This window comes from Mustela lutreola, chromosome 2 (genome assembly GCF_030435805.1).
Source record: "Mustela lutreola isolate mMusLut2 chromosome 2, mMusLut2.pri, whole genome shotgun sequence".
In the NCBI taxonomy this organism is placed as follows: Eukaryota; Metazoa; Chordata; class Mammalia; order Carnivora; family Mustelidae; genus Mustela; species Mustela lutreola.
Genome location: NC_081291.1, coordinates 3,825,025 through 3,946,920, shown reverse-complemented (window position 1 = coordinate 3,946,920; position 121,896 = coordinate 3,825,025). Strand labels below are relative to the sequence as shown.

The window sequence follows — 121,896 nt, the reverse complement described above, 5'->3', positions numbered from 1 at the left end:
GGACCGGGGACAGTTGGGGTCAGGGAAGATGGAAGGTTCTGCAGATGGAGGTTGGGGACGGCTGGACAGCAGTGTGCAAACATGAACGCCACCGAGCTGTAAGGATGGGAAATTCCATGTTCTGTGTATTTTGCATTAAAAAAACCAAAAGCACCACTGGGTGCATCCTGGACACAGACAGAGCCTGGGGGACAGAAATACTGGAGGTGCGGCAAAGGGCCCAGGAGGGGGCGCTGTCAGCACATGGCTTCTGAAAACCCTTAAGAGCCCCTTAAAGCTGCTCCTTCGGTCCTTTCCTGAAGGAACAGCCATGGCTCAGCAAGACCAAGTATAATTCACACAAGGAGATGAAATAAAGAGAGAAAACACTTTAAATAAAGGGTATGTGAACAGAAACACGTTTATTACAAAAAAAAAAAACAAAAAAAAAACCATTCACATTGTATTGAGCTACAATATGGCAGCAGATAAAAAAAATCATTGTACACAGTTTAAGAGAACTCCTAACAGAACAGACTCTCGTAGCCACGTGACAGAGCACAGGGATCGGAGCACTCAGTAGCGGCGAGTGAAGCGGGTGTCGTTGGGTCGGCTCCCCCGGTTCTGTCCTCCGAAGCCCCCCTGCATTCCACCGCGTGGGATCACGTGGCCCCGCGACGCCCCACCTGGGGCGAAGCTGCCGCGCCTACGACCAACACAGATCCTGGGTCACGGAAGCCAGTGCTGTGCACGCCCGCACCTGCCCGGCCCGCACGGTTTCTAACCTTCTCCCAGGCGAGCCACCGTGCAAGGGAGGAGAGCGGTAAGAGGGACAAGCAGCACGCGACACCTTACCCTGACATCCCTCCCCGGTTCATCATGTGACCTGGCCCAGAGTGACCAGACATACTTCTTTCGCCACCTACAAGAGATCCAATCCAGACAGCGCCTCAGCGCGGCCCGTGGAGTTTGAAGAACACCAATGTGGGGCTCGTGGGGCTCCAGTCCCTTCCCCAAGCTACTGTGTCAAGCAGAACCCACGGGTCCTGGCCGAGGCATCAGCACATGAACCGCACACACCCGCTGCCCCGGGCAAGTTGGGGCAGAGAAGTGAACCCCCTCCATTTCCCCCTCCCCAGGTCCAGCCAGTCAGTGAGACCCTGTGGCCTCGGGGAGAGCCAAGAAAGTTCTCCCTGCCCTCAAGAAGCAGCTTGAGCTTTCCAATGTTTCTCCAGGGAGAGACCGTCCCAGCGGAGCGCCAGGCTTACCTTGCCACCTCTTGTGGTCCCTGTCTATCATGCCTCCGTCGGCAGCACCCTGCCACGCACGGTCGTCCTCTAGTCTTCGGCCATGGTCCCCCCAGTCACGTCTGCCCCTTAGAAAAAGAGAGCTCTGATTTGGATTGCCCCTCTCTGCCTTTCCAAGTAGCAGGGGTGGTGGGTTCAGCATTCTGTGTGCCCAGTGCCCATCCCTGAGTGGCGGGGCTCTGCGGGAGGCAGGACCCGGCTCCTGGTCTGAGGCTGCTTGGGGCTCTGAGGCGGCCCAAGCGAGGCCAGTGGGCTGGGGCTGGCACCCATCTTTCCCTCAGGCCGATGGTCCTGAGCTGGACACACCAACCGAGCCAGCAGTGTGAGGCCTGCGCAGGCGCAGCGGGGTGCAGGACACAAACCTGGGTGGAGGAGGCAGCCCCCGGCCCTCGCTCATCCTCTTGTCCGAGCCGTAGCCGCCCCACCCGTCGCGGGAGTCCCGCCCGTGGCGCTCTGGTCCTCCGTGGCGTTCGGGGTAATGCTGGATATTAGAGAACCGGGAGAAAAAGAAAGCTTTGGTACCGAGCCTGGCTCCCAAGGCCGTTGGGGCAACGAGCTAATGACAATGACGACAGCTCGGAAGTGCAGCTGAGCACTCAACGCATGGCCTCGTGCCACACGGGTCTTTAGCCTGCGTGACCACCACATCCCGTTTGCCCGTGGACCAGCGAGCAAAGTCGAAGAATGGAGTCACAGAATGGAGAAACTGAGGGCTGGGATTCGCCCTAATCTAAGCAGAGAAAACTCGGGCACCATGGAGAGAAGAGAGCGGGCCCAGCGGCTGCCCTGCGCCAAGAACAGACAGCGGTATGCAGTGTGCCTGTGCTCCAGCCCTGCAGAACCACCAGAACGGAAGGGCCACTGGGGATCTCTGACCACACTCATTCTGGACCTGACACCCCTGGGCCAGGCCACCACCAGCCACCCTGGGGCCTCGCTCGTGGAAACAGCTTGCTGGCACAGGCCATGGGGATGCTTGCCTCCGTTCCGGATGCCATCTGAAGGGTGGATGGAAGAAGAAGCCTCCCATTCAAAGAAAAGCCTGTTTTGAAGGTTTATTTGAGTGAGAGAATGAGTGAGCATGTGGGACTTGGGGGGAGCAGAGAGAGAGAGAATCCCAAACGGACTCCCTGCTTAGTGTGAGCCCAACACGGGGCTCCATACCACCTGAGTCCAAAACCAAGAGTTAGACACCAACGGACCCAGGCACCCCTAGGAGAAGCTGTTTGAGGTAAATGTCCACCCGTCCTCCACCTGCACCCTGCCCGGAGTGCTGGGAACGTCCACGGCTCTTAGGGAGCTGGGGAAGTGGCTCTGGTTCCATTGAGGGTCTCACTGTCCCAAAGATCCAACCTGTGGCCCTGGGGTCATTTGTGCCAGGATCACATTCTAAGTAGTAAGACATAGAAAGGAATCCCGGTCACGAAGCCCCTTGGATGAGTATGCCGGGCGCCTGGTGCTGTTCCGGTCCATGCTCATCTTCACCATTAAGACAGGAACTCCCGGAAGCCGGCGCGCATGCTCCCACGCGGGGAAGTCCCAGAAGCTGGAGCGCACATGCTCCCACCCCGGGAGCCCTAACCACCTGGGCCTCCACCCCGCTTCCCCTGGCCTCTCATTCCCAAATGTGTGCAGACATCTCGCTCAACTGTAGAAGATGGACAAAATACGGCACTGTTCTCTCTAGGAGCAAAATCAAAACCCAAGAGGGTCCAAGAAAGTCAGTGCTGCCAGATGGCAAGAGCTGTTAAAATGAAACCCCAGAATAACATTTCCATAAAGAACCTTCAAAACACACCAACCAAAATAAAAAAGAATTTTTTAACTTCATCTTGTGATTGAAACCATTTCCTTCACTTTATTTTTTAAAGATTTTATTTATTGATTTGAGAGAGAGACAGTGAGAGAGAACATGAGTGAGGAGAAGGTCAGAGAGAGAAGCAGACTCCCCGTGGAGCTGGGAGCCTGATGCGGGACTCGATCTCGGGACCCCGGGATCATGACCTGAGCCGAAGGCAGTCGTCCAACCAACTGAGCCACCCAGGCGTCCCAGCATTTCCTTCACTTTTAAACAATCACAAATATTTAATAAAGAACAATAGGGCGCCTGGGTGGCTCAGTTGGTTAAGCAGCTGCCGTCGGCTCAGGTCATGATCCCAGCGTCCTGGGATCGAGTCCCACATCGGGCTCCTTGCTCGGCAGGAAGCCTGCTTCTCCCTCTGTCTCTGCCTGCCTCTGTCTGCCTGTGCTCGCTCTCGCTCCCTCTCTCTGACAAATAAATAAAATCTTAAAAAAAAAAAAAAGAACAATAGGGCGCCTGGGTGGCTCAGTGGGTTAAGCATCTGCCTTCAGCTCAGGTCATGACCCTGGCGTCCTGCGATCAAGCCCCACATCAGGCTCCCTGCTCACTGGGAACCTGCTCCTCCCCTTTGTGTGCGTGCACGCTCTCATAAGTAAAGTCTTTAAAAACAAAACAAAACAAAACAACAACAAAAAAAACAAGGAATAATCTTTTAACAATAGCCTTCTAAAAACACAAAGCTAAGAGAGAAAGACTTTTTACATAAGGCCCATTTCTAGTTCTACCTGATACTTCCCCACATAGCCACGCTCTGCCGTCCGACCAACCGACCCCTATAAGGGTTCAGCAAGACCAGAAGTCTGCACCAGAGCTCCTCTCTGTGTCCCCTGCCCTCATCTGCCATCCAGGGCAGCACCGCTGTCTTACTTAGGACAGTGTGCAAGAGGAAAAAACCTGTTTCAGGTTCAGGGGTGCTCTGGCTACTAATGGTGGGCAAGGGAGCCCGCGGTGACCAGCAGCTGCACGCGAGCGACCCGGCTCACATGGCTCTCAGCCCGCGCCGCCCCACTCCCTCGTGCAGGCGAGGAAGCCTCCTCAGTCTCACAGCTGGAGACACCCACTCTGCCCAAGTGCCGGCACCAGGGGACTGTGTTCTGGTCTGGAACGTGGACATTTAACCACCGCGCTCAACTTCAGAGAAACCGGAGACCAGGAGTACATTTAACTGCGTCCCAGATTCACCTCCAGGAGCAGAGAAAAAGGAATCCTGTGAGGAGTCCCCCAGAGCGGGCAGAGGAACCCCCTCCATCTGGCCACGGCTGGCAGCTGGCCCCTACCAGGCCCTCAGGAAGAGGGAGGGAGCCAGACGGGAGCGGTTTGTGCTCGCCCCAGGGAAAGCACGCCCACCGGGCAGCAATTCGCATGACGACGATGCCCCGACCACATCCTCCCCTCGTTCCCCATGATCTTCCAAGTAAGCCTGCGGAAGTCAGGGCTCTTTGGGGAAGTTCTCAAACTAAGTCTAAGACAGGAAAAAGGAGCCGATCAAGCCCGTTTTCTAACGCACTCACCCTGCAAGGCACTCTGGGTATGGCCCAGAGAGTGAGCTGCCTCCCGAGGCCGCCCTCGACTCGCCTGCGCTCAGCTGCGCGGGGCACAAGCATGCCGCCGCCCTGCCAGCCGCGCCCGAAGCTCGTTAGTCGGGACTACCGGGCGTTATTGGCTCTTACTCAGAGGTGGACAGAACCTCAGGGTCAAGACCCGGAGAGGCTCCAGGATACATGGCTTCTCCCCCTCAGCGGCAGAGAGAGGAGAAGGCACGCCAAAGGAGATAGAACCGATCCCAAGGCAAAGCTGGACACAACTGGAGTTTCTGACTCACCTGTCCTTCTCTTTCTGCCATCATAGATCTTGAACCTTCTCTCCTGAAAAAGACAATTTACATAAAAACATTAAGAAAAGAAAAATTAAGTTGGTTAGGCCCTCCCAGACAAAACACTTCCCACATGGAAACCAGGCACTTCATGCTCTGATGGGTCGAGTGGGCCCACAAAGCCTAAAAGGGCTGACCCTAGTTCTCAGGCACTTAGAAGAGAGAACAGAGAGCAAGCGAGAGAGGACAGGGCCAGGGGACCCGGCTGACCTGTCGACAGAGTGGTCCGGGTAGCGGCCCCGGTCCCTGTGGTCAAAGTCGTGGAAGCGGTCCTGGCGGTTGAAGTCAGAGTGGTAGCGCTCATCCAGGGCAGCCCGCTTTGCTTCGGGCCAATAGGCATCGTCGCGTCTGCAACGGGAAGAAAAGAGGTGAACCTAGCTTCTCTTCCACCTTCGTGACCTCGCGGGGAGCTGGTGAGTCGGACCCTCCACTGGTCCTTGGCTCCTGTCACTTCCCAAAATGTGAACGGACTTTACTGGGGGGGGTCTTCTCTGCTACGTGATCTGAGGGGGGCTGGCAGGGTGACGTGATCCGACTCGCGTCGGATCCGCTCTATTTCCTCCAACATGCCCCGCGTCCCCTGCACGGAAGAGCTGCGGCTTCCCCAACAGGAGTGGGCACACGTGCACCCCTGTGGGTCCCCTCCAGAACTGTGCACGGCCTGGACCAGGACAGCAAGCGAGAGGCGGGACCCTGAGCTCTCCTTTGCAAAAGGGCTCTCCTCCGAGGTGGACTTGACCCAGCAAAGACACCAGTGAGAGGGCTTGGAGATGCACTTGAAACACATGGTTTGAAAACACTTAGGGCCGTAACGGACTCCCGTCATCAGTATTTTGCACAAAGGTCCTAAACCAAAAATAGCACGAAGTCCCTGAAGAGCAGTCCTGCTGGCCATCACCCGGGCCCGCTCTGAGCCGTGCAGCTGACAGCACATGAGTACAAACTGGTTTTTCCCAAGTGGGGACGCAAGCAGAGAAGCCTGGATCGCACCAGTACAGGGACTACCACCCCCAACTCCCAACAGCAGGTTTGAAATCAGGCTCTTATCAATGGGGCTCATTTCAGAATTCACACATCACACCAGTATGTCTGGGAAACAAAACAATGTTCTTGGAATAAACCAGAACAAACCACTACAGTGACAACAAAGCCTAAAAAGGGGGCCCAAATGAGCCGTTTTTTGGTCTCCGGCCACCTGCTTAGCCCTCGCGTGTCACGTGTGGCTCTGCGAGTCCGCGCTCCCTCCTCAGGGGTCTGCACTAAGACCTGAACTTGAGGCACCAGACAGGCGCTGCTTTGTGCAACCATTTCTCCACCCCCACCAACCACCTCCCAGGTTCCGGACGAAGTAGAGGACGTCAAACGGGGCTGTAGCATGTACCATGCCACCTCCGGAACAAGACTCTCCCGTTCAGGTGACCCTGGAGCCCATCCCCAATCCCGAGCGCCCCGGGGGCTAAGAGCAGCCCGACTCACCGGCTGTCCACGTCGTAGGGCCTCCGGACGGCCGGCCGCCGCTCCTGCTCGTAGCGCAGCTCCTGCTGGCGCCGCAGCTCCTCGCGCTCGCGGTGGATGCGCTCCTGCTCCCGCCGGCGCTCGTGCTCCACGTGCATGCGCTCGCGCTCCAGCCGCTCCCGCTCCATGCGCTCGCGCTCCAGCCGGTGCCGGTGGAAGGCCAGCCGCTCGCGGGCGATCTCCAGCCGCTCCCGCTCCTCCCGTTCCCACTGCGCCTGCATGCGCTGCTCCCACTCGCTGCGCTCACGCACCCTGCGGGACAGCAGCAGCTGCAGGGGCCCCGGGCCACGGAGCTGCAGGACACAGACCACAGCGCCCACCCCGGAGAACGCAGACCCGCCCCGGGGCGCGGCACAAATGCGGGCTCGGGGCCGTGCCTCCTACTATGGGTCTCCAGCTTTGCAGGCCCGCGGACAGGAGGGCAAGGGCAGCGGCGGCCCTGCCATGCCCGCTAGGCCCCGTTCCACGTGGTTCCTGCCCGGCAGGCCATGAGGCCAAGAGGCGTGTGCACGCTGAGGGTCAGCTAGAGTACGAGCTCAGCCTCGCTCCCTGAATGTTTTTTCTGGAGCTCCACACCTCATTCCACGGAACAGCCCACTAACAACAAGCAACAGAACATACTTTTCACAGCAAATCAAGTCTCACCGAAAACCTCTGCTCCCTGACCCATGAGCTTCAATGAGTCCCCATGAGACGGGGCTAGGGCACTAGCATCGAAACTTCTGGATGCAGCTGTACAAGTTCAGATGAGCTGACCAACAAGCAGGGGCCTGCAGCGGCTGCGTGGGGACCCGCGGCATCCACTGTCACCAGTCTCCCCGCTGGCCCCTGTGCGTGTGGTGGCGAGGAGCTGGGGGCGACGGCTGCCAGCTGTCCTCCCACAAGCCCTGGCCACCCACTTACAAATCCGGTCTATACCTGCAGAAATGCATACTCTGGCCTCACTGTGCTTGTGGTTTGGACCAAAACAGCTACTCCTCTCATATGCACTCCTGATGCCCAGCGAGGCGGAGCCCACGGCACGACCAGCGGCACCTGGCCTGTCCTGTCGGCAACTCTCTCCTGTCCGCTCTCCGGTCATGTTACCGTTGCCTTATTGCACTGATTTCAAACTGCATTTGTTCCCATCGCTCATGTACAGAAGTCACGTTTGCATTCGGTCAACTTCTCCTCTGTGACATTCTGAGCTGTCCAACCCTAACTCCTGAAATCGCTCACGTACACTTTCTGCGAACGCAGACGTTATGTTTCACGTTCACGTTCAGTCACCAGTGTATGGGGAGGGTTTTGTCACGGGCGTGAGCGGGAGACCCAAAGCGCTGTGTAAAGAGCAGCGAAGTGATCTGAAGCTACTCAGGCTTTAGTCTATCCTGTCACGTTCGCAGATTACACCCCCACACGCGCATGGGTCAGGTCTGCAGCTCTATCTGCCAGTTACCTCAAGAAGAGTGCCCGCTGACCGCTGCCTTGCCCTTGGAAGCAGGAAGCTGAGTGTGGACTAATTAAAAACAATGCTTTACCCCCTTTACTCATTCTTACTCTGCCAATAGCACTAATGATTATTTTAGACTATGAAGTTTAGGGGTACCTGGGGGGGCTCAGTCAGTGGAGCGTCTGAGTCTTGGTCTCAGGTCATAATCTCTGGGTCATGACATCCAGCCCCATTTAGGGCTCTGCACTCAACAGGGAGTCTGTCTGATAGTCTCGCTCTCCCCCTCTGCTCCCCACCTGCCCCCTAAAATAAATCTTTAAAAAAAAAAAAAAAAGGGTTTCTTGATAGGCAAAATTAACTGTTGTAACTCTCTCCCTACATAGGCACCACTGTTCCTTTTTCCCTTTCCACAGCTTCCGGAGTACATTTGGAATGTTTGCTAACTAGCACTACTATACCAGGAAGGCATTCCAGCTCCCTACTATTACCTTCCATAATCTTTAATAAAGAGATGAGCAGGGGCGCCTGGGGGACTCAGTCATTAAGCTGCTGCCTTCAGATCAGGTCATGATCCCAGGGTCCTGGAATCGAGTCCCACATCAGGCTCCCTGCTCAGCAGGAAGCCTGCTTCTCCCTCTGCCCACTCCCCCTGCTTGTTTCCCTCTCTCACTGTCAAATAAATAAAATCTTTAAAAAAGAGAGAGAGAGGGGAGCTCAGCGGGTTAAGCCTTTGCCTTCAGCTCAGGTCATGGTCTCGGGGTCCTGGGATCGAGCCCTGTGCTGGGCTCTCTGCTCAGCAGGGAGCCTGCTTCCCCCCTCTCTGCCTACTTGTGCTCCGTCAAATAAATAAATAAATCTTTAAAAAAAAAGAGAGATGGACCTATATGCTTCTCTGAGATAATTGAAAAACAAAAACAAAAACAAAACAAAAAAACCACAGGATGAAAGCCAAAGGAGTCAAGAAGTTTAACGCAATATTCCACAGAGGACTTTGGAAATACCCCCTACGACAGGATTACAACTAGTCCAGAGATACAAGCAAACCAGTAACACTCCTGGACATGGACTCACCTGCGGGACTCAGAGTCTCTTGACTTCCGAGGCTCTTTGACTTTATCAAAGGACACAACTGACCGCTTCTCTCTGCTGGCCGATTTGCGATCCTGGCTCTTGGAAACCTGGTTCACCAAAAACATCCAGAAGTTAAAGCAGAAATGACAACAGAAGAATCAGGCAGGTCCAGGTCCGCACATCCGACACAAAGGTTGGAAATGAACACTGTGTGTTTAATGTACAACAAAGTAACAAGGCGTTCCCCTCCTAAACACTGTCACGTTGGGGCGCTTGGGTGGCTCAGTGGGTTAAAGCCTCTGCCTTTGGCTCAGGTCATGATCCCAGGGTCCTGGGATCGAGCCCTACATCGGGCTCTCTGCTTAGTGGGGAGCCTGCTTCCCTTCCTCTCTCTCTGCCTGCCTCTCTGCTTACCTGTGATCTGTCAAATAAATAAATAAAATCTTAAAAACAAAACAAAAAAAAAAAACCATCACATTTTCCTTCTCATAATTCAAAGAGCCTTATCTCCATGCTTAACTACCCCCAGTACTTTCAACGGGGTCGAAACGGCAGCACTTCCACGCCAAAACTTATTAATGATCGTAACCAATTTTTTTAATACTTTGTCTTCTGCATCTACAATCAATTCCTTACTCTTGTTCTTTTCCTTCCTTAACTAAACAGGCAGTGAGCCCCTGACCACAGCTACTTCGGGCGTATCTGAGGGTTCCCGAGTGATTTTGATGAGATCGTCCCACCTCAGCCCTGGAGCCTGTACTCCCGTTTTGGCCATTTTCCAATTACTTTACGTAAAATAAACGTAAAAGAGCTCACTTGTATTACAGATTTGCGCAAACCCAAGCAGACTAAAACCTTCCGTAACTGCAAGGCTGGCTTGCCAGAGCTTCAACGGTTTGTCACCTCGCACCACGCGGCGGCATGGCCAGCCAGGGGCTGGCACCTGGGAACTTAGTGCCCAGAGTGCCTCCAAGCGAGAGCTCCCTGGTAAGGGCGGTTCACTGGGCCTAGACCATGCAAATGTGCTTTGTGCTGACCACCTGCTCTCAAATCTCAAACAGAAGTTTGGTCTGTACCTGGCAGAACACCTATGTAACCAGGCCCCAGTAAAAGCCTGGGGTGCTGAGGCTCTAACGGGCGACAGCAGTGCCCATGTGCCACTGCACTTTCAGCGCTGCATGAGCCCACGGGCAGAGGAGAGCTCCAGGGAGCCTGCAAGGGTCTCCCGCACACTCTGCCTGCGTCTCTCCCCCACGATCTGGCTGCGTGTCCTTACTGCACCATTGGAGTCAATCTTCGTTGGGCGTGCCACCACAAGGTAAGCCCAGCAGTCCTTAGAGCGAATCACTGCACGTGGGTGGCCTTGGGGACCCCGGACCCGAATCTATCAAAAATTGAATTTATGGACAACAGCTGCCCAAGACCCTAAGAGCAGGAGGAGTGAAGTGGTTAAGAACCTGAGATGGGTCCTTCTGTGAATTGTGTTCTGTGGAGCATCTCAAGGAGAAAGAGTGTGGGACTGAACCAAAATGGAGGCCGGACTCAGGAGAGGCAGGAAAGGCTGGCTGGGTTGCATGTGAGTTTAGGAACGCACGACGGAGCTGCTGCAACTTCCAGGGGAGGCAACGGAAACAGCCAGACCCGGGCTGATTCGGGGTAGGGAGGACAGGAACCAACCAGTCCCATATTTGAATTTTTTAAGACCAGTGCTCTAACCCTTGATCTACTATGGAACCTTCTCCACCACATGTGAATTTTAAAATCAGCTTTAGGGAAATAAAATAAAAAAATAAAAAAAACCTCTCATCAGAAAAGAGTTAAGTATTTATAAACAAAAACTTTTTAAACTCTTTGCTTTTTAGCATATCAAGCTGTCTACATTTTGAAAATTATACCACCTTCCTCTTAAATGAAGTTCAAGAACTGCCTAAACTCTACAGAAACGTAAATGAAAGAAATGCGAAATGAGAAAATACTATGCCCTACTTAGAAAATTAGTACTCACCCTCTCTTTGGATCCTGATGTTTTGACACTAATAACAGGCACGCCTTTCGATTTATCCATCACCACGGTCCGCTCCGTTCCTCGACTTCCTACAGGAGGAAAGGAGTTGTGTGACGTAAGAAACAAGAAACACTCAGATTAGCAAAAAGTAATCAACTCTATGGCAAAGAAATCCAGTCCGTGCTGTTGCCTGACTACAGCAAACCACAAACCACACCAACCAGAAAGAGAAAAAACACAGGTGGTATCTCGGGGGACAACACCTGATTTCGTAGTCCGGGATCGCTCTGACGGGCCAGGTTTCTGATCGTCTTGATCTTTACTCTTTTCCCCGCCTCCGTCTTCGCTCTTCTTAACATCCTCCTTCCGATCAGCTTTATCTTCCCTCTTAAGGTTCGCAGACCTAGAAGTACCGGCCCAGGACACACAAGCGTGTTATGTCCCGTACTCAAGAAGCGAAGTGAAGCAGCCCTTGGCCCTTGGGACCCTTGGCCCGAGCACCACAGGAGGCTGCCTGGACCGGCACGAAGCGACAGTGAACAACAGGAAGTCCCCCCTGCTCTCCCCAAGCTCCCCTGGCATCGGGTCTGCAGGAAGGACCGTCTCAGCTGCCGCAGATGAGACCCTTCCCCCAAACCTAAGAAAGGAGGGGGTGAGGAGCCCCGCGCCCCCCCAGCTGTGGAAAACGCGCAGACCGGGAACTACAGAGAAGTCGGCCACAGCTCCCTCGGAGCAGAGCAGTACCTGTCGCTGGTGCTGGACTTCTCCTTTTTCCCCTCACCCTCTCTCTTTTCAGAGGTCTTCTTCCCAGTAGGCTCATTTTTCGCCTGAAAAAGAGAATCAAACCCAAGTATTACCACAGACACGTACACGTTACCTGATATATATTTAAAAGGGTCACATCCCTGGAAGAAAACGACCACTCACCTTTTCCACTGAGATCATCTTCCCGTGGAGCTCTGTTTTGTGCAGGTGGTTAATGCACTTTGTGGCCTCTTCTGCTGTGGACATTGTAACGAAGCCGTAGCAGCGAGCTCCAGGACTCCGGGCATTTGTCACCACCTTGGCACCCACCACCTCAAAGGAAAGCACACAAAGGAAAGCTCAGACAGGAGTCCCCTCCAGCCCCCATGGGAAACGAGCAACGCATCCCAGTTCCCGATGCTTCCCGCGAAACCGAGAGTCCTGGCGACCTCCCTGGGTTGCGGACATGGGGGAGGCCATGACCTGGTGCTTCACAAGTGGCACCTGACAGCGGGGAAGATGAGGCTATTGCCTCACTGCAACTCCTCGGAGGCTCTGCCCCCGACTTCCGGCCCCCAACTTCCGGCCGCTCCTCCTGGGGACCAGGACGGCAGTGCCGAGGAGCGGCACGGAAGTGAGATGCACGGCACGCTGCTGCCGGCAGCCCACCAGCCGCATGCGCAGTGAGGCAGGAAGACAGGCCTGCGGATGGAGCCCGACAGAGGACACGAACTCGGAGCAACCACGAGATGTGGTGCACACGTCCCAGCGCTACAGGCACATCATCACACATGACTCAGTTTTCCTGACGGCCCACAAGCCTATACTCCCATCCCTATTCCTGTATTAGGCCACAGGGAGACTCAGATCCAAGGGAGTTTCTGAAAGGGCTGCTCCCTGACTCAAATACCCAAAGCCTGCAATGTACCCAGGACACTGGAGGCCCCGGGTGACAGGTCCCTGCTGGGAGCACCCACCTGCTGAGGGCCACAGAGAATCATCAAAGGGACGAGCCTCAGGGACTCGCTAGTTACTGCTACAGGCACATCGTATTTAATTTTGCTCATCAGTTCTTGGACATCGATAACCAAAGTAAATACTATTAGTTTTCTCTGCTGTGATCTGTTGAACCCTTAGTACGAATAAAAAGTCTGTGTCTTCGGCTTGCCCCAAAAGCTACATCTGAGACAAGGAGCCCAGGACGACTAGGGAAGCGACCCAGCACAGGTGCTGTGAAACACACAGGGACCCGCCGCAGGCCTCGGGACCAGGGGGAGGCGGCCGCTCTACCCATCACGGCCACAGCTCACGGCCGAGCAGGGAGGGAGGACAGGCACGCGCTCCAGAGGGCACGTGGCCAGCGCTGGCCCAGCTGTGGGTGAGCGCAGGGGTGTGGAGAGTCACGGGGCAGAGGCACCAATAGCTCGGCTCCGGCTCCACACACCATCTGGAGGAAGCAGCAGCTCTGAGGGCTCCCAGATGTACAGATGCCGTGGGGAAGGGCCAGGCTCACGGCCACACAGCTGCGGCCTCCAGCTCTCCGCCCCAGTCTGGCTCCAAAGGCCCCGTTCACAACCCCCTGCCACAACCTCACTCGTGTTCTGAATCTTCCCAACCCACCCTCTGCTACGACCCCCAAAGCCCTCCCTGAGTTTACAGCCCAAAAGCACATAAATGAATTCAGGAAATCATCTGACTGAAAATGGTGGCCTTCGGCCGGGGAAAAGGAAGAAAAAATACGAAGCTGACGTGGGCTCTGGGACCTTCCACCTCTCTCCCTCTAGCCGTGGACAGACAGATTGTCCACGGCCGTGAGCAAATGTGAGCTTAAAGAATGGCAACGTGCTGTTCAGAGCAGTCACCAGGAGGCCACAATCGTCTGCATGTCAAGGCCAAACTACACTGGCTTCAACATTTTCTTCTCCAGAAGACCCCTGGTCTTACCTTCCCATATTTGCTGAAAAGATTCTTTAAATCTGTCGCTCTGGTAGTAGAAGAAAGTCCACTGACCCAGAAATTTCGACCACAACTGCTCCGACCTATTTCAAAAGAAAAGCCTGGTCAGAAACACCAGACTCACCGGAGCCCGAACGTGGCAGACTGAAGGCATCCCAGACCACACTCTTTCCCACCTCTCCCAGATGCCAGCTGGGGCAGGAGGGCCCGCCCCCTGCCCTCACACAACCCTTGCAAATGCGCACGAGGCCCACCAGGGCTGGGAGCAACGCCACTTACGAGAGTGAGTCGGGGCTTTTAGAGCCATGAGACGTTTGCTCCCTTACAAGTCACCCCAGAGCATTAGGCAGCACACCGGGGCGGCTTCCGAACATAAAGCTGCTGTCGGGATGAACCCAACTCAGATGCTTCTCCTTCTTGTCACAAATACCTTCCCTCCTACATCCTTTGTTTGTATTCTAGGCTGCTAAGGACTCTGAACCGACAAAATGTGTTCTCCATTAGCGATTTTTTAATAAACAGAAACGGTGTTGATAAACCTGATGTGCCAGGTAACCCCAAGGTATCCTGAAACTGGACAAAAGCTTTCCATTTGCAAGTGTCCCTGAGGCTAAGGCATCAGAAAATGGGGGGGGGGAGGGGCGCGGGACAGTCAGGGTCAGCGACCTGAGAGGGTCACGGTGCTCTAGCGAAAGCAAGAGTCAGCTTCAGATCGGTACCTTAACTCTGAGGACCTGGCCTGCTGCCTACAACCCAGAACCTGCAGACTGAATAGCAGAGGAGCAGAGAAAGGCTTCAGGAGAGGCTGAGGCAAATCTGGGTGAGAAACGCAGTACGCAGTGAATGAGAACCAGAAAGCCCACCGCTGCCAAGGCCAAACGTGGTGCAAGAGACAGACCGCTGTCGCCCCAGTGACCTACCCTTTTCCTCTTTGGAAAGCCTTTTTGTATCCGACTCATCTTCGACAGAACTAGAGACAAAAGATAATGTCACTCCAGAAGGAAGAAGCAGAGACGAAACAAACTCAAAATTATAGAACACGTGCTGAGGTTGCATACCTACCCGAAATTTAGTTCTGAAAAAATGATACCCCGACAAACTGGTATTGGAAATCTGACCTAACCATAAGATTTCAGACCCACAGGAGTTAATTAATTCTGCTGGGCTAAAGATAATTAGGAAGAATTAAAGAAAACAACCATGATAGGTTGAGAAAAGAAAAAAGATTATGTAATCAGTTTAAAATAAACAAAGAGAAATAAAACATGGTTCAGAAGTAAGCTACGACTGCATCAGTCTGGCTGGCCAATTGCAGAAAAAACAGCTTATGTGTGTCATTAAATGACCAATGGAAAGGAGATAGCGTCTGGTCTAAAACTGAGAAAAAACAAACCTCATTTTCTGATCAGCGCCCTCACTGGCTGAGGACTCTTTAGGAGCCGGAGGGACTTCATTACAAGCTTCAAAAGCAAACTTCTTCACGTCTTCTTTGCTATCTCTGGGGTCTGGGCTTGAGGCTTCCGGGGGCGCTTCCGCGGCCTCCTCGCTAGAGGCTTCCGTGCGCTCGGAGGCTTTACTACTCTGCTCAACCGGCTGCTCTAGCCCTACAGGCTCACAGTCCGTCCGCGCGCCACCGCCTGGCTGCTCCACGGGCTCCCTTTTCACTACCGCTAACAGGGTGTCTGCCCTGCTCGCCTGAGCTTGCGCTGTTGACTCGCTGGCCAAATCTAAGTCACCCTCCTCCGGGTGGCCGCTGCCAAAAAGGTCCTCTTCCTCCGCAAGCTTTCTGTCTGGCCCCACGCTACTTGTATCCTGTGCCAAGGGCTGCTCCAGCTCGGAACCTTCTTCTTTTACTGGCTCAGATTTACAAGTTTCCCCCAAAATGTCGAGTATTTTCTCATTTTCTACGGATTTAACAGGAATAGAATGGCACAAGGTTTAATTACCAGGGAAATAAAGCAATCACAAATGCGGAACTGGCACGGCTGCCACACTAACACGAAGAGAACCGCTAGCTACACAGAGATTGGAAAACCCGCGGGTACACAAAGTTACACCGGTTACACTACCTGCGCTCCAACCGACTGCTACAGTAAGCCGCTACGCTACATGGAAGAGAAAAGCATCCCAGAGATTTAACCCCCAAAACCTTCTGGCTGATTCTTGACAGTCTTCATTCTGTCGTCGTTTACATAGGACTCTTCCAAATTTAGCTTCCAAAGTCCAAGGTGCTTAACTCAATGTATCACCATTCACTGAACAGCTCAATTTCCAAATTTCTTTGAATTTCTTTTAACAGAACAGTCCAACATGAAAACCAGAATCTCTTCCGTCGGTGCTCTGAGATATTTGCAGTCCAGAAAGTGAATAGCATTTGTTTGGAATTCTCATGAAGAAACGCTTTCCTCTTCTGGAATCCAGTTATGTCTCAATGTTTTAAAATGCGTCTCCCTACAGCTACCTGCACTGCCTGAATTAAAAACCACAAAGTTAAGACACTGCCCAATATCACAAGATCTGTTTTGTGGGGAGCACAACAATGAGCTCGCGAGAGGCATCATGCAAACTTTCTACATACGTTTAAGTGCCGTTTACGTTTAAAAAGGCATGAGATTGGTTCATCTCAATACATTCTGTGACATGAGAAGCGAGCCACCTTTACAGATCTGGTGATACGGCTGGGTTTCCAATCTCTATGATCCTGGTCTGTTCTGGGTCGTAACCCTTCAGAACAATGTCTACTACAGTAAGGCAACGTTTTAAAATTAAAGAATTTAAATTAGAGAAGGTGGAAAGCTAGAATGGTTCAAACCCCCGCTGGTAAGTTTTTCATTTAACAGTACCTGGCTCCAAGGATGGCTCTTCAATTTCCTGCAACAAAAAACATAAATAAGATTGTGCCAGATGAATGAAACCTACAGCTTTACACCAAAAACTGTAACTAAAAAGGGCATTCTAAAACACGTACTAGGAAACTCACAGACACGACAGGTGGAGAACCTAGTCACATTCAGGACAGAGCCCACACATGACAGTGCACCTGGCCCGCCTCCGCCCGAGCCCCGCCCCACCCCCTCCGCCTGGGCTACTCTCAAGGGACCCAGGACCTGGTGGCTGCTCCTGTTCGTGCTGCCTCGTTTCCCCAGCGCCTGGCAACGTTCTCACTTTCCATGGCAATGACTGTATCACATGCCCGTCTGTCCCCCTAGACTGAACCCTTAAAAGCCAAGAGAGCGGGTTTTTGTCTACTTGGAGCACGTAACAGAGTGCCTGACATTTACCAGTCATGGTTTTCACTTAATGTAGTTTAACTTCTGAAAATTCGAACGAGTGAGGGAACAGAGGCACAGGCGGTCCGACCCCTGTTCTCACTTCTGGTCCTACCACATCTGCACCGGGTCACCTGAGCACTCTCGAGGATGACACACTACTCCTCCCTTATCTCTTCTACCAGCACTCCCCCTGGGCCACCTCTAATTCCTAAACATTCCTGAAACCCTTCCCAGGAGGCCCTGGCTGGCAATCCAGACCACTGCTGTTCCTTGCCTCCAACGGCACCCGGTCTTACTGTCCCTACGCTGTCTATCTGCCACCATGGTGAGCACACGTTCCCCTCTGGCCTATAGCTTTTGGCAATGGCCCCTCATATCCACTCTCTCCTGACAGGCCCATCTACACCCCTCCTGATCCCCAGCCGAGTCCCACACGTCCCCCAGCACCTAGCTCAAGGGACATCTCCTCCCAGAAAGGTTTCTCCCAACGGCTTCAGAGGCCGCCCCCCTACAGAAGAGCCTCTCTCTCACTACGCGGTCCTCAGTGCCCACAGCCCCTCAGCGTGAGGCACTTTACCCTGGAATTCCAGCCACCACTGATGAGCGCGGACTAGGTTCCAGGCACAAATGTAAACGCTTTACATCCACACAGTAATCATCAGCCCTAACGGGTTGGTACTATTAGTACCGTCCTGGCACAGAGTGGCTGGCTAACTGCCTCAGGACACACAGCAGAGCCACATTCCGCACCATGGCTGCATGAGTGCGAGTCTCCATCAGCCCAGGTCTCTCCCCAGCCTGCTGGTTTGTACTGCACACAGGGAGGAAGGGCCCCGCGAGGATGGTGACATTCATCTCTGCACGCACGCCTGACACACTGCAGGCACGAACACACGCCTGGGAGGGGGGCAGGCGGTCTGCACCTTCGTGGCTACCGGCCTGTCATTCTGAAAGCCCCGGGAAACTGCTCACTTTCTTCATACGTTCATTCTGTGTATCTTGTTTCTCAGGCAACATACCCTATTCTGGGACTGAACCCCGCAACTAAAGCCAAAGATCGTTCTAGGCAGAATTCTCTAACTTTCTGCAGAGAGAAACAAAATCTATCCCTACCGGTGTCTGTAAGGGTTTATGTTTTTTCCACTTTAACACAGGAGTCTTGGACCTAGAAAGACTCGAGAAAGTGATAAGACCCAGCTCCCCCTTTCCCTTCAGAGCCAAGAATGGGTGGTGTCGCTCTGCAGCTGGAGAGAGATATTAGCCCTATAGGCGGGCTGGGTTTTCTTGAGGTTTGCAGCTTCCTTGAAGCTGGGATTCTGACTTCCCAGTAACTATCCTTGCCCCTGCCTGGCGGAAGCAAATGCAGATTGCATCTGAAAGAGGGTTCTAATTAAGCAGTACAAGTGAATAAAATATGACAGCAAAATACCCCCAGAACCAAAATCAGCAAAACCAGCAAAAATCAGCAAAAGCTGACTGTATTTTCCAATGAAAATCACACAGCTACCCAGGTTAAGTTTCTGTATCTAGGTAAGCTGGCAGAAAAATTAAAAAGGAAACTCAAGACCCACATTTATATAAATCCTACCTGAAAGTTAGTCCACATCTCATTTGTTCTCATCTAAGATTTAATATTTACACAGATGATACAGTCAAGATGATAAAGTCATCAAAAGAAATCTGTGCATTTTCTATGAGACAAATTCCCAAAGGCAGAACCAGACCCCGCACCCCCAAAATTTCACCTTCCCCAGCTGTGATGTCAGCGTTCTGGCCATCCCCACCCTCCTGAATCTTCATCTGGGCCCCATTATTAGTATCTCCTGGGGGGGAAGTGTCCCCCAACCCCCGCCACCATCTCCCCTTACAAGTCCTTCTGCAGAGAATGCCCCCAGAACAGATCAGACAGGTAGCCTTTCCCCCGGCAATCAAATCAACAAGAACTTCCCCAAACGGGCCCTCCTCTCAGCTGCAGATAAGCCACAGCGCTTGGAGGGGAAGTCAAGATGGTAAGTCCTTTGTGACAGGCCTGTTGTTACCTGGGGCAAGTGGAAGGCAAAGTGTCTGAAGACGCCAAGAGGGCAAACCAACCCTGCAAGGACTTTCACTTGGGAATGCCATACAATGTCTGAAGGCGTTTGCAGAAATGGGAGGCTAACCTGATTCTAAAATTCCTGAGACATACAATTTACCTGTAATATAGTGAAGTCAGATGATGAAGTATCTAAATTGTTTAAAGTTTCTTTGTCCTCTATCTGTAAAATAAACAAAAATACAGTTTGCAATGTCAATATTAGATAACACAACAGTACATCTGTAAGATGAAAAGAAAGAGCGATAAAAACCACTTATGACAAAATTCTAAACACAATGCAGGAATCCAAACAGCATTAGAGACTGACTTTACCTCAATTTAAAGAAATAGTACCTGCAAATAGACTGGGAAGCCCACTATGGTACCACTGAGGGTTTTAAGGTACAATCAAAGAAAGAAAAACAGAGTTTAAGTTGAGCAGAAAAGAGATTAAAATGAGACAGCACGTGACTCTCCCAAGTCGACGGGAACACCAGGTTTGGGGGCTGCTCTTCTGTGAACAACGACCAGAAGCAGACTACTGAATGGATTCTTGGATCTCTGGGGCCACCACCACTTCTCCAAGCTCAAATGCTATTGCTACTGCTACTGAACCCACTGCCCCAGGATGACTCTGGCCCAGACTGAGATGGCATATCTGAGTACTAGCCTCCTAAATTTCCTAGAGTACAGGGACAGGAACAGAACTACCAAGGCAGGTGGCCCATGGAGGCCCCTCTGTTGGGGAAAAATGAATGGTACGTTGACCTCCTATTCCAAGAGGTGGGCTCTGTCCAAAAAGGTGGGGGTTCGCCAAACACATAAGGGAGGTTCGTAATATTACTTTGTGAGAACCAAAATAATTTGAACTGCTTGCTGTAAAGCCCCAAGGCTGTTGTACTTTAGGGTAAATTATTTTGCAAATATTTTACCAACAATATGTCTGGCTATTACGATTACCTGACTAGGAAACCACCCGTGCACCACTCCTTCCTTGCCCTGATGCAACTGTCTTCAGACAGTCCAGGAGTGCTCACAAGAGCGCAGCACACATGCGTTCAAGACCCCCTCTCCTTTCTCTGTCTACACGAGTGGCAGCACATTCTGTCCCCTGCCCTATTCTCACTTCCCTCTTGAGGACGGTTTAGTTCACATGGACCTACTTCCTTCGTTTACACGGTTACGTAACAGTAATAACTGTACTGCTGGACGGAGGAATATAATCACACAGTAACAACACCGCTATGGTGTTGCTATATGCCAGGCACAGTTCTAAACCAAGGTCAGCAAACTTTTCCTATCAAGGGGCAAGAGAGCGAGTATTTAAGACTCCGCAGGCCAGACGGTCTCTGTCGTGACTACTGTTTGGGAAATCGGCCGCCATGGATGACTGCCACAAATGGGTATGAGTACGTTCCAATCGCTCACTGGCCAGTCTGAGGACTCTGGATCTAAGCTAGTAATAAATGTTCATCTATTCAATCCTCCCAAAACCTATCATTTTTACAAGTGAGGTCCAGAGAGATTAAGTAATTTGCCCAAGGTCACACAGCAAATCAAGTGTCAGACCTCTAGTGAATGGGCTTAATTCTTAACTTACCCTACTTCCATTAATATAATTTAACCATCACTGGCAGACATGGTAGGATGTTTCCAGGCTTTAATGAGTAAAGGTATGAATTTTGTTTTTTTGTTTGTTTTTAGATTTTTTATTTATTTATTTGACAGAGGTCACAAGTAGGCAGAGAGGCAGGCAGAGAGAGAGGAGGAAGCAGGCTCCCTGCTGAGCAAAGAGCCCGATGTGGGGCTCGATCCCAGGACCTGGGACCATGACCTGAGCCAAAGGCAGAAGCTTTAACCCACTGAGCCACCCAGGCGCCCCAAGGTATGAATTTTCTAATCAGAGGAGGAAAAAACAGCCTTTAGCAAGAGCAGCTAATAAGGAAGGGTATGCTCTTCCTATAACTGCGTGAGTGTTTCAGGTCCTTTCTAGGAAACCAGCGAATGGAAACTTAGACCAAAGTAAAATTATACACCCTATTTGTATCAAAATGAGATCCACTTCTCAAAATCAAACTCCCCATTCAAAGATGACAGTCCCCTACTTCTCAGGATACTCAGAATCACTTCCAGGAGGAAATGCGAAAATATTCTAAGGCACGGCAGAAGCAGATCCACTAGCAGAGAACAGGGCTACCGTCCCCTGGGGTGCATGGGACACTTACTGCAAGACTGGAGCCACGAAGACAACAAGGTACCTCCCAGCAACCAACACATAAGGATTTCTACTGAGAAGCCCAAGAGCTTCTAATTTTCACAGCCTTTTCAGTCCACCCGACACGCACGCTTCCTCATGGAAAGTAATCTAATAAATAATTTGCACCAAGTGCACACGATGTGGGAGTGAAGCACACAGACTGTGGAATTAGCCCGGGTTTAATTCTCCTTCTCTTCTGAGCTATGTGCTGCCTGGGGAGCCTTCTCTACCTCTTCACTCCCCGATTTCCTAAAGTGGAGAATCGGCAAAATACCACGCACATACGTCCTATTCTTGTTAAAAGGACAGCTGCCTAATGCCTGGCAAACAGAACTCAATAAATACTACCTTTATAACTGTAGTATAATTAGATTTGTTTCTAAAATGGAAAAAAAAAAAAAAAAAAAAAAGCCAACAAAAAAACGAATGCTTTAAAAACCAAGTCAAAGTGGCGCCTGGGTGGCTCAGGGGGTTAAGCCACTGCCTTGGGCTCAGCTCATGATCTCAGGGTCCTGGGATCGAGTCCCGCGTCGGGCTCCTGCTCAGCAGGGAGCCTGCTTCCCCCTCTCTCTCTGCCTGCGTCTCTGCCTGTGATCTCTATCAAATAAATAAATAAAATCTTAAAAAAAAAAAAAAGAAAAAACACCACGTCAAAGCTTACTTTATGAAAGACTGACTAGGAGGAAGGCACAGATTGGTTCTTCATCAGGAAACTTTCAACCTCTTTCGCTACTTTCAAGGCATGCGAGCCATACCACCACAGACCAAGCTCCTCTAACAGGAAGGTCTCTGACAGCACCCCGAAATGCTTCATGACGACACAGCCCTGGCAAGTTCACCTCGGCGAGCTGAGACACTTCTCAACAAAGTGTTTTCAGAATGGTCGGGATTCTCCGCAGTCCCACGGAACCAGCCCCGAGAGAGCTTGATTCCAAACATAAACCCTATCATCTCTCACGACATTCACGGCGCATCCTAGAGAGACACTGCCGCGTTACCTACAGCGTGTTCTTGAAGCTGCTCAGGAAGCTCTTTCATTTCCCCCTCGACTAGCTCTCGGCTTTCGGACAGGGACTCTGGGAGGTTATCCGCATCGTCGTCGTCTACACAGTCGGCGACGCTGCCGTTGTCGATCTCCGCTTCATCCAATACGCTGATGTCCATCATGTCGATGTCCTGCAAGTTCTCCAAGCTCGTTTCAACATCCTCCTGCAACGAAACAGAACCCAGCTGTCCCGTGACTGCCAGAGTCCGCCCACCAAGCCGATTCACTGACAAGGCTGCACATACCTGTCCGTCCCCAGAATTCTCCTCTAGCCCGTTGTCCTCCACGCCCTCTTCTTCTGGTTTACGCCCTGAAGACAGAACAGTTTACAGAACCTGATCAATGACCTGTACCTTCCAGAAGCAGTAACTTTTACAGGCCCTAAGCATCACGGAATCAGACACCAAAACCTGTAGTACTTCCCAATTTCAGAACAATAATCCTGTAAGTGTAAGCTTGCTCACAGCCCAAGCACAGGAGGTTCTGTTCTCATCAAGTGGGGGGGGGGGGCACGAGTCTAAGGAGCTGGAAATGAGAGCTTAGGGTCAAGGTATGAAGGCCTGGCCTTCGTGTCGAGTAGCTTTGCTTGTGGGGAAAAAAAAAAAAATTTTCATACAGTGTATTGTTTTTTAGTTAAGAAACATGGGGCATATTTTCCAACAGAAACGGATATAAAACAAAATATAACTAAGCAGTAAGAAAAGCCATTCATAATTTTACCACCTAGAGTTAGCCCCCATGTTACCCTGACACCCACAGACATCCGCCTCTATTCTATGTGTAAACATGCACTATGCTTACAAAAATGACACTGTTCCGTCATTCTGTGACCTTCCCAACTACTATGTTACGAATTTATTTCCATATTCTTTCACGGCATTATATAGAGTGCTGTTGATCTAATTAATACACGTGCACGGAAACTCAAGAAAACGCTTATAAAGAACATCCTGACCATTCTTTTTGCACATAAGCAATTACCATTTTAGAGCATATTTCTAGAAATGGCATTCCTAAGGCAAAGGGTATGTATATTTTTAAGGCTTTTAGTAAAAACAAAGAACCCGCATATTACCAAGATGCCCCAGAGGAAAGCTGCTCCAGTACAGTTCCATCAACGACGAATCAAAGCCCTGATCTTTCGGAATCTCTTTTAAAAACAGCTCTTATTTCTTACCCCTGCCAATGTTCCAGGCAAAAAGGGAAAACTTTTATACCTGAATATATCCTTAGGTTGAGTATTTTTTTGTTTTTCTTGTTCAGGAGGCTAGACTCATTTTCTGTCTCACATTTCAATTTTTAGACAAATTTGACTCCACTGCTTTGAAAAATGAGGAAATCATTTCCCCTTAACTTCCGTCACTCAACCTTTTAGTATTTCTTATGAATAGATTTATTTTAGGACACTCACAATCTGTTCTGAAGATGACAGTTCACCGTGGGCAGGCACATGGGCACACTCCTCGAAATAGCTTTTATGTGGCCATTCGCCTTTATTTTTTTGTATAAATTATGAGGATGAATAAAAAAAGAAATAGGAAAATGTAAATGTTAATAGAAATGTTAGGGCTGTAGAGAAAATGGAGATCACTAGCCATGGTAAGACTGAAAGATTAGGGGAAAAGTGAAGTTTGGGTCTAAGAACAGGCTTGCTACAATTAAACTTACTCTCTGCACCATGAGGAATAAAATCCCATGTATGACATACGAGACCAGGTCTCCAAAGCAGAGGGTTGCGCGGTCACGTGATGTGCTCTGGAGCTACAGCTCCTTATCACAAGGACAGTGCTCAACTTCTTTTGTGACTTAGTCACAAAACGAAAAAACTCACTTCCCTCAACACCTTTTCCCCAAAATGAGCATCAATTTCCTAAGGGCACTAAGGGTTTTTGAGGAATGTAAAGGACATGACACTACCTTGCTTATACTTAAGAATTAAGCTTCTAAGTGTATGAAATGTGTAATATTCAGGGCAAAAAGGGGGGGGATAAAAACCCAAACCCAATCATTTATACCAAAATTGAGATGTTTTAAATTTTATGAATAAATAAATAACTCTCTCATGGATAACTTCCTTATTACATGTGTTACCTCATTTTTCTATATTCTTTTTTTTTTTTTTAAGAGTTTATTCAGTTATTTGACACAGAGAGCGAGCACAAGCAAGGACAGGGGCCCAGGGGGAAGCAGGCTCTCTGCTATGCAGGGACTGAGACTAGGGGCTTGATCTGGGATACTGACCTGAGCCAAAGGCAGATGCCCAACCGACTGAGCCACCCAGGCACCCCTGATTTTTCCATATTCTAATTTCATTCAAGAATATCTTTCAGGAAATCCGAAAGGTTTGTCAGGAATACATTATTTAAAAAATGAGATCATGACACTAACAGCAGAATTCAATACATTATGTGAAACAGCCTTAGTGGCTGGCTGGGAACACCATTGCCATTTTGTAGTATCTATGACAAAACATGCCTCGAGCTTTTTAAAAAAATGTCTGGAACTCAACCCAATGGCCTTTATGTAAAGATATCAGGAAGTTGCACCAGCAGCATTTCCACAGACTTATATCTGATAAAGCTAAAGTCATTCTAAAATATATTTATTGGTTTTTGTCCAGTTCTATCCTAATTACTAGGAAAAATCTAAGTAGGTCACCACAAATTTGCAATCCTTTCTCTCTCCCTTTCACAAGAGAGGCAGCAGGTTTCCAACAAGTAAAATCAGTTTTCCACTTTCACAACCACCTTTGCCCCAAAGGGTAGCACCGATATACTGCAGCCCAAACCCGCTGGGGTGGGGTCGGGGAGCTTTCTCAATTAAGAAAGGGCACAAGGGAATGAGTGCTCTTAAGAACATTTAGTCTTGGGGCGCCTGGGTGGCTCAGTCATTAAGCATCTGTCTTCAGCTCAGGTCATGATCCCAGCATCCTGGGATGGAGCCCCCATCGGGTTCCCTGTTTCTCCCACTCCAGCTCCCCTGTGCTATGTTCCCTCTCTTGCTACCTCTATCAAATAAACATATAAAGCCTTTAAAAAACAAAAACGGGGCACCTGGGTGGCTCAGTGGGTTAAAGCCTTTGCCTTTGGCTCAGGTCGTGATCCTAGGGTTCTGGGATCGAGCCCCACATCGGGCTCTCTGCTCGCTGGGGAGCCTGCTTCCTCCTCTCTCTCTGCCTGCCTCTCCGCCTACTTGTGATCTGTCTGTCAAATAAATAAAATATTTTAAAAAACCAACAAAAAAAAACACTTAGTCTTGAGTACATACAGAAGAAAGCATAACCCTGGCTGGAAAGCTGATCAAGAAGCACTATTTGGGAAAAGGCACCCTACTTTCTAGAAAGAAGAAAAAAATGTGCTTAAGCCAATGCAGAACTGATGAGAATGGAAACCAGAGCTCTCGCGAACAAAGCCAAGCGCTTGCTTCAGCACCAAGGGGAAAAAGGTGGCCCTCAGATCCTTCCTCCAGAGTGTCATCCGCATTCGCAGCCTCCAAATCGGAAGGCACAGCTCTATCTGCCCCACTCTGGCTTCCCTAACCTGGCCCCAGCCTCCCTGCCTGGGATCCTAGCTCCTCTTGCCCTGCGGAGCTTCTGCCTCGGGGATCATGTCCGAACTCACCAGTGGGACCACCTCCCCCGACGTCTGCCGGATTCCCCCACAGCACCCCGAGTGGGCAGGTCATTACTTTTAAAACATATTTGATCATAAATACACTGGCGTACCTATGTCCTCATTTTACCGTGAGTTTTACTTCCATGGAAGAGTCGTGCTCCTAAGGACCTTCCCGCATGGCATGCGGACCCTCCTGCGTGTTTCACATCATGCCACGCGCGTTCTTCTGTTTGTGGCCCCCGTGCAAAGAGGCTTCAATTCAGCACGTGCAACGGCTGCCCACCTCTCACTCCCTTGATAGCACGGGACACTGCGAGCAGTGTAAGGTTTCACGAGTGTGAGAGACAAAATGATAATTCTGCTTTTGTGTGCCTTCCTTCACTCTCTCCCGAGAGAACGTTTGTATCACAGTCCATGTTTGTTTCTTCTCTAGTCTGCGAACTGCTTATTCACAGTCTCTACTTCACCCGACCGGACCGCATGTTTGCCTTACTGATGTGTAAGAATACTCGACGTTTCCTGGATATTTGTATTCCACAACGCTGCTTCAAAGTCTGTTGCACTCGGATTATTTATGATGTCTTCTGCTGAGAGAATTAAACCTTTCATGCAGCTGAGTTTATTTGCCTTTTTGTTTTACTTTTAGTGTCCTTTCAGGTCTCCCTCACCAAGGCGACTATAAAAGTACTTTCCTAGCCAGAATGTCTATTTTCCACAAAAGGAGGAAGAACACGTCCTTCCCCACCGTCAGATAGAGCCAACTGCTCCAGCATCATCTACTGAAAAACCCTTAGAGCCACCTTTTATTTATTAATTTGAGAGACAGAGATCATAAGTAGGCAGAGAGGCAGACTGAGAGAGAGGGGGAAACAGGCTCCCCACTGAGCAGAGAGCCTGATGTGGGGCTTGATCCCAGGACCCGGATATCATGACCTGAGCTGAAGGCAGAAGCTTAACCCACTGAACCACCCAGGCGTCCCTAGAGCCACCTTTAAAAAATATATATATTTTAGGGGCGCCTGGGTGGCTCAGTCATTAAGCGTCTGCCTTCAGCTCAGGTCACAATCCCAGGGTTCTGAGATCGAGTCCCGCATCGGGCTCCCTGCTCAGCAGGAAGCCTGCCTCTCCCTCTCCCATTCCCGCTTACTTCTGTTCCCTCTCTTGCTATCCGGCAAATAAATAAAAAATCTTAAAAACCATATATATATAAAGTAGGCTCTATACCCAACATGGGGCTTGAACCCGTGACCCTGAGATGAAGAGCTGCTTGCGTTAACAACTGAGTCAGCCAGGCAACCCCAATGCCAACTTTAAGACGAACAAATCTTCAAACTTCCGACTCTTCTGATAACCTACTAGTAAAATGAGAGCAACTCTATGTCACTGATTATTCAGAATTTCAGTTGTTATGCACTTTCTTTTAAGATCAGCTTGGGGATGATCAACAACTTTCTAGCAAGATCATCACGCCTAAGAAAACCTCAAAATTAGTCATGTCACAGGTCTTAAATATTTCCTTTTACTTTTATTTTGCCATTTAAGAACACTAAACGTGTTTTTTTTTTTTAATATCCACCCTGCTTCAGTCTCAAGTATGACTGCCACCTCCAAAATCCAAGAGAATCAGTTAGTAAACAATTTTAACTGGCTAGAAAGCTCAGTTGGTACACAGCTCATATTAGCCAGAGCTTTATTTTTTCATGTTTCTAAAGCTGTCACTGGCTAATCTGATTGCTTCACCAGGATTTAATTTCATGAGGCTTATTCAGTCCAACAGACCTTACACACCCAGCACTGGCCTACAAGGTACCACTCTCCACAAAGGACAGGGGAGCCTAGAGGAAATGCCTGATTCCCAAGGTGCAGCAGGAAGTACAAGAGATTGGAATGCCCTGTTCTGCCAGAACGTAAGAAGGTGTTCGAAGATGGACAGGGATACGTCAAAAGGACACACAAGTCAGCCTGAAGGGCTCTCACTGGAACAATAAGAACATTAAAATAATCATCACAAAGGTTTATAACTTACTGAACGAAGTAAGACTCTATAAGTACACACTGATAAATAGGGAAGAAGGGCGAGTCACCCCTTACAGCAGAAACCAACTAAGAAATGTAGATAGGATAATAAATTTAGAAAATCACCAACAGATAGCAATCAGTGGGTGATAAAACTAGTGGAGGATGAACAAGATATTTAGAGAAGTCTTACAGTTTCTCCCCCAGAGATAAAATTACAAAGGGTAAGAGAGTAACTTTCCAGTGGAGAAACCCGACCAGCAGCACTTTCAGGCAGTACTCAACTGGACAGCATGTGCCTTGCGAGGATATGCTGAGGAACAGAGAGCACAGAGGGAGAGGAATGTGTGTGGTACTGCTGACAAAAGTGTTTCATCTGGACCTAATGAGAGGAGAACAAAATGAATGAATGAACAAATAAATAAACCCCAATTCAGAAACCAGCCTTCAAAACAAATGGTCTGTACGCTTCAAAACCGGCAAGACAGGAACACAACGGAAGTCTCAGAAACTGCCCCGGGACACGTGACAACTGCACGCAATGCCCGACCCTGGATGATTCTTCGTTTTGAGCAATAAAGAATCTAACATCTAAAGAAGATCTCAGCTTAGGCAACTGTATCTATGTTAATGCCTCAATTTTGATTAACTAGGGCTCTGTAATACGCTTGCTGCCAGGCGATACGGAAGCTTGTGGGTCAAAGGGGTCCATGCCGGCCATTTATTCTCACGTAGCTCAGAAATGAAACAAAACACACATAAGGAGGTGGTGGCAGGATAAAGAAACTTAGTAAAATGCTAACATCTGGGGAGGCTGGATGAAGGACACGTGAAAAATTTTTGATTCTTGCATCTTTTCCTTATGATTAACCTGTGTCACAACAGACAAACAGCACAGGATCGGTAAGAGCTAAAAAGCAAACAGATCAACTTTACTTTGCCAGTGAGGTTTGCTTTTCTGATAATTACTTTAAAAAAGATTATGCTTAACAGATTCCTGGTATGGAACTACTCTGGGGAAGTGCCGAAACCGCCTGACACACACTGAGACTGTGATTACGGTAATCAGTATGCAGGTTTCAAAGCATTTTCAGTTTGTTCACCAAGCGGGTCAGAAGAACGAACTTACTTTCATTAAACTCTTCCTAAAATGTAGTAAAGCTGCTGAAAACAATACAATAGAACGCACATGCTCGCCCCAGCCAACGTAACACGGACCGTACCGCTCAGGAATCGAACAAATGACGTCGAGCAAAGAACCAGACACGAGAGAGTTCACACTGAATGGTTCCATTTGACATGAAGTTCTAGAACAGGCAAAACTAATTCATCATGAAAGTCATCACAACAAACTGTTTCTGGAGTGGGGTGAGGTGTTAGGGGGCTTCGGGGAGTGTGACTGGGAAAGAGCACAAAGAAACAGAAATGTTCTGTACTCTGATCCCTACGTATCTCACAGCACGTGTAAATTCCAAGCGAATTAAACATCCGAATTAAAAAACAAAACCGGGACGCCTGGGTGGCTCAGTTGGTTGGACGACTGCCTTCGGCTCAGGTCATGATCCTGGAGTCCCGGGATTGAGTCCCGCATCGGGCTCCCAGCTCCATGGGGAGTCTGCTTCTCTCTCTGACCTTCTCCTCATTCATGCTCTCTCTCAAGTAAATAAATAAAATCTTTAAAACAACAACAACAACAACAACAAAAAACAAAACCATAAATATTACTCTACAACATAGAATACGTTTTATAATTTTAAAGCAAAGAAGGACTTTTCTTTCTCTCTCTCTTTTTTTGCTTTCTAAAAATAACATAAAAAAAAAAAAAAAGATTTTTATCTATTTAGAGAAAGAGTGTGCAAATGTGCAGGAGCAGAGGGGGAGGGAGAGAATCTCCGCAAATCTGCACTCAGCCTGCCGCGGAGCTCCAGCCCCCGTCCACCTACTTGCAGATGACGACCCGAGATGGAAGTCAACAGTTGGGATGTTTCACTGACTGAGCCACGCAGGCGCCCCAAGGAGGGCCTTTAAAAACACAACAAAATCTAGAAACCAGGGGTGCCTGGGTGGCTTGGTCCTTAAGCAGCTGCCTTCCGCTCTGGTCATGATCCCAGGGTCCTGGCATGGAGCCCTGCATCAGGCTCCCTGCTCCGCGGGAAGCCTGCTTCTCCCTCTCCCACTCCCCCTGCTTGTGCTCCCTCTCTCCCTGTGTCTCTTTCTGTTAAATAAACAAAATCTTTGAAAAAAAAAAAAATCTAGAAACCATACAGAATAGGTTCACAGTGCAGACTGTATTAAAGATTAAAACTCAAAGGACCAAAACATCATGCACAAGTCAGGTCAAATGACACACTAGGAAAAACAACTGCGACATTTTAGAGAGCGAGCACTCAAAAATCAGTAAGACAAACTCAGCAGAAAAGTATGCAAAGGGCCTTAAAGGCAGTTCAGAAAGTTCAGATGGCCGATTACCAGAAGCAGTTTAACCTGTAACCAGATGTAAATTAACACTTTACCTGTGAACAAATGCAGATAAACATAGTAGTTTTCTCCTTAAACATAGATTTAACAAGATAATCCTCAATGTTCAGGAAGATTTGCAATAGGCGGCCCTCTGCTCCTGGGTGCTGGTAGAGATACCAGCCAGCACAGTCTGTTAGAAGAGCTACTTGTCAGTAGCTATTTCAAAATGCACATATCCTTGACCCCATAATTCTACTTCTAATTAAGTTATCAAAAAATAGGGCACCTGGGTGGCTCAGTCAGTTGAGCATCTGCCTTGGATTCAGGTTCTGATCCAAGGGTCCTGGGGATCAAGTCCTGCATCCGGCAGGCTCACTGCTCAGCGGGGAGTCTGCTTCTCCCTTTGCCTCTGCCCCTCGCCCCTGCTTGTGCTTTCTCAACTCATCCCCTCCCAAAATATTTTTTTAAAAAATCAAAAAATAGGTTTCTTTACATATAGACATTTCTGGTTCATGGCAGCACTGAAAACTGGAAATGCCAAGTCAAAAATGGAAAAAAAAAATCTCAACAGTTTAATAACAAAGGAGACTGATGAGCTAAACTGTGGTACACTGATCGGAAAAGTTACAATTACACTGTTTAAAAAAGAATAAAATCTTTGTATACTTTGAGGTACTATGGAAATACGTCCTTAATGTGGAAAATAAAAGAAGCAATCTAAAAAATATTTTGTAAACTAAGACCTATTTCCTTAAGAAAAATACATGTGCACGGTTGTATAAACATGTTTACATATTTACTTTTCCAAAGATTTTATTTACTTATTTATTTTAGAGAGCGAAGGAAACACACACACACACACACACACACAACGCGGGCACAGGCACAAGCAGGGAGAGCGCCAGAGGGAGAGGAAGAAGCGGGCTCCCTGCTGAACAAGGAGCCCAAAGATGTGGGACTGGATGCCAGGACCCTGGGATCATGACCTGAGCCAAAGTGAGATGCTTCACCAACTGACCACCCAGGCGCCCCTCTATATATTTACTTTTAAAAGACTGCATACACACAGAAAAGTCTAAGAAAGAATGGCCCACCTTCTAATAATGGGTTACCACCCCCTTACTGGGAAAAAAGAGCTGCTTCTACATTTTACTTAATGCTTACCTATACTTTAAAAAAAAAAAAAAAAAAGAAGCACTTAAAGCAAGTACTTTTTTTTAAAGATTTTATTTATTTATTTGACAAAGATCACAAGTAGGCAGAGAGGCAGGCAGAGAGACAGAGGAAGAAGCAGACTCCCTGCAGAGCAGGGAGGCCGATGCAGGGCTCAATCCCAGGACCTTGGGACCATGATCTGAGCCGAAGGCAGAGGCTTGAACCCACTGAGCCACCCAGGTGCCCCACAATTATTTCTTTTATTAAAAAGAAAGTAAAACACATAAGGAGGCCAAGAAGCTCTATTTTCTACCAGTATGACTATCTTTCTGGGATTTTCCAGTACTCTTATCCTGGCAAAGACATTTACTTGGGCAAAGCCAAAGAATGCACAATGTACTAGGGACCACAGAAGTGACTTCATTCCAAAGTGAGGTTGCCTGACCGCTGCTGTCCAAGGGCTTACACCACACAGTGTGGCTGACCTTAGTCCCTGCCCCTTAGACCTTTCAAACCCAATTCTTCACCACTAGCCAGGTTATATGAGTATTTCATTTTGTTGTGGGGTTCACGCAACAAAGCCACCAATTACCAAAAGAACTTTTAGAACAGTTCAAATGTCCAGTTTTAACTGATTCTTTCTTAAAAACAGTAGTTGAATGTTACTGAATGAAATTACAAGTAAATACTGAAGAAAACTGACAAGAAAGATAGAGCCCCTGCCCCCCAACAATCTCATTAACATGGGGCAGAGTGACATTAGCATTAAAGCAAGATCTAAGCGAGGGCGCCTAGGTGGCTCAGTTGGTTAAAGATCTGCCTTTGGCTTTGGTCATGATCCAGGTCCTAGGACTGAGTCCCACACTGGGCTCCTTGCTTGGTGGGGAACCTGCTTCTCCCTCTGCCTGCCACCCTCCAGCCTGTGAGCTTCCTGGCAAATGCTGACAAACAAATAAAATCTTTAAAAAAAAAAAAAAAAAAAGGCAAGGCCTAAGGAACCTGGTCATGACCGTGCAGAGGGCAAAGGGGGGAGGAGTTGCTACTGGTGGGATCACAGGTGTTTGCTGATAAACAAGGACTTGACTGCAGACACATGGGGTGAGGGGTAGGCAGAGAACGTAAGCCTAGGCAAAAGAGGACCAAGAAAGGGAAGCACATCTTCGGCACTTGACTAAAGCGCAGGATGCAGTAGAGGAACGCTGAAGGGGAGAAGGAAATGGGAGATTTCGGTCTGATGGTAACGGTCCCTACTGCCATGTGGACTGGAGCACTTATGCACTAGGCAATTTTTTTTTTTTTTTAAGATTTTATTTATTTATTTGACAGAGAGAAATTACAAGTACACTGAGAGGCAGGCAGAGAGAGAGAGAAGGAAGCAGGCTCCCTGCTGAGCAGAGAGCCCCATGCGGGACTCGATCCCAGGACCCTGAGATCATGACCTGAGCCCAAGGCAGCGGCTTAACCCACTGAGCCACCCAGGCGCCCCTGCACTAGGCAATTTTAAAAGCAAAGTCTGTGAAACTGACAACTCTCTTTCGGCCAGGTGGTATTTAAAGATTTTATTTATTTGTCAGAGACAGAGGGAGAGAGAGCAAATGAGCACAGGCAGACGCAGAAGCAAGCTCCCCGTTGAGCAAGGAGCCTGATGCGGGACTTGATCCCAGGACCCTGGGATCATGACCTGAGCTGAAGGCAGCCGCTTAAACAACTGAGCCACCCAGGTGGTATTTAAAAGAGAAATTCCATTCCTCAGTCAGAGAAGTAGGAGACCCAAGCAGCCCTAAGTTCTATGTAAAGAAGGTTGAAAGTCTGGGTAAACGAGGGCTGCGGAGCGCCCGATGAACCAACATGCAAACATCCCTCCCATCCTCTTAGAATTCCCAAGTACCAGAAAAAGAAAATACACTGGAGAGATCTTGAAGGAAATGCAAAGCTTCATCCCAGGCCCTTTGGATTCACAGGGTAGTTCCCAGACCCCAAACACAGCCAGGTGAACAGGCTCATTAGCAAAGGAAATAACTGCGAAGGAAGTTCTCAACATTAGCCGTGCTGATAAAATCCTCCATACCTTTGCTGGATCTCTTTGACGTCTTCTTGTTTCCTTCGGAGGTGATTTCAATTTCGTCAGGATTACCCCCCTCATCTTCAATTGCCTAGAGGGGAGGTTAAAAAAAGGTTTACCAAAAAAGGCAGCACACAGACTTGACTTTCACAGAAACTTCAGGTTGCTGATCTGGAAAGGGCCTCCCTCTGCCCATCCGCGCTCTTGCTCTCCCTTGGACAATGGCTCTGGAGTCAACTTATTTCTTGGTATTCATATCGCCACCATCTAGATCATCCTATTCCTGGACCCAAGGGACCTCAGAAAGGAAAAAGCACAGTCCTTTCCCGAGACTTTACCCAGCAATGTGTTGTTTGACCCTCTGTGACTCCCTCTCCATGCCATGCCTACACTTGGCACTGTCTGGACAGATACTTATACTCACTCGGCTGAGATTGTACTGTGTGTGCCATGAGGCTGGACATAACCCGCACTACCTCATCAGATCATGCACATCTAAGACTGACTCCCAAGGTCTTGCTCTTAACCAGTAGGGGACTTGCCTGAAAGGGTAAGGAATTAAAACCATCTCTTGGTAAGCCCCACCTCCCACCCAAGAGCTCATCGTTCCCTTGAGCAGCCCACACCCACACTCGGCACAGTGCGGAGCACCAAGGAGGCGCACAGCAAACGATTCCTGAGCATGTCCTCAGTGATATTCTTGGATACTGGACTTCGATTTTAGGTTTTACCGATAACCCTTTCTCTTCTTATTGCATTATCCTGCGAGTAAGAATTCTGTTTAAAACTACTTCAAATAGAATCTTTTATATGCAGACGGTTTCAGAAATTTCAGATCTTCAGGAGTTTCTCAGCGTGGAAGTCTGAATTTGCAAGAGCTGTGAATTTGTGGGCTTACACGCTCCATATCTGATCTACACCAGGAACAAAAAAAATCTCTCTTCTCTCTGTAAACCAGGGTGAGGAGGAGGAACTGGGAGTTCTACTCTGGAATCAAGGAAAGCACAACCAGAATATCTGTCCCATTCTTCCTGGCAAAAGAGAATTCTGGAATACCACTAGGAGACCAGAGAACTGCTCCAGACAGGTGTACCGTTTTGCCCCTCAGTAAATCTCCTCTGGGTGCAGTGCTTACAGGATCATCCCTAGGGACGCTGCAGGCTATGAGTCATCCTTACAGAGCTCGGGAAACTACTCTTTGTGCTCCTTCCACCTTTTCCTCATTTGCCCTTTCTGGAAAAATGACCAAAAAGGGGGGACACTAACTAGACGGTAGAAGTAAAAAAGAAAAAGTCAATCAGTAATTCTAGACTCACTTGGGTCAAGTAGCAGGTAAACATACAGGCTGCTGCTGTTTACATGCTGTGACCACACCCCTAAGAAAATGAAAACAGAAGAAATGAAAAATGGCTCGAAGAGGACAGTGATGGAGGCTCCTTGAAGTCACACACCAGTCTCAGCCACCAAATCTGACTGGAAAACTCAGTGCCATCCTATCCTCTTTGCCGGCTTGCAGACTGGGAGTAAAAACGATAAAAGTCCCAATTTCACTTTGCTTGAGGGGAGACCCTGGTGGCAACCCTCAACCTTCCAGAAATTTTTCTAGATCATCTTTGTTGATGAACTACCTGCCCTGAGGTGAGCCAAGGGAATTCGTATCCATAGTGAAACAAACAAACTGAAGTTGTAAGAGCCCCACAGACTCTGGGCTCATCAACCCACCATTTCCGAGCCCTAGCTTCCTCATCCGAAAAATGAGAACCAATCCCTACTCCTGCTTAATGGTAATCAGTAATAATTAATGCCCTGGTCCTCCGTCGCGGGGGAGCCAGGATGGTGGAAAGAGTCCCAAGTCACACCGTCTGCGGGGGCTGAGTGGGGAGGTGGCCGAGGCTGAGATTACACCCAAGTCCCAAGATGAGAACAGGCAGACGGGAGAGGAGCACAAAAGCCAACCAGAGTCCGGGAAAGGGGAAGCAGCAGGCCCCGAACGTTTAATGAACTGCTCAGGCTCCGGCACCGGCCCCTCAGAACCCTCACGGCAGGGACCACAGTCCTGCTGCTGCACAGGACAAACGGAGGCACGCAGAGGAAAAGTGCATTGTGACAACGATCGCGTCTCCCGCGCCAGGCAGCGAGCCAAGCCCGGTTCATCCTAACACGAAAGCTCGCTCTTTGCGGCTCCTTCCGGCATAAACAGGCCGAGCGCGCGTCCGACCTCGTCCGCGCCACGGAGACCCGGCAGAGGCCCGAGGCCAGACCCCAGAACGGGCGCCCTGCCTGCCTGCCTGCCTGCCGGCGAAGCCCCGCGGCCGCCCTCACGGCCCCCGCCGGGTCTCCCACGTTGCCGCCCGCTACCGCAAACAGCGCTTCCCTTTCCGCGTTACTTCCCCGACCCGGGACTAGCGAGCCCACAAGCCGTCTTGTTTTGTTTTAACCTCCGAACTTGTTCCCGGCGCAGTCGCTCGCTAAACTAGCCCCTCTCCTTGAAGGACGTCCACCCTCCCCGGTCGGCGAGCGTCGGAGCCTCCAGGGGAAGCCCGGCGGCCAGCGCGGGCTCAGGAAATCGGCAGGCCTGTCGCCACGGCCGTGTGACCTTGGCCGAGTCCCCCCACCTGGCCCAGGAAACGAGGGCTTCCGGGTTTCCCGTCGTTTCTGGAGACTGGGGTGGGCCCCTGAGAGGAAGGCCGCGCGGTGCGGCGGCGGGCGCGGAGAACGGGAGCCCTCGGCCTGGGTGCCCCGCCGCCCTCCACCGCAAGGCCGCGGCGCCGTCGCCGGGTCGCGCCCAGATGTCGCGGTCTCCCCACGGCGGCGCTGAGGTTCGCACCCCGGCCGCGCTGGGGTGGGAGCTCCCTCGTGGGCCCGGGAGGAGCCGGGAGAAGCCTGGAGCGCCAGACCAGACACAGGCCCCACACCGGGCCGGGGGCGGACCCCGAGGCCAGGGGACCCCGGTCGCGGCCGCCAGGACCCCCCTTCCCACCTCCTTCCCGCCCCCGCAGGGCCCCAGCTCTACCTTTTTGAGCCGCTCCATCAAAACGCTCTTGTTGCCGCTCGAGTCCAGATTCCGTTTCCTCAGCTCCGCCCGCAGATCGATCACCCGCAGATCGCTGAGCCGCCGCGTCCCGGTCTCCGACGAGGCAGAGCTCAGAGCCGCTGCGCCCACCGCACCCGAATCGCCTAGGCCTGAAAGAGTCTCCGCCATTCCAGGGACCCTGGCTCCGCCGCCCACTTCACACAGAACCGGGCCGGTTTTATCTGGGCACCTAGCACAAAATGGCGCCGCCTGCGAGGGAACCGCTCCAGCCGCCCTGGCGCGCCTCGCTTCTGCGCAGGCGCACCCGGCGCGGAGCCGACGCTGCCGGTCGCATTTGCACATGCGTGGTGAGCACTAAAAGGGAAGTGCGCAGGCGCATTGCATCTCGCCAGCCTCCCGCCGCGAACGGCCGTGACACAAACTTGCTGCAGTTACGACGCCTGCGCGTTGTGGTGGGGAACGTGCGGTTGGTCGACGCGCGAGCGCGCGTGCTGTTAAGAAAGCTGGCAAGTGCGGCACGCATGCGCGGCCGGAAAGCGGGGCGGGAGGAAGCGAGTGCGTTTTCCTCTTAGGCGGCGCCATTTTGTGCCCAGAGCCGCTACAGCCGCCGGCGGTGTGGGAAGAGGGTGGCGGGGCCGTGAGACCTGGGATGGCGGAGACTCTGGCAGGGTCCAGCGAGTCGGGTTCTGGCACAGCCGCTGTCGGATCGGGTGCCTCGGAGGCCGGGACGCGGCGGCTGAGTGACTTGCGGGTGATAGACCTGCGGGCGGAGCTGAAGAAGCGGAATCTGGACACGGGCGGCAACAAGAGCGTCTTGATGGAGCGGCTCAAGAAGGTGAGGCGGCTCGACGTCCCGGGTGGGAGCAGGAGGCCGGGGCACGCCCCCGAGCCGGCCTGTCAGCGCGATTGCCGGACGCGGGCCCGCCTCCACCTTTTCGCCTTGTGACCGACCCCGGCCCGAGCCAGCGGGGACCGGGGGGCCCGGCTCTGTGACCTTAGCCCGTCACCACCCCTCTCTGTACCTTGTTTTTGCTCCTCCTTGCAGCTGGTCGCCTCGAGAGTGCTGAAAGCGCGTCCTTTCAGCCGCCGAGCGGCCGCCTGGACTTCTTCCGGGCTCCGGTCGGAGACTCGGTTCTGTGACCTTGGATAGGTGCTTTTATCTCCCCGCGCCTCAGTTTCCCCCCCTGGGGAACGGAGGAACGAAGAGCCTTTGAGATATTAAAGGGGTGGGGGTTGTGGCTGTTCCCACTCCTGGACTTTCGCTCCTGTCATGCCCCCCCCCCCCCGCCCTTCCAGGGCTTCTCCTGGTTGGTGCCTTCCAGGGCTCCTCTCTCTACCTGAGATGTCTCCCCGCGGGCTGGCTCAGGTGTTGCTCCATCTCCCGCTCCCGGTGTTCATGCCCCACCTGGCCGCGTTCAACCCCGCGCCGAGTTTGGAGGGATTGCTGACTCTCCCGCCGGAGCAAGCTCTTAGCTCGAGTTTACCATGGAGCGCCCAGTCCTGTGCCCGTCTGGAGGAGGGCACCGAGCAGCACCCGCTCCCCCCCCAGTCTGTCGGGTGGGGTTTTTCCCCAGAGGTCAAACCTGGCTTGTGGAACCCCGCTCAGCCTTACAGATGGTGGACTTAGCGCGGTGTCTCTTTGATGGTGATCAGTATTAAAGTGGAGGTTTGGGCAAGATCGAGTTTAAGGGCCATTGTGAAACTAGACATTGACCCGCACCCTGGAGCCCCAGCTCTCCCATCCCTTTGTCTTTTGTGCTTAGGGCCCCGAGAGAACCGAGTTGTGCTGGGTTCATCCCGTGCCTTCTGGGCTGGCAGCCCAGATAGTATGACCGGAGTTACTCCTCTTTCCAAGTGTTTGACTTTGTTTGCTGGGGCGTCGTTACTTAACAAAGAACGGTGTGTGCCCTGCAGCTGTCCACGGTGTTGTAGTGAAGTTTCATCTCTTCTTAATAGGCGGTTAAGGAAGAAGGGCAGGATCCTGATGAAATTGGTGTCGCCTTGGAAGCCACAAGCAAGAGGACAGCAAAGAGATACATTAAAGGTACCCGCGCGTACTTACTGCCGCTGGAGGCCTGAGCGTGTAGAGAACTTCCTTACAGATCGAATTTTTGAACACCATTTCTGACCTTTGGGGCAGGAAAGTGTCCTTGGCCTTCATTGTTCCCCTCTAACAAATAGGCTTGGTTTTCACTGCCTTACATGTAGCTCTGTCAGGAGTGCCGGAAAAAGTAGAGAGTTGTGCAGGTGCTATGTAAATTAAAATTGAATCATGTGTTAGAGACCTCTTGGCTCGTTGTTGGGATTCAGAAAGAACCAGCGTAAGGCACACTCTTAAAGCTGCCCCGAGCAACCAAATACACTACGTGGCTTCCTTGCTAGAAGTTCAAAACACGATTTCAAACCACAGAAAACGACACCAGTCTGAGACAGAGTAGAACTCAGTATCTTTAAGGATCCAAAATAGATTGTTGGAGAATTTGCACCCAGCCTTTTTTTTTAACCAGTGAGTTGTTTTTTGTTTTGTTTTGTTTTTAGAATCTTATTTTTAAGGGGCGCCTGGGTGGCTGAGTGGGTTAAGCCTCTGCCTTTGGCTCAGGTCATGATCTCAGGGTCCTGGGATGGAGCCCCACATCCAGCTCTCTGCTCAGTGGGGAGCCTGCTCCCCCCCCAACCTCTTTCTGCCTGCCTCTCTGCCTACTTGTGATCTCTCTGTCAAATAAATAAATAGATAAATCTTAAAAAATAAAAAAAGAAAGAAAAATCTTATTTTTAAGTAATCTCTATATTCGATGTGGGGCTCATATTTACAACCCCAAGATCAAGATTCACATGTTCTACGCGCTGAGCCAGCCAGGCGCCCCACAGTGAGATTTCTTTTTTTTTTTTCCCGAATTGAGGTATAGTTCATATACTATAGAATTCACTCATTTACAGCGTACACTTCATTGCTTTTTTTTTTTTTTTTTAAGATTTTATTTATTTATTTGACAGAGATCACAAGTAGGCAGAGAGGCAGGCAGAGAGAGAGGAGGAAGCAGGCTCCCCGCCAAGCAGAGAGCCCGACTCAAGGCTCAATCCCAGGTCCCTGGGATCATGACCTGAGCTGAAGGCAGAGGCTTTAACCCACTGAGCCACCCAGGCGCCCCAAGGAGTTACATTTTAAGCTGAATTTGAACCCATCGATGTGTTTTTATTGATCTTGTAATGGTCGAGTGTAAGTGCTGACTAGTCAGGCGAGCAGAGGCTGAGCAATGTGTATCTGTCCGTCTAAAAGTTCTTAGTGGAAGTCTTTAACGGAGGCACTCCTTTAAAACTTGGGAGGGTCAAGGCTTACTAATCAAAGTGTTCTTGGCTCTTAACAGGGATCTTTGCACCATTAGACAAACCAAACCTCAGCCAAGGGCTCGCAGCACATGTCTGAATGTCTGGGTTACAGTTTAGGTGACGGTAAAACCACTTGGACTTAACATTTTGTCAAAAAAGCTTTGGTAATACTTATTTTTGTTGGTACAAAGAGATGACAGTCCCAGGGGAGCTGTAGTGGGATAAGAAGGGCACTGGTCCCTTCCCCTTTTTTTCTGAGAAGTCGCCAAAAGCAGGGAGAGAAAACAGGTGGCCCTGGCCCTGTTTGGTGGAGGTGGTGGAGCTGGGCTGTTACTCTGTAGCAGTCTGGACACACAAAGCGCTGACCCTCGTGGTGTCCTGGTTGGAACTAGGTCTTCAAGATTATGTAAAAGTAAAAAGTAAGTTAAACTTTCTGAGAAAAACACTTCAGGTTGAGACAACGGAACTTCTCTTTAGCTCATTGAAACAGACAAGTTTTGAACCTCGTGGGTTTGTTTGGAAAGATTATAATTTTGGATTAGGTTTTCTAGCCTCTCGGTCCCCCACCCCTGCAGCTTTTGTTACTGAAACCAGGCCTTTGGAGTTGGGGTCCGGACCGCTCTGGCAGCGTTGGTCATCCCCCCCTTTCCTTCAGGGCACTTTGCAGTCTGCATCTGTCCTGTTGGCGTCCTGGGTACTGCAGACCCTGAAAGTGGGTGCTGCTGCCACACACGTTGAGAACCACTTTTAAGAGGTGAACCGAATACCTGTGTGTCGGGTGCAGCTACTAAGCCTGCTGGTGTTGTGGGAGCCAGTGACGGAGAGGCCACAGTGCCCCACACACAGTAAAGCCACACATCTTGAGTGAGTGTCTCGATGGCGGCGCAGAGATCGCTTCAGTGTACACACTGCAGTCTGGTCTTTATGCAAAGACCGATGTCCCTTTGGTGTGGTTTTTCTCGTTTCAAGAGAAAATTGAGAAATTTCAGGAGAAAATTCTTGTAAAAAATTACAAGAACCATATTTCTAGATACTTTAGAAAACGTAAGAAGTATGCCTGTGAAAATAAAATCATCTCTAATGTTATCACCTTGTATTTTAACCCCTGTTGGTGACTGCTTAAGTCGTTCTCGTGTGTGTATTTTATAAATGGTCTTTATCCTTGATTGCATCCATATGTGTACGCGCCTTTTAATGAAAGTGGAACTACTCTCTGTGGTTCCCCCCCACTGTGGGCATTTTCCTATATCATTATTCCTTAGAAGTATAATTTTTTTTTAAGATTTTGTTTATTTATTTGACAGAGAGATCACAAGGAGGCAGAGAGGCAGGCAGAGAGGTGGAAGCAGGCTCCCCGCTGAGCAGACCCCCAGGACCCCAAGATCACAACCTGAGCAGAAGGCAGAGGCTTAACCCATTGAGCCACCCAGGCGCCCCCATAATTTTTTTTTTAAAGTTGTAAGACGTCGTGTGGTGGGCCACCGTGTTTTGCCTGCTTGGTGCTGTTGACTGTTGGGGGCGGGTCATTCTTCCCGGCAGGCGCTGTCCTTCGCGCTCTGTCCTTCGCGCTCGCGTCGCCCAGCATCCCGGGTCACTCCCACCCGCCGCCGGGAGCATCCCTGAGTTGTGACGCCAGAAACGTTTCCTGTCGTCGCCAGATTCCCCTCCACTTCCCTTGTTGAGGACAGCTGGTGGCCCGCACATGAACACACTGTAGTGATTTGAATGTTTGGGCTGTATGCAGTTTCTAGATAGATGGGTTACGGTTTTGGTTTGGTCCCAGACATTTTAGCGCATGCCCTTAACTGGGGGGATTTCTAGAATAAAAGGTACGCACATTTTGTAGGCCAGAACCTGAGTATTATCTGATTTAAAAATTATTTTGTCATCAGGACAAAAGATGGAGGAAGAAGGTACAGAAGACAACGGCCTGGAAGAAGATTCCAGAGACGGGCAGGTATGGGGCGTCCGCGGCCGAGGCGCTAGCAGGAGCTCCGTGACCAGCCGCCCCGTCGCTGACACCGTGCGTTCTCTTGGCAGGAGGATGCGGACGCAGGGTCCGACAGCTTGCAGAGCCTCGGCGTGATGGATGTGGGTGTGTGGGAAGAGAGCGAAGTTGAGAATCGCAGTGCTCCCGGCTTTGGGGAGGACGGCGCTGACAGCATTCTCGGTTCCCTTTGTGACAGCAAAGAATACGTGGCGGCCCGACGGCGAGAGCTCCCGGCGCAGCTTGCAGAGCACGCTGTAGGTGACTTGATGACACGGGGGAAGGTGCCTGCAGCCCTGGGGCTCCGTGGTGCTCCCGGGCCACCACGCAGAGTGAGCACACGCTGGCGGTTGGGTAGCACAGCACCCCGGTCAGCGGTCACCATAAACACAGGGTACCTGTCTCGGGCCTCGTGGTAAATGATGTCTGTTTAAACAGCATGCAAGTCCGATGTTAGCTGGCGCCTAACTTTTCAACGGTCCTGAGGAGTCGTTTGATACAAGGGCGAGAGGCCCTTCCTCGGCATGAGTCGGAAAAGGCTGACATTGTTGGTAAAAGTATTTTCCTTTGAAAAACAGGAAACCAAAAACAATTCGTCATGTTAGCATTCGGGTCTTCCTGTTGTTGTTTTTTTTCTATTTTAAGATTTTATTTGTTTACTTATTTATTTTATTTATTTGAGAGATCACAAGTAGGCAGAGAGGGGGCCAAGTAGGCTCCCCACTGAGCAGAGAGCCCGATGCGGGGCTCGATCCCAGGACCCTGGGATCACGACCTGAGCCGAAGGCAGAGGCATTAATCCACGGAGCCACCCAGGTGCCCCTTCTTGTTGGTCTTTGTAGGATGTGCTCTAGGCACAAGGTTAGATGGTGATGTTGAAAGACATGAGTGAGGGAAAGCGCTCATGCCCTCGGAAGCACCCCGAAGCACCCCTCCCGTGGGGAAGAAAAACCACTCTTAACGTTCCTGTATATAAAGGAGGACTTGAATTCTATTAACAATGTTACTTTCTCGAGCTTTCGCTTCATTTGGTGAGGAATTCTGTGGCCATTCTAAAACTGATTGCCATTTTAATCCTACTACCTTGGTGCATTCAGCCTCTTCGTTTCCTTGATAATTTTTTGTATTTGGGTTAGGTTTTCTATTCTCACTGTCCTTTTCTTTTTTTTTTTTAAGTGGGAGGGAAAGAAAAAGTGCTCTCGGACTGGACTTTCAATGTTAAAGGTCAAAAATCACAAACACCACTGCCCCTCAGCCTAGGGTGACGATGAGTAACTGACCTGCTGGTCTTGGCCTCTCTCGGTACAATCCTGCTGTGTGTTAATTATTTCCAGAGCACGGACTTGGTTTCTTACGTCTTGGTTAATCGAAGTATCCAGGTCATGAGCTTCAAACCTGGAAAAGGGGGAAAAAAAAAAAACATTTGGGAGGGCATAGTTTTTGTATTTCACTTAAGAAGTAAAAAGCTCTCGGGGCGCCTGGGTGGCTCAATGGGTTAATCCTCTGCCTTCAGCTCAGGTCATGATCCCAGAGTCCTGGGATCAAGCTCCGCTGAGCGGAGAGCCTGCTTCCTCCTCTCTCTCTGCCTGCCTCTCTACCTACTTGTGACTTGTCTCTGCCAAAGAAATAAATAAAATCTTTATTAAAAAAAAAAAGGAAGAAGAAGAAGTAAAAAGCTTTCAAACAGTGACGTGTAAGATAGTAGTTCAGTTAAATGTTTTAAATAAGGCACAGTAGGTAAAAGTTCCTGAATATTGTTACCCTATTTTTTTTTAAGATTTATTTATTTATTTGACAGAGATCACAAGTAGGCAGCAAGGCAGGCAGGGGTGGGGAGGAGCAGGCTCCCCGCAGAGCAGAGAGCCTGATGTGGGACTCGATCCCAGGACCCTGGGATCATGACCTGAGCCGAAAGCAGAGGCTTAACCCACTGAGCCACCCAGGCGTCCCCCCTAGTTATTGTTACTTTTAAAAGCATTGTTAGCAAGTGAAATCAGGGAAGTGTGAAGGTTTTCATTTTCCTTCTGAGCTCTGCTCCGGAAATGGTGTCCGGGTTGCGTGTGTGGACCGCCAACAAACAGATGCTGCCTGGGAATAGAGTGTGCATGTTCCTGGGCCGGTGCCAACTGAGCACCTGCTGTCTGGGAGACCCGCTCAGAGGTTCTGTGCCACCCGGCCCTGGAGCCGGCGGGGAGGCCACCAGAAACCCAACAACAGCAGTGGACTTGGAGGGGGCAGTGGGCGCTTGAGGGTAGTGGACACGTAGGCCGCTCAGGAACTGGTGAGGTGTCGGGCTGGCACTCACAGCTCTGTCTCCACTAAGTGGTTCTCTGTTTTTGTCTTTCAGGTGGATGGGGAGGGCTTCGAGAACACTTTGGACGCTTCGTCACTGGACTTCAAAGTACCTCCGGTAAGTGACCTTTCTGGTGCTACAGGGCTGGAGATGCGACACAAGTGCTTGGTTTTCCTTGGAGAGAGAGGGCGTGTGTTTGTGTAAGAAGGATTCGTTCAGTGCTGATGCTGAGCTGAGTGCCCGTGGTAAGAGGTCAAGCCAAACAAGTAGTCTTAACTGTTTGCATTCTAGTGGGGATGGAGTTCATAATTAGGAAGGAGAAGTTCTTCCAGGGAGAAGTTGAAGGGGTTGGGCTGTAAATGCTCCCAGAGGAAGCCCTACCCAAACTGAGGTCCCACTGGTGGGCCAGGAGGGAGACTGGCTGAATGTAGGGCTGGAGGCTGCCGACATGGGTAGGCCTGACTGCCCGAGTCTGTGGGTCAGGGAAAGGATTTGGCCCATTGTCTTAAGTTCAATGGGCAGTCGGGAAGGTTTTGAGAGAGGTGAACAGATCATTTTGTTGACAGGTTCCAGTTATAAATCACAGCTTACTTGGGGAGAAATAGAGCTTTCTCAGATCTGGTATGACATACGGAGCAGTCTCTGTCTTTGCTCTCTCCAGAGGCTGCTAGGGCTACCAGACCCTCCAGGGAGAACGGAATAGGCCGAGTGTCACTGCTGTGCCAGGGAGAGGGCAACATAATGGGCTTCTCACCGAATGCTCCCAGAATGGAATAGGGTCATTTTGAGTGGAAAATGTTGATTCGCATGTGATTGAAGCTATGTCTGCCAGGGAAATATATTTGCTCAGTTTTTAAGTGCCTTGTGGATTTCTTTCTCTTTTCTTTTTAAAACAGGATATTGAAGAAGCTCTCTTGGAGCCAGGTACTGATAAGAGAAACACGACAGTTAATGGTTTGAAAGTTTTCCCACTCTTTTTTTTCAATCTATCTATATATTCTAAGCTGTGTATGGTCGCGTAAATGATTTTAATGGTGGACAATCCAGATCGTACAAGGATCAGAGATTGGAAACCCAGTCATATCACCAGATCTGTGGAAGTGCCCTTCTGGTTTCTGGAGGTCGAATATATTGGGTGAGATGTAGTGATTATCTTCATCTCTCTCACCGCATAGAGGGGCATTTAAGTAATTCCTCCGGTGATTCTTCCATGTGTTTCTACACATGAAACAGATCTTGTGATATTTTGCTGCAGTCTTTTTGATTAATACAGTTAAGGCAGGATAAAGCGGTTGTCAGGGCACTCATAACCCGAGAAGTGACTGGATTCCAGAAGAGGAAACAGAGTCTCTTCAGGAAAATTTCCAATGTGTTATTCCCCTTCTGGACTGCGTTTATCTCCCGCCGTCAGAAGAGTTTCTGGTTTGCATATCGGACTGTTCCGTTAAAAGAAGTCGGAAGAAGCTTTGGAAATTGAGCTGTCATCGAATGGTGATCGCATTTGGTTCGGCACCTTGGACACTGGGAAACTAAGTCTGAAGACCCACACTTGAACAAAAACACGAGGAAGACTGTCGAGAAGCAGCCACGTGGTTGTAGGTGTTTGAATCTGTGGGGGCCTTTTCTCTTCCATGTAGCGTAGCGGCTTACTGTAGCAGTCGGTTGGAGCGCAGGTAGTGTAACCGGTGTAACTTTGTGTACCCGCGGGTTTTCCAATCTCTGTGTAGCTAGCGGTTCTCTTCGTGTTAGTGTGGCAGCCGTGCCAGTTCCGCATTTGTGATTGCTTTATTTCCCTGGTAATTAAACCTTGTGCCATTCTATTCCTGTTAAATCCGTAGAAAATGAGAAAATACTCGACATTTTGGGGGAAACTTGTAAATCTGAGCCAGTAAAAGAAGAAGGTTCCGAGCTGGAGCAGCCCTTGGCACAGGATACAAGTAGCGTGGGGCCAGACAGAAAGCTTGCGGAGGAAGAGGACCTTTTTGGCAGCGGCCACCCGGAGGAGGGTGACTTAGATTTGGCCAGCGAGTCAACAGCGCAAGCTCAGGCGAGCAGGGCAGACACCCTGTTAGCGGTAGTGAAAAGGGAGCCCGTGGAGCAGCCAGGCGGTGGCGCGCGGACGGACTGTGAGCCTGTAGGGCTAGAGCAGCCGGTTGAGCAGAGTAGTAAAGCCTCCGAGCGCACGGAAGCCTCTAGCGAGGAGGCCGCGGAAGCGCCCCCGGAAGCCTCAAGCCCAGACCCCAGAGATAGCAAAGAAGACGTGAAGAAGTTTGCTTTTGAAGCTTGTAATGAAGTCCCTCCGGCTCCTAAAGAGTCCTCAGCCAGTGAGGGCGCTGATCAGAAAATGAGGTTTGTTTTTTCTCAGTTTTAGACCAGACGCTATCTCCTTTCCATTGGTCATTTAATGACACACATAAGCTGTTTTTTCTGCAATTGGCCAGCCAGACTGATGCAGTCTTAGCTTACTTCTGAACCATGTTTTATTTCTCGTTGTGTATTTTTTAATGGGTGAATCTATTCCCTTTTTCCCAACCTACTATGGTTGTGTTCTTAAATTGTTAACTGCTATCTTCAGCTAAATGCAATTGACTTTTAAGAATCTGACATCGTATTTTGGGGGTCAGATTTCCTAGAGAAGCTTGCAAAGGTGTCTTAAGATTTTATTTCAGACTAATTTTCTGGTAGGTATTCAGTTTTTAGCACATACCATACTTTTAATTTAGTTCTCTCTCCTTTTGTTCCCATGTGAGTAACATTCATTTTTGTCTCTAGCTCTTTTAAGGAAGAAAAAGATATAAAGCCAATCATTAAAGATGAAAAAGGTATGATTCAACTTACGTGTCAGGGAGCCGACTACGGATCCCTTATTTGGGGAGGGAGGGGCCTGCAGGAACCCACACTGGGGATCCGATGGTTGGTTTCATTGAGGATTACTGGAAGTAACCCATCTACCAGTATCTTGAGAGACTAGATTGAAATGTTGGTGAGCTTCTGTGGTTTACATCTCTGTTGTGGTCGTCCTTTATGGGATAGTGAAAATCCCAGTGCGTCACGTCCTGGTACAGATCCGTTCTGTCCGTTAGAATAACAGAACAGAGTCGCAGAAACTGCCACCCCAGTTGAGTATTGGTCACCAAAATTCATTTCTGTTTGTAATGGACGAGAACCTGAGGATTCCTCAAGTAAGGGGCCGGTCTCTGCAACCCGTAGATTTTGTCTTCCGTCCTGTAAATGCTCAGACCAGGGGAGCTGAGGTGGGGGAGGTAGTTGGGGTTCAGGAGCGGGCTGCGTGCTGAGGCAGTTCATGCTTCCCGCTCGGCCTGGAGGCCAAGCCTGATTCCTTCCCTCCTGCAGCAGGTCGCACCAGCAGCAGCTCTGGCCGGAACCTGTGGGTCAGCGGACTGTCCTCCACGACTCGAGCGACGGATCTGAAGAGCCTCTTCAACAAGTACGGGAAGGTACGTGCCCCTGGCGCCCCGCAGCCCAGCCTCCGCGTGGCGCCCAGGGACGAACGCAGGACTTCGGAGCGTTCTTTCTTCTGTCGTTGGTTTTGTTGGTCTTTTCAGTGTGTGTTGCTGTGTTGTTGTTGTTGTTGTTGTTGTTTTAATTTTATTTATTTGACAGAGATCACAAGTAGGCAGAGAGGCAGGCGGGGGGGTAGGGGAAGCAGGCTTCTCACTGAGCAGAAAGCCCAATGTGGGGCTCGATCCCAGGACCTTGAGATCATGACCTGAGCCGAAGGCAGAGGCTTTAACCCACTGAGCCACCCCCGTGCCCCATCAGTGTGTGTATTTTTTAAAGCATAGAAAATGAAACCCCAAGGGAGAAGAAGCCCACCTGGTTTGGGGTAGTGAGCCTCGTTTCCTTGCTGAGAGCGGGTAATAGCAGGTAGTTGATTGTGTCGCAGAAAATGTGTGTAAATCGTTACAGTCTGAATGTTCTTGTGGTTCATTCTCATTGCTCGTAAAGAAACTGCTCTTTTTCTGGCCCATACAAAACTTAAAGAGTTGGTTTTTAATATATCAGTATTTTCAGGCCTATAGTTCGAGAACAGGAACATGACAGCGGTTTAAAAATAAATCAAGGAATACATGGTCCTCAGGGGCGGAAAGAAAATTAATACCACTCAGAAGCCTCTCAGGGACTCGAGGACTTTGAACGCCAATTTGCACTGCCTGGAGTTAGTGAAACAGTCGCCCTTTCAGCCGGGAGCTCCGTGCTTGTCTGGTGCGGGCTGGTGGGCGGTGGTGCCCCTTGGCCAGGAGGAGCTATAGGGAGCCCAGGCGGAGCTTGGCAAGGTGTCCTGGCTGCCCTGGGGGGTTCTCAGCCCAGATCTGTGTCCCCGAGTAGGAGCTGGTGAGTGCGTTCGTGATTTAAGTGGACAGGACCCAGAAGAAGCGTTTGCGAGGTGAATTTTTCTTGACGGCGGATGTCTTTCGGAAAGGCTCACGACTGAGAAGCCGCCACCCGTCCTCAGTTTGCCTGCCTTCTTGGTCGGGGCAGCAGTCATGAGGGCCAACAGCAGCTGTGAGGGCGCTGTCCTCGTGCTTACGGGCTGCTGGAGAGATGACCTAGGTAAACACAGCGAGTTCCGGGGGTTCATGTAGGAAAGTCACAGCCTGCTGTCAGGGTGTGGGAGGGAGGCCGAGTTTAGCCGGGGGTCTTGCGTTCACCGCTCCTTCGGGTGGAGGAGCGCCGTGAGCCGAGGCTTGAGTGATGAGAGAGTCGCCCTTGCGCACGGAGCTCGGCACTGGACTAACGCTGCGGGACTTGGGCCCTGTGATGGGACGAGTCTGTAATTTGATTGAACTGCTCAAAGGCTGCTGTGATGGCGGAGCGCGAGGCAAGGGGGCCCAGGGACAGGTGAGGTGGTCTTGGATTCTGCGCTCAGGGCCATGGGAGGTGATGTCCTTGCAAGGATAAATAGTTTGATGGGAAGGTCAAGTGACCCCGTCATTGGCTCAGCTGCCTGATCTTGAAGAGAGAGGGAAGAAAGGGAAGCTTCCTAAGAGGAGTGACATTGATATCTCTCTAGGCAGTATCTGTCCCCTTTGGCCATGTATGGGGTGCTCTGGACAGAGGGGGGCTTTCTTCAGGGAAAGCCGGCTCCGCCATATCTGCAAGTGGGAACATGGACACTGGGGTCTGCCAGGACCGTAGCAGGGACAAGCACCCCATCCCACCCCCGGTCATCTCGCGGTTGGGGACCCTGAGGTCCAGAGAGAGGAGGGGCCTTTCTCACGTTGACCTGCTTCTTCGCAGGTGGTCAGAGCCAGACCTACTAGGGCTCGTGTGTCCTGATGCACAGCTCCGTACCCGGCATAGGTGCTGGCCCTACCTTCAGTTCTCTCGCACGCCCTGCAGGAACGCTGACATTTAACTCGAGTGTCCGTGTAGTGGGGCTTCCAGCTGCCGTCTGGCTCCTTGTCTCCTCCCTGTTCTGTTTCTTGGCTCTCTTGCTCCTTTGTACCTGCTGCTGCTTGCACGGAGTATTTTTTATGCTTTGTCGTTTTTTGGCTGAACTAGTATGTGTAAGTAGTGTTGCTGCGTCCTGGTTTCTTGAGGTGTGAAGTTAGCTAGCTTATTTGGGTTTTTTTGTGTTTCTTGATGGGGACTTAGCTCTTAACTGCTTTTGCCATACCCCGTAGGTTTTGCTGTGTTACATGTTTCTTTTTCATCTGTCTCAGGGTATTTTTTGTCTTTGGTTTCTTCCTTGAGCAGTTGGATGAACGACAGCATTTTTCTTTGGTGGCTGCATTTAGGAATTCTGTTACTAGACTCTGTGCAGTCTCTCCTTCAGTGATGTTCCAGTCCTTGGGGGTGGGGGGGACCCACGAACCTGGGGACAGTGCACCGCCCTCCCAGCCTTTGTGGTGGTTTCAGCGCTGCGTAAATTCGGGTTAATAGACAACGTAGCATGGTTTGGGCTCATTGACAGGTGGGGTGGATGGTCGGGTTTTGGTGTATTTGTGTCTTTGGTTTTTGAGGGGGGTCTTTTTGTCTTGTTTGCTTTAAACAATTATCTTTTAAGGAGTTACGTAAATAAGACAAATCACCGGCTTTTAGTTACCTCCGTGTTTACCTTTCAGGGTGCTCTTTTTTCCCTCTTGTTGATACCCAAGTTCCCTTTAGGTATTTTTTTTCTCCCTCTTTCTCCTTTCTTAAAATACAGGGTGGCCCGGGAGGAATTCCTGCTGCCTTTGTAGGTCTGAAAATGTCATTCTTTTGCTTCCACTTTGAAAGCTGTTCTTGCTCCTGCGGAATTCAGGGTTGGTTGGTGGTTTTTTGTCCTCCCTCCTCCTGGTTCCTGTTGTCTAATTGGCTCTGGGTCTCACCTTTGCTCCCTAGGGCATAGGTGTCTTTCTCGTCTGGCTTACCTGGCAGGTTCTCTTTGTCACCGCTCTGGAGCAGATTGCGCCGCCCATATGCTGTGGTTTCATCCGGGAAGGTTTTCCTGTGCTGCTTGGCTTTTGGCAGCACCACAGGTGGTCCGACAGCCCACTGATGCTCTGGTGGTTTTGGTTTGTTTTCCGTCTTTTTTCTTCCAGTTCTTTTCAAGTAGCTTCTGTCGCTACGTCTTCAGTTCCTCATTCTTTTTTCTGCAGTGTCCACTGTCCATCCCATCGCGTGTACGTTCATCTCCAGAATCTTGGGTTGGGTGTTTTTAAATATCTTCTCTGTGTTTACTTAACATGCTCAGTGGTTTCTCCAACTTCTTGAACACTTAAGATGCAGCTAAAATAACTTTAATATCACCGTTTACTAATTCTGTTGTTGGAGCGCACTCTGGATCTCTGTTTATTGGTTGGTTCTCTTTGTTAGAGTCATTTTCTTTTTTTTTTTTTTTTTTTTTTTTAAAGATTTTATTTATTAATTTGACAGAGAGAAATCACAAGTAGACGGAGAGGCAGCCAGAGAGAGAGAGAGGGGGAAGCAGGCTCTCTGCTGAGCAGAGAGCCTGATGCGGAACTCGATCCCAGGACTCTGAAATCATGACCTGAGCCAAAGGCAGCAGCTTAACCCACTGAGCCACCCAGGCTCCCCATTAGAGTCATTTTCTTATTTCTTGGCTGCCTAGTGGTTTTTGATTGGACACCAGACGTTGTGATGTGCATGTTGTGTTCTAGTTATTTGCGTGTCCCTGTCAGTGTTCTTAAGCTTTTGCTGGGACACAGTTCAATTACTTGTTCCTCCCCAGGCTGGCTGTTAGGCATCATTAGATCAGAGCAGCCTTAGTTCAGGGCTAGTTCTGTCCACTTCTGGGGCAGGATCCTCCTGAGATCTCAGCCTAAAGCCCCATGAATTGCAAGCTTTTCCTTTCCATTCTGGTTCACTCCGGAAGAAGTGAACTCTATGAGTCCCTGAGCCTGTGGGGCTGTTTGCTCGCACAGGTGGCGTTCTCCCTGGCCTCTCACGTGCGTGCTGCTTAGGGGCCACATGGAGCTCTCCGGAGCGGCCTTTATGCAGCACTTCCTCTCCAGTACTGTGTCCTGCTGCCTCGATTTCTTCAGATGCTACTATGCTCAGCTCCCGGATACCACCTCCCCTGTTCACCTCCTGTCCTCCCCCCGCCCCCACGCAACTGGGAACCTCTAGGAAGTAAGTGGGGGCAACCATGCAGCTTGGCTCATGTGTGTGTTCCCACCCCTGGATCACCATCCTGTGCGGCCTGGTATGTGGTGTTTGAAAACCCTGGTGGCCTCCATTTCTCCAGTTCGCAAGGTTTTTTTCAGGCAGCAGGGGTGGGTAAATGCTTGGTGCGCCAACCTGTCTGGGAGTCGAAGTCCAGCTGGAGAAAATGATCCAAGTGGGAAGAACTTTTGATTAATTTTTTTAAGATTTTATTTATTTATTTGACAGACCGAGATCACACGTAAGCAGAGAAGCAGGCGGTGGGGGGGAGCAGGCTCCCCGCCGAGCAGAGAGCCCGATGCGGGGCTCGATCCCAGGACCTGGGATCATGACCCAAGCCGAAGGCAGAGGCTTTAACCCACTGAGCCATTCAGGCGCCCCGGACTTTGGATTAATTAATGAGTTGTGGTTGGTGAAGTTTTAAATGTCTTTAGCTTTCCCAGTTCGTCTTTTGCCACTCTGAAGGCTGATCTTGTTTCAAAAGCACATGTATTTTGATAGGATAAGGTAGAACCACTTCAATAACTAATTACAGCGAACCAACCATTTGTGAAGTAAAAACTATTGAAAAGAATTCTGGTGATTAGTTAACTGCTAGTTATTTTTGACAAATCATGTGGTGATTTATATGGAGGAATACGTGTCTTCTCTCACAAAGGTTGTCGGGGCCAAAGTGGTGACAAACGCCCGCAGTCCTGGAGCTCGGTGCTATGGCTTTGTCACCATGTCGACATCTGACGAAGCCACCAAGTGCATCAGCCATCTCCACAGAACGGAGCTGCACGGAAGGATGATCTCCGTAGAGAAGGTGAGGCGACTCACCTGCTGTAAGCCACTGAGCTCACGAGCAAGGGGACCCGGACCGTGGGCCATTTCTAACCCATGTTGTATTTTAGGCCAAAAACGAACCGGCTGGGAAAAAGCTGTCTGACAGGAAAGAGTGTGAAGTGAAGAAGGAAAAATTATCTAGTGCTGACAGACATCATCCTGTGGAGATCAAAATGGAAAAGTAAAGTGATTATTTAAAACCTTTCTCTTTCTGTCAGGTCGTGGGGAGGGGCTGGTCCGGAAGAGGGCAGGTGGCAGCCCCAGGGTCACTGCAGAGGCACGTGGCCTCCTCGCCACAGGCAGCCTCACTGGCTTCTCATGTATGTATCACATCTGCGCATCTTGCCACCACTTCCACGTCCGGGTTTCAGTAAGGGTCCCTGCGCAGTCCCCTGTACCTCTCCAAACTGTCTTTATGAGGAGCCTTAGTAAGTGTTTACGTCCAAACGACTCCATGGGCTTTTGAAAGAAAATAACACACCCGAAAGGAAAGAATAGTAATTTTTACTTCACTAGTGTTCGGGGTCCTTGCACGACCCCTGCCACCGTGCAGTTGTTTCCTGATCCAGACTGGGGTTCTGCAGTTCTCGCTTTTTATCCCAGGAACTAACCTGATCTGGTGGCGAAAAGAAGGACCTCGAGCTACTAGTAGTTTGTGCGGTGTCTGGCATTGCCAAGTTTTGCTGTGTTTCCATCAAAACCGAAGCCTCCCGGGGTACCTATGAGTTTTCTGTGTTCCCCGGGGGGCACCTTGGCCTGGAACTTCTGGATCGGTGGGTCTGAGATGGCGTCTATAAAGGATGGAAATCGGGACTGGTCTTTCCAGAGCAGGCACTGCTTGATAATAATTTTCTCAAAGTCGTCGATGTGTCTTCTGGGGGAGGTAGATTTTGATGATGCTACTGACGGTGTAATTCTCAGGGCTGAGTACAGTAAGTTTACACTGTCAGGACCACTTACTCGTCCTCCCGGGCCACTCTCTCTAAAGACCGAGCCCTGTGCTGAGAATCGGTCCGTCTCACTGACTCCACTGGCTGTTGTTTCTTGTGTTAAGAAAGTGTATAGGTGAGTGCACGTGTGGACTTCACTGACACTCCTAAGTGTACAGCTCCCGTTTTGAAAGGTTTAGTTGCTGGTCTTCATGCCAAAGAGGAGTCCTCAGGCCGGTGAGCAATGATGTCGGATTAAGCCTTTGTATATTTACAAACGAGACCTGTCTCAGAGACGTGTTCTGTCTGCCACGCTGAAAACTCCACTGTGCTTGCAGACTACTGGTAGCTGCGCAGAGTTGTTCAGAGTTCTTGTGTTTTGGAATGCATTTTCTTTGTTGGTTTTCTGACCACATGGTGAGACGTATTTTCGGGAGAGAAAGGACGGGGTAAAAGCTCACCTGCATCACGTGGTCCACTCCATCCCTGGAAGGGTCCTAGGTCGCAGGGGGAACAGGCTCTGGAAAGGGAAGTGCCCGGCTGAAGGGCACCGAGCCCAGCTAGCGAGGGGCAAGGCCAGGATTCAGTCTGGGCTGGCTGCCCCCAGTGCGGGGGCACAGAACCAGCTGATGAACTTGGGATCAACTGGCTTCAAGTGGTCTGATTAGGAAGTTGAGTAATTCAAAATACATTTGAACAATACTTCTAGTAAACCTAAAAAAGGGTTTCTTTCGCTTTAAGAATTTCAAGATTCAGGGACACCTGGGTGACTCAGTCGGTTAGGCGTCTTCCTTGAGGTGGGGGTCATGATCCCAGGGTCCTGGGATTGAGCCTTGCAGCAGGCCTCTTGCTTGGCAGGGAGCCTGCTTCTGCCTCTATCTGCTGCTCCCCCTACTTGTGATGCAGTCTCTGACAAATAAATACATAAAATCTTCAACAAAAAAATTTTTGTAGGTGCAGTAGTCCGTAGCAGTAGTGAAATTGAAGGACTTTTCCAACGAAGTGGCTGGTCCTCCCCGGGTTGGATGAGTGATTTCCATGTGGTTGCTATTTGGAAAGTCCAGGCAAATGTCAAGTGTAATCCCACTACCCAAGGGTGGTCCTCTTCCGTGTATATTCCTCCAGCCTTTTCTCGTGCTTGTGTTTGTATTTTAGAAATTACTGTTTAACGTGGTGTCCAGAGAAGTTCCTTTGTGTCTGGGATGTGTCATGTGACTACAGACGGGCAGGGGGTCTCCTTGGAGAGAGAGGGCATCCCCCCCTCGAATAGCGGCAGATGCACATCAGATGTGACTTGTTATGGCTTTACTTGCAAGTGTGGTCCCCAAAAGCCATCTCTGTCCCATTAGAAGGGACATGGACTCCTGTAGCCATTGAGGGGAAGCAGATGCACGGGTATTACCTGTGACAAAGCCTAGGGGAGAGGTGCTGTAGTGCAGCAAGCCGAGTGCCGAACCAGCCTCGCTGAGCCTCGGCCCAGGCCTGGAACCCAGTGATTGACCGCAAAGGCCCCATGGTGGTCGTCCCAGGGCAATTGTTTGACGTACCTGTGGTATTTGGGGTTCTTGGGTTGTGTCTTTTTTTTTTAATATTTTATTATTTATTTGACAGAGATCACAAGTAGGCAGAGAGGCAGGCAGAGGGGAGGAAGCAGGCTCCCTGCTGAGCAGAGCCCGATGCGGGGTTCGATCCCAGATCCCTGAGATCATGACCTGAGCCGAAGGCAGAAGCTTAACCCACTGAGCCACCCAGGCGCCCCTGGGTTGTGTCTTTTTAAGCAGAACCAATATGCTAGAAACAAGTTCTTGATCCTGGTTACGCTATCACTTATTATGGTGTGTGTTTACAGTGTAAAAAAAATTTTAGGGGCACCTGGGTGGCTCGGTTGGTTGAGCGTCCAACTCATGGTTTCGGCTCAGGCCATGATCTTAGGATCGTGAAATTCAGTCCCATCGAGCTCTGTGCTCAGCAGAATCTGCTTGGGCTTCTTTCCCTCTGCTCCTCCCTTGTTCGTTATCTCTCTCTCTTTTCTTGCTGTGGTATTTGGGGTTCTTGGGTTGTGTCTTTTTTTTTTTTTTTTTTAATATTTTATTTATTTATTTGACAGAGATCACAAGTAGGCAGAGGGGAGGAAGCAGGAAGTTTTTAAAAAACTTCTACTTAATAAAGTTTCCCTTGGGGCTCCTGGCTTGCTCCATTAGTGGCACATTCTGACTCTTGAGCTCAGGGTTGTAGGTTCGGGCCCCAGATCGGGTGTAGAGATGACTTAAAAATAAAAATAAAATCTTTAAAAAAGGATAAAGTTGGGACGCCTGGGTGGCTCAGTTGGTTAAGCAGCTGCCTTCGGCTCAGGTCATGATCCCAGCGTCCTGGGATCGAGTCCCACATCGGGCTCCTTGCTTGGCCGGGAGCCTGCTTCTCCCTCTGCCTCTGCCTGCCACTCTGTCTGCCTGTGCTCACTCTCTCCCTCTCTCTGATAAATAAATAAAATCTTTAAAAATAAATAAATAAAAATAAAAAAGGATAAAGTTTTCTTAAAGTGAATATTATTTTAATCTTTTTAAAAAATTTTTACTTACTCATTTGAGAGGGAGAGGGCATGAGCACAAGTTGGCAGAGAGGGGCCGAGAGAGAGGCAGATTCCAAGCTGAGTGTAGAGGACAACACGGGACTTGATGCCAGGCCGCTGAGATCACGATCTGAGTGAAAGCAGATGCTTAACCTACTGAGTGACCCAGGGGTCCCAAAGTGGGTATTATTTAAAAGAGGATGGCTCCGAGGTGCCTGAGTGGCTTGTTCGGTAGGCGTCTCTATTTTTGTGAAGGTGGTGAGCTCCGGGTCTGTAAGATTGAGCTCTAGGTTGGGCCGCGCAATGGGCATGGAGTGCGCTTAGGATCTCCCTTTCCTTCTTCCTCTGCCCCTTCCCATTCACCAAACCCCCAACACACACACACACACACTCTCTCTCTCTCTCCCTCTCCCTCTCTCTCCCTCAAAAAAAAAGATGATGGCTTTGTACTGTGGAAGCCGAGAGAAGAGTGAGCTAGGAGGGGTTTCCTTGGACAGCCTGAGTTGTAGGGAACAGAGGGCGGGGAGCGCTGGTTAGGGGACCCTGAGGGGCCCGTTTTTCCCGTCCTGGACCCTGGCACATGGTGGGCATTTAATAAGTGTGGAATTTAATTACCCGAGACAAACAGCGTTAGGGAACATGGGAGACAAGTGTGTGTGGCAGTAATGATTCAGTTCACTGTGTAGAATAAAGCCGGCTTCAGTGGAAACCTTACTGACAGGTTCTGTAGGAGCTGGCGCGTGGCGTGCCATTGTAGCTCCCCCAAAATGTGCAGCGGTGACCTGGTGCCGAGTGGAGGGCAGGGGGCCCGCTGCTCCGTGGCGCAGGCACCTCACATCCACGTGCTCTGCTTCCGTTCTGTTCTGTGCCGTATTTGGAAAAAATGTTTACACAAACTTAAAAACTCCATCCGGAGTGAAACGCGATAAATCAGTTTTTCACAGGCATTCTTCTCTACTTGGGAGTGTCTCTCACATGTGCCCGCGTGTCTGTCCTATACAGACCAGTGCGTCGAGCAGTGTGGAAAACTGTCCACGAGCCTCTGTGCTGCCTATTTCCGCGCGTAGCCGAGAACTCCGGGGGGCATGAGGGCCAGGTCCCAGGAGGGCATTAGATCATTTCCGCGGTTCCCCGGTAACTGTCCCTGTCCGCTTGCCGCCCGGCGGGTTGGTTTTGTGTGGGAGTCCTGATGACCTGCGGCCAGAGTCCCAGGAACACAAGCATGATGACCATGTTTTTAAACAGAACCGTGATTAAGAAGGAAGAGAAGATGGAGAAAAAGGAGGAAAAAAAGCCTGAAGACATTAAGAAGGAAGAAAAAGATGAGGATGAGCCGAAACCAGGGCCTACCAATCGCTCCCGCGTCACCAAATCAGGTGAGCGGAGCCTGCCGACGTCTCCGGGGGAGGGTAGAGCCTGGCGGGAGGCGCTGGCGGGAGGCGGGCGTGGGCCGAGGGAGCCAGCGAGGGCCTGTGCGCGGCCCGGCCGACTGCGGCTTCCGGGGACGGGCAGCCTTGAAAAGCAGCAGGACCTGGGGGTGGCCCGGCTTGTAGGAGTTGCTGCTGACATCGCACACCTGGAGGGGTTGCGCTCCGTGATTTATGGTCACTGGCGACTTGGGGACCAGGCTTGATCTTCCTGAGTACCTTTGGCAGCTGTGGGAGGAAGAGGTGGCCCCGTTCTTGTCACAGATTTGATGCGGCTCTGCAGCTTGTTCCACGCCTGCAGACTGCCTTGAGGCGCCACAGAATGTTTTGTGGAAAAAACAAAACCCAGTTCTCCCCCCCCCCCCCCATAAAACAAACAAAACTCAGCCATCTGGAGCGTTGGAATTGGGTACAGCGCGTTACAAATTGGATCTTAAGCGTTTGGGGTAATTTACTGGCAGTCTCATGAGGAACGTGTTTTTAAAATGTTCCTCAAGTATTGCAAATCTCCCCAAATCAGTAATAGTCGCCGTGGTTAGAGTCTGGTTATTGTGTCGTCGAGGGGCAGAATCCATTTGGAAGCCTTTATTGCTGTACACGAATGAAGGGAAGCCCAGCCATCTGACTCCGAGCACAAGGGCCTGAGCTCTGCAGAGCTTTCCAGAATGTGGAGGAGGATGACAAAATGGAAAGTGGTTATCCTGGAGCCGCTAGGATTGAGCGTGCGGGTGAAGCCATCGGGTGGGTCGGGTGCGTGTGCTGCCGAACGCGCCTTGACTTCGGTTCACGGTGTATGTTGCGGGGAAACCAGAGCCGCTCCGTCCAGGTGAGCGAGGCCCGGTCAGGGCACACCAGCGGCCTCCTGTCCACGGTGCTCGCTGCAGGTCAGGACGAGCGGGGAGGGGAGATGCGGAGGCTCCGGGGTTCGCTTGAGTCACTCGAGGAAGCTGCGAGAATCCCCTGGCAGCCTGGCCACGGCCCGCCGTCGGGAAGCAGGGCTGTGGGCAGGTGCACAGAGCGCTGTTTTCTCCCTGAAGGAAGCAGAGGAATGGAGCGGACGGTCGTGATGGACAAATCGAAAGGAGAGCCGGTCATTAGCGTCAAAACCACAAGCAGGTCAAAAGAGAGAGTAAGTATTGTGTGTTTCCTGCGTCAGGTCCCTGCGCGTTTGTGGGTGGTTGAAGGACCGCGTGGATTCAAGTTAGGAAAACCGCATCGAAGTGTTCTTTGAAGTGCTCAGAGGCACGTTCCTCCCTGTTGAGGCTGGATGTGCGCACCCAGGGTTGGGTTCTACGGCGTGTTTCAAAACTGTGCTTAGTGTTTTTCCTTTCCGTGATGTATTGACCCTTTGCTGGTTCTCTGTGGGATTATACCATCTTCTAGAAGGAAACCGGTTCACAGCCCACCATGGGGTGGGACGGGCAGGACCCAGGCTGTTCAAGTCGGAAGGTGGGCTCTGCTGTGAGGCTGACCTGTGCTGGCCAGTCCCCTTCTTCTGGGACGTTCATGGGGAAGAAAAGGGGAGTCCACTGCAAAACCGACTTCCACGTTGTCAGAGAACGGGCCTCCGTGTCGTAAGCGGCACACGGCTGGACAGACCGGTGGCTTCTCCTTTTGTTTTTTTTCCCCCACCCTGGAAAATGAAACCCTCTGCTTACCACCTGAAGGTTCTGGCTAAAACGTTCCTGAGGAGAGTTGTCCTCTTAGAACAAACACAGAGCGAACAGTGTTCATCTAAGAACGCTTCATTGTGACTTTTGCAGTAAACGTTTGCTTTCTTGAATACAGTCATTTCTAAAGTCATGTTTCTTTTTTTTTTTTTTTTTTTAAAGATTTTATTTATTTATCAGAGAGAGAGAGGGGGAGAGAGCGAACACAGGCAGACAGAATGGCAGGCAGAGGCAGAGGGAGAAGCAGGCTCCCCGCTGAGCAAGGAGCCCGATGTGGGACTCGATCCCAGGACGCTGGGATCATGACCCGAGCCGAAGGCAGCTGCTCAACCAACTGAGCCACCCAGGCGTCCCTCTAAAGTCATGTTTCTTATGGGCTACGTGAAAACTGTAAAAATTTAGAACTACAAAATAGAGAAATCTAAAGAAAGCCCCCCCAAAACCCTATAAACTTAGCAGCTGAAAAGCTCTGAAGTTAGAAAAAATAAATAGGAATAAAGTCTGCGAAATTAGAATCTTGAGATCACATAGGAGGACAACGTGAGAACAGAAGCCTCTTTTCCTCTCACGTGGACTCCTCACACTTCCTTTCCAAGGGCATCACACGCGTGACGCAGCATGCACACTCTATTTCCAAATAATTATGGAGTCACAGAAAGTTGCCAAAATAGTATGGAGATACATGTACCCATCACCCTGCTTCCCCCAGGGATTTCCGCTCACATAACTATAGCCCAGTTTCAAAGCCAGGGACGGTGACATTGGTCTGCGGGGTGTGCGTGAGTGGAGTGCCAGGACTTTCAGGTCCTGGTGGAGTCTCACGTGAGCACCACTGCCCTCAAGATCCAGGGCCATCCAGTCACCATAGAGCTCTCCCCGCTCGTGACCTGCCCCACCGGCCCTGCCCCACCGGCCCAGCCCCAGCCCCAGCCCCAGCCCCGGGAAGCTAAGCTGTTCTCTGCCCCCATCTCTAGAATGTTGTCCTGGTGAGACTGTAGCACACAACCTCAGGGTGGTGCCCTTGGAAGCTGTCCGGGGTGTGTGTGTGTGTGTCACGTGCACGCTTTTCCGGCTGCACTGTGATCCTCTTTCCTGGTCCCTCGTTTAGGGACACTCGCTGGTGTCATAGCTCCTGTCGAGGACTGCTGTGGGGCAGCATTTGTGGACATGGGCCATGCCGGGCTCTGGGTCTCTAGGTGCTGAGGAGCACAGATGTTCCTTGGGACGGGTGTTCTCCGAGTGCCCTTCAGAAAGGAAACAGGATGCTACGGTCCCTGGGTGTGTAGAGCGCGCCGGGCTGCGGGGACGCGGGAGGCCCACTGGGAGCCCAGGGCCCGACTGGGAGACTCCAGCGTGCCTCGCCTGGGCGCCCCCCGGCCTTTGGTTGTGTGATTAGACTCCAAACTTGGCCCTCTGTCAGGCGGAGTGTCATCTTGGTGGTTGGGTTCTGGTCTTTCTTTGTGATGAGATCGTCCCCTCTGTGCTCCTCTTTTTTTTTCAGCAAAATCCTCTGTTTCTAACTACGGCTTGTCTTTTTCTTGGGTTGGTCCTCAAGGTAATTAAGAAAATAACCTGAGGACGTTTTTAAAAATGTTTACGAAGCCCCTTCCCTAGAGACCGGGGGCAGGGGGGCTGCAGGACACACAGGTGTCCCACGCTGTGAAAGCTTTCCGAGAGGGTGATCGTGGCCAGCTTGGGCATCCTAGCCCCTGAGAGCCTCAGAGATGAGAGTCGGTGGGCAGCGTTGCCTGCCTCACCCGGGGAGGGAACAGCACGGCGGTTGCCCGGGAGTGGTCATCGCCCAGCAGGAGGAGCTCCTCTGCACGGCAGAGCTAGCTACTTCCTCTGCTAGCTACTTCGGCCTGTGGGGTTTGAAGGCCTGAGGCGGCAGGTGAGACGCGAGCGGTGAGGCCCACCGTCCAGCGGGGCGGCCAGGATACATGTGCCCGCGGCTCCGTGGGGCCTTGTTCTAGACGGTGCGGAGTCCTTAGCTCTGCTGGGCAGGGAGAGCTGCCTGTAGTTTTTGTGAGGTGTCCCCCCTCCTTGCTCTCCGGTGACCCCCATGATTGCGGTGTGAGAAGGCAGTTCTCCCAAGCGAGCAGTGCCTCTGGGCTGTGGGTGAGCTGAACTGCCTCCTGGGCCTTCCTGGAAGCCATGGGGACAGAGGAATTTTAACCTACCCCAGAGAAACGCGTATCTAACTTCCACCGTGCACCGGCTGCATTTTTCTGACGAGAATGAACCAATTTCGGTAAACAGAGCTCCAAGAGTCAGGACCGCAAATCGGAAAGCAAAGAGAAGAGAGACATCTTATCATTTGATAAAATCAAAGAGCAGAGGGAGCGCGAGCGCCAGAGGCAGCGGGAACGCGAGATCCGAGAGACGGAGAGGCGGCGGTGAGTGGGGCCCGGCAGGCCGGCAGATGGGTGGTCTCGTCCGGGGGTGCTCTGCCCTTCTCCCCAAGCCAGTGTCCTGTCTGGCCCAGGCTTGCTGGCTGCCTGCTGTTAGCCGAGGTGAAAGGCGAGGGTCAAGAGCAGTCGTGGTCAGCCTCGACATGACGTTTGTCAGAGCTGGTTTCATTCGAGACCTGACGCTTACCCGACTGAGCCGCGCAGGTGCTCGCTCTCTGCTATGTGGCGAGTGCCCTGGCCCGGGGAGCGGGCTCACCCGTGTGTGGCCTGGATGGAAGGGCCCCCGGCTTCAAGGTCTCATAGTCGTCCTGCTGCAGCCCCACATGCATAAGAGCAGGAATGCAGCCAGGGGGCGTGGCACGTTTATTAGAGACGGTACGCACCGGAGCGGCATCTTTGCTCAAGTGCCGTTTGTGGCAGCCTCGGTCACACACAACATTCTTTGCCACGTTTACCTCCTGTTTAGGAAGACAGTTTCTGGAAGTTGGCCTCTTCCCAGTTCTGCCTTCTGCCTTTTTCCGTCTAAGGCCCCCTTGTCATTTTTCTTCATACCTCACTTAGCGAAACGAAAGCTTTGTGTCACGGTGTGGGCGATCTTGCTTGAGTGGAAGCGGGATGTATAGAAACTTCTCCGGTTACACTCCGTCTGCTTTCCGACGTAGTGGGCCGCTTGCATCTCTGTTTACGCGGCCTTAGGAAGTAAAGACGCCGTTGGCTCTCTTTGTTTCCCAGTGGCCCACGCTGGCCTTGGAGCTTCCCAGTCCCCGGGCCGGGTGGGCGGTGCGGCAGCAGCTCCCTTTGCAGGTGCAGAGGGGGCGTCTCCAGTGCCTCGGAGCCCCTGTGTGGTGGCTGATGACCCAGCCAGGCCCCATACCTCTGACCACCGCAGTGCGCCTGCAGCTTCCCGGGTCCGCTGGAAGAGGCAGGGTCCCTAGAAAGTGCCACCTTCTGGCGGGGAAGGTGGGAAGAAAGAAGGCCTTGCTCCGGGTTATACGGGCCTTGCTCCGGGGTCCCCCTGTGCCCTGCAGCCTTCATGGCCGCGGCTACCCCCGGTTCTCTTCTCTCCCCTGTAACCTGTGACTTCACTTTGTGCCTGTGAGCCAAGCCCTCCTGGCCTGTGCCCCCCGCCTCCCTGGGCAGGAGTGACAGGTTCACTCCTGGCTTGGCTCTAGCCACAAAGGAGGGAGCGTGGAGGCGGGGGTTTGCGGCCCAGGCGCACAGCTCCAGGCAGTGGGGGTCGCGCCTGTCGCCGGGTCTCCGGTCACCCGGCAGGGAAGTCAGCGCAGCCCTCCATGTCCCAGCAGAGAGCGGGAGCAGCGCGAGCGGGAGCAGCGCCTGGAGGCTTTCCACGAGCGCAAGGAGAAGGCGCGGCTGCAGCGGGAGCGCCTGCAGCTCGAGTGCCAGCGGCAGCGGCTGGAGCGGGAGCGCATGGAGCGCGAGCGGCTGGAGCGCGAGCGCATGCGCGTGGAGCGGGAGCGGCGCAAGGAGCAGGAGCGCATCCACCGCGAGCGCGAGGAGCTGCGGCGCCAGCAGGAGCAGCTGCGCTACGAGCAGGAGCGACGGCCCGTGCTGCGGAGGCCCTACGACGACGGGCGGTGAGCCTCCCTGCTTTCCCTGCGGAGCCTGGCGCCCCCGGACACCTACGCAGGACTCTCAGCCGCCACAAGCTCCAGCTCCTGGGGTCCGTGGTCCGGGGGCTGGGCAGCGGTTTCCCTGACTTGTCCCATGGAGAATCTCGATAGTTGCCCCTTGGTGAGGTTTGTGGTGCTCGTTGAGGCCACGCCTGTCTTCACAGCGCAGTTCCCTGCGGGGCGTAACCGCCTGCCAGGTGCCGGGCGTGGGGCGGGCGAGCCTGCGGTGGGGCCTGTGGGCGCCAGGGCCGCCAGTCGGCCGGTAGAGGGAGAGCGCGGAATGGCGCTGTAGAACAGGAAATTGCCTTCCCGTTCACGAAGTAGGTTTATTGGTCTTCAGCCCCTCTGAGCTGGTTAATGGACGGTCACCCGTCACGTCACCACCACCACCACCACCCCCCCACCCCCCCGTGAGCCCAGTGTTCTGGGGAGGATCAGGAAGAAGATAATTGGGTGCCATCCCGAGCTGTATGTAGTTCACTATCACCCCGTCTGATTCCCTTTGCTCTTGCAAAAAACTCAGAGGGAGGTTCAGGTTCCCATAGAAGACAGGAAGGGGGAAATGTGGCAGCTCGGAATGGCGATGCAGAGGAATCAAATATTTCCTTTCACTTGCATCTGGGCTCACCCGGGGATCAAGGTGTTAACAGCCTTGTGATACAATTAGCTCCCAGCAGCCCTCCTTTCAGGGCTGTCAGATGAGAATGCGGGCATGCCTCTTGGCAGTTTGGGGGATTTTAATTTATCAAATCAAAGCAATAATGGTTGAATGTTTAGAGATTAGCCCTGCAGGACATTTTAAACGCTGCTGGGTCTGGAGAGAGCTCCCCTCCCCACCTCTACCTCCTTCCATTTTTTATTCATTCTTTGTCATAATTGAAACTCATGTCCTTTTAAAAATAAAAAACAGGCGAGATGATGCTTATTGGCCGGAAGGCAAGCGTGTGGCCATGGAGGACAGGTACCGTCCCGACTTCCCTCGCCCTGATCACCGCTTCCATGACTTTGACCATCGAGACCGGGGCCAGTACCAGGACCACGTGGCTGACAGGTCAGCACCATCCTCTCGCAGCTGTGGACGGAGCCACCTCAGCTCGACGCAGGGATGGGTCTCTGTCCTCTGACATCTCATTTACTCGTGAGGCTCCCCGCAGCTGGCCAGCCTGCTGCACGTGGGACTTACAGGGTCACGCCTGCAGCAGGATGTGGGACTCAGGTCCCTTAGGGCATCCCCAGCTCATTTCACGCAGTGCCCTCTTCACGGATTGGTGGAGTCTGGGGGCAGTTCTGAGCCTCCACTCTCCTGGGCCCCACACTCTGGGCCTCACAGCTCCCAGGACTCTCCCGGCCACCCCTCCATTGAGGCAAGCCCCTTGGGAAGCAGGGTTTCAAGGAGGGTATGCCCAGCCCCTTTGTACGGGGAGGAAGCTGTTTAGAGAAAGAGCCTTTGCAGGCAGAGTGGCCAGAGTCCACGTCCCCAAGCCTTGCTGACCAGCACAGGCTCCTCTGCCAGCACGCCCAGCTGAGAACTGACCAGCATGCAGGAAAGTTCTTGTTGCCTGGCTGGGTGGCTTAAAGGTTTGAGAAGGTTTTTTTAGCCAGGCCCTTTTAAAGAAATAGTAATTCTATATATATGTGTATGTGTGTGTGTGTGTGTGTGTCATTTTAAAAGAGAAATCTATATAGTTCATTAGAAAGGCAGCCCTCAGTTTTCTAGTTTAAGAGGTCTCTATCTGGGTTTCTCATCGTGCTCCCCTGGGCTGCATATGCCTGGGCCGTTTCACCGTTCATTAGCTCTTCAGTAAGGAAGGGAGCGCAGGGAGAGGCGGGCCGAGAAGCCACTTGTGTAATGAATGGGGGTTTGGAGGTTTGGTGTGAATCACGTGTATTGGATCAAACCAGAGGTTGGGGACCCTCTAAGGCTTCTCTGGTAGACCTTGGATTTTGTCGCCAGGCCACAGATAAATGAGGCATGGGCTAGGTGGGGTGGGTTGCTGCCTCTGAGATCGCTCCAAGGGAATTCAGTTCAGTGAAATCTTTATTCCCACCTTCTTAGGCCGCAGCTTCACTCCCGTCCTCAGGGAGAAGGCTTTAGATGCAAGCCAGCTTTGTTTCACAGGCCAGTAAATTACAGTTCTTACTGGGTGGAATGGAATAAGTACCCCAATTGTGAAACTTGTGTGTGGGGCCTGCCATAGGTGGTCTGGTGCCACCGGCAGCCATTGGAACGAGGTATTTCCCTTTTGCAGGAGGGAAGGTTCAAGGTCAGTGATGGGAGAGCGAGATGGGCAAGTAAGTAAAATCCAGACCCCAAGCCTGGGGCGCACCTGCTTCTGTGCGGCGGGGGGGGAGGCGGGGGGGTGGACATGTCCGTTCTGACCAGTGAGTGGAAGTATATGTGACTGATTATTTTCTGATTAGTGTGTCTGTGTGTTTCTTGAATACGTAGCGTTTGTTTTTGTTTAATTGCATTTGGTGGAATCTGCGAGTGTTTCTGGATCGCCCACTTGTTTAGAGGGTCTTTGAGTCTCAGTACTGTGAGCTGCCCCACGATACCCCACTCAGGGGCTTTGCCCATGTTGGTGTGGGGGGGTCCCTGTGTCTCTGGTGCTCTGCAGAGGGCTCCTCAGAGAAGAGGGTAGTCCTCCAGGAGAAAGGGGGTGAGCGTCGGAATCATGTTCTTTCAAGCCAGCAGTGTGGTTTTTGAGGGAACGTGGGATGACTCCGTCCCGCTGCAGCATGCTGGGTCCCGGAGCACAGGATTGGTTGGCCAGAGCAGAGTGGTTCCTGTCTGCCTTGCTGTCTCTGGTCACAGGGAGAGGCCGCTGACCACCCTGGGGGTGTGGGAGGGGCCCTCCTGTCACCAGCAGGAGGAGCTGTCCTGATTCTTCCCGGGAAGACTCTAAGGGACTCTCCGCAGAGGACCCTTCAGCGCCATAAAGTGCGGGGCTTTCCACGTGCACGGGGCTGGAGTGGCCTCTGCTGGCACTAGGCGTGGTGCCAGAGATGGGCTGTAGGGGCGCCTAATGGTTCGTACGTCGGAGGGGACTGGGAGGCAGGAAGCCCCATTCGGGTTCCCGTGGCGCTGTCAGGGTAGAAGAGCGTGCCCGGCGAGATGGGGTCAGGAGGGGCCTGGGCAGGTCCTCTCAGAACCGCCTCTCGGCCGGCTACACCAAACTCACAGGCCTGTCTGAGAGTGACATGGCTAGAGTCGCCTTGTCCCTCTTATGCCTTCCAGCACTACTCAGATGACCGCCATGGACACGGAGGACCGCCAGAGCGCCACAGCCGGGACTCCCGGGACGGCTGGGGGGGTTACGGCTCCGACAAGAGGATGAGTGAGGGCCGGGGACCACCGCCTCCACCCAGGTTAGCAGATGGGCCGGCCGGTTTGGTTTGCCCCCAACAGTCCTTCCCCACACGCCTCAGCCCCTAGGCACAGGAGCCCCCGCCTGCTGACGGGGACAGCCCTGGAGCCTCTCTTATACTTGCCCCGGGATCCTAGCGAATAGAGAGGCTCTGCACCCCGACCCCTGCCCCCCAGTCCCTTGTAGGCGTTTGCGGGGGGGCTGCTTGTCAGAAGGTTCTGCCTCCCTGAGGTGCGTTTTTGGGTGTGGAGCAGAGGGCAGCACCGTTTTGCTAGATCGATGTGAAGTGCTTTCCCGAGCACCCTACTTAGGACTCGGTCCTGGAACACCACATAGTCCGTTCTGCCTTAAGTACCAGCGGGAAGCAGGACCAGGAGAACTCCGGCAGACGAAAGGGAGCTGTGAGCGCTGTCACCCTCTGGCTGGGCGACAGCCACCTGTGCATGTGGGGCAGCCAAGCAGTCACCCTTGAGGACAGGTGTCAGGGGCCCGGATGGCCTCCTCGTCGCATGTCTTAGAACATGGGTCAGCCTGGGCCTGGGCGCCGCTGGTGGTGGCTGCCGCCCGCACTCCGGGACCCTGTGTGGGCTCGCAGTCCCTGGAGCTTCTCTTTTTCGAAACCACTCGCTTGAGCCACAGTCCTGCGCCGTAGAGGTGCCTCCTTTGAAGCCACGGCTGCTAGTATGTTCAGAGCCATACACTCATCCCCGCCGCCCACTATAGAACGTTGTCATCACCCCCAAAGGACCCTCAGTTCACGGTCCTCCCCATTCTGCCTCCCCCTGCCCCGGCTCCTGCGGATCCAGTCCGAGTCTGGATTTGCCTGCCCTGGGCATTTCGCGTGAGTTGAAATCCCATTATATGGCTCAGGTCTGTCTTCTCTCCCTGTCGTGTTAGCAGGGCTTAGCCACGCTGTCTCACGGGTCAGAGCTGCATTCCTTTCTTTGGCTCAGTAATGTGCCACGTGTGCAGAGACCACGTTTTATTTCTCTGCTCACCAGCGGGGGGACATGGGCCGTTCCACCTTGGGGCTCGCACAGAGCCGTGCTGCAGTGTGTGTTCCAGTTTTTCCGTGAACACGTTTCCCGCTCCCTTGGGCGAATGGACAGGGATGGATGCGGCGGGTCCCACGGTCACCGTGCGCTGTCCTGTTTTACTTTCTCGAACTGGCCACACGCAAGGATCCCTGTTTGTCTACATCCTCAACAGCTCTTCCCATCTGTCCTTTGGACACAGGCCAGCCTCATGGGTGGTGCAGGGGTCTGACAGCTGACGCGCTTGCTTGTCGCAGTGGCCGAGCTGAACTCCCGTTCGTGTGTGTGCTGGCCACGTGCGTGTCTTTGGAGGCGTGTCCTCATATTCTGCCCTCTTAGGAACCCTCAGTATAGGGCAGGATCAGCCGGGCCACAGCCTCCCCGTAGAGGCATGCGGGGACACTTACGTATCTGTTTTCTGTTTTGACGCAGGGGTGGACGTGACTGGGCAGAGCACAGTCAGAGGCTAGAAGAGCATCCGGAGCGCGCGTGGCCGGGCTCGGTGGACGCAGGCACAGCAGGCAGGGAGCACGCGCGGTGGCAAGGTACGGGCTGAAGGAGGGCCGCACGTTTCCAGGACACTCCGGGGCGCACTCCCTCCCGGCAGTTGCTGAGGCTTCCAGGGGCTTCTGAGAAAAGTGTGTGCAAACACTTTCCTTTCTTCCCAGGTGGCGAGAGGGGCCTCTCCGGACCCTCGGGGCCAGGACACATGGCAAATCGGGGCGGGATGTCGGGGTAAGGAGTTTGTCCCTGCTCCTCCTTCCCTTTCCTATTTTTGCATGTTTGATCAGCTTGCTGGTTTGAGTGTTTAGACAACAAGCCCCCAGAGCGGCTCTGGGCAGCCCCCACAAGTCACACTCCCCAGGCGCCCAGAATGCGGTCCGTGATGAGGACTGCTCCCACCTGGAAAAAGCCAGACGGGCTCTAAAGGCTGCAGAGCCCTCTGCTGCCCCACATAACGAGGAAAGCGTACAGCACTTCGAGGGGACAAAACGTGTGTCTCTGTTCGTAGGCGAGGCGGCTTTGCACAAGGCGGGCATTCCCAGGGCCACATGGTGCCTGGCGGCGGACTGGAAGGTGGAGGACTGGCTGGCCAGGAGCGGGGCAGCCGAGTCCCGCACCCCCACCCCCACCCGTACCCCCACTTCACCCGCCGCTACTAAGCCCCACTCACTCTGAGCGTCCAGGTAGGCAGACGTACTGTTGACTCTGCCCGAGTCACCTTGAACTTGTGGAACCTTTTAAGAAACAAAAGCAAATCCTGCCACCATGTTGTAGCTCAATACAATGTGAATTCACTTTTTTTTTTTTTAAATAAACGTGTTCTCTGCCGTTTTTAAGACAAGATTTCTGTTAACGAGGCATTCCATTTTCCATTAATAAAAGTTTATGGTTCGCACTCGTGTGTGTCACGGTGACTGCGGGGCCGAGGGCAGTGCCCACCTCAGCAGCGGCCTCGTGCCTTTGGGCCCGTCTGAGTCCCCCCAACAGCCCTGCGTCTCCCCCCTACGCCTGCCACAGATGAGGAACCGGGTGGATTGCAGTAGGCGCAGGGCCAGGATCCGAATTAGAAATTCTTCATGGCGGTGGGTCTGCATCGTGGGGGCCTCAGACCAGTCACCTTGCTCCTCACGCTGGTGTGCCTGAGGTGAGGGAGGCTCTGATGATGGTCTGGCTGAGGGCAGGCCCTGCTTGGTACAGGGGCTTGATCACCCCATTTTTCTGGAAATACAAATTAATAGGTAATTTCTCACATGTGATTACTAGGCTCCTGGCTGGCCCTCAGTGCTGGGCACGGCCCCTCTGTCCCAGGCCCCTCCAGCGTGACCCCAGAGAGCAGCTGAGCTGTGGCTGGCGGGGAGCTTGGGTGACCACAGGCTCATCGGGGTACCCAGAGGCCAAGCCTGTCCCTCCCCCCACCCCTATAAATGGGGTGGACCTGGGGGCAGGCAGGAGGACAACCCACGAATCCTGGCCCTGATCCGGAGTGGGGAGAGTTAACCCCCCAGCGTCCCCTCCCAGGCATCTGGATTCCCTCCCTCCAGAACTAGGACAGCCGCCCCGCAGGCTACCAAACAATTGCCAGTTCTCCCGGAGTAGCCTGGGTTCCCGCTGGGGTGTTTAGCTTTAAAAGAGCAATCTGAAAGTCCTCCCCAGCCTGCCGCGGAAGCCGAGCGTTAAAGGCAGGTCAGCTCTGGCCCTTGGTGTCCTCTGAGTCGCACCGAGGACATGCCACGTGAGCTTCCCCCGCCACGGGGGCTCTCAGAGTCATTCTCCAGTGACAGGATGCCGTCTCCACGGTGCCTCCTGCACGGGGCCCGTCTCTTCTCCACAAGCCAGAGCCTGGAAATTGGGGTCTGAGCTCACCATGTGGGGTGATAAAAGCCAGACTCAGCCTGGGGTTGTGGGTGAGACCCGTTTTGAGATCTTGTCCCCAGCGGCCGTGAAGCGACCCCTCTCCAGGAGGTAGGAGTGACTGACGTCCAGGAGCAAGACCAAGGGCCCTCCACCTCGAGTGTTGCCGCCAAGCTGCCTCACAAGTAGGCAGAGAGGCAGGCAGAGAGAGGAGGAAGCAGGCTCCCCGCTGAGCAGAGAGCCTGATGTGGGGCTCAATCCCAGGACCCTGAGATCATGACCTGAGCCGAAGGCAGAGGCTTTAACCCACTGAGCCACCCAGGCGCTCCCAGACTTGTTCTTAACATAGGTAAAATCTGGGCATTTGCTGGGGCTGTCATAGCACAGTGCTGGAAACGATACTCTCTCACCGTCCCAGAGACCAGAAGTCTGGGTCAAGTTTCCCTCCGAGGCTATGACAGAATCTGTCCCATACCCTCCCAGCTTTGGGGGTCACCGGCAAACTTTGGTGGTGTCCCTTGTCTTGTTGATGCGTCACCTTGATCTCTGCCTGTCAGTGACCAGATTTCCCCTTTACTCTAAGTACACCAGTCACGTGGGTCGGGGCTCGTCTCCAAATACAGCCACCTTCTAAGGTCCTGGGGCCAGCACCTGAACATGGGAGTTTTGCCGGGGTGCAACTTCCCGGTAAATGGAGGGAAAATTGCTATTATCAAGTCCGGGACCTTCCCTAGAGTTACCCCACTCTATGGACAGGCTACTAGGGTGTCTCTGCCTCCCCACCACCTTCATGCAGAGTCAGAGCTGTGTGCAGGTGTGCGGCTAAGAGCCCCATCATGCCAGGCCCAAGCGTCTTCCTGCCGGAGTGCACAGTATCTGTTATAAACTGTTTTCCTATTTTTTCTGTTTGTGTCTGATAACCCACCTTACTTTGTTTTGTTTTTAAACAGTGTGTAGTTAGATTATGTTAGGTCAGATTTTTATTCCAGGAGAGAAAAGGGAAGTAGAACCAACTCTGTGTTTGTATTTTAAATTTTTAAAGATTTTTTTTTTTTAATTTATTCTTCAGAGAGAGAGGGAGAGAGCGAGCACAGGCAGACAGAATGGCAGGCAGAGGCTGAGGGAGACGCAGGCTCCCTGCTGAGCAAGGAGCCCGATGTGGGACTGGATCCCAGGACGCTGGGATCATGACCTGAGCCAAAGGCAGCTGCTTAACCAACTGAGCCACCCAGGCGTCCCTGTATTTTAAATTTTTGACCATTTTTTGTAAACACAGCGTTTAGGTCTGTGATCCGTCAGTCCTCTGTAGCACCCAGTGCTCACCGGAACACGTACCTCCCTGATGTCCAGCACCCAGTAACCCCATCGCTCCGCCTCCTCCCCCCAGCAACCCTCAGTTTGTTTCCTGCAATTAAAGAGTCTCACGGTTTGTCTCCCACGTCTGTATTCTGAAGGGGCTGCTCATGGGCACGGGTTGTTGGCATCTTCGGCTCCACTGAACGTTCATGGCCACGTGTTTGCCTACACACCTGTTTCCCATTCTGGGTAGACACCTAGGCCTGGAACTGCTGGCTCCCACAGTCATTCTGCCTTCGGCTTTTGAGGAACCCTGTTTCCCACAGCGGCTGTGCCTCTCTCGGCCCCACTAGTGACGCACGGAGGGCCACTCCGCATCCCCACCAACACTGATTCTCTGGTTTCTTTCTTTTTTTTTTTTTTTTAAGATTTTATTTATTTATTTGACAGAGATCACAAGTAGGCAGAGAGGCAGGCAGAGAGAGAGAGGGAAGCAGGCTCCCTGCTGAGCAGAGAGCCCGATTCGGGACTCGATCCCAGGACCCTGAGATCATGACCCCGAGCCGAAGGCAGCGGCTTAACCCACTGAGCCACCCAGGCGCCCCAGATTCTCTGGTTTCTGCGCATTTGTAACAGCCACCGTAACGGGGTATGGGGGTGGTGTGGGTAAATGGCGTGGTCCATCCATAGTTTGAACACCTGCCACCATGGGGAGGGCCTACCCTGCGCCCCCAGGACATAGGTTCAGTGGATGGAGCCAGGCACTGCAGGACCCCACTCCCAGGAGGGCCCCAGAGGAGTCCCGTCCACCCCGACACAGAGGAGAGGGTGGGAGCCGGGCTGGGGCAGCGGCTGAGGGGGCCCGTGCTTCATGGGTTCAGAGTTTCTGTTTGGAGAGATGGAAGGTTCTGGAGATGGACGGTGGGGATGTTTGCACAATGGCAATGTGTTTAATGCCGCTGAGCTGTGCACTTAGAGATGGGTTACATTTTATGTGTATTTTATCACAATTTAAAAATTTTTTTAGGGACTCCTGGGTGCCTCAGTCGTTAAGTGTCTGCCTTCGGCTCAGGTCATGATCTCAGGGTCCTGGGATGGAGTCCCACATCAGGCTCCCTGCTCAGCGGGAGGCCTGTTTCTCCCGCTCCCACTCCCCCTGCTTATGTTCCCTCTCTCTCTGTGTCTCTCTTCTCTGTCAAATAAATTAATTAAATCTTTTTTTTTTAAGATTTTATTTATTTATTTGACAGAGATCCACAAGTAGGCACAGAGGCAGGCAGAGAGAGAGGAGGAAGCAGGCTCCCTGCCAAGCGGAGAGCCCCATGTGGGGCTCGATCCCAGGACTCCAGAACCATGACCCAAGTCGAAGGCAGAGGCTTTAACCCACTGAGCCACCCAGGTGCCCCAAATTAATTAAATCTTAAAAAAAATAAAAATAAAAATAATTTTTTTAAAGACAAGGCTTCTCTCGCGTACCATCAGACTGAGAGGCCCTGGGTAGAGGCGGGCACGGCAGGCTCACACCCCCCCCCATTTGCCGGTCTGCCCACGGGGAGTTCATAGTCCTCTGCTTCTGCTTCCTTAACTGGAAGAATTTACCGTATTCAGTAGTAGTATTTACCGTAAAGGGTCTTTGTGAAGATGAAATTAGTCAAATACGTGAAAAATTTGGATTTGTTCTTGGTATACAGTAAGTGCTTAATGTTGACGGGCACTGTGGGGGGGGCCTGCAGGGAAAGGTTCCGGGGTGCTCGTGCTGTCCAGGGAACTTGTAAGATGTTTTGAGGCCTGGAAGGACTGGATTCTCTGCTCCAGATATAAGGAAAACTGCAAAATCGGAGTTAATACCTTATCAAATGTCTCCACATCTACAGAAATGTGTCAACTTCATCAATTGCGAAATTTTGTACTCATACAGATTTCATTACATTTCAAAACAGTTGCTAGGTTAAATTTTCTCACTTTGCAGAAATTCCCAAGCCTGCATGATGATTGCCAGTCGTAAATTGCGTGTGTGACTCCCAGTCAAAAAACTTCAAACGTGAAGTTATAAAAAGCCCTTTTGATTTTCAGAAAATAACAGCTGCAAAAGACGGCCAGTGGGGACAGAGGGCCTTTTAGCTGGCTGGCCAGGCTGAGGGGCGGGGGTCTCTGTGGACAATCCTGGGGTTGACACCCGCCCCCCCCACCGACACATGCACCAATTAAGACCACCCCTCCCTGGGGCACGGTTGTCACAGGCTGGTGAGCCAGGGTTTGGATCTGGGCTCAGTGCATTCACATCTCGGCTCCCCTTCTTTCATACGCTGTGTGTCCTTAGGAAAGTGACTCACCCCCTCTGAGCCCCCTGCTTTCCCATTCCTCAGAGGGGTGTGATACCTTCTTCATCCTAGGAGGATTTGATGGGCGACCATGGCAGGTCCAACGTGTCTGCTGGACGCCTCTTTTGCTCGATGGGGCGCTGGGTCCCCACGATGGTGATTTCCTCCTCTCCCCAAGAGTGCTATGCTCATCTTAGGACTGGAGTGTTGCAGGCAATGCTTGCAAGATAACTGGGTGTGTGCATTTCCCCCAGGGTCCGTGAACTTAATCACATGTGCCACAGTCCCTTTTGCCACGTCAGGAGACATTGTCCCTGGTGTCAGGTATTGGGATATGGATGTCCTTGGGTAGCGGGCAGGACTTGACTTCGTCCATCACCCTGTGGCGTGACACACTCCGCTTTCGGGGTCGCAGATGTGAACACTGGCCGAAGAAATGAGACCTATTCGTGTCCTGTGGCCATGAAGACGTCCTTAGGCCCAGACATGCTCAGGCCCAGCTTTGGAATCAGAGAAGTGACCGCGCCTTTGGGCACCAGTGAACAGGCTGACTCGAAGTTTACTGTCTACGCTGTTGCCTGTGTGTGTGTGTGTATGTGTGCACGTGTGCATGCCTGACCTTTGGAGTTGACCTCCAGGGCAACTTGCTGCGTCCCTGATGGCATCAGAGATCCCAAATGGCCTAAGTGAAAGGGAAAACAGCACGGGGTGGGGTGGGGGAGAATCTCAGATAGCTCCTGGAAAGGCAGGTGCCTACAGGAGCAGCAGGATGGCCTGGGGCTGTTGGCTTGTACCTGTGCGACCTTGAACCCACTGCAGACGTAGCTGCCGGGGTCGCCTGCAGCAGCAAACACCAACACAGCAGAGACTGTGCCCCACTACACAGAAGGGCCCCCAGTCGGTGAAGAGGGACCTGGCGAATTATGGGCGGTGCTGGGACCTCCCCCAGCGCCCGCATACCGTCCACACCCTGCCCCAAAGGTAGATGTCCCAGGCGTGTGCTCAGGCGGCTCTCCAGGGCCCAGCCTTTCCAAACCCAGAGCTCGGGATCAGGAAGGTATGGAGAGCCCAGCAGAGCGGCGAGGACCACCCCCGGTAACGCTGGTCACACAGCTTGGGGGTGCCCTGCTGGCCCAGTCCATGGACTGTGCAACTCTTGATCTTGGGGATGTGAGTTCGAGCCCCATACTGGGTGCAGAGATTACATTTTTTTAAATCCTTAAAAAAAAAAAAAAAAGATGGTTTGTTATTCACTGTTCCCAAGATGGGGCAGGGAGAGGGGAGTACAGAATGGACAAGGACTTTAGCAGGAACAGCGAAGCACTGTCTGTCCGCAGGCTCAGGCCTGGCCAGTCTGAATGATCTCAGTGGGCTCTGGGGTGTGGGAGCTGGCCTCATTGTCTGGCCCTGGGCTCTGGGGCGGGCCCTGAGTATGAGAGCCCCCCCAGGGAACTGAGTTGTGGGGTCTGTGTGGGTGAGTTTGCACATGAAAGGCACACTGGGGGTGAGTCCTTTGCTATTAGCTAGCCCAGCAGACACTAACCTAGGGGGATTTTCCACCCTCGGTGGGTGTCTGATGCTTTAACATTCAGGGGCCTGACTCAGCCTGGAGGGGCAGCCCCTCCTGGGCTAGCTAATTCCCAGGTCTCGGTCTTGTGGTGTCTTCAGGAAACAGCAGGTGGCAGCCCGTGCCCCCTGGGATTGAGAGGAAGTGTTGGGAACCCATTGGGAGGGAAGCAGTAGTAAGGCTGCTGTCTGTATGGAAAGACAGAGGGCCACCTGCAGCCAGAGTCGCCCAGGGCAGAGGCGGGTGCTAACCTAAAATGCAGGCTTCCAGGCCCCAACTCCGAACTGCTGATCTGATTCAAGTCTTACATCCAGTCACCCCTGGGGTCCTGACCGGTGAGAAGCGCCCTGCGGTTTCCAGGGCAGACCCGCGGTGGCCCTACCAGGGAGGTCTCCATGAGGGACGGAGACTTACCGGAGACCATGCTGCCCTTCGCCACCTGGATGACCTTAAGCCAGTTACCCTGAACCCCTCTAACTTTTCCCGTGGGACAGTGGGTGCTTTCTGAGGGCACGACAAGACGATGCATTGATGGCATTTTGCACACTACTCAGCATACAGCAGGTGCTTAGCCAGTAGTCGGGGCCTCTGTGGATTCTTCTAGAAGACCTACGTCTACACCAGGGCCTTCCACCTCCTCGCCAGAAACCCCTTCCCCTAAGGATTCAGTGTGTCCTTCGGACTGGGAAGGGGGTCTGTTCAGTCTCCCATCTCAAGCACGCTGTCATCTGCAGTGTTGCATTAGCAATTTTTTAAAACAGGAGGCCCCGTTCTGTCCTCGTGTTGCTGCACGCTGGGCGGGTAAGTGCCAGAAGCCGCCGGGGGCGTCTCGCAGCTCCTTGCAGCCCCCCCAGTCTTCCCCACCCCTTGCCAACCCGCTGCGAAACTGCCCGGACGCCCCACATACCCAGCCACAGAAACCTCGCGTTAGGTCCCCACAGGGAGGCTTGTAAAAGGCACTGGAGCTTTCCCCTGCATGGATGCTGCTGGCCACGGCGGCCCGAATATTTACAGACTCGGCTGAAATGAGACCCAGCAGGGTAGAATTCGCCAGGGGCCCAGGAAATGTCCCCTCACCCCCTGTCCCAGGGACACGGGGCACAGAGCGGGGAGCAGCCCACTGGGTCAGGGGGCCCCCAGCAAGGCAAGATGGGAGTTCTGGGCCTGAAGGCACGTCCTGGAGCCCCGGAGGCCCTGAGCCCTCTCTCTGGTGCTCATTTGTTTAGCAAACGCTTCCTGGACACTTCCTGTGTCCTCCCTGGAGGAGGTGACCGGAAGGGATCTGGAGAGAGAACAGAATGTGGGGCGGGGGGCACCCAGAAAGGAAAGGGTGTGGCACCTTGAAGGAACGGAGGCTTGGGGTCAGAGTGGGTTCTGAGGCTTGGGTTAGGCAGGGATCAGGCCGCCAGCCTACAGGGGATGAGGGGCCCGTGGTAGGTTTTCAGCAGCTGAGGAGATCCCTGCCCTCCCAGCAGTGTTCAGGGTGACCATTCCTGCCTCTCTCTGGGCCCTTCCTTTCTTGGGCTTCCAAATCCTCTTTGTCCCCCTGCCCTCTCTCGCTCCCCACCCAAGCAGCCGGCTGTGGGGCCACGTGCGGCCTGCTGGTGTGGGGTCCGCTCCCCAGAGACCAGAAGGTAGGCTGGCAAAGTCGACAAGGTTGGCCATCATGCCTCGCCTGGACTGAGTCACACTGGCAGCCACCGGTGGCCGGAAATGCCAAGATGCCATGGGGGCACAGGGCATAGGCGACGCTGCTGATAAGGGGGGGGGAGGGAGGGGGTCGCTGGACGCACTTGGGCTCCTCTGTGGAAGAGGTCCTGGGCTCCAGAGGTAGGGAGAGGCATGGGTGGGGAAGAAAAACAGAGACAGAGAGACACAGAAGAGACAGAAGCAGAAAGAGATGGAGACTTCCAGAGAAGGGAGACAGGCTGAGACACAGAAAGAGACACAGACGCAGAGTCAAGGCACACACACGGACCCAGAGACACCCGCAGACCCACAAAGATGTCGAGCTGAGGGGGCTGTCGTGCCCCCTGCCCCCTGTGCCCGCCGGGTGGCGCCCGAGAGCCGTGCTCGGTGCCCTCCGCCTGCCCGCCAGACCCTCCTGCAACCGGGCAAGTCCGTTTCTCGCGCAGCCTCTGCCTGCGGCTCCCCAACTAGTCAGCGACCCCCCCCCCCCACTTAGTAGGAGGCCCCGGGCCCCAGGATGAACGGACAGAAGTGGGGGCGGGAGCTGGGGCTGGGATCCAGGCTGTGAGATGTCTCACAGGCAGTGGTGTCTCTGTGTTTGTCTTAGGGGAGGCTGTTCATGGGTGTCCCTGCGTCTGTGTGGGGAGAAGGGGCCACTCTGAGTCGTGGGTCTCCCCGCCCCGCCCCCAGAAACATGCCATGACCACCTCTGTTCACCTTCCCTGGCAGTCCTCCTTTGAGTCACTCAAGGAATTTAAGAATTGAAACAGGAAGCAGTTACTGGTCCTGCATGGGAGGGACCACCGTTTCCCAGAGGAGGACGCTGGAGGAAATGCTTTCTTCAGAGACAAGAAGGGTTGCCCACACACTCACTGAGAACGATTTAGGTTCTACTAACCCTAAGCACGTACGACGCGCCAGGCCCTAGGTAGGGTACTGCATTCATGTTGGGGACTCAGTTTCCTCATCTGTGAAATGGGCCTAACGTTAGTTTTGTTATTAAGTGATTGAGCTGAGTTTTTGTAAAGCTCTTTGAACACTATCTGGCACAGCCCAAGGACTAATAAGTGTCAGAAATCATCTCACTTAATCCTTAGGATTACAAGCACATCCATTAAAACATGGGTCAGTGGGAGCCCCTGAGACTCCTCCCCACAATGCTAGGGAAATGATGGTTGTCTTAAAGACCTAAATAAGGTGGACACTCGGTATCTGTCTGTGCCAAAACTTCCCTTTTGGTCTAGTCTAGCTCAGTGTTTCTCAAACTTCAGGAAAATGAACAGACTAGATTGTGCTGGGTATACAGAGCAGAACCAGGTGCTGTTCCCGGCACCAGGAACTCAGCAGTGAACCAAACCCAGGAGAATTCCTGCCCTAGGGGCGCTTCTGTTCAAGTGGGGAAAACATAATAAAGGAAGTTGATTTGTGACTCAACAAAGGTGAGTTATTATAATGGCTTATTATCCATCCAAGGCTTCCAATATATTTAACCATCTTGCCTTCCAGAAAGATGGTACTAACTTATAAGGTACTAATTTATACTAGCAATGGACATGCATACCCATTGCCTTGCATCCTCAGAAATCTAATATTATCAGATATCAGGTATCTTTCTCAAATATAAAAAGGGGGGAATTCTAGGGTGGTTAAACACTTTTTTTTATTTTTTAAAGATTTTTTATGTATTTATTTGACAGAGAGAAATCACAAGCAGATGGAGAGGCAGGCAGAGAGAGAGAAAGAGAAGCAGGCTCCCCGCAGAGCAGAGAGCCCGATGCGGGACTCGATCCCAGGACCCTGAGATCATGACCCGAGCCGAAGGCAGCGTCCTAACCCACTGAGCCACTCAGGCACCCCAACACTTTAAAAAAAAAAAAGATTTTATTTATTTATTAGAGAGAGAGAGAGAGATCACAAGTAGGCAGAGAGGCAGGCAGAGAGAGAGGGGGAAGCAGGCTCCCTGCTAAGCAGAGAGCCCGATATGGGGTTTGATCCCAGGATTCTGAGATCATGACATGAGCTGAAGGCAGAGGCTTAATCCACTGAGCCACCCAGGCACCCCTGGTTAAACACTTTTGCATGTGAGCCTTTCTTTTATAATTTCCCACTGACATCTGTGTATGCAAAGTAGCATCCATGTTCTATGCATGTGTCTCTCTATTCTTATTTATTTCTAACCACTCTTTATATAGGAAGGATGTCACTTTTGAACACGTTGGTGGTGAATACCTTTTGCTTTCAATAAATATAGATGAGAATAACCCAGTTTATCAACAGGGACCACCATGAGTCCTCATTTGCCAGACATTCTAGCAATGAATTCCTTATGAAGTTTCACTGGAGAGGGACAGAGGCCCAAGAAGTAGTAGCTATGAAGAGAGCACTCTGACCTGAGGCAAGGCCTTTCTTAGCTAAGGATCAATGTATCCATCTTCTTTTTCTTTTCTTTCTTTCTTTATTTGTGAGAGAGGGAGAGCAAGCACAAGCACAGGGAACAACAGGCAGAGGGAGAAGCAGTCTCCCTGCTGAGCAGGGAGCCCAATGTGGGACTCAAACCCAAGACCCTGGGATCATGACTGAGCTGAAGGCAGATGTTTAACTCACTGAGCCATCCAGGCATCCCCTGTATCCATCTTCTGAGATACACTCAGCGCTCAGGGACTTTTCTAATGTATAAAATAGATCACACCGCTCTCTTGCTTCACAACCTTCCATGGCTCCCCATTGCTCTTAGAAGAAAACAAACTCCTTTTTCCTTGCCTTTCTCAAAGCCATTCCCATATCTGCACCACATTCTCCTTTTTGCTTACCCTGAGGTAAAGAGGAGCCTGAGCCCTCCCATTAGTTCTCTTCTGCCTTGTTCCAGGGACTCTTCCCCTGCCTTCTGGTGTGGCCCCAGCGTTCTCATCTGAGAAATGGGATAACAACAGCCAAAAGTGATGGGTGCCAATTTCCGTTCCAAGCCCTAGCTCTCCAATTCTAGAATGTCCTAGGGCATACATCCTGAATGTCTAGAATGCCAGGCATTCCAAGATTCTGAGAGTCCACAATTTCAGTGATCCCATGACTCTGAACCTCCCAGGTTCTGGAGCTCAGGAACTCTCTGAGCTTGTCACTGTATGCCTGGGTCTTCCATAATTGCCTGTGACAGATAATATAGTGTCTTGAGGCAGAAACCATGATCCCTCTAAGCCAGCAGCCCAGGCAGAGGGCTACTGCCTGCAGCCACCTGGCTCTTCTAACGGCTTAATGAGAAAGTCAGAATTAATTGGAACTGGCACCCAACACTCACAGGGCTCGGCGTGGCTGGCTTGGCCTCCGTATGCTAAAGCCCGGCATCCCGGGGCCTTGCTCTGACCTGTTGGAGACACCAGCGGGTATATGATGCATGAAGCCTGACTTACCCGGACGAGGGGGGGCGGCTGGGACCGTGCTGACCTCGTTCTGCAGGAACAGCCAGCCCCTGCACCTGCCTTGGAAAGAGTGCACAGCAGCCTGGGCCCTCATTCTGCCACTTCCCCTCTCTGGGCCTTAGTTTCCCTCCTTTGTGCAATGAGTTTAGCCTCAGACTTTGCTGAGGATTATGTATAAATGGCTCAGCACTTACGCTATCTTCTATCCTTCGGCACATGGACCGATTCCCAGAAGGGCTACAGCCAGCTTATCCTTTCAATAGCTGTTATCAGAGAGATTATGTCTTTTCACACTCGGAACCCGATGTGTGAGATTGCCCTTTTCCCAAAATGGGGCCTGGCAATGTGGTGAATTATCCAATTTTTTCATCTCAAGCAACCTGATAGATTTAGTTTTTAAAAAAAAGGTATTTTCTTGGTAGTTTTCTTTTATATTTAGCTTACTACAAGTGACAATAATAAGTTCCTTTCACATGCTTAGAAGACATTTGTATTTCATTTTCAAAAACTGTGTGTCTTTTGCTGATTTTTCTATTGGGCTGCTGGTCCTTATTGATTTCTGGAAGCTTTTTACATATTAAGGAAATCAGCTTATTGTCTGGTATGTCTTGGAAAAGTTTCCCTAACTTTGTCTATTGACCTTCGTGTGTGTGTGTGTGTGTGTGTGTGTGTGTGTATGCAGGAATTTTATATTTGTATGCAGCTAATTACTAATCTTTTAATTAAAGGCTTTAGGGCTTAATGTCATGCTTCAACACTCCGGGATTGCTATTTTGAACTCCCATGTTCTCTTCTAGTAGTTTTATAGTTTCTTTCTGTCTTTTTTTTTTCTTCTTCTTTTTTTTTGGAAACCATGTTCAGGGGCCGGGGACCCATCTGCAATTTATTTTGCTTTTAGTCGCTTTGTTTTTTTGAGAGAGAGAGAGTGAGCAAGCATGCCAGCAAGGGTGCAGGGGATAGGGACAGAGGGAGAAGGAGACACAGAATCTCCACGCCCAGCGTGGAGCCTGACTCGGGGCACAGTCTCACGACCCTGAGATCATGACCTGAGCTGAAATTATGAGTCCCATGTTTAACTGACTGAGACACCCAGGCGCCCCGCTTTATAGTCATTTTTAGTATCTACAACTGAAATCTGATGATTGTATATGGACAAAAGCATGGTTGCTGGAGGCAGGTGGCTAGTGTTGAGCTAGGGTTCTGGCTCTGACTTTTTCCATGATGTATCCTTAGCGAAGTCACGTATCCTCTCTATGCCTCAGTTTACTCATCTGTAAAACAGGTGCTAATAGTGTCATGTGAGAATTTCTTTCTTTCTTTCTTTCTTCCTTTCTTTCTTTCTTTCTTAAGATTTTGTTTATTTATTTGACAGAGACACAGCAAGAGAGGGAACACAGCAGAAGGAGTGGGAGAGGGAGAAGCAGGCTACCCGCGGAGCAGGGAGCCCAATGTGGGGCTCGATCCCAGAACCCCAGGATCATGACCTGAGCCAAAGGCAGACACTCAACGACTGAGCCACCCAGGCACCCCCCCTTTTTTTAATTGAAAACCCCAAACACCACCTGTCACTTAGCAGGTCCCTTTTCTGTTTGCTTTTTTTTTTTTTTTTAAGATTTTTATTTAATTATTCAACAGATACAGATCACAAGTAGGCAGAAAGGCAGGCAGAGGGAGAGGAGGAAGCAGGTTCCCTGCTGATCAGAGAGCCCTATGCGGGGCTTGATCCCAGGACCCTGAGCTAATGACCTGAGCCGAAGGCAGAGGCTCAACCCACTGAGCCACCTAGGCGCCCCTCTGTTTGCTATTTTTGTTTTTATCTGCTTTTCTTTGAGGAGCTGAATTGCACTTCTGTGTGACTATCCTAAAAGCACAGCCGGTCGGTGAGTGGCCGCGCTTCAGGAACATTCTAAGTGTTTCCCCTGCAGTGGTTTCTCCTCACAACAATCGCACTGGATAGATGGGCACCTTGAAGACCGGAGAGGGTAGTGTCCTTCCTCAGGAACTTTCAAGGGTCAAGGTCAGGACTGGAGCCCACTCTCTGTCTTGCTCCGGCCTCAGCCTCCCTCCCTCTGTCCCTTCCTCCCAGCTCCTGGCCACTGCTAGAGGAGGACTTACAAGCGGGCCCAGTGAAACTGGCTTCCAAGTCCAGACTTAGAGTCCTGAGGTCAAGCCAGAATCCTAGATTCCGAGAACTGGTCAGTCCTGTCCTGGCTGGTATGGCAGTGCATAGGGACAGGCAGCAATCAGGTAAGGCTTCTGGGAAGAGGGTACTTGGAGAAGTGTGACTGGAGAGGTCAGCTGAGCCTTGAGAAAGGGATTGCAGGGGTGAAAGAGGACAGGCAAGAAATTGGGGGTGGGCGAGCCCTGCTCACAGCCTCCCGTGGCTGCTACTCACCGTAAGTCTTGACTCCTTCTTTTCCCCCAACTAGACACACACTGGACTAATAGCTGGGACCATGGGCAGGTGCCTCCTTCCTGGGAGTGTTGAACTCCTACTCATCTGCCAGAGCCCAAGCTCTCATGCCCACCCATCTGGGAAGCCATCCCCACCTACCGGCCTTTCCCAGCCGGAGAGCTTTTTTTTTTTTTTTTTTAGATTTTATTTATTCTATTTATTCGACAGACAGAGATCACAGGTAGGCAGAGAGGCAGGCAGAGAGAGAGGGGAAGGGAAGCAGGCTCCCCGCTGAGCAGAGAGCCTGAGGCGGGGCTCTAACCCAGGACCCTGGGATCTGACCTGAGCTGAAGGCGGAGGCTTTAACCCACTGAGCCACCCAGGCGCCCCCAAGATCTACTTCTTAAGCCTTGACCACATAAGGCAGAGAAAGTTGTCTGAGTCCTGCTCTCCGTTCCCACCTCCCCAGCTAGAGGGCCAGGCCCTAGGCGGAGATTTGTCTGGTGCCCCGCATGACCCGGGGCAGTGCAGATACAGAGTCAGCGGGGGCTGAATGTGTCTCTAAAGACATAAGGGAATAAATGAGTAACAAATATGAACTTTAGTCACTTCCCGCCTCTGCCCATAGCCTTCCAGGGCTCCCACCTCCCTTGGGGTCAAAGCCTAAGTCCCCCTCCCTCCCTTTGCTCCAGGCACCCGGCCTCCTCCTCCCTGGCCTCCTCCTCCCGGTTCTTCCAACAGGCCTGGCAGGGGGTCCTGCCCCAGGGCTTTTGCACCAGCCCTTGCAGCGGCACTCCAAACCATGACCTCTTCCCTCGTCCCTCACCACTCAACCCAAACGCCGCGTCCCGGGAGAGACCTCCCCGACCCTCGTCTGCCCGCCTCTCTTCCTCCTTCCCCCTCCCCGGCCCTTCCCACGACCCGATGCACCGCGTCCGCTTCGTTAGTGTCTCGGTTTTGCGCCCTTTGGCCGCGGGTCTCCCGGGCGCGTCCCTCCGCCTCGTCTCAGCCGCAGCCGGGCCACAACCGCCCCCCCACCCCAGCCCGGCGTCGCCGCGTCCCGCCCTCCGGGGCCCCCGCCTGCTTGCCGGGCGTGCCCGGGCGGGCTGGCGCGGGGGCGGGCGGGCGGCCGGGCCGGTCGGGCGGGCGGCCGGGGCGGGCGCGCGTGGCCGGGGCCGGGGCCGGGGCCGGGGCCGGGGCCGGGGCCGGGGCGCCGCGCGGGCGCCATGGAGGGGCTGCGGCGGGGCCTGTCGCGCTGGAAGCGCTACCACATCAAGGTGCACCTGGCGGACGAGGCGCTGCTGCTGCCGCTCACGGTGCGGCCGCGAGACACGCTCAGCGACCTGCGCGCGCAGCTCGTGGGCCAGGGCGTGAGCTCCTGGAAGCGCACCTTCTACTACAACGCGCGGCGGCTGGACGACCACCAGACGGTGCGCGACGTGCGCCTGCAGGACGGCTCGGTGCTGCTGCTCGTCAGCGACCCCAGGTGGCGGGGCGCGGGCGCGGCGGGGGGCCTGGGCGGGGGGGGGGGGGTCCCGCGCGCCGACGGGGGGGCTGCGGCGGGGGTGGGGGGCAGGGGTGCGGCGAGGCGAGAAGGGTTAGGGCGGGCTGGGGGCCGCGGCTGGGGTCCGGGGTCGGGGCAGGCAGGAGGGCCGGCGGCGGAATGGCGTGGGATGGGGGCAGCCCAGGGCCCGAGCTCCGGCTCTCCTGGGAACCAGCTGGGAAGAGACTGGAAACAGGCAGGGAGAGGCCTGGGGCGGCTGGCTCGGCCCCCACCACCCCTGCCTCATTCCTTTTCGTTCGCTCTGCCCCCTCTCCTTGACCTGTTCGGTCTTTCTTACGGTCCCTCTGTCTCAGTCCTTTCCCCACACAGTGGTGCTGTCCCTGTTTAGTTCATTTCCGGTCATTCTTCCTGTGTCTGTGTCTCTGTCCATTGCTGTCTGTGTTGCTTTCCTTTGTCTGCCTGAGTCTCTCTGCCTTCTCCTCCCTTCTGTCTCCCTCACCAGTCCTGTCCTGATGCTTGTTGTTCACGCTCCGATCTGGCCACGTGAGGTTTCCAAAGAGGTCCCAGTGGCCAAGGAGGGGGTCTGTGGAGAGCACGTGGAGAGGCCCGGGACAGCTCTGGGGAAGGCTGGAGGCCAGCCCATGGCCAGCCTGGTATTGAGGTGGTGGTAGTGGGCAGGGGAGGGAACCGAGCCAGGATGTGTAACCCTAGAGTTTATGGGGGTCGCACTCACTGGGTTGGGCCCTTAAGGCTTGATCTGCCAAGCCTGGGGTGATGCTTGGAGAGCAGGAGGCTCGGGGTCGGGTAGGAGGGCTGCCTCCCCTGGCCCTCTGGAAGGAGGGTGTCAGGCAGTCGGATGATTTGGGACTGCAGGGGTGAGAGTTGTCATTTTCTAATTTTTTAAAATGATATTTATTTATTTAAACATAACTTGTTTCTTCCATTTATTTTTATTTAAAAATTTATTTATTTGAGAGAGAGAGGGAGGGAGCACAAGCAGGGACAGCAGCAGAGGGAGAGGGAGAAGCAGGCTCCCTGCTGAGCAGAGAGCCCGATGTGGGGCTCGATCCTAGGACCCTGAGATCAGGACCTGAGCTGAAAGCAGATGCTTAACCGACTGAGCTACCCAGGCGCCCTTTTTCTCAAATCTTTTTTGAGAAAAATATTTATTTACTTATTCATGAGAGAGAGAGAGAGCCAGCGAGAGCAGAGCAGGACGAGGGTCAGAGGGAGAGGGAGAAGCAGACTACCCACTGAGCAGAGAGCCTGACATGGGCTCCAGCCCAGGCCCCAGGGATCATGACCAGATGCTTCACTGACTGAGCCACACAGGCGTCCCCAAGAGTTGTCTTTTTTTTTTTTTTTTTTTTGGACATTTATTCATTTATTTGAGGGAGAGAAAGAGAGAGAGTGGGGGTGGGGAAGGGCGGAGGGAGACAGAGTGTTTCAAGCCTACTCCATGCTGATGGTGGAGCCCGACATGGGGCTCAATCCTACAACCCCAAGACTATGACCCGAGCCAAAACCGAGTCTGACGCTCAAACAGACTATGCCACCCAAGTGCCCTGAGAGTTGTTATTTTTTTATTTTAAGATTTTATTTATTTGGGGCTTCTTGGTGGCTCAGTGGGTTAAGCCTCTGCCTTCGGTTCAGGTCATGATCCCAGGGTCCTGGGATCGAGCCCCGCATCGGGCTCTTTGCTCGGAGGGGAGCCTGCTTCGCCCTTTCTCTCTCTCTGCCTGCCTCTCTGCCTACTTGTGATCTGTCTGTCAAATAAATAAATAAAATCTTAAAAAAAAGATTTTATTTATTTATTTGAGAGAGAGACAGAGAGAGATCACAAGAAGGCAGAGAGGCAGGCAGAGAGAGAGGAAGGGAAGCAGGCTCCTGTTGAGCAGAGAGCCCGATGCGGAGCTCGGTCCCAGGGCCCTGGGATCACGACCTGACTCGAAGGCAGAGGCTTTAACCTACTGAGCCACCCAGGCGCCCCTGAGAGTTGTTATTTTAAACAGGGCTGTAGGGACAGCTTCACTTAAACGGTGACAGTTTCAGTAAATTCCTAATGTAGGTTGAGGGAGGGAACCAAGTGGATATGTTGGGGGCGAATGGTCTGGGCAGAGGGCACAATCTGTGCAAAGGCCCTGGGGCAGAACCAGGTGTGGTGTGTTAGAGCAGTGAGGAGGCATGTGTGACTGGAGCAGAGTGAGGGGGAGAGAGGGAAGAGAGGAGGGTGGGGAGGGGACAGGGCAGGGAGTGCAGGGCTTTGGGGGCCCATGAAGAGGACTTTTACCCTGAGGAAGGTGGAGCCCTGGAGGGCAGTGGGCAGAAGGCAGAGCCAGATTCAGGAGCTCACAGGTGCCCTCTTGTGGCCAGTATGGGGAGGACAGACTGTGGGGGGTGGACGGCAGAAGCCTGGGGGGACCAAAGTGCAGAGTTGCAAGACAGCAATGGCAGAGACTGAAATAGGACTGGGCCCGCTCACTGTTCTTCCAGCTCGCTAGGCAGGGTCCTGCCTCAGGGCCTTTACACTGGCTGTTCCATCCGGCCTGGAAGGCTTTCCACCTCCCTTCCTCCATCTAGGGCCTTTGTTCAGATAACATCACAAAGCAGTCTTCCCGAACCACCCTGCTGACGTGCCTCACCCCCACCCGCGCCTTATCTTTCTCCCGAGCACTTACCAGGAGCTGACTTCTGTTTTATTAATTTTTTCACCCCGTCTCCTCCCCCTGGACTGTAAACTCTCTGAGGGCACTCACTGCTGTCTTCCCAGTGCAGGGCCTGGCATGTAGTAGGTCCTCAGTAAATGTTTGTCCAATGTATTGCTCCTGGAGGTGAGGTTCGGGCTGCTTAGAACACTTTCTTGGAGCTCTAGCAGTCTCTGGAAGTGGGGGGAGGGTCTCAGGCCAGAATTGAGTCTAGTAGGTGCCGGAAGACGCATTGGCCCGGCACTGAGCGGATCAGGCATTGAGTGCCGAGGGGAGGGCTGCACTTGGCCTGCAACCTGAGTCTCTCCCCCACCCTCCGTCCTTCAGGTAGTTGGAGGAGGTGGAGTCATGACCCAGGGGACCGGAGGTGCTGGCTAAAGGAGCAGGCTGGGGCTGGGGTCACCTTCCAGAGGCACCTCCCAGGAGCCCTGACATCACTCTGGGTAAGTCTCTTCTTTCTTTCTTTCTTTCTTTTTTTTTTTTTTTTTTAAGATTTTATGTATTTATTTGACAGAGTTCACAAGTAGGTAGAGAGGAGGAAGCAGGCTCCCTACTGAGCAGAGAGCCCAATATGGGGCTCGATCCAAGGACCCTGGGATCATGACCTGAGCTGAATGCAGAGGCTTTAACCCACTGAGCTACCCAGGTGCCCCTCTTTCTTTCTTTCTTTTTTTTTTTTAAAGATTTGTTTTAAGTAATCTCTACACCCCACGTGGGGCTCAAACTCACAACCTTGAGATCAAGAGTCCCATGTTCTACCAACGGAGCCAACCAGGCGCCCCTTAAATCTCTAGTACTTCTAATGCAGACTGTGGAGATCACAGATGTGGAAACTGAGGCCCACAGAGGAGAAGGGACTCGCCTCTGTTGACTATCACTGCACTCCATGCCCTGGTGATTTTTTGCCCCTTGGGTAAGGACATGGACCTTACCGTCCCACTTACTTTTAGACTAATATTTGTCGCCCCTAACTAACGGGAATGATGTTGCCCCGACTTGCTGTGTGACCTTGGGCAAGTCACTCCTCTCTGGGCTCTGTTACTCACTTCTTCCCCCAGAAAGATGGGGCTTTGGTGGGCAGGGTTGTTGCTCTTTGCCTGCAATTCCAGAGAGCGGTCGCCAGGTGGCTCCAAACAGCCGAACTAGGCCCCGGCCCCTGGGGGAGGGAGGAGATGGCTCCGTGTGTCACTGTCCAAGTCAGGCATGTGGGGACAAGGGAAAAAGGAAAGCCGGCGCTTCACCCTTCCCCGGGCCTGGCTTGAAATTGTTTTATTCCCTCCTTGCTGCTGTTGCAAGTTCTGGGCTCCTGGGGTGCTCAGTGAAGTACTGACCTGACCTCAGGACCAGCTGCTGCCTCAGACACTGCCCCAGGCCCGGCACTGACCTAGCATGTACCTGCTCAGGCCCAGCCAGCAGCGGGGAGCCAGCGTGATCCTGAGGCTGTGGATGCCCCCGCAGGGCCTCCAGTGCCCAGTCTGCAGTGGGAGCCAGAGTGCGCCGGGAACCGTGTGCAGCCAGGGGATATGACACGAAGAGAGGCGCAGAGGGGAGAGGAGAGGACCTCAGAGACTCATCATCCCTCCCGCCGTGTACATTCTCTGGGCCACACCTGTGTCTGGGCTGCGCCCCCTGGCCTGACGCACCTTCCACAATCCTGTCTGCCACTCCAGCTCATCTGGGATTCCAGCCTCCTCCAGGAAGTCTTCTGGGATTCCCTCCTCACCAGCCAGTGAGCACTTTGTCCTCTGTGGCGCCCCCAGGAGCCCCCTCTACTGTGAACTGCCTTGACTGGGGGAGGGGGGAGTGCAGCCAATTACTGATGAAAGTTCCAATGACTACAGGTGGAGACTGGGGGACCCAGCCCTCCCCCCAGCTCTCCAGCGTCCCACGATGCATGCCCCCAGCCCCAAACACATCCCCATGGTGTGCCTGTGCCCACTCTCTTGGCTGTGTCCTCATCCCGTAAACCCCTATGCGGGGTCTCCTGGTTGGGTCTGAAGGGCCCTGGGTAAGTAGGCGGGGCTGGAGGAGCCGGTAGTGTCCTGCAGTGTGTCGCGGGAATTCTGGGGACGAGACTCGCCGTTCTCCGGGACGGTTGGACCTCTGCCCTGCTCTGCATGCTGTCCCGACCTGGGAGGGTTGGGGGAGGCGCGGGGCCGGCGCACTCCCTCGAGGGCGGTGTGTACGGTCCAGGTGCTGGTGTGGTGGAGGGCAGAGGCACGGGAACCTGGGAAGAAATAATGTTTTAATTAAGAGTGGTGTTGGCCGCAGGTTGCGGAGTGGGGAAGGCGGGGAGAGCCAGGCTCGGACTGCCCGCCTTTGCTGTCGCAGGGATGGTGCCAGGCGGTCCAGCCCTGCTCCCCTGCCCTCTGGGGCACAGCGTGGGTGACCCGGGTTCCGCCTATGTTCTGCCCTGGTGACCATCTGTTCCTTGGGGTTTCTCTTAAGTCAGGGCTTCCAACTCCAGCACAGGGAAGAAGCCCAGACTCCTGCTCCTTTGCTTTTGATCCACACATCTCTAAGCTACACAGGTGCCCAGCACAAGCCCACAGACAACTCTGTGCACACGTGGGGGCCTGCCCAGAAAGTGGGGCTCTGTGATGACCCCCCCAGTTCCACCCCTCAGCCCCTACTACGGGCTAATGTTGAGCTGGTTTACTTTGGGCACCTCTGACTAACTGCAGAGGGCTGACTGCCCTGTGGTGGTGGCCGGGATTATGACCCATTTTACAGATGGGGTGTGCAAGGTCATCTTTCCCGGGGCTGCTGAACAGAGGGGCCCCAGCCCCTGCAGGGTCCCTGATGGAAGAAGGGGAGGGATTCCTGCTTCTTGACTGAGGGTAGGGGCAGGAGGGTGGGGGAGGCATTTCAGGCCCTTTTTGACGTTTAACAAACACTATGCAAATCACATGCAAATCACTCCCCATTTCTTAAGGCTCGACAGCCCAGGCGTGCACTGAAATAATAATGTGGGACCGGTCCGTGGGTGTTTGCCTGGAGGAGGGGCGCAGAGCCTCTCCTCCCCCTCCTCCCTCCCACGCCCCTCCCTTCCTCCTCCCTTCCCCCTCCTCCCTCCTTCCCTTCTCCCCCTCCTAACCTGTATTGCCTTTACTGCTTCTCTTCCTGCGCTTGGTTCCTAGGAGGCCTCCCAGTCCCCAGGTGAATGGAAAAAGCAACAAAAGTGGCTCCCAGCGTTCCCATCTTCCAGATCGGATACAGGGAGGCCCAAGTCTGGCCTGAAGTCCCAGGGCCACATGAACGTGGTGGCCTGGCAGGGCTTGGCGGAGCCCAGGGAAGTCATCCTGGAGGGTTTGGGCCTCAATGGCAGGCTGCCCCGAGCTTGGATCTGGAGAACTTGGACCTTGATGGACTGTGCCCTCCCCCCCAGTCCTGCTTTCTCCTGCTACTCCTTCAGCGTGTTTTTTGAATTCTGGCCACTGCCAGGTTGCACGCCCTACCCTCTCTCTTTGGCAAACTCTTATTCATCCCTCAAAGCCCAGCTGCAATACCCCTTTTCTTCACGCAGGCATTTCTGATTCTCCAAGAAGAGCCTCCACTTCCCTCTGGGCTTTGGTTACACTAAACCCTCTATGGTCCGGCCCTGACTCCTTGGGGGTCCACAGCATCCCAGCCCACTGGGCTCAGTTCTGGCACCTTCCTGGTTATGACACGGCTCAGTGTGAGCTCTACAGTGGCCCCCGAGGGCCTCTGGGCCCTGCAGCCTCCATTCCTGCTGACTCAGACCCCAAGCAGGCAACTGGGCTGTGTGTTGGCCCTCCCAGCCTGAGGAGTGGAGCCTGGGGCCCCAGGGTCACAGAACAGGGTTGGGGCCAGGTATAGAAGGGCTGTCTTCAAGTGCATATGAGTAAAAGATGAAGTATTTCTTTCTTTCTTTTTTTTTTTTAAGATTATTTATTTATTTATTTGACAGAGAGAGAGACACACACACACACACAGTGAGAGAGGGAACACAAGCAGGGGGAGTGGGAGAGGGAGAAGCAGGCTTCCTGCTGCCTGGGGATCATGACCTGAGCCGAAGGCAGACGCTTAACCACCAAGCCGACCAAGCCACCCCGACGCCCCAGATTAAGTGTTTCAAAACAGAATCAAGTTCAAGCTCCCTAACTTAGTCTTTGGTCTTCCTTCTGCCTGGGTGAGCGCCTCTTTCCACATGTGGGCTCTGCCCTCCGCAGGAACTTTTTTTCCCTTGACTCCTACTCTGGCTGACCCCAACCTGCTCCTCCCCTCTTTGGGCTGTGAAATAGAGGAAGCCTGCCCCCATCCCCACCCCCTTCCTCCCCCCCCCCCCCCCCCCACCTTCCTCCACTGCCCCTGAGGCGACTGGGGCTCTGGGCTCCACCCCTGGAGCAAGTCTGGGCTGCCAGGAGTTTCGAGTGAAACTTGGAGGCCGCTGTCTCTTCCTGGGGCCCAAGGCATCCTGGGGAGGGGCTGCCTCCCGCCTCCTGCCTCCCGCCTCCCCTCCAGGCTGCCCACTTGGTTTGGGCTCCCAGAACCCTGGGGGTGGGGGGGCTGTTCCTGGGTGTTTCCCAGAGGAGGCATCGGTGGCTTAGCCAGAAGCTGCCAGCACCCAGACTCCCTGATTCCGTCCTTCTCTGCTTCACTCTCTCCCTCCGTGATTCCAAGCCAGGTCATGGCGTTCTCTGTCTCTGCTCACTTGTTCTCTGAGCATTTATGGAGTGTCCTCTGTGTGCCTGGCCCTGGGCTGGCTGCTGGAGATAGCAAGACAGACCCTGCTCTGGCTGCCACAGATGGTGGGACAGGTTGGTCACTGCGCCAAAGCACCCAGCTGAGGGGTGAGAGGGCCCCAGGAAGGGGACACTTGCTGTAATTCACACAAAGGCCAAGACACCCACCTGAGGACCGTCATGAGGCTGGAAGTTCAGCGGAAGAGCCATGATGCTGCAGGGTGGCAGGGTGCTCCTGGGGTCCTGGAGACCCCTTCTGTGGGCCTCAGTTCTCCCACCTGTTCAAGGAGACGGGGGTGTCCGGTGGCTGCGCCAGGTGCTGCTCGCATGGTATAGGCTATTTGTTGGAAGAGAAATCCTGACTCACCCCTGCACTCAAATGGGATTGAAAGAATCTTCCAAGGGGGACAGAGCTACAAGAAGAAACGAAACAGAAAATCACAGGATCACAGGGCCAGCTGCCCAGCCCGCCACGTGACTCACCTGGGGTGGAAGCAGGTGAAACATCAGGGAAACTTGCCTATCTCTTCCCCTGGTGGCCCCTGGCACCCACTGAAGGCTGCTGGCCTCCACGAGAGGGCTCCAGGCCTGGCTCTGAGGGCTCCTGACTGGGCACTGACCTTCCACCAGTGCTCTGAGCTCCAGACCCTCGCATCCTCTTGCTGGGTCCCATGTGGGAGAAACTTCCTGGCCACAGGGCCTTTGCATGTGCGGTTTCTCTGTATACAGCACCCTCTCCCATCCTCACCTTCCATCTTCTGATTTGCACATTCAATATCACTTCCTTGAGGAGGCCCTAAACAAGTCATGTCCCCCCAGTTTTGCATTCTTGCACCAGTCTGTTCTTTTCCTTGGTAGCATTAATTATTTATATTATTACTTACTCAGTGTGTATTTTTCCCACCAACCTGTGGGCACTGGAAAGGCTGGGATGGGTCTCCTCTGGTCACTGCTGGATCACACAACATTTAACAACCCAGTGTCGGGGGGTGGCGAGCCAGGAACACCCCCCGTCCCCAGGCTCAGTGTGGGACCCCTGCCCCAGTTGCTGTCACCACTGTGTCACCACTGTGTCACCACTGTGTCCAACGCCAGGTGACCAAGGGGCACAGAGCTTGGGCTTAGGATTCCATGCACCCTACCTCCTGCCATTGTGATAAATGGGAATAATTCAGAATGAATTATTGACTGCCCCGCCGAGCTGGTCTGATCTGGACAGATCGAGTGTCCTAGCCCCCATGTCTGCTCAACATCTCTCAGGAGTTTCTAAGAAGTTGAGAGGCAGCTGGCTGGAGGATGGGGTTGGGGTAGGGGGGAGGCCCAGAAGGCAGTGGAGCCAGATGGACTTGGGTGCAAAGCTTGCTTCTGCTGGGCTCTTTTGGGGGAATTCACTTTTCTTCTCTGAGTCTTTGTTTTTCTCCTTTGCAAAAAGGGGAGGGGTGTGGAATCCTTGTCTGTTGGATGAATCTGTGGCAGGAATCACCTTGGATTAACAGAGGGTGGCACACAGTCATTATGTAATAAATATTGCAGAATCTGTGAGTTGTCTCTGGAGTCCTAATTCTTCCTCCCTGACCCTGGCAGAATAAAATGGGGTCAGTGTGGGAGGCCAACTGCTTACCCACAGGTGGCTCTGTCTCCCTTAGTCAGTGAGCCGTGGCAGATAGAAAACATAGGTCTGTGTTGTAAGACCTGATCCAAGACAACAACCACAAAGGAGCAACTGTCTTTTTTTTTTTTTTTTTTTTTTAAAGATTTTATTTATTTGACAGAGGGAGATCACAAGTAGGCAGAGAGGCAGGCAGAGAGAGAGAGGAGGAAGCAGGCTCCCTGCTGAGCAGAGAGCCCGATGCGGGATTCGATCCCAGGACGCTGGGATCATGACCTGCGCTGAAGGGATCGGCTTAACCCACTGAGCCACCCAGGCGCCCGAGGAGCAACTGTCTTGACTTACTACTTCCTTCTTTAGATTCCTGAGGGCCAGACCCCACTGCAAGGGCACAGCGTCCCCTGGTGGGCCATGAGTCAGAATTTAAATACCCAGTGTTGTCTGGTCGAAAGATCATGGAAGCTATATAATTTAAAACTTTCTAGTAGCCACGAGAAAAAAGGTAAAAAGAAACAGGTGAATTTAATTTTAATATGTTTTATTTAACTCAATGCAGCCCAAATATCATTTTAACAGGCAATCAATATAAAAACCTGTGAAGGAGCTATCTTAACTTTTTTATTCATACCAAGTTTTGGGGTTTTTATTAAAAATTTATTTACTGGGGCGCCTGTGTGGCTCAGTCGGCTAAGCGTCTGCCTTCCGCTCAGGTCATGATCCCGGGGTCCTGAGATCGAGCCCCGCATAAGGCTCCCTGCTCAGCGGGGAGTTTGCTTCTCCCTCTCCTGCTGCTGCTCCCCCTGCTTGTGCTCACTCACTCTCTCTCTCTTTCTGTCAAATAGATAAATGAAATCTTGTTTTTTAAAAGATTTTCTTTATTTATTTGACAGAGTTCACAAGTAGGCAGAGAGGCAGGCAGAGAGAGGGGGAAGCTGACCCCCTGCTGAGCAGAGAGCCCGATGTGGGGCTCGATCCCAGGACCCTGAGATCATGACCTGAGCCGAAGGCAGGGGCTTAACCCACTGAGCCACCCAGGTGCCCCAATAAATGAAATCTTTAAAAAAAATTTTTATTTGGGGAGGTGAGGGTAGGGGAAAGGGTCAGAGGCAGGAGAGAATCTCAAGCAGACTCCCACTGAGCTCAGAGCCCTGTGTGGGGCTTGATCTCAAGACCCCAGAGATCATGACCTGAGCCGAAATCAAGAGTCAGATGCTCAAATGACCCAGCCACCCAGCGCCCCATCATTCCAAGTCTTTAGAAACTGATGTGTGTTTCATATTTGCAGAACATCTCACTGTGAACTAGTCCTGCTTTAAACGTCAGAGGCTCGCATGTTGGACAGTACAGAATCAGGCACAAGGTTATATGACCCCTTTAGACTAGTGGGGTCCCCTCTGCTCCGGATACCCCATCTTCCACCCGTGCGGTCTCTCTTCCCGCAGCAGTCACTAGAGGGAGGCCGTGAGCACCGGCGGTCCCGTCCTCCCCTGCCCACAGAACCCCCTTTGATCTGGTTGCCCTTGGGGGCAGGTCCTGCGGGAGCCTTGGGGGCCACGGGGAGGATTTGGACTTTAACCTCAAGGGAGGTGGGGCCCTGGAAGGCTGTCAATGGTTCAAATCCTGCTTCTGCCTTCTCTTAACCGGGTGACCTGAGGCCAATGACTTGCCCTTCTGGGCCTCAGTTTCCCTCTATGCAATCAGTCCAGGGGTAGACCATCTTCTGACAGTGGTGAGGTTCGAATTAGCTCCCGCTTCCCGCAGCTGTCTTGAGTGGGATGAGGGTGGGGCAAGAGAGGCACCGGCCTCTATACACACTTAGCGGGTACCGCCATACTCAGTCATGTAACGGACTACGTTTTTTTATTTTTTAAAGGTGTATTTATTTGTCTTAGAGTGCATAAATGGGAGGGGCAGAGAGAGAGGGAGAGAGAGAATCTCAAGCAGAGCGAGCATATAGAGCCCGCCCCAGGGCTCGATCCCATGACCCTGGGATCATTACTTGAGCCTCAACCAAGAGTCAGAAGCCTAACCGACTGTGCCACTGAGGGGCCCTGGGTAAATACTATTTTAACACCACATTTTAAAAATGCAATAAATGCAGGGTTGCCTGGAGGAGCTCAGTCGGTGGAGGGTCTGCCTTGGGCTCAGGTCATGATATCGGGGTCCTGGGAGCAAGTCCACCACAGGCTCCCAGCTCCTTGCTAAGCAGGACGTCAGCTTCTTTCTCTCCCTCTGCCCCTCTCACCTCTCCACCCCATGCACGGTCAATCTCTCTCTCAAATACAGAAATTAAAAAAAAAATACAATAAATGCAGAAACAGATACAATGAACAAAGTATCAAAGTGTGAAATTTTGCCAGGCGCTGACCTTGCGCTGGCTCCACCCAGACTCACCCGCCTCACCTATTCCTGCGACTGCGGTACCTGGGAGGCCGTGCCTCTGCCCAGCCTCCCCTCCCAGCAGTAAAAGCTTCTGATTAGACCTTAATTCTCCATGATTAAGCCCTGGGATCTGGGGGCCCAGCAGCACTGCAGGAGGGAGGCCCTGGCAGGGGCAGGCCAGGCTGGGCCTCCCTGGGGGAGAGGGAAGACCGGGAGGGAGGCCGCTGAGTGGCTGCAGCGGAAGCCCGAACTTAATGAGCCCCTCAGGATTAATTATGGGCCCAGGAGCAGGCTGAGAAATCTATTAGCCGAGCAGTTCCCGACTCAAGGCTTCCCTCATTCACTTCATCACTTTTTCTCTAAAACTCCTCCCCATTCTTTCCCAACAAAATATATTTATTTTAAAAATGCACCATTATATCCTACCATGAAATTGCAGATATATATATATATATTTTTTTTGAGTGACGTAAATGGTATATATTAATTTGGGAGGATAGACATTGAAATGAATATATAACTGTTAAAAAATGATCTGTGTGGTCCTGTTTGGAACCGTAGTAACAACAGCCACCTTGTGAGTACTTGAGTATGTGCTGAGTGTTTATACACTTCTCTTCACTTATCTCTTCCACACAATAGCTCTGGGGGTGAAAGCTGTTATTACCCCCACTTTGCGAGTGCTTGTCTGACTCTAGGATCTGTGTTCTTGAGCCCCGCTGTCCGCATCAGGGTGGGTTCTGACTCGAGAGGTTGTCCTGCAAAGCCCTGCCAGGCTGCTCGATCCAGACGAGCCACTTCAGGTTCTAGATGAGACCAGAAATTGTGATTTTTTTTTTTTTTTTAAAGATTTTATTTATTTATCAGAGAGAGAGAGGGGGAGAGAGCGAACACAGGCAGACAGAATGGCAGGCAGAGGCAGAGGGAGAAGCAGGCTCCCCGATGAGCAAGGAGCCCGATGTGGGACTCGATCCCAGGACGCTGGGATCATGACCTGAGCCGAAGGCAGCTGCTTAACCAACTGAGCCACCCAGGCGTCCCTGATTTTTTTTTTTCTTTCTGCCTCCAAGCATTCGCCTTGGCTATTTGCTCCACCAGGAATGGCTTTCCTCCCCATGTGTGAAGCCCCCTTGGTCTTCAAAACTCAGGGCCCATGTCTGCAGGAGGCTTTCTTTGTGAACCCCACACTGAGACTTTACCCACTCTTCCGCGAGGCACCCCGTCTTCCTCTGCCCAGCCTGACCACTTGGGCTGGGCCTCTCTGGCTGGTTCTGGCTCCCCCAGCTTGGGGTCCCCTCCAGGGCTGGGTCTCCCGGCCAACTTGGCCCAGAGCAGGTAGGATTTCAGCAATGGCGGGGGTGGGGGGGTGGGGGGAGGAGCGCTCATGGGCTCTTGGAGTCTATGGGGACCTAGAGGAGCCAGGAGTGAGGAAATCATAATATTGGCAAAGGCTGATTCTATACCGATTTTTCTCAGGGAGGGTGGCGTTGTCCTCACACTCACATTGGCTGCAGACGAGGCCGGGGGGCCGGGTCGGAGGGGCCCCTGCTCTCCCTTCTCCTACCGTCCAAACACTATCATTTTTCCATTTCACAGGGGCAGAAACAGGATGGGAGCGAACCAGTGACACGTCTGAGTCACACACGGGGGCCTGGGCACCGGGCCTGGAGGCTGATCCCTGACACTGTGTCATGAACCGTGGCCTCCTGGATCCACGGCCGCTCCCCATTGTGTAGGTGGGAACACTGAGGCACGGAGAGGCAAGCCCGCCTCGCTGAGGTCACCCGGCTGGTTCTGGGGGTGGGGCTGGGGACAGTCCCGCTGTCGGATCTGGTAGGGGGATCTGGAAGGAAGGTGGAAGGGTGGGGTTAGGGCAGGGCTGGGGGGGCGTGTCCACGGGGGGCCGCGGCCCCGCCCCCTCCCCTTCCCTCCCGCGTCTCCACCTCCCTCTCCCGCCTGTGCCTGTCTGCCGGCTGGTGGGGGAGATTTCGCCATTTCTTGGCATCGAGGGAGTGAGCAACTGGCGCAGGCCGGGGCAAGGTGAGCCCAGAGTGAGGGCCCGCCGGTCTCCGCTGTGCAGGTGGCAAGCCTCAGTCCTCCCTCTCTCGGCCCCGCCCCTCGATCTCGCCCCGCCCCCGCCCCCTCGGCTCCCACCCCCGGCGCTCTGTCCCGGGGCGCTCCGCGTGCTCTGGAAGGGGTAAGTGACTGAGAGCCGTCCTAACGGTGGAAACTCGGGGGTGTCAGCCGGCAGCCCGAGCGGTGGTGGGTTCCCAGGAAGGGGCCGTGCGGAGACGTCTTTGCTGAGCCGGGGTGACGCTGCACCCCTTCGGCTGGGTCTGCTGAGCTCAAGGGCCAAGGCTGCTCCCATGCCTGGAGAGCCCTCGGGACACACGCACACACACACGCTCACGTGGGCACACGCGTGCCCCTACCGGGGCCACGCAGACGCCCTGCCCAGCCCGGTGCCGTTCCCCCTCCTCCCCGGCCCCGCACGTCAGCCCCGCCCTGTGCCTGCTGCCTGGGAACAATTAGTGTCAGATATGCGCCTGCCACCCTTCGACGGCCGGCCTCATGTTTAATTCATCTCGGGGCTAATTATAGCCAGGCTGGGGGAGGGGCACGGTAACCTTGGCCTTCCCCCCCACACACACCCCGCCCTTCCTGCTGCCGGGGTGATTGGGGGGATCAGTGGGGGCGTCGGGGGGGGGCAGTTCGGGACTTTGTGTCCCCCTCTTCGCCCCCAGTCGGAGGCCGGGGAGCCAGCCCCGCAGCAACTCTTCTCAAAGAGCATCTTTGGAGGCAAAGCTAATGGCAGAAACCCTAGCTCAGGGCGCGCGGGATGGAGGGAAAGGGGCCCACTGTACGCCCGCCTCAGGAGGCTCCCCTCCCTCCCTTGCTCGGAAGAACAGGTTATTACTATCTTCCAGGTTGGGCCCACCAAGGCTTGTCGTCCCAAGGGCACAGGGCAGGTGCCGAGAGAGAACGATCCAACACTTAAAATCACTCCGCAGCGTTCGGAGCTGTTTGCAGCTCTCAGAAGATGTTAGCCACCCTGACTTGACTGCCAATCTCCTTGAGTGCGTCCTAGGGTTCAGGTCCGGTTCAGAGCAGCTCTCCTGATGGTCACCAGGCCAGGATTAGGGTAAGACTGAACTTCAGCAGGTGCCAACAAGCCCAGTCAGCAAGGGAACTACTATTTTAAGTCATGTTTGCAAAAATTCAAACCAATGCAAGAAAGAGTCCACGCAGAACAAAACAGCCAACGTTAAGGGCAGGTGGGTAGATCCCTGCATTGGTCGGACTTGTAGGAATGTTCTGATGGTCCCCACAGCCCCCCCGGGGAGGTGGGACTGTGGTCATTGATACCCCCACTTTATAGATGGGGAAACGGGGTGGGGGGGAGGACCTTGGTGGGGGTATGCTCTTGGCCCGTCTGACCCCCTGCCTTCACTCCCCACCTCTTGGCCCAGGTGGGGCCTGGACCTCCCCAGCTTGGACCCCTCCATCCTGGCTCCCAGCTTGGCATCCTCACCTTGCCTGAGCAACACCGCCTCAAAGAACTATGGGTAGGAGATGCCGGTGGGGGTCCGTGTGTCACAGACCCAAGCCTTCCACCAGAGCTTTCCAGCATCAGCATCCCGCAAGTCAATGCTCCTTGGACAGGCCTCGATGTCCCCATTTGTCCCGTGTGGGAGTGAAGCCTCTCACCTCCTAATTCCCATAAATCAAGGTGGGGCTAAAACCCAGGTCCCCACCTGCCTCAGAAGCCACCATTTGCGAGGTCTTCCTTGGCGGATGAAGACAAACCCTCCAGGTTCCACTTGAAATATCTATGCCTGCGGGGCGGGGTGGGGGATGGCTTAGTGCTAAGTCCGGTTGCCAGCTGGCCTGGGTTCAAGTCCGAGCTCTACCACCTGCAAGCTGCGTGACTTTAGGCAGACCGTTTAACCAACCCCTCCGAATATGCCTGCCTCTGGAGTCAATGAGTAAAATTAATGCGTGGAACGCTTAGGACCATGCCCGGCATACAGTAGGCGCTCAATAAGTGCCTGGAATCACCAGGGCCAACCGCTGGACTCTGCCCCGAGCTCCCAGCTCCCGGGTCCCCCGCAGTCCTAGCAGGTGAGCTCGTTTCAAAGACGAGAAGCCGAGGCTCCAAGCAGGGTGGGGGCGGGCTGGAGGTCGATGGCCCGGAGCGGGGCCGGGGCGGCGCGGGAGCAGGAGAGGCGGCGCGGAGGGCGCTCGGGGCCCCGCCCGGAGGTGGCAGCGCGGGCCGGGACCGGGACCGCGCTCGCAGCGGCGCTGAGCGTTTCCATGGCAGCCTGGCGGGAGCCGGCCGGAGCGATTAGGCGTCCCGAGGAGCTGCTGCTAAAAATAGCGCGCGCCGCACCGGGCTCATTAGCCGCTGGGCTTTCGGCTGCCAGGTACCCCCTCCCCGCCCGCCTTCCCGCTCGCGCCCGGGCGCCGCGAGGCCGCGGGGGGATGCGGGCGGGGACGCACGGCCGGGTCGCGGGCCAGCTCCCGCCCGCCCCGGCCTCCAGGCCGGGCCCCCAACCCCGCCCCCCTCCCGGCGATCGGCCCGCAAGCCAAATCTGATCTCACTGCCCCACCCCCCACCGCCTTAAATCTACGTCCTTGGATCCCCATTGCCCTCAGCTCCCGTTACCCCCTGACTCCACACCCCCAGCTCTGGCGGCCTCTGCGGGGCTCACACTCACGCCCCCACCTCTGCGTCTTGGCTCCCGCTCCTGCCTCCGCGTGGGTTCCCGCTGCCAGCCCAGGGCCTAGCTGGGGGGCGCCTCACCGCAACTCCGACAGGAGACACTAACCCCTGAGCTCTTAGAGGGAGGAGAGAGCCTGCTTTGGTCCTGTGTTGGCAGAAGGACACGGCACGAAGCCATTGTTCAGAGTCTGGGCCATGAAGGAGGGGGTGAAATGACCCAGCCCCGATGCAGGCGTTTCCCGGGGGAATCGTGGTGGGCCTCCCAGGAAGGGAAGCCCTCTGCAGAGGACGGCCTGGCTGTGTGATCCTTCGGGGCCGCTGGCTGTCTCTGGTGCGCCTTCTGTCTTACAGTATCATCACAGACATAGGACTTGGAGGTTGAAAGGACTTGGAGCTCAGGTCTAGGAGAGCTGCCAGCATTTGGGAGGGGGACAGAGGGAGAGATGCAGGTAGAGAGACTGTAGGAGAGGCGGGCGCTCATGAAATATCTTAGAATAAAACGAAGTCTCTTGGGGAACCAGTGGGCAGCTACAGATGGGCAAGACTTTCCCGAGAGTCGAGGGGGACACTTTCCTGGCTGGCCACATGGTGGCACATTTGGCGGGGGTCTGGCTGGGCTGTAGCAGAGTCTCTGGGAAATCAGGGGGTGGAGATGGGTGGCGGGCGGTCTGCAGCAGGGGGCCTGTTAGCTGGGGGGAGGGCAGGTCTGGGGTTGTCAATGTGGCCAGTGGTGCTGCTCAAACTTTTTTTTTTTTTTTTTTAAAGATTATTTATTTATTTATTTGACAGAGATCACAAGTAGGCAGAGAGGCAGGCAAGGGGGGTGGGGAAGCAGGCTTCCCGCCGAGCAGAGAGCCTGACATGGGGCTCAATCCCAGGACCTGGGATCACAACCTGAGCTGAAGGCAGAGGCCTTAACCCACTGAGCCACCCAGGCGCCCCTATTTTTTTTTTTTTTTTTGTTAAGATTATTCGTTTTCCGTGAGAGAGAGAGAGAGAGAGAGCGCGCGTGCTGGGGCGTGCAAAGGAGCATGAGCAGGGCGGAGGGACAGAGGGAGAAGCAGGTCCCCCGCTGAGCAGGGAGCCCAACATCGGGCTCGATTCTAGGACCCAGGGATCATGACCTGAGCTGAAAGCAGATGCTTAACTGACTGAGCCAGCCAGATGCCCTCAGAACTTTTGACTATTTATTATTTGAGCTCTTTGTTGCCATGAGTCTATGACCATGTCTGTGACACTGTGAGATCATGGCTTATGTGCAAGAGAAGTTCATCGCGCCTGTCCTCACAGTCTGGGCATCACCCCAGGCTTCACAGTGGTGGGTCCACAGTCATCAGGAACCAGACTTTTCTTTCTTTTTTTTTTTTTTTTAACCTTGTGCTCCACCTCCTCAGTTGAACTTTGAACTGTGGCCCATACTGGCTGCTCCAGCTCCTGCCATCACAGCCAACTCCCAGATGAGGGGCAAGGAGGAATGGGAGAAGGGGTGGAGGAGGGCCTGTCCTCATGTTCTGAGGTTACCACCTGGTGTTACATGCATGGTTTGAGCTCACATTCTGTTGTCCCCTATATAGCCAGATGGTCACCCGGAGCTTCAAGGGAGGTTGGGCTTCAGTTGGGTGGGTTCTGTTTCTAAAGGGGGAAGCAGAGAATGAAGATCAAGGGCCAGCCCACAGCCTCTGAATGGGCTGGGAAGGAAAAGTGGACATTGGTCACTGTTTCAGTGATCCTAGCAGGGCGATGCCCCTTCTCCCTGATCTCTGGACAAGTAGACCTACATGACCCAGTCCCGTTCCCTCTCTGCCCTCCCTTCCTCCCTCTCTCCCCCTTGCTCACTCGGCTCCGGCCACATGAGCCTCCTCGTGCTGTTCCTCCAGCATGCCAGACTCAGTCCTACCCCAGGGCCTTTGCACAGACCGTTCTCTCTGGAGGGATGCTCTTCCTCCACATCTTTCCATGACTTCCTCCTTCCCTTCCTTCAGATCTCTGCTCAAATGTCACCTCCTCAGAGGCCTTCCCTGAATGTTGCATTTAAAATTGCAACTTGCGGGACACCTGGGTGGCTCAGTTGGTTAAGCAGCTGCCTTCGGCTCAGGTCATGATCCCAGCGTCCTCAGTGGGGAGCCTGCTTCTCCCTCTGCCTCTGCCTGCCATTCTGTCTGCCTGTGCTCGCTCTATCCCACCCCCTCTCTGATAAATAAATAAAATCTTTAAAAAATAATAAATAAATAAATAAATAAAATTGCAACTTGCTATCCCTCCCTGCTTCTTGCCCCTTCCCGAGTCCTTCCCCGCCCTCGTGCTCTTCCTAGCACTTAGCACTCTTGAAAGCCCTATAGATTTACTTGCTTATTGTCTGTCTTGCCCACGAGGTTCTGAGTTTGACCCAGGGCAGGGGTTTCTGCCTGTTTTGTTCACTGTTGCATTGCCAGTGCCTAGAACAGTGCCTGGCATTCAGTCGGAGCTCGGGAAATATTCTGAGTGAATAAAGTTGGCAAAATCATCTTCCCTTTTAGTGACATGGAAACAGGTCCTAGGGGAAGGCTGACTCACCCAAGGTCACACGCTGGTGGGCGGCAAAAGAGGGTTGTGTCACCTGCCTGGGACCCCTTCCTCTCTGTCAACTGACCCCCTTTCTCCACCTTTGCCTTCTACCCCGAAAATTCCTTATCAATTTCGGTTCTGCTTACATCTCCTGGAGCACATTTCTGTGCTTGCAGCCAAGAGCCTGGGATGACCAAAGAGGCACCCCCATCATGCCAGGCCCAGGGCCTGGTCCATCGGCCGCCGGGTCCCTTTTAGTTGCCACAGAAGTATGAAAATGTTTGTAAAATCTCAAATCACATCCAGAGTGCTCCTAGCCCCAGCTTTTCGAGGCATGGGATGATGAAGCACCTTGTGGGGGGAAGGAATGGTCCTGGAAACACAGCCAAGCGGAGACAGGTGTGGACTTCTAACAGCCCCGCTGTTAGATGGGGCTCCCTGCCACCCAGGACAGTGCAAAGCTAATATTCCTGGGTTCGAATCCTGGGTTGGCGTGGCCTTGGACATCTTCCTCCCCCGGCCTCAGTTTTCTACTGAGAGATGGGATCCTGGGCCTATTGCACAGAAAGCCCCACTGTGCACAGAGCCTGGTATTCAGAAGGTGCTCCCACGAGGCACAAGGTGAGGACAGCCACGGGCTCCCCCTCCCCAGACCCTCTTCGCCTTAGCCACCTCGCTTCATATTCCCTCGGCCGCCCCGTGCCAGATTTCTGTTTAGTTTAATAATCTCCCGAAAGTTTAATTGTTGTTTTATTCATCCGTGACCTTTTTCTCTCATCTGGAGACGTATTATTGCTAATCTACAAATTTCAAGAACCAGATTTATTTGCAAAACCAATTACCTGCCTATGCAAATGACCTCTTCCAGCGCCCGCCTCCTAGGCCAGCTGGCTGGTGGGGGAGAGCGGGGAGCCGCTGCCCGCCCCCTTAGAGCTGCTGCTCAAACACTTGGATGCAAACTTATCTCTAATTCCTCCGAGCGGGGCAGCCCTCTCGGCCCAGGAGTTAATTAGAATCGCAGTAATCAAGGGAGGCCCTGACCCCCACATCTCTCAGCTCTGACCTCTTAGAGGGGCCTCTTGAAGTGGCCGGAGCCTCTGATTGCCTTCCTACCTGGCCCTTCTGATGGCAATGATGCCTGTTCATTCATCCGTCCATTTGTTCATTCATTCACTAATTCAAAATTACTCACGAGTGCGTACTGTGTGCCAGGCACTGTTCTAGGCTCTGGTGGCAAAGTTGGGAACAAACAGGCCAGCCAGAAAAAAGGAAATTTCCATCTTTACGAGGCTTACAGTTGAAGAGCGAGAAAATAAATACAATAAGGAAAAGGTATAGCATGGCACGTGGTTTGAACTGCAGTGGAGAAGCAAGAGCGAAGGGGACTAGGAGTGCCAGGGATGGGTGACCAGGGAGCACGGACCCCGTTCCTCCACTTTCGCTCTGTTCCAGCCACAAGAAACTGCCGATTCTTAAAATGCCAAACTTGATCCTGCCCCAGGGCCTTTGCATTTGCTGTTCCCCCGACCTGGAGTGATTTTCTCGACATCTTGGCTGGATTGATGCTTCCTTCCACTGTCTCAGCTCACATGTCACCTCCTCGAGGCAGCCTTCCCTGATGACCCCAGCTATGGGCATCTTTACCGAACTGTTATATCCCTTTTCCCTGCTTTATAATTCGTACTGCTTCCCGAAATCAGAGTAGGTATTTGTGTGTTACTCTCTGTTCTCTTGCTACTTAAGTATCAACTCCTTGAGGATAGAGGAGCTGTGATTGTTTTATTTACAACAATATTGCCAGGACCCAGAACAGTCCCTGACCACTCAATAATAATTTGTTGAATGAATGAATGAATAAATGAGTGATGTGGAGGCCAGAAGGCCAGGCCAGTCATCATGCCAAGGACATGATAACTTCTCTCTGTGGTCATCTTGGCCTTGGGGCTTCCCCTCCGCCTCTGGGGCATCTGAAATGTCCTCATTTCACAGAAAGAACACGGAGGCTGCCAGATCAACAGCTGAGGGGTCTCCCTCCATAGTCCTCAGGGCTCCAGCAGCTGCCCAACAGGAGGAGGGGACAGAGAGGCCACTGGGCAGAGCCCGGGCTGGCGGGCAGGACCCTAACTTCTCAGTCTGGGTGGTCTGAGTGAGGGGAAGGGAGGGCTGGCCATGCCCAGGTCTCCTTCCCCTTGGCTTCGAGATCCCACCCACCTCAGTTCCCCTTCTGCCCCTGTAGTCTACTCATCTCCTTTGCCTCCTCACTTCCTCCTGCGGATTCCTGCCCATCCCCCTGGAGACTCTCCAGCAGCCCCCAGTCTGGGGGCAGCAACTTACCTCCGCATCGCATCCACTCCTTGTCCAGGTTCTCATGTCACGTCCAAGCCCCACTCCACATGCCCTGCCCTCCAGCCACTGGGCATCTGCCTCTTTGCATATGCTGTTCCCTCTGCCTGTGACACCGTTCCCCTTTGGAGCCCAGCCATGTCGTCGGACCTAAGGCTCCCCCACCCCATATTAGATGTCTGAGAGCTGATGGAGCGTGTCTTGCAGAACCGGCATGATTTCCATGAGCTGTTTTTTAAATTGTTTGCTTAGCAGTCATCTTCCCAACTAGACGCTTCCCCAGCTGAGCAGAGCCCTCGGCTCTCTCCCAGTATCTCCCAGTATCTCCCGGTGTAGAAATGGGCACCCAGCAGGAGCTTAATAAGTGTTTGTCGAATGTTTGGCCAGGATGGGTGGGAGGGAGGTGTGGGGAGGGGAGGGCGGCGGTGGGGTAGGGGGGTGGCAGGTTGGGTGGGTAGCTCCGCGGGGGGTGGGGGGGGGACAGATGGATGAGAGGAGGGGTGGGGGGAGGGGTAGGTGGGTGGGGGGTGGAAGGGTGGCTGCGTGGGCGGGGGGTGAGGGACTGGGTGCATGGTCGACAGGAAACAACGGAGCGAGTTGCTGAGCTGGGCTGTCCCTGGCAGTGGACCCCCGGCGAAGCCCCCATCCCTGACCCTGCCACCTGGTTCTGAGGATTCAGCGGACTGTGTGTAGGAAGGGCAGAGACCCGGCTGCAGGAGGCCTCTGGCTCCTTCTGCAGGGCTCCGACCGCCTCATGTGGGGCTGGGGGGGCGCCAGACCTGCCCTGGATATTTCACAACCCTCTGCCCCTCCCCCCCAGGCTGTGCCCCCACTGCCCAGAGCTAAGCGCATCCTCCCCGTGCGAGGCGGCTTTTAGCCTGAACGCAGCCGCCCCCCAGTCCACCCGCCTTTACCCTCTCACTTGATTCAATCCTGGGCCGCCCGCGGATTCAATTATTCTGCTGCTGGGGTGGCCGGAAATTTTCTTTTGGGGCTGGGAGGCTGCTTTGGTATCTGTTTGACTTTGAACAGCACCGCGACCGAGACAGAAACATAGAGACAGGAAGAAAAAAGGAGAGAGACAGAAACAGAGAGACAAAAGGAGAGAGAGACAAAGTGAGAGATACAGGGAGGAAGAGGAAGAGGAAGAGGAAGGAAGTCAGTCTGGGGTCTCCTCATCCTGATGGCCTCAGGCCTTCCAACTTGTTCGAAACCGCAGCCACTCTACAAAGATTCCAGAATTATTTCCCTCATGACCTCATTTCACTCCCCCATGCTTCAACACACACACACACACACACACACACACACACGTGCGCGTGCGCGCGCGCGCACACACACACACACACTCTTCAGAACACAAAATTCAGGATGCCGCTAATGGCCAGAACAGCTCTGAGATGGAATGGGAGTCTATTGAAAGGTAGTGAGCTCCTCATCCGGAGAGGAATCCAAGCAGAGGCTGTGCACTAGATGTTCCTTTCAGATTCCAAATGTGCTCAAGGTGCCCATTTATTCTGCATTGAGGCCGTTCCTTTTTTTCTGAGTACTTGTTAAGTGCCAGGGCCTGGGATGGAGAGACCCGGTGCGGGGGGACAGAGAGGGGACTGGGCAGGACAGCTCAGCGTCCTGGGGACCATGGGGAGAACTTGGGCTTCTACCCCAGGGAGGTGAGAGGCCTTGAGGGCTGTGGGCAGGAGGAAGGGACCTGACTCAGGTTTCCCCTTGGAAGCTGCCGGAGAGTATCTCGCCCCTCTTTGGGCTTTGGCTGTGTGACCTTGGCCTTGCTCCCCTCCCCTTGCTCTGGCTCGTGGGCCCCTCTCTCCACATAGGGCCAACTCTGCGGACCCACCTTGGCCCCCCACTCCGACCAGCCTCAGGGATCGTTGATGACTCCAGTGCCCTGTATCCCGGGCGATTATCTGTGCGCCAACCCTCCCGGGAGCTTTGCCGACAATAATGAAATCACCGAATCTCGTGATCGGAGACTTAACAGGGGGGAACGTCCTCAGCAGCCGGCACCTCTCCCCAGGGAGACGTTCCCAAGGCTCCCACAAGGAGAGAAGACACTTCCTTCTCATTCTGCCTCCCCTGCCGGGAGCTTGAACAAAATCAACTGCTCCCTGGAGAGGATCTGGGGGACTTTCTTATTCCTTCGGGCTGTGTCGGAGTCCCTCGAGTCCTGGTCAGGCGCCCTCCTTGCTGGGTGAAGTTCTGGGCCCCTCCCCTCCCATCTGGATCTCCATTTCTCTAAACTGGTTCCTGACGCTGCTTCCAAGCTCCCCTTGTGCCAGGGGCTGCAATGTGGGAAGCATAAAGTGGGGTCACCCTGTGAGAGGCGAAACCTTTCCTTCTGCCACGCCCCCATCCAACCCTTTGCAATTGTGGTCAGATATATATAACATGAAATTCGCCACTGGAACGTGTGCGGCACAATGGTACTGGGTACCTCCCGCTGTGGGCAATCATCGCCGCATCCGTCCGTCCAAAGAACTTTTTTTAAATCATCCCAAACAGAAACTGTATCCATGACTCTGGCTTTGTTGCCGTAACAGTGAATCTTGGTGACGCTGAGGTTCCCTGCAGGTATGGGTGGGTCATCTTTCAAGATCTAATCATTCCCTCATTCCTTCCAGGTTTTCTAAGCTTTCAACGCTCCAGAGTTTACGCTCATGATCACTGCGCTGTGGGGCTGGGAGCGCTTGCTTTCTGGGGGGAGAATAAACATACTGAGCTACTAGGACGGCAGGACCCACCAAAGAGACCAGATGTGCTGGGGCAAGTCCACATCAGAGCTAGACCTTGAAGGAGGTCTAGGAGGTTTGGGGGGCAGGGAGATCAGGGATGGGCCTGGGGAGTGGGCAGGAGGCATCCTCTCTTTACCAAGCGTTCCTGGACAGTGACAAGCCCAAGCTCACTGGCGAGTCTGGACCGAGCCTTGACCCGAGGCTTCCTGAAGTCCATCCTGCTACTTTCCAGCAGGTGTTTCTGGCCCCTTTGCCTTAAGGGGGCCTCAGGTTTGGGAAAGTAAAAGTGAATATATCCTTAGCAAACAAGCCTCCATAGCCAAGAGCTGGAAATAGGATGGCAGGGAGGGCCACTGTTCTGAGAGCCCTCGCCAGACCCCGGTCCAGCCTGCGAGGCTTTGCGAGCATCCCCTGGTTCCCAAGCTCTCCCGGGAACGTGGCCGGAAGAGGAGGTTAATGGGATGCCTGGCGAGGTGGAACTTAACAGTTTTTAATCAGGACAAGCTGCCAGCCACCTTTCCTTTGTAGAGTGGAGACAGCAAAACTCCATGAAGCAGAACTTCTTTATTTGGGGAGAGCCGACTGACTGATTCCTCCTCGTTTCGTTCATATTTCAATGGGAACCTATCGTCTTTGTCATTGTGGCGGACAGTACCGTAACAGATTGGATCTGTCAAGCCAGCCCCCAATCCAACAGCTGAAAGCACCGAGGGTGTTCTTTTGTTCTCAAATGAGCTGGGTGATTCTGCTTATCTCAACCAGCCTCGGTCCTGCCTCCGCACTCACCCTGGGGCTGGGTGCACAGCTCTGCAGATCTTGGCTGGGCTCTCTTGTTTGGAGTGTCAGCTGTGGCTGGCTGGGACAACTGGGTCTTGTGCCATGATCAACCTCTGCGAAGATCAAGGATGTTCTTCTGGCAGACTAGCCTGCGGTTGCTCGCACAGGGGCTGGGCTCCGAGAGAGTAAACAGAAGTGCACAAGGCCTCTTGAACTTGGGAGCAGACTCAGTTCCTTTTGAACCTGGAGATGACTGTGGCCTCAGCTGACACTTTGGTTGCAGCCTCTTGGGAAATCGTGGAGCAGAGGAACAGCTAAGCCGCATCCTGGCTCTCGATCTGCAGAAACTGTGAGATAGTAGATGCACGTTGTCTAATTGCTAAGTTTGGGCCCATTTGTTACGCAGCGATAGCTAGCTAATACACCTCTCCCCGAACTCCTGGATATGCAGAGCTCCTTCCCATCTGAGGTTCTCTCTGGGTTGAGGTGGCTTGGGTGGAGATCAGAGGGCAGGGAAGGGCATTTGGTGGTGTCCCAGTGGGGGCTTAGTCCTAAGGAAAGAGGGAGGGGCAGGATTCTAATGCAGGGCTCGCTGGGGATAGAAGTCCTACCTCACTCTCTTTTCCTGGCATGTTGTCTAGCCTGGTGATTGGGACCTGAACTCCTGCGTGAATGCCAACCGAATGAGTGTTACCTTGAAGCCCCACTGGGGTGTGCAAGGACCTGCCTTAGGACTAGCAGGGTCAAGGAAGCAGGATTGCACAAAACCATTCTCCAACATCACCACAGAGGTGAGAGCAGGAATGGGCTGTCCATCCCACCTTCTGGCCCTCTCTCTCTGATGTTTGCAAGGATGACCCCGCTGTGGACCGGGAAGGGTCTCAGGGGTCTTGGGCAACTGGAGGGAAATGTCAAGAGGTAGCCTGTGGGAACACATGAGACTCATGGGAAGAAAGAAGGAGCTCTTACTGTATCTAGATGCTCTTTGCTTTAGCCTGTCTTGCATCCTTCCTTTTTCTGGAATAGTACCTTAGAGTTTTCCTAGGGGGACTTCCCTTGTCTTGCTTTCAGTTCACAAGGTTCAGGCATGGTTGGCTTCAGCCTGGACACCAGGTAGGGAAGATATGACCCAGTGTAGCAGCCACATCCCTGTCATTTTGAGCTCACCTTGCAAGCTGGCAACCAGCAACCTGCTCTCGGCAGGTATCTTCCTGGAGGCTGGAGCTCACTCAGCCCAGGGCAGGCCAGGCCCGAAGGCTAAAGAATTCATGCCTCACTCAACCTTTACAGATGGGGAGTCAGTGGGTAAATATGGCAGCTGCCTGACCTACTGTTGGGATAATTCCAAGGCATGTTCTCTGTAGTATCCTGGAGATGCCTCCCCTCCACACCACCTGCTCCGCATCACCCCTGTTTTGGCCATTTCCCTTCCAGGTCTCACTTTCCTCTCCTCCTTGATGCTTCCTGGGATCAACCAATATCCTATCCCCCAGCCGGCTCAACCTCCCAAATCCTTGTCTCTGAGTTCCTTTTGGGGGAGCCCAATAAAGACACCCAGGGCTGGCCAATCAGAGTCTGCTGAACCTCTGGCTTCGGTGAGCTCAGAGCCACCCACCATGACCCAAGTTGGCCCAATCGGCGTGAGCTCCTGAACACTTGCTGGGTTTATGGGGGAAGTTCCGTGATGTAGGGGGAAGACACTTGTTTTCCTCAGAATTTGCTGAGCTGATGGGAGCCTGGTCTTCTTAGCACCTATCTGATCACCATGAAGGAAACACTTCCCTGAGAACAGAGCTAATAGAGAGGAAAACAGATGATCTGGCATGATTTGAGTACCTGGATCGAACTGTGCCTGCAGCTGTTATTTTGTTTCACTAGCTGTCTTCTTGCTTAAGAAGAATCTGAACGGATTCATTTTTTGGCTTGTTTGTGTGTTTGCAGACCAAATGTCCCGAGTGCTGAGGCTCTGGAGCTGGGCGAGCTCTTCTCCCAGGCACCATATGAGTCTGCTGGGGCTGCCATCACAAAGTACTATAGACTGGGGAATTTCCACACCAGACATTTATTTTCTCACAATTCTGGAGGCTAGAAGTTTGAGCCAAGGCCTTGGAGGGATTTTTTTTTTTTTTTCCCGAGGCTTCTCTCTTTGGTTTGTCTATGGCTGTCCTCTCTGTGTCCTCACGCGATCTTCCCTCTGCGTGCATCTCTGTCCTAATCTCTTCTCATAAGGACACCAGTCCTATTGGATCAGGGCCCACCCTCATGACCTCATTTAACTCAATTAGCTCTTTAAAGACCCTGTTTCCAAATACAGTCACATTCTGAGGTCCTGGGGGTTTGGGCTTGCACATATGAATTTGGGCACAGGGACACAGTTCAGCCCATCACGTGCACCAAGCGAGTGATCTCTTTCTGTGGAATCAAGAAAACCCCTCTCCCTGGACAGCTGTCTCAGCTGGTCCTGGGGGCTGGAAGGTTCAGGGACTGCTGGGGTGATGGGGGTGGGGTTTGGCTTCTAACACCTGGGAGACATTAGGGACGAGAGCGGCTAAGTGGGCAGCTTCAGGGCTGGAGCTGGCACCACCAGTAGGAGCCCTCCTGCCTCGGTGCCAGACTGCCTGGGTTCAAATCCCAGCCCTGGAACTTGCCCGTTCTGTGGCCCCAGAAAGTCAGTGAACCTCACTGTGCTTCTGAGCACCGATATGCTTCTCTTAATCCTCGACCCCAGGTGCCTCACTGGGTCACTGCCCAGCCCCAGGCACCCTAGACTTTTTCATGGCTCCTCATTACCTACAGCAGACCCCCGACTCTTGCCACCTGGCGTTGGAAGTCTTTGGGTGCCTTATTCCCCCTCTCATCTTGGTGCTCTAACAACCTGGTGTAACTTCCAGCCTCCACGCCTTTTGCTGAAGCCATTCCCCCTCCCCTCAGTTTCTCCAAATTCTCCCGCTATTTTAAGGCTCAGATCAAATGTTGCCTCTTCCAGGAAGCCTTCCGAGGCTACCCTGAAACCTCTTATGGCCAAATACAGGATTTATCTCCTGTAGATACCTGAAGTGCTTGTTGTAGTTCACATAATTGTACCATCAACCCTACAATGCAGATTCTTTCTTCTCAAACCCATTTTGCAGACGAGGGAACAGAGGCGGAGCAAGATGAATTCTTGGCCCGGCATAGCAGGAGGAGCTGAGATGAGGACTCGGCCCGTGAACCCCCACAATTTGTGCTCCTACCCCTACTCTCTGGCTGGCGAACCCGCTGCTGAGTGTTTCTGTGATGGATGGGATGGGTTGACCTTCCTTGCCTGGGCGGCTCTGGCATGATGCCTCCTCCAGGATGCGGGAAGCCGGGCAGAGACTCGAAAAGGGAGGGATGAAGGGCGCCGGGGGCGGAGGCGGGAGGGTGGGCAGGCAGTGAGAGGGAGGGGGCAAGATTGATCATCTGCAGAGCCCTGAGGCCACGTGGCCACATGGCCAGTGGCTTTGGTGAAGATATGTCGCGTTGCAGACTCAGCACTTGGCCGGCTTCCTATGACTGCTGCTGCCCCAGCCTCTGTCAGGAAAAGGGTCTAGGGGGGCCCTGGGGCTGCCAGGGTAACCCGAGCAGGGTCCTCTGCAGCCTCTCAGGCTGTGGTTTTCTTCTTGGTGGCAGGGAGGCCAGTGGCCTGTCGCCAGATGGACCTGGGTTCAAGTTCTGTCTCTGCCTCCCTCTGGGTGACCTTGGAGTCCCCTTCGACCTCCCTGCTCCATGCTCTCCTTTGTAACACACTTCTCCAGAGGGTCAGCTCAAGCGGGAATCCTGGAGGCTGGTGCTGACGTAGTAAGTGGTCGTCGAGTGATAATAGTAATATTACTATAGCCACAGTGCTAGTCAGGATGCGAATCACAGGTGCGGTCATACACCTGGGAATAAAGAGGCACAGCCTTTGTGATCACGTAGGCGTGGGTTCGAACTCCAGCTTTTGTCATTTATGAGATCACAGGCAAGTTGCTCCGTGTCTGCGGGCCTCGGTGTTCTGAACTGGGCAATGGGTACAGTGGAATTTTTCCCTTCGTGGTGGCCCAGGAAGGTGAAGGCTGTAATACCCAGAGTGCATTCGATTACATGGGCAGCCGCAATCAAGCAGGTGGCACGCAGGTTACTAGCCGGCTGACTTCCAGAGAGAGAGGGCATGCTGGAGCATCCTGGTGGGCTCAGTGTAGTCCCCGGGGTCCTGAGATGTGGAGGAAGGGGGTGCTGGAGAGGGAGAAGCAGAGAGATAGCGGGGTGCGGACTCCACCAGCCTTTGCTGGCTGTGAAAATGAAGGGAAGCGCCGGGAGGCAAGGAATGTGGGTGCCTCTCGAAGCTGGAGTAGGCAGGAGACGGTGCTCCCCCGGGGCATCCAAAAGGAACCAGCCCCGTGGATGCCTCGGTGTTAGCCCCCCGAGAGCTGTGTCTCGCCTCTGACCTCCAGAAGTGGAGGGTAATACATTTTCCTGCTGTTATTTTGCTAAGAGCTTCCTAAGTTGTGATCTGCGGCAACAGCCATAGAAAGCGAAAACAGGCATGGTTAGATGTGAGGGTCCGGGATGTGACGGGAGGTGAGATGTGACGGGGATGTCCTTCGACCACCACCCCCGTTTCCCTCCCCTGTGCGCCCCTGCACGACTGAGCAGGCAGAAGGATGGCGCTCTGCCAAAGACTACATTTCCCAGACTCCTTTGCAGCTCCCTAGCTGGGTGTGGCCATATGGTTGAGTTCTGGTCAATGAGATTTGGGGAGGGGCTCCTGGGAGGGTTCCTTAAAAGAGAGGGTCCTCTGGAGAAACGCTTTGCCCTTCCATTCTTCTTCCTTCCTGAGGCTGGGGCGAGCGTGTGATGGTCAGGTTCGGCGATCATTTTAGACTATGAGGCGCAACATAGCAGACAGACTGAGGAAGACAGAGGGCTATGTTCTTGAATAGTTGAATATAATATACTTGAATATACCATCCCTGGATGAATAAATAAGCCACTCATTTTTCTTTATTTATTTGGTTCATTTATTTTGAGAGAGAAGGGGGGAGGGGCAGAGGGAGAGGAATAGAGAGAATCTGAAGCAGGCTCCAGGCTCGGCACCGAACCTGACGTGGGGCTCAGTCTCACAGCCTTGAGATCATGACCTGAGCTGAAACCTAGAGTTGGATGCTTAACCGACTGAGCCACTCAGGCACCCCATGCCGTCCATCTATTTAACAAGCATCTAATGAGCACCTGTTGTATGCCACTGAGAGCACGTGAACACAACAGACAAAAATCCACCCTGGGGGAACTGACACTTGGAGTGGATATGAGCAAACGCAGAGTTGGGATGTATTAGGAGCGAGGGAGAAAAAAAGAGAAGGGGTGAAAGAGAGAGCAAGCGAGCAGAAGCATTGATCAGCTCGGTTCTTGGAAGAGGCATTTTTTGAGCAAAGACCTTAGTGATTTGTTGTATAAAATGAAAAATGGTTTTTTCACTTTGAAGTGGAGTAACTTGGATTTTCCTGTTACTTGCAGCCAAAAGCATGGCTCTGAGGGCTCCTTTCTTTGAGTTCTCTGGCCCTGTCTGCGGGTGGGGAAGGGCTATACCCATCCTGATTTACAGATCCAGCAGGCTGGAAAGGAGGAGCTGACAGGTCCTAGATCGCACAGCTCACAGAAGGGAGAGCCAGGATTGGAAGCCTGGGGTGGGTGGCCTGAAAGTCACAAGGGGTTTGAGACTGGGAATAATGCAGTGAGCTCCGTGTTCACCCAGTAAGAAGAGGTGAGAGCAGAGGATGCTTGGAGACACAATTCCTACCTCTGCACCTTTGCCTCTGCAGTGTCCCCTGGCCGTGATGCCTTCTCCTTCCAATCCCAGCTGCAGCCACACCTCCTCCGGGAGGCCCCCCCGACCCCGGTCCCCACGGTCACCGTGGCCTCATCATGCCCCACAGCTGAAAGCTCAGAGTGTTTGGGGACAATCACAGTCCCTCCTCCCTTCTCAGCCTCCGTGCCATCATGTTTATGCATCGCTCTGGAAAAAACTGATTACATTCCAGCCTGACCTTCTCCCTGTCGGCGGGGCCCATTACCTCGTCAATCACACGGCTCAGAGGGGGAAAAATTATTTTATCTTTAACGATACTTAAAACGGCTCAGCAGGCCATCACAGGGACTACTGGGTGCGGGCGGCCGCTGGGCACTGGGCTCTGGATCTCTGCGTCCCAGGAGCTTCTCATTTGCTCTCTGCCTTACAGAGAATGTTCTGATTTTACACTTAATTCCCACCGTCCGGGGCCACCCCATCTCCAAATGGGGTACAGTCCTCTCTATTGCTCTCCCTGCCGTGACTCTGTCTTTCTGTCCCTGACTCCCTCTCTTGCCATCTCTCTTTTTGTCCCTAACTCTGTCTCTTTCTGTCTTTGTCTTTCTCCATCTTTTGTTAGCGCTCCAGGAGACCCCAGGGACTCCCTCCCAAGGACGGAGGGCTCCTCCGGTGTGGGCACCCCCACACCATTTTACCCTCCCCAATCCTTTGTGATGGAGAGACCACAATCGTGCCCATTTCACAGTTCCAGAGACTAAGCACAGAGAGGCGAGGCTCTTTTTTCAAAGGCGCACAGCAATCATAAGGCTGTGCCTGGGCAATGTGAACTCATGTCCGTTTGTCATCAGACCTGGTCCCTGCAAACAACCTCGTCTGTCCCTTTCCTCTGGAAGCAGGATGGATCTTGAAGGCTTGGCAAGCCTCAGACCCCAGGGATGGGTGTGAATCTGAAGTCAGCTACCATGTGACCTTGGGCAGACATGGAACATTCTCTTGCTTCCCCTTCTTCAGCAGGAGAATGGGCCCTCCTGTGGGAGCTGTTGAGGTCCTGAATATCATGGTAGGATTGTCAGATAAAAGGCAAAATGCCCAGCTAAGTCACAAATAATTCTTACGTCTAAGTGTGTCCCAATATGGATGGGCTCTCCTTATGCTAAAAATCACTTGTTGTTCATCTGAAACTCAGATTTAACTGACCCTCTATGTTTATTGGCCAAATTTGGCAACCCTTGCTACGGGGGCGCTGAGGCAATAGAGGCTTCTGGGCACCATGGGGCCGGACTGATTTCCATCCCAGGGGCCAGGCGCGCTCAGGTGCCGTGGGTGCAAGTAGGAGGTGGGCAAACACCGAGCACTGCAGAGAGATTTCGGGCCATATGGCACTGGGGCCGCCGTGGGAGCCGGGGCTGCCTTGGTTGTTTGGAAATTCACCTCAGGTGAATGGTCTTTGCCTGTCTCAGGCGAAGCGGACCCCAAGCCCAGTGTCTCATGAGGTGACAGCAGATGTGGTCAGACCCAGGCTACCGCCTCCCAGGCCCGTCCTCCTGCCCACCCACCCCCACCCCCGGAGGCCGGACCCCACTAGCCACCCCACTGCGGTCCATCCCCAAGGCTGGTGGCCCCTTTCTCAAGGTGTCAGCTCCTCCCGTTCTAAATTTTGCCCCAGAAATCAATTAGGGCCCTGGGCGAGTTGATTATAAATCAGCTATTTTCATAATTGTTATGTCTTTAATAAATCAGAGCTGCGCACGTCGCCGGCAAAATGGAGCTGTTCTCTCCCGGGTCATCAATTACCTGGAGGAAGACAGCGCCGCGGCCACACTCCCCGGCCTCTGCCCGGCCCGAGCCGCGGACTGCCAGCCCGGGAGCTCCTGGACCCGGGCCGCGCTGTTCCATTACAGAATTGCTTAAGCAGCGTTTTAAATAACAAAAAGGGATATCATTTAATTTTTTCGCAACGTGGAAATCAATACGCTGTCCTTCAGATGGCATGACGGATCATCTTGGGCGCTCCTCCGAGTTAATCCAATTTCCTTGGGTCTGGCTGCTACGGGGCCGACTGGGCCGGGCCTCCCGCCTGCCAGTGGAGCCCAGCCCGGATGCACGGTGTCCCCCTGTCTTCCCATCCCCGGGGCCCTGGGCGACAGCGGGTATATACAGCAGCGGCAGCATGAGAGGCAGGGAGGTGGGCGGGGTTCTCTCGCTTGCGGAGGGCCTGTTCTGGGACATCAGTGGTTGTCACACAGAGGAATGGCTGGCATCGGTTGGGTGGGGCCGGGGGTGCTGCCCAGCCCCCACAGTGCCCACAGGACCCCCCAAAGAGTGCAGCCCCAGGGAGAGGAAGCCTGCTTTAGGGCAATTCATGGAGGGGAACTTGGGGTACGCCTCCTGTTGCCCATCTGCACTTTCTGAGCCCTGTGTCCTGGTTTTTCCAAAGCTGGGAGGGACCAGGGCTGCGGTGAGATTGGAGAGTTCCGGGTTCGAGTTCTGCGTCTTCCACGGGTGGGGCTGTTAATTCCTTCCACCATCCTGTGGCCTCTGGGTCCTCAGATCCCAGAGTCAGTGATTCAACCCAGCTACTCTAAATTGAGCATCTACTGTATACCAAGCACCCTTCTGGGTATTAGGGGTCTGGCCACTGAAATGGAAGAAATGCCTGTCCTCGTGTGGTTTCAATTCTGGGCAGGGGAGAGGGAGTTGGAGTGTAACTAAGGGAAAGAAGAAGGTGATTTCAGAACTCAGTGAAGGAGAGAGAATGGAAAATGCCTGGGGACGAGGGGACTGGACAGGGAAGCCCTGGGTGGCTCCTCAGTCTGGGTCTCCAGGGAAATGAAACCATTAGGACGGATAGATAGCTAGAAAGAGATTTGTTGTAAGGAATTGGCTCACAAGATTATGGAAGCTGAGGGGTCCTACAGTCTGTGGTCTGCAGGCTTGAAGCCAGGAAAGCCAATGATCCTGGAAGTCGCAGTCAGAGAGCGGGAGAAGACAGATGTCCCAGCTCCACCAGTTAGGGAGGGGCGGGGACAGAGGGAGGAAAGGGGTGAGAGAGGGAGAGAAGGCGGGAGAGAGTGAAATGACTCTACCGATCCCAGTGCTAATCTCTTCTGGAAACACCATCATAGATGCACCCGGCAATAACGCTTAACCAAACATCTGGGCACCCTGGGGCCCCACCAGGTTGACCCATAAAATGAACCATCCCAGGAGGCTACCCCGAGGAGGTGACATTGGAGCAGGAGCCCTCTGGTGGCGGCTCTGGGAAGCGCAGGCTGGGGAGCCGCGGGGCAGAGGGCAGTGTGCTGTCCCAGGCGGGCGCTGATGGGGTTTCAGACCAGGATGGAGGCAGAGGAGAGAGGAGCTGCCCGATTCTGGGTGGGTCTGAAGCAGAGGGGACAGGATTTCCCGAGACTGGATGTCAGATGGGCAAATGAAAGAGGACTGAAGACTTAGGGGGTACTGCGCGCGCGCACACACACACACACACACACACACATACACACACACAAGCGGTTTCAAGGTCAGGCTGCAGGTTTATGGCGGGGACAGGAGCTGGCCATGTGAGCGACCTCTCCTGGCTCGAGGTGGCACTGCAACCTCGCTCTAGTAGCCCCCGGTGGGTGGGTGGGGACGGAAGCCCGAGGGGAAGAAAGGCGATTTGATCTGAAGCCTCCCTAGATAAGGAGTAAATGAATTTTATTTTCTGGGCTTTGGGGAGCTTTAGGGAGAGACAGGGTTAGGGGAATCCTATGTAACGAGCACAAATCCTGGCGTCTGATGGAACCCTGCTGTTCTAGTTTATTCCTGTGAGATTTGCAACAAAGTATCCTATAGATTGGGAGTTTGAACAACAGAAACCATTCTCTCACAGTCCTGGAAGGTAGGAGTCTGAAATCAGGGTGTTGGCAGAGCCCTGCTCTCTCCAAAGTCTCCAGAGGCTCCTTCCCTCCTCTTCCAGCTTCTGGTGGCCCCAGGTATCCTTGGTGTGTGGTGACAGACCTCCCCTCCCGGCCCCATCCTTCCACAGCCATCTCCCTATGTGTGTGTGTGTGTGTGTGTGTCTTCACGTGGCACTGTCCTCTCTGGGTGTGGGGCTGGGTCTGAGCTTCCCTGTTCTTGTAAGGACACCAGTCACATTGGACGTGGGCCCGCCCTAATGACCTCATCTTAACTCAATTTTATTTGCAAAGACTCTATTTCCAAATAAGGTCATGTTCACAGGCATTGGGTGTTAGGGTTTCAGCAGATCTTTTTGGAGGGGACACAATTCAACTGTTAACACCTGGCTTTAGGACTTCCTACCTCTACAGGCAAGCTACTCTGACCTGAGTTTCCATTTCCTCATCTGTAAGACGGGGGATTGTAAGAGCACTTTGGCGCTCGAAATGACAGCACACGGGGGAAAGCATAGAGCTCGGAGCCTGGCTGAGTAAATTCCCAGCAAGTAGAGCAGAACTGCCAGTGTAGACATCCGCCTCCATTTCTGCTTGCATTCCCTAGGCTCTTTTGTAATTTGGGGAAGGAGGGCGGAGTCTGGTGAGAGCCTGGGGGCAGCAAGAATGGAGATGGAGAGCTGGATGGTCCCAGTAGGACATAGCTGGCCCACTTGAATTCGAGTACTTTGTGGTGAGTTGAATAAAGGTGCTATTTCTAGAAGGGTGGTTGAGATGAAGAGAAATGCCTACGGGGATGGTTCAGCACCCTGGCTAGTGACAGCGGCGCGTCCTTGCCACTCTTAGACTGGAGCATTCAAGGGGGCACCGTTACCGGACGCCAGGGAGAGCTGTGTGGGGAGGGCCACCAGGCAGGTCCTGAGCCTCTGGGAAGGGGACAGAGAAACCGTGCAGGGGGTGAGAGCCAGGGACTCTCCTAGGCTCCTGCACGCCATCTAACATACCTGCAAGTTTGCTTGACCATGTGCTATAGGGGACGCTGACTCACCCCTTCATCCCAGGAGAGAAGTATGACTTATCTGAGGATGCTCCTGCCTTATTTATTCATTCATCAATATGACCAAGCACCTGCTATGTGCCAGGCACTGTTGTGGGCATTTGGGAATATAGCCAAGCAATCAAATATCCCTCTTTGCAAACTGACCACCCAGTGGGAGGACCATAGATTCAAGTGCACCCAGTTTATGAATCTTCTCTCTCTCTCTCTCCCTCTCTCTCTCTCTCTCTTCATGGCTATCAATAGCCTCCCTCCAGTCAGAGGGGACCAGATTTAGGATTAATGTGGCAGAGGGAATAAAGAGAGGAAATCTGGATTTTTGCTGGCCTGTTGGAATACTGGATCAAACTCTACCTGAAGTCCACCCTACTCCAGAGTTAAATGCAAACCTGGCCATTCTCTGCCTCCAACTGAGGTTGGGGGAAATCTAGGGAACCCACAGACTCTGTGGGAAGAAGATGGCAGGCTGGTGGGCTAGATTTTTCTCTGGCACTGCCTCTGACTTGCTGTGCAATGTTTCGCTAGCTCTGAGCCCCCAGTTTCCTCAACCAAGAAAATGGGACGAGAATCCTTATTTGGCAGGGTTGTCTTGGGAGCTGGATGAGCAAGCATGTGTGGGGTGCCTCGTAAAGAGTTCAGCACATAATAGGCACTCAATAAATGGGTGTGTTGTGGTTATGAAGGCTGTTTGCTGGATTCCAGTTCTCCTCCTGCCAGGAATGGGGGACAATTGCACTTCCCAGCTATTCTGGGTTGGATTGTGTCTTCTCAAATTCATATGTTGACGTCCTAAGCCCCAATGCCACAGAAGGCACCTTTATTTGGGAACAAGGTCATTGCAGATGTAATTAATTAAGATGAGGTCATACTGGAGTACAGTGGGCCCATAATGCACTGTAACTGATGTCCTTATAAAAAAGGGGAAATTTGGACACAGAGACATGCACACAAGGAAAACGCTATGTGATGTTTGGAGCTCTGCTCTCATGAGCCAAGAAACTACCAGAAGCAGGGAGGGAGGATCAGCTCCTTCCCTATGTCTTCAGAGAGAATGTGGCCCTTATTTTATTTTTTGGGGGGGGAAAGTGCATGCATGAATGGGGGGGAGGGGCAGAGGGAGAGCATCTTCAAGCAGACTTCCCCCTGAGTGTGGAGCCTGACAGGGAGCTTGATCTCACAACCCATGAGATCATGACATGAGCCGAAACCAAAAGCTGGATGCTCAACTGACTGAGTCACCCAGGCACCCCACACCCAGGTGCCTCTGGCTGTTTTAAAGCCACTGAGATTTGGGGATTTGCCAGAGTGACTATGGTTGTGTAGATTACCTGAAAATGTAGTGACTTAAAATCATCATTTATTGCTGCTCAGGGTTTTGTGGGTTGGGAATTCGGGGGTCATCTAGCTGGGTCGTCGTGACTTGGGATCTCTTACAAGGTCTCAGTCAAGCTGTCGGCTGGGGCGAACTCATCTGAAGGCTTGAGCGGGGCTGGAGGAGCTGCTTGGAAGAGGGCTTCCTCGCTCGGCTGTGGGAGGGATGCCTCAGTTGCTTGCCACGTGCATCCCTATAACTCTCCTTGACCTTCCCCTTGACATGGTGGCCAGCTTCCCCCTGAAGGGTTGATGCAAGAGAGCCATGAAGAAGCTGAAGTGTCCTTTATGACTCAGTGATGCTTCCACTGTGTTCCACAGACCACACGAATCAGCCTTGATTCAACACAGGGGAGACTCCAAAGGTCGCGGGTACCGGGGGGCTGACTCTATAGGGTCCCTTGTCATTGTGCCACCAGCTGGTCCCGACTGACCAAAGACACTGCAGCTCTGGCTGGCTGGTGAGCTTAGGAAGATCCCTTCTGCTTTGTGAACCCGAGTCTTCACATCTGTCAGAGAATGAGGGGCACATGGGAGAACCTGCAGGGGAAGGGGGACCTCCCCAGGAGGTGAGCCAAGTCCACGGACCCCATGACAAAAACTGGAGGTGCATTCATGAGAGAAAGTCTCCTACCCCTTCTAGCCCTATCCTGGCTGCCTGGGTTGAAGATTTGAATGCAGAAATCTTGGTCAGGAGACCCAGAGGTGTGGAAGGATGGGGGCTAAGTTTGTAGGGTCTGGAATAAGATTGGAAGTCAAAGTCAAGTCAAGGCCTTTCTCTAATTTTCCAGGCTGGGACACTGAGGCCTGGAGAAGGGACAGACCAGACTGTCCACTGGGCATGGGTAGCAG

At 53.0% G+C, this 121,896-nt stretch overlaps 3 protein-coding genes across 11 annotated transcripts; 2 read left to right on the top strand and 1 right to left on the bottom strand.

The window, feature by feature from the left end:
- Nucleotides 1-375: 375 nt before the first annotated feature.
- SAFB (scaffold attachment factor B) lies at nucleotides 376-37,035 on the bottom strand. 4 transcript variants are annotated; one of them, XM_059159590.1, is made up of 22 exons: nucleotides 36,712-37,035; nucleotides 33,705-33,789; nucleotides 22,637-22,701; nucleotides 22,349-22,555; nucleotides 19,208-19,270; nucleotides 18,604-18,636; nucleotides 16,587-16,614; nucleotides 15,137-15,647; nucleotides 14,664-14,713; nucleotides 13,732-13,826; nucleotides 11,971-12,120; nucleotides 11,788-11,870; nucleotides 11,307-11,446; nucleotides 11,044-11,132; nucleotides 9,039-9,145; nucleotides 6,497-6,787; nucleotides 5,231-5,368; nucleotides 4,970-5,012; nucleotides 1,649-1,767; nucleotides 1,248-1,354; nucleotides 835-901; nucleotides 376-685 (listed from the first exon to the last, which is right to left on the bottom strand). In XM_059159590.1, exons 1-22 carry the CDS (start codon nucleotides 36,898-36,900, stop codon nucleotides 556-558), a joined length of 2,790 nt encoding a protein of 929 aa, XP_059015573.1. In that variant the 5' UTR covers nucleotides 36,901-37,035; the 3' UTR covers nucleotides 376-555. The 4 variants fall into 4 exon arrangements, with proteins under 4 accessions (XP_059015573.1, XP_059015575.1, XP_059015576.1 ...); XM_059159592.1 differs by having other exon boundaries at nucleotides 1,248-1,348; XM_059159593.1 differs by lacking the exon at nucleotides 18,604-18,636 and having other exon boundaries at nucleotides 36,712-37,034.
- A 258-nt stretch (nucleotides 37,036-37,293) lies between these two features.
- Nucleotides 37,294-69,237, top strand: SAFB2 (scaffold attachment factor B2). 4 transcript variants are annotated; one of them, XM_059159598.1, is made up of 22 exons: nucleotides 37,294-37,567; nucleotides 38,689-38,776; nucleotides 41,952-42,016; nucleotides 42,100-42,303; nucleotides 44,394-44,456; nucleotides 45,236-45,263; nucleotides 46,178-46,688; nucleotides 47,112-47,161; nucleotides 47,694-47,797; nucleotides 52,630-52,779; nucleotides 52,868-52,980; nucleotides 57,543-57,673; nucleotides 58,762-58,853; nucleotides 61,654-61,790; nucleotides 63,110-63,400; nucleotides 64,347-64,487; nucleotides 65,493-65,555; nucleotides 65,686-65,728; nucleotides 66,675-66,805; nucleotides 68,271-68,383; nucleotides 68,507-68,573; nucleotides 68,851-69,237. In XM_059159598.1, exons 1-22 carry the CDS (start codon nucleotides 37,382-37,384, stop codon nucleotides 68,999-69,001), a joined length of 2,922 nt encoding a protein of 973 aa, XP_059015581.1. In that variant the 5' UTR covers nucleotides 37,294-37,381; the 3' UTR covers nucleotides 69,002-69,237. The 4 variants fall into 4 exon arrangements, with proteins under 4 accessions (XP_059015581.1, XP_059015578.1, XP_059015580.1 ...); XM_059159595.1 differs by having other exon boundaries at nucleotides 37,300-37,567; nucleotides 47,697-47,797; XM_059159597.1 differs by lacking the exon at nucleotides 65,493-65,555 and having other exon boundaries at nucleotides 37,300-37,567; nucleotides 47,697-47,797.
- Nucleotides 69,238-84,062: 14,825 nt separating this feature from the next.
- TINCR (TINCR ubiquitin domain containing) lies at nucleotides 84,063-88,947 on the top strand. 3 transcript variants are annotated; one of them, XM_059159587.1, is made up of 3 exons: nucleotides 84,063-84,360; nucleotides 87,415-87,526; nucleotides 88,487-88,947. In XM_059159587.1, exons 1-3 carry the CDS (start codon nucleotides 84,101-84,103, stop codon nucleotides 88,814-88,816), a joined length of 702 nt encoding a protein of 233 aa, XP_059015570.1. In that variant the 5' UTR covers nucleotides 84,063-84,100; the 3' UTR covers nucleotides 88,817-88,947. The 3 variants fall into 3 exon arrangements, with proteins under 3 accessions (XP_059015570.1, XP_059015571.1, XP_059015572.1); XM_059159588.1 differs by having other exon boundaries at nucleotides 88,380-88,630; XM_059159589.1 differs by lacking the exon at nucleotides 88,487-88,947 and having other exon boundaries at nucleotides 87,411-87,526.
- Nucleotides 88,948-121,896: the final 32,949 nt, after the last annotated feature.

Bases quoted from the DNA above. Each gene is read 5' to 3' on its own strand.
- SAFB (XM_059159590.1), bottom strand. From the start codon at position 36,900: ATGGCGGAGACTCTTTCAGGCCTAGGCGATTCGGGTGCGGTGGGCGCA. The intron at 22,702-33,704 runs GTATGGAGGATT...TTCTGTCTTCAG, and splicing joins GTCAAAGAGATCCAGCAAAG to GGCGTAAACCAGAAGAAGAG. The intron at 18,637-19,207 runs GTAAATTGTATG...ATTAAATCTTAG, and splicing joins CTGACTTCACTATATTACAG to ATGAGAACAAATGAGATGTG.
- SAFB2 (XM_059159598.1), top strand. From the start codon at position 37,382: ATGGCGGAGACTCTGGCAGGGTCCAGCGAGTCGGGTTCTGGCACAGCC. The intron at 58,854-61,653 runs GTAAGTATTGTG...TTCGGTAAACAG, and splicing joins CAAGCAGGTCAAAAGAGAGA to AGCTCCAAGAGTCAGGACCG. The intron at 65,556-65,685 runs GCCAGTAAATTA...TCCCTTTTGCAG, and splicing joins AAGCCAGCTTTGTTTCACAG to GAGGGAAGGTTCAAGGTCAG.
- TINCR (XM_059159587.1), top strand. From the start codon at position 84,101: ATGGAGGGGCTGCGGCGGGGCCTGTCGCGCTGGAAGCGCTACCACATC. The intron at 84,361-87,414 runs GTGGCGGGGCGC...TCCTTCAGGTAG, and splicing joins CTGCTCGTCAGCGACCCCAG to TTGGAGGAGGTGGAGTCATG. The intron at 87,527-88,486 runs GTAAGTCTCTTC...GTACCTGCTCAG, and splicing joins GAGCCCTGACATCACTCTGG to GCCCAGCCAGCAGCGGGGAG.